This window comes from Emys orbicularis, chromosome 2 (assembly GCF_028017835.1).
Source record: "Emys orbicularis isolate rEmyOrb1 chromosome 2, rEmyOrb1.hap1, whole genome shotgun sequence".
Classification (NCBI taxonomy): Eukaryota; Metazoa; Chordata; order Testudines; family Emydidae; genus Emys; species Emys orbicularis.
The window spans coordinates 44,702,108-44,846,286 of NC_088684.1; the positions used below are offsets into that span (position 1 = coordinate 44,702,108).

Here is a 144,179-nt window from a genome sequence, read left to right on the forward strand (position 1 = left end):
GTTAGGGCCCTGGGCTGGAACCTGGTGAAGTAGGGTGGACCCGGGTCCTCCTACCCCCACTGTTGCCAAACCCAACCCTTGGGTGATGGCCGGAAGGCCTGTGCCTTGTTTGTGGTTTGCCCCAAGGCTGCAAGCCCATAGACTGTGTTTGCTGTCTGCCTTAGTCAGGAGGCTAGCCAAAAGACGGCTTAATTGCTTGTTGCTCTGCCCTGCTCAGAGGGCCAGAGCCACTGACAATGATTGCTGTCTGCCTTAGCCAGAAGGCTCGGGCTAAAGACTGCTTATTGTGCTGCCCCACTCAGGGAGTCAGAGCCTAGACTATAAAAAGCAACAGAGGGTCCTGTGGCACCTTTAAGACTAACAGAAGTATTGGGAGCATAAGCTTTCGTGGGTAAGAACCTCACTTCTTCAGATGCCATCAGAGGGCATCTGAAGAAGTGAGGTTCTTACCCACGAAAGCTTATGCTCCCAATACTTCTGTTAGTCTTAAAGATGCCACAGGACCCTCTGTTGCTTTTTACAGATTCAGACTAACACGGCTACCCCTCTGAGCCTAGACTATATTTACTGCCTGCCTTAGCCAGAAGGCTTGAGCCCAAAGACTCCTTATTGCTTTGACCTGCCCAGTAGGTCTGAGCCCAGACTGTGATTATTGTCTGCCCCCGCCAGGAGGCTTGGGCCAGACACTGCTAATTAGCTTCTGTTTATTGCCTGATACAGTGAATCAGAGTGGCCTCCCTCTGAGTAGAGCCCTGCAAATCTTCAGATATCTGCTTTATTTCTTCTGACCCAGTGGCGGATTAATCATGAGCCCATTTGGGGGCTCCCAGGAGCATGAGGACTGTGGCCCTGCCCTCTACTTCTCCTCTTTCCCCTGGCCAGGCCAGAAGCCGGAGCCAGAGCCAGGCCAGAGCCGCCCAGGGAGCTTGGGTCTCTGTGGAGAGACCCAGCCCCTCCACCTGTCCTAGGCGGGAGCTAGGGTGCCCGAGAGCAGCTCCCGGCCTGTGTCCCTGCCCCCTGGGGTAGATAGAGAGTCCGGGGGCTCTGGGGTGGCAGAATGGGTGGAAGGTGCCCTCCCACTTTTTAACAAAAGAAACCTGGCTTAGGGGCGGGTGAGAGCAGGGGGTGCCACATCATCAGCTGCGTGTGTGGCTGCAGCTCCCAGCCCCAGCTCTGTAGGCAGCAGATGAGTCCCATTATGGGCAGAGGAAGCCTGCTCAGGGGAAGAGGGGGTTGCAGTGTCAGGAGATGGGGAGGGGATGGACGTAGTTTGGAGGTGAGTAGTGGGTTGTAGGTTTGGGGTCATGTGCCACCCCCCCCCCCCCGATTTCTGCAAGCCCTGAGCTGCTCTGTTCAGCCTTTGCGGGGAGGGGGAAGAGAGAATGGGGGAAGGGAAGTGGGGTAGGGTGGAAGAGGCAGTGGGAAAGGGGGATGGGATAGGGCAGGGGGTGGGAGGAAGGGGTGGGAGTGGGGGATTGGGGAAGAGGCAGTGGGGAAGGGGGAAGGGATATGGCAGGGGTAGAGAAGGGGATAAGGTAGTTGGGTGAGGGGAATCAGGGAATGTGGGGCGGAGGAGGTGTAAGGTAGACGTGAGGGGAAGGGGATGGGATGGGGAAGAGACTTGGGGAAGGGGGAAGAGGCATGGGATGGAGAAGGGGGAAGAGAAGAAGGGGCATGGGGTGGGGAGAGGAAGGGGTAAGGGGGGGGAGAGGAAGGGGGAGAGGAAGGCACTGTGCATCTGAATTGCCTGAGTAGCCAGCAGCAGCCCCTCTCCCCCATTATGTTGTCCCCCACAGCACCGGCAGCCCAGGTACCACTCCAGGTGGGGGGAGAGAGCCAGTGAGCCAGGGGAACTGTCTTCAGCACACACATGCTGCCCCCCCCCCCAAACATAGCAGTCAAACTACACTTATGGGGGGGGGGACACACCTGCCCCCAGGGGCCCACCTTGGCTCTTGCTGCCCCAGCATTTACATCTGTGGCTTATCCAAGCCCTCTCCCAGCAGACTCTGGTACCCACAGTGCCCGGGCCACTTGGCAGCTCGCACCTCAGCACCGATGGAAGGGGGGCTGCTCCCAGACACCTGCTTTCTTGCTCTGCTCCGGGCACTGTTGGGGCTGCAGCTCCTTCGGGCTCTTCTCCACGTGGCAGCTGGGACGGGACTTTGCAACTTTTGGCCGCAGATTGCAGAAGCTGTGGTGCTGAGTGCAGGGGCCAGAGCGCAGCAACCCGATCCTGGGGCTCCAATTGCCTTTGCTCTGCCTCCCCCTGTGCCCGCCCAACATGGTGCACCATTGCACAGAGCCTGGTATCCCCCGGAACACCTGCCCCAGAGCCTGGTATCCCCCCACCCCAGGGGAATACCTTCTCTACAGTCTGGGATCCCCCTGCCCTAGAGGATACATCCTCTACAGACCGGGATCTCCTGGACATAGCCAGTCCCCAATCTAGGATCCCCCCATCCCATGGGGACACATCTAGGGCCCCCCACTCCCCTGGGCCTCCTCCCTTCCTGGGACACCTCCCTGTCACAGTTTAAACTGCCTGCACGAAGCCAAGCGTATCTGCACACCACCCCATGTACATCCTCTCACCAGAGCCCAGGGTAAAACATCCTTCTCCCTCCACCCTCTGGTGAAACAGACCCCTTTCCCCAAGATCGTGGAGGTGAGGTTCCCCCTTGGCTGGGGCTGGCGTGTGGCTCTCACACTGCTGGGAAGGGGATTCCTGAGACTATTACCCTGCTCTGCACAAACCAGTACTCCGAGAAACAGGACAAAATTAAGAGGGGGAAATGCAAAGCTATCAGGGGAAATCTTCCTGGCAGTGCAATTTCTGTTTTAAGCTGTGGAACAATCTCCCAGGGGAAGGGCTGGAAATCCCCAGGCTTGGAATTTTTAAAGGAGACTGGACAAAACATGCTGCAAGGAGCAGCCCTGCATTTGCTGGGAGAGAAACCGAGATGGGATGATCACAGAGGGTTTTTTTTTTTTTTTTTTTTGTCCTCTAATTTCTATAATTCCATCCCACTATTCTGCGAGTACAAATTCTGGTACTAAAGACCTGGTGCCTGGATCCCATTGCTCTGGGATTGTGAGTTAGTGTCCTGACATGCAACTCCTACAAGGCCAGTAGTGTAGCTCCTGCTGTTAGTACAGCTGTTTGCAAGTGCCCTTGTGTTTAGCTGAACCCTCTTACAGAGATTGAGTGCATCCCCACTATATTGTGAGCAGGCATTCTGCCACTGCTATCCTGCTGTGTGGATCCCAGTATGCTTGTACTGTGAATTTTTGGCACTCACCCCCGCTATATGTATTTCATTGTGCTGGTATTGCTCGTGCCCTGGCGTAATGACATTATGCTAGAAATATGAATTCTGAAAATAGTGCCCTGGTGTGATGGTCACTCTGGGCTGTTACTCTGAATCCTCTCTTTTTGTATGCAGTAGTGTTGTAACCCTATTGGTCCCAGGACATTAGAGAGACAAGGTGGGTGAGCTAATATCTTTTACTGGACCAATTTCTGTTGGTGAGACAGACAAGCTTCCAAGCTTATGCAGAATTGTTTTTCAGGTCTGTAAACTCAAAAGATTGTCTCTCTCACCAACAGAAGCTGGTCCAATAAAAGATATTACATCACCCACCTTCTCTCTCTAATGTAAATTCTGTCATTATGGCCCTGTTGGGTGCATCCTAATATACTGAGAGCATGAATCTTGGCCAGTAGTGTCAATCTTAATGCTAATAGCCTGCTGTTTAGATCTTACTCCACTCTGAGCCTGACAGTTTTAATTTTGGCATGTGTATCCTGATGCCAATCCATGAAGGCAGTGGAGTTTGGAAATAAGGTGAACACAGAGCCAGCCTTACGGGTGGGTGTTATGGTCAAGAGGCAAGGAACAGAGTGGGCCTGGGGTGCATGGCCATGAAAGGGAGCTCTGGGCAATAGGGATGGGGGAGGCAGTGGAACCCAGGGTGATGAGGAAGTATTCCTCTGCCACTTTGGTCTTGGCCTGCCCCCCTTTTACAAAAGCTCCAGAACTCTTGGGCTCCCTCCAGCAATCTGTCTCCCTGGCTGGCTGCCACTGCTCTTACCACTGCCCTGCTCTGGCTTCTGGTCTGGCCAGAGGGGGAGAGGAGGAGCAGGGTCTCATGGTGAGGCAGATGTGGGGGGCCCAAAAGTTCTTTGTGCCCAGGGCCCCAATAAATCTTAATCCACCTCTTTGCTGACCATTTTTGCAGATTGGATGCAGATACAAATTTTGTATCTATGCAGAGCTCTGCCTCTGAGCCTGAAATGAAGGGACCAGTACAGGATAAATCAGGTTGTGTAGTAAAGGGGGCTGCTGTCTGTAGGACCCCGGCCTTATTTGTTGCAGAAGTTGAATGGTGGGTATTGAACGAAGCAGGAGACTGCAGGAAGAGAAAGGACAGTCTCATGGTTAAGGCAATTGAATGTTGCCCTGGATAATTAAATTCTATCCCAGCCTCTGCCACAGAGTTCCTGTGTGACACTAGGCAAGTTGATTAAAACAAACTTTTCATAGGTCACTAATTTTGTGTTCCTCATTTTTTGGGTGTCCAGCTTGATACCCTGGAATCTGACTTGCAAAAGTGCTGAGTATTGACAGCTGCAACTGAAGTCAATGAGAGCTGTACTTCAAACAAAAAGGGCTGTATAACACTCAATACTCTGAAAAATCAGGTCCTAGGCATCTCAAATTGGGCATGCAAAATTAGTGGAAACTTTTGACTTTATTCTATGCCTCACCTCCCAATCCCTCGCCTCAGGTTATTAAGATATATTTATGTTTGTGGAGCATTCAGAGACTAATGATGAGTGCCATGGAAAAGATGAGTATATTAATCTGTTTTCAGAGCTGGGTTTGAACAGCATGCAGTAAATAAGGCATGGGGCCAACACACTGAAAAATGAAAATAAAACAAAATATTGAATATTCATTTAATGAGCTATCCTGTGTACTGAATGAGGAGGTGGTCCTGTGGAAAAAATAGCATGTGATCATGTGATTAATGACTATCATAATGCATATACACAAGGGGGCTGACTTAAGGTTGCACATGCAATGTTAAATCTGGAATTTTCTAATTTTTCAGTGCTTGACTTTGCAACCTTACTAGTATTCTTTTAACATTTTTATCTGTGTGTGTATATATAACTGATATTTTCCTTTTAAGAGCATCCATTAAAAGAAAATGTTTTGATACAGAAATAAAGTTAACAATAGTACATAATACTCGATGGGTCTGAGCTATGATTATGTTGTGATTAAATATTTATTTATATTTGATGAAAATATGTTAGTATGTTGATGGGCTCTACAGAAACCCAAAGTTAGATAAGGGTGGGCATGATATCCAGGCCTATTTATTTTCTTGCTTTTTAGTACCTGGGTTGAAATCCTGGCCCCAAAGAAATCTGTGGCAAAACTTCCATTGACTTCAGTGGAACTAGTATTTCAACCTTGGTTTTTTAAATGTTGTAATAGGTAACTTATGTTGCCACTTAGGAACCTTACCAGGTTTTTGAAACAATAAATAAAACCGATCTCGTATTAAATGACAACTCATGTAGTTTTATTTTTTTTCTTATACTTGATTGCTTTTGAAATATTAACACAAGTTACCATATGGAAAATAATTTCAGTTTTTCCAAATATGTCATATATTAAGGCATTATCTAAATACAGTAAAAGCTGTGTTATCTGGCATTTTACCAACCAGAAAGCTCTAGAAACCAGCATTTCTGATATCCATTAAAAGTCCAGTTGGTGTGAGGCCAGTAGGCTCCCCACCTGGCTCTGTGTGGCTCCCCGGAAGCAGTGATATGTCCCTGCTGCTCCTAGGTGGAGGAATGGCCATGGGGGCTCTGTGCGCTGCCCCCCCTCCGCAGCTCCCATTGACTGGGAACTGCAGCCAATGGGAGCTGCAGGGACGGCGCCTGCGGGCAAAGGCAGCACGCAGAGCCACCTGACCATGCCTCCACCTAGGAGCAGCAGGGACGTGTCGCCGCTTATGGGGAGCCACCTGAGGTGAGCGCTGCCTGTATCTGGCACCCTGAAACCCCTCCCGCACCCCAACCCCCTGCCCCCAAATTCCTTCCCAGAACCTGCACCCCAACCCCTAGCCCTGAGCCCACACCCATACCCAAACTAGTATAACTCTGAGGTAACCGGAATTTCTGACTAACTGGCACCTCCTATTTCCCCAACATTCTGGATAACAAAGCGTTTACTGTAAATGCTGCAGATATAACCTGTCATACATCATACACCATCTCATTTAGGTGTAATAATTATAAAAGTTCTTGTAGAAAGAGCCTTAGAATTCCAAAGATTGCATTGGAGGAAAAGTATCACATAATACTCCAGAGATTTTGACCTCATTAAATTTTAGGGGGGAAATCAGTAAATATATATACAGCACTCTAAGAATTGACTAGCGGTAGAGTCTAAACTCAGTGGGTAAAAACAAAACTTCCCTACCATACAGAAAACTTAATACATTAGAACACAAAGTTTAATTTGTAAATTCTACCAAACATGTATCCACAGCATACTTCTTCCCCCTAGCCAAAGTCAATTGAAGTCAATGGGAGTTTAAAGCAGTAAGTCCCTTTGTTTAATGTTTATAGATAACCTTTTTGTCAGTGTTGGATTAAATGTGGGGGGAAGAGGAGAAAAATAAATTAAAAGCATCTTCCAGTGACATAAGCCTCATGAAGAATTAACTAGGATAAGCACTTATTCTAGTTGGTGCACTGACAAGCTGAACAATGCAGACAAAAATAATAATTAAAACATAGCTTCATGCTGAGATGAAACTTTCAAGAGTCTCAACTGTGTTGAGCTTATGATTTTTCCATTTTTGTGTTTGCGAGCATAATTATGTCCCAGAGGCAGCAGGAGCTAGTGCTTGTCATTCCCCATTTCCCCCCTCCGAAAGGAGATTAATTTCTTTACACAGAAATCCAAAAGTTGATGCCAGAGCAATAATAATAATGTAAACAAGCCTTTTATTCTTTTAATCTGGAATGCATAATTTAATGGCAGAGTAATATAAATAATGAAAATACCACATATACTTTAGACAATTAAGGGTAAACTGAAAAGTAACATTTAATGTAGTATTGATTGACTGTATCAACAAATGACGGCAGACATCTGTATGGATGATAGCATTTAGAAAAATGCTATAAAGTACATCAGTACAGAAGTAGTGGGGGTGGAATGGAGTAGACTTGATGGCTCAGAAAACTGGTAATGGAATATAGAGCCTTTCACCCCTAGATCACCGATTCAAATTGGCCCAGGTCGATAGGGACTGAAAGTCATTACCATCTGATGGCTCTTCAGTGGCTTGTGTGAAATGAGTTGGTCCCTGTACGGCTCCCAATGGACAGGTGTTCATATCACAAAACCATCATCTATCACGACTGACACCCTGTTGGGACTCTGAGCAAAGGATAGGAAATGAAAGGGCATGGAGTCAGAATTATCTTAACCCTCCAGATCAGGAGTGAGAAACATTGGTGGATTGGGGTGGTGTAGAGAAACTTGTTCTGTAATTGTCTATACTGTAGATGTTCCTTTCACATAGGATTTCAGTTTCTAGGCCTATCAATATAGAATTTTTCATAGTCACTTAAAAAATTCCCCCACTGCTGACCCACCCTTAGAAACAAAAGTAAAAAAGCACAAGGATTTAAATAGTGATGATAATTATATTGTTAGGGAGTTAGGATAACACGTATTTTTAATTAAAGAGTATCAACCTACAGGTAGGTTTCAGAGTAGCAGCCGTGTTAGTCTGTAACCTACAGGTACTTTATCTTATTCCTAATCAGGACTGTAGATGTGTGTTTTAAAACAGATTTGACCTATGACAATTTACTGAGATGAAGTACAAATTATGGATTTCTTCAGTAACAAATCTGCAAATTTAAAAGCTATTTCTAGTACATTCACATACTTAATGGGCATGACCTCAAACTGATGTATGGTGTGAAACTCAATGACAATGCTTCTTGCCCTTTTATAAACTAATACAGTATTGATATGGTATCAGTGTGGGATACGTTTTCAGAAATGGTGGGTCTGTTAAGCATTAAGAGACAAAATTTGGACCACTTCAGTTTCTCCTGGACACACAGATTCCCACCAGCCTGCTTGGCATTCTACAAAATACAGGAAGCCACCCAATGCTACTCTTCTCATCTGAAAATCTTAAACTTCTGAACCTTTTACTATTATAGGTGCCTGTTTCACAGGAGAACAAACCTGGACAATAGAAACAAATAATGTTTCCTTAGAAGGACTTGGGAAAGGAAAGAGAAGTTGTAGATAGTGGAAAAAATTGTCAATGGGTAATGTAAGTCCCTTCCAGTGGAGATATGATGCAGATGTGGTAAGTTAAAAGCAAATCTTTATTTTGAAGCTGCTGGGAACACACAAAGTTTGTTTCCACTGGGGAAAAAATGACCCACTGGTGATTGGTGCAGCTGAATAGGTGCTGAACTCAATTTAGCTGCATGTTCAGACAAGGACAAATTGTGTTCAGCACCATTTCAGATCACTCAGAACCATGTATCAAGGTGCCTGGGTTCAGGTACCCATATGTGCTTATTTTCTACTATGTGTTTCAGTGCTTACAAAATCAAGTAAACATACAGTATATGTGAATATGATTCCATATACTGTACATACATACTGTATTTGGATGTGCAATAGCACAAACATTCTCTGGTTTAACTGAATCTCAAATATTCAAATATTTTTAGTTTAAATGTGCACTCATGGTTCTTTATCAATTAACTTGTTTTCCATTTAATATCCTTAATGAAATATTGTAATGGAAATTTTAAATATACATAAGTTATGAAATTTATTCATAGCGCCAGCAGCAGATTCATAGATTCGAAGATCAGAAGGGAACCACTGTGATCATCTAGTCTGACCTCCTGTACAGTACATAGACCTTTCCCAGAATAAAAGATGTAATTAAGATACATTGAACATATACAGTAAAGTGTAAAAGAAACTTAACAGCATATTAAGTGAACTACCTATGTTCAAAGAAGCCAGTTATTGTTGGCATGGGAATTGTAAACAGAAAAGGCATATAGTGGTCTCCACAGAGGTAAATAAATCAACATCACTTAAAAATCAAGACTGAATGTCCTTCTAAAAAAGATACACTCTAATTCAACCACAAGTTACTGAACTTGCTGCAGGATTTACTGGGGGGAAATTCTATGGTTTGTGCAATACAGAAGGGCAGACCAGATAATCACAATGGTTCCTTCTGGTCTTAGAATCTCTCGGTTTTAAAACCTTGATTTTCAGTCTTCACACAGAAGTATAGGTTGATGTACGGGAGTGGTAGCACCGGATTATGAGTTGACTGAACTGTGTATTTGTTTTTGTGATTTTAAATAACTGGTGGGGTGCTCAGAGCCTGAGTGTGGTGCTCTTTATTGTTTTATGTCAAAACAAAACAAATACATGTTTGAAAAAGACCTAGCACTATTGGCACTATACCAATAAAAAAAGTAACAGGTGTAACTGTGGCTGATTCCTAATTTGTGATGCCAGGATCTCAACTAACATGCCAGTGAAATAGGCTTTTTGATCATGTTGACCTGTTTGGGGGGAAATGGAGAAGGTTGTATTTATAGTTCTATCCAGTTTATATAATAAACACAACAGATACATACCTGCCACCACCAGAAAGCTATAAATAAGGATGTTAGCAAAGAAAAATATGGATGACTTTGAACTACATTGGACACGAAGAACAGTTTAAAAAATAGGGATGATCCCTCGTAAGCAGGCAGTGTTGGCAGGTAGGCGAGCACTGCATAGCCAGCTAGCTGCAAGGTACCTTACAACTAGAATAAAGTACAAAGCACTGACCCATCTAATTCACGAAGAGGCCACATTTTCCACGGGGCTCGGAACAGGCACCTGCGAAGCGTGCGAGCGCAGCGGCTGGTGGGGAGCCCGCACCTGGCCTGCAGGTGCACGTTCAGCGGGAGGGCCCTGAGACGCCTCCTCGCTGAGCACCCAACAGGCCGGAGGGGGGGCTGGGTTCCCCAAGGGGACACAGGAGCCCGCACCTCCCGCCTAGCTCTGCGGCTGGGCCGTGGGCGCTGGAGCCCGCCACCGCCAGGCTGCCCTCGCAGGCGGCGGTGGGGCTGTCCCGCGGAGCGGCTGGGCTCGCCCGTCGCTGCAGTGGGAGGCCCTGCCCCGAGAAGCCCGCCCAGCGGCGGCAGGAGGAGGCGGAGCTCGCCCGCTCAGCGCAGGAGGTACGAGCCGCTGCTGACGTTGTTGGGGTGGGGGAGGGAGCACTCCAGCCCAGCCGCAGCCGTTGTCACTGCGCTTCCCCCAGGGCCGTTGGCTCATCTGGCGGACTCAACCCAGCGAGTCCCGCCGCCGTTAGCGGATCATCGCAAGAGCTTGGCCAGCGCCATCGGTGGCCCGCCCTCTTACACCTTTGCCTTCTCTTCATTGGTCGAGCAGAACCTCTCGTCTCCTCGATTGGTCCAGGTGCGCTGCCAATCTAGGCGAAGTGACGTTCCCCGGCTCCCTGCTCGGGGAGGCCATTTTGGTTGCGGGCGGGAAAGACCCTGGGGGAAATGGTGCCAGTTACTGGGTGGTGCGTAGAGTGCCCGGAACGGATCGGGTCCAGGCTGCCTGGCGGTGCAGCGCGACCACCCGCTCTACTTGCGTCACCCTAACCCCGCGGCCTTCACCCGGCCAGTCTCTGTACACTCGCACCCCGCCCTCACCGTAACTCCCTCCGGCAGGGGCCCGGCGGCTCAGCCCTGGAGGCAGCAGGTGTGGGCGCTGCCCTGCGCGGAGCCGTCCCCGCTGCTCGCGGCTCTCCCCAGTCGGGCTCTGGAGCTGTGGCGACTGGGGCCTTTGGGGGCTGCAGCAGTGGCTGATGCTTACAAAGAATTAGCTGCCGCTCCTCAAAGGGGCTCGTTGGCAGAGTCACTTCACCTCCCCCAAACGTGCTAGGCCCTGCGGGGTAGGCGGGGGGTTGTTCCCAAAAGACGCTCCTTGGCAGACGCTGGGGTTGGCATGATTGCGTTGTTCTTGAATCAGTACAATTTACCCTCCTAGGAGGAAATGGTTTGTGCCTACGTGGAGCCCTCAGAGATATAACACCGCCCCAGGTCAGTATTTTAAACATGAACACAGGGAAGATGAGGAACAAGGTTCGCTTTTGCAAATGATCATTCTGCTGGGAGTTATTCTGCATTTCTGGGAAATGGCCATTGTTCCCCTATATCCTTGTTCCTTACCAAATAGTGAATTCTCTTAGCATTTAGATTTATTAACGTGAGCCTGCTCAGTAGAAACAAAGCCACTCAAAATTAGAATTTAAATCGTCTTAAATAACTATTTTGCTGCTGAAAACAGAAAACTTCAAAAATGTAAAGTGCTTTAAGGATATAGTGCTTTGAGAAACATTGTTTTTATTTAAATGGAGAATACTACCCAAACTGGTAATATATCTCCCAGTGGAAGTAAGTTTGTTTATTTTCATGGAGTTCAATGTTAAATACTACTATCCATGAACTGCTTGTGATGGGAGCAGCCCAGGTGCCAAATCATGAATTCATTTATCACATTTCATGTATTGTTTTTTAGCTGCTCCACAGCTCTGGTTGCAAAACGGATGGTGGCAAATTGTAACTTGAAGCCAGATGTATACCTTTATACAATATCCTGACTGAGGTTAGTGCTTATTGAAAATAAGGGACTAATAATATTAACTTGAGCTAGGGTTGGGGCATGCATCATGCAAATTCCCACATACTCCTCTGACAAATTATTTATATTCTGAACTGAAGCTCTTCGTCTTTCATTCTAGAGCTTCTCAAGCACAACATGCCAGATTGTTTGCTAGCTTTGTGATATGGACGAGAAAGAGCGAATCAAAGTAATTGTTGATCCAAGGCAGGATTTGAACACATGTCCCTACAAGGCCTGTGTACTAGTCTGCAATACCACAAAGCCTTTTGATGCCATAATTGTGGATTGGCTTGTAGGATTTACTGTTTTCAAATAGCATGCAATGTTGTAGCTGGGTTGGTCCCAGGATATAGGAGAAACAAGGTGGGTGAGGTAATATTTTTTTATTGGACCAATTTCTGTTGGTGAGAGAGACAAGCTTTCAAACTTACACTGAGCTTGTCTCTCTCACCAACAGAAGTCGGTCCAATAAAAGATATTATTTCACTCACTTTGTCTGTTTTCTTTCACAACGTTGTGCTGCAGATCTGCTATGTATTTTTTGCTTTTGAATCTCAATTCTTGGTCACTTAAATTTATTTAAAAGCAAAACTTTAAAAATAAACTAGACAAATAGTATTTTCTCTTTTACCTCCCTCCCCCCCAATTTACACTGAATTGTAGTTAAAATCATCCCTTTTCCTCAGAAAAGGAATTGGGAAGTTTTTTGGTTGTTTGTTTGGGATATCTTTTCATATTAACTGCTCAAAAATATTTTACTATGCAACAGAAGTTCCTAATTACAGAGAATACGCTTTTTATAATAGGATATTTTGCAGTGCCTTTATGAACCATCCTTGAAGTTAGGATGGTGAATGTTACAAAGAGTATTTCTAGGGAAAGGATGATTATAATGGTGAGTACCATAGTGGACAGCCCTGGTTCCCTATTATATCACAGATAAAGTATTATCTGAATGAGTCATATAAAGAAAGTGGCATTGCAAATAGTATAGGTCTCACCCACCCTGGCTATCTACTTCCCTTGCCCCCCAAAACCCCCCAGGAACCAACACAACAAAATAACCAACATACATACACCACAGTACATACGTACTTCTGAGAAACAAGATTGTGTTTTCTGTTGTGAAACTACAGAAATGTATATGTTCTGGCACAATCCCTGTCTGAAAATGTTATGGGTAGTCTCTTGTAAATAATGTTTCATTTGCTAACAGGTTCCCTTTTTTACTAAATAAAAAAAATGAAGAGAATTACATGAAGCATATACAACCAATCATTTTTTAAAATAAAAAATGAAGTGCTTTTCAATGCTATGGATACCTTCATTTCAAATGAAGTCTACAATGATTAAATATTAAAATGATCGATGCTTTAAATTAATATAAAAACTTTGCAGGAGATTATTACAAAGATTAACTTTTTTTTAATGTTTTAATACCTCCACACTTTATCAATCACAGACACTGAAACTGTTTTCACATCACCATACTGATGATCTCGTATATCATTGCAGTATTATGCACTAACTGTATAAACAGCATGGTAATGTTGGTAGAGAAGATGAAGAAACACAATTCTTCAAAAAAGTATTTGGTCCTGCCATGCGGGCAGGGGACTGGACTCGATGACCTCTCGAGGTCCCTTCCAGTCCTAGAATCTATGAATCTATGAATTCATGTTATTGCTCTTTAATATGCAGTTTTGGTGTTGAAATATTCTTTGACATGTGAATGAGTGAGTAGTTATTTTTCTAATGCTGAAGATGAGACAGAAACCCAATCCAAGGAATGAAATTAAATGTCATTTGCCATTCATAAAGGAACTTTGTTTCATGTAATGACAAACCTAGGTGGTCTGTGGCAAAGGTTGAAAGAAGAAGAAAAAGCCCTAGCATGTGTTTTCTTAGGAAGGACCCACATGAATGCAGCCTTAGTATCCTAAAATTGTCTGCAACTGCCTATGATTAGAGATACATTTTTACTCTTTCAGTTTGAATTATGTTTGCGGGTCATGAGAAAATGTCATGGCACCCCAGGTGCTTTTGTTTCACTAGCTGTATGTAGCCCTACCACTGTAATTCAGAGGATTGACTAAACATTTACCCCAGGCGTTCTTAAAATGGAGGATGCTAATTTCTCTGTTTTACATTTCTTCTGGATTTCCTTAAGCAGTAGGTTTAGTATTATTTTTCTTGATTTCACCTAGCTAACCATCTATTCCAGTTGTACTATGCAACTTTATTTTGTGTAGCTTATATATCCCAGGACTCTTTGCAGAGCTAAATGCAGAACAGTATGTGAATAAATTATTATTTATTTGAGTGTCAACACTGTGCTTGGTGCTATACAAAACAAAGAAGACGTGATCTCTGCTGTATTGTGCTTGCAATCTCAAACATAGAACAGTGATAGTATTTTTAATTCATCACCATGCAGTGTCTAAGTCCAATAAAAGAGGTAAAGAGGAATAAGGAGGCATAGTCAGAAAAGAAATGATAAAATTTGATTAGAAAATAGATGAAGAGCTGGCAAATTGAATAGATACAGAAAGATTGTTCCAGATGGCAGAACCTACAGCAGAGAAAGTTCTTGCACCAAAAGTGAAAAGTTTGAGAGAATGGACAGAGCAAAGGTGGATGCTAGATGAATGTGGAGAATGGCAGTGAGAAGAGGAAGTCCAGAAGGTAGACCGGAAAGGACAATATCGTAAATAAGGAAGACATTGTTATTCATATAGGCCAATTTGTTATCAGCTGTAGGGAGTGCTATCTGTGGGTTAGTTTTTTCTAACTATTGGGCAAAATCGTGGTGTAATTCCATTGAAATCTATTTAAAAAAAATCCTTTTACATTCTGAATTATCCAAACATTGCTCTCTTAGTTCAATTTTTAATATAGTAGAAATACTGATCAGATGGAAAGTGTAAAAAAATTTCCAAGTTTCAATCATTTTCTTTCGGGTTGTGCTATTTGGTATAAATAAGGAAAAAAAGATAACTGGGCCCATGATAATTGCTTCTGGTAGTTAACTTCCTGTATTGATTAGTCCCATTGACTTCACTCTATCTCCACTACAATTTCAAGTGATTTTGTTATTCTTCACTTCCTGTTTTAAATGCGGTTTGTTTTTAAACCGCTGCTGCATTTCTGTGTTCAGTATACCACATATCTACAGCTCTGTTCAAATCTCACCTTAAAGTACAACTCTACTCTGAAGAGTGACTATGTAACAATGGTACCTACTTAAAAAACAGAGCTGTTCCTTTCATGTGGTATGTATGACAGAAATTGGAAATCATATGCCCAACAGGCAGATTTAATTTTTTGACTTTTGAAATCTCAATGTTAACATTAAATTCACTGTAGGTTGAATTGCTACTGCCACCTGTCGTTAAGGTTGCCTGACTCTTCCCATTGGCACACCCTGTTTTCAGTTGCTTATAACTTTGCTAAACTTACCTGTTTGGACTGTAAAAAGCAACAGAGGGTCCTGTGGCACCTTTAAGACTAACAGAAGTATTGGGAGCATAAGCTTTCGTGGGTAAGAACCTCACTTCTTCAGATGCAAGTAATGGAAATCTCCAGAGGCAGGTATAAATCAGTATGGAGATAACGAGGTTAGTTCAATCAGGGAGGGTGAGGTGCTCTGCTAGCAGTAGAGGTGTGAACACCAAGGGAGGAGAAACTGCTTCTGTAGTTGGATAGCCATTCACAGTCTTTGTTTAATCCTGATCTGATGGTGTCAAATTTGCAAATGAACTGGAGCTCAGCAGTTTCTCTTTGGAGTCTGGTCCTGAAGTTTTTTTGCTGTAAGATGGCTACCTTAACATCTGCTATTGTGTGGCCAGGGAGGTTGAAGTGTTCTCCTACAGGTTTTTGTATATTGCCATTCCTGATATCTGACTTGTGTCCATTTATCCTCTTGCGTAGTGACTGTCCAGTTTGGCCAATGTACATAGCAGAGGGGCATTGCTGGCACATGATGGCATATATAACATTGGTGGACGTGCAGGTGAATGAGCCGGTGATGTTGTAGCTGATCTGATTAGGTCCTGTGATGGTGTTGCTGGTGTAGATATGTGGGCAGAGTTGGCATCGAGGTTTGTTGCATGGGTTGGTTCCTGAGTTAGAGTTGTTATGGTGCGGTGCGTGGTTGCTGGTGAGAATATGCTTAAGGTTGGCGGGTTGTCTGTGGGCGAGGAGTGGCCTGCCTCCCAAGGTCTGTGAAAGTGAGGGATCATTGTCCAGGATGGGTTGTAGATCACTGATGATGCGTTGGAGAGGTTTAAGCTGAGGACTGTAGGTGATGGCCAGTGGAGTTCTGTTGGTTTCTTTTTTGGGCCTGTCTTGTAGCAGGAGGCTTCTGGGTACACGTCTGGCTCTGTTGATTTGTTTCTTTATTTCCTTGTGTGGGTATCGTAGTTTTGAGAATGCTTGGTGAAGAGCTTGTAGGTGTTGGTCTCTGTCTGAGGGGTTGGAGCAGATGCGGTTGTACCTCAGTGCTTGGCTGTAGACGATGGATTGTGTGGTGTGTCCGGGGTGGAAGCTGGAGGCATGAAGGTAGGCATAGCGGTCGGTGGGTTTTCGGTATAGGGTGGTGTTAACGTGGCCATTGCTTATTTGTACTGTGGTGTCTAGGAAGTGGACCTCCCGTGAAATTTCCTGCTTCAGGCTGTTTTTGTGTGTGTGTGTGTGTGTGTGTGTAGACTTCAACATAAGGTTGAGCCGTTTCCGAGAACAAGATCAGGGGAAAAGATGTTGTTTTGCCCATGTTAAAAAAAATTCTTATCTGTTGTGATGAGAACCTCCAATGCCTCCATGCTTTGAACCCCACTGGCAAAGTGTGTCTCTCGTCCCACCTAGTTGCTGGTCTACATAGAGACTGACAATTTACTGCTGTCAGTCATGCTGTCTCAAGAGTTAGAAGTATGTACTGGATCTAAAAGTTCCAGCCCTGCTGATGACCCATGTGTGTATGAATATGATGCCACCTGATGGAATTTCTGTTTTTGAAGTTTGCTTCTTTAAAAACTTAGGAAATTACATCCAAAAAGCTGTATTAAAAGAATGTTAAGGTTGCAAAGTCAAGCACTCACAAAATTAGTAAATGCCAGATTTAAGGTTGTTTGTGCAACCTTAATTTAGTCCCCTTGTGAGTATGCATTATGATGCATGTTTTAATTATATGATCACATACTATTTTTGCCACAGGACCCTAACTTATTCAGTGTTACAGGATGTACCATGCTCTGGCAAAAAATGGAAGTTGTGTAGTGAATGAGGCAGGGATTTCAGGAAGAGAAAGAATGAGCTCATGCTTAATTGAAGGTTAAATGTTGCCCTGGAGAATTGGATTGATCCCTGCCTCTGCCACAGAGTTCTAGTGTTTTGCTAGGCAAATCTCAAACCAAACATTTCACAGGTGGCTGCCAACTATGTTGTTCATTTACTGGGTGCTTGGGAATCTGATTTGCAGAACTGTTGAGCACTTGCAACTGTAACTGAAGTAATTGGAAACTGTGCTTTGAACATGTAAATGCTAACTGTTCTCAAAAGTCAGGCCCTAGATGTCTCAAATTGGGCAACCAAAATTAGTTAACACTTCTGACCTTAATCTCTTTATACCTCAGATCTCCGTCTGTAAAATGGGAATAATACCTTCACCTCACAGGGGTGTCATGATAATCAATTAATGTTTGTGAAGCACTCAGATATTGAGTAATGAGCACCAGATAAAACCCCATCACAAAATTAATATTGCTGCCTTCAGAGCAGGGTTTGAATAGCGTGCAGTAAATAACCTAGGTCACACACAGAAGAGCAAACAAAATATTGAATTGCTGCTCATTCAGCAAACACCATCCATTTTGTGCACTGTGTGAAGAAAGGGTCCTGTGGAAAAAATAGTATGTGATCATGTAATTAAAGACTAGTGTAGGGTATAAGGTAGTATTCCTATAATTAATTTGTGACCCCTCTAGTGGTGCTCACTGTGTTTTGTGTTGTAAAAACCATGTGAAACCAGTCCGAGTTGGCCGTATTTACATAGCTAGGTCTGGCAAGTTTGTTAGGGCTTTGGAGCTGTGCTCCGGCTCTGCTCCAGCTCTAGGCAAAAACCTACTGCTCCGGAGCTGCTCTGCGCTCCAGCTCCGGGCTCCGCTCCAAAGCCCTGTTTTATATTAAGTAAAAACATTTATTTGTGATCCCTGTGGTATCTTCATATTGACAAGGGAGTGTCTTAAAAGTCACAACACTACCTAAAAACTTTGTTGAAGGCCCCCGATCCTGCAAAACTATATGCACATGCTTAACTTATGTACTATGAGTAGTTCCATTGACTTCAGTAGCTTAGAGTGAGAATAGGATACTATGATGAGTAAGAACACCTTTCTTCACTTCTACTAAAGTCAATTTAAAGACAGTTTCACTTGAAACTGCATTGATAGAATTTAGTTACTCAGAATGGGTTCTTGTTTAGCTTTGGAGCATCAAGGTAGTGTGGCTGCAGACACGATCACGCAACATTGATTTATGTTACATACTATCATATAATACAAAGGAACTGCACTTAACAGTTTTGAATATATATGTTGAGGTAGCACCCAAAGATCCCAATAAGGAAGCAAGTCAATGTATAACCTGTAGGAAGATCAATCCCTGCCTCAAAGAGCTGACAATCTGACGAGACAAAAAGACAAAGTAGGAGAAAGGATAAAACATGCAAGCAAAATGGACAGGGTGATGGCAGGTAAACGTCATGTTAGTCAGATGTCTTTTTTTTTTTTTTTAAACGTTTGTTAATATGTTCTTATTTATGTTCCAGAAGCTCTGGGCCAGATCCTGATGTAATGTGATGTATTTCAATTGAAATCAGTAGTGCTCTGTGAATTTTGACTAGATATTCAATTATACTGACTTACACCAAATGAGGACCTGCCTTCTAGAGAGTGGGTTTTGGTTGTGGTGCTGTGCTTGGACTGAAGTGGGGAAGAGGGGAGAGAGGCATAATAAGGGAGTGGGTAAAGAGAGAGGGAGATAGAATGGGAAAAGAAGTGGGTGAGGGGTAGGAGAAGGAGGTTAAGATGCATAATAGGCAGGGAGAGTAAGGTTGAGCAGATGGAGGTTTGCACAGTTAAGAGGGGGTGGAATGAAGAGGGTGTCAAGAGCCTATGGCAACTGAGGGGGGGAAAAAGACCTCTCAAGATTCAGAGTAGAGAGAATTACAAAGTCAGTGAACTGTGAAGCCTCTTTTGGGAGGGTAGGCTTAGAATTTATTGGCTGGAAGGCCCTGATTTACTGTCTCTGCTTTCAGTTGCTGCTTTTGGGAGGGGGGCTGAGGATCTTGGGATGTCCATATTCTACCCCTATGAGCTTGTTATGCCTGTTGATGTGGTTCCCAATTGAGCAGGATGAGAAGGCTGCCAGGCTGGTGATTTTTTTTTCTAATGCTGTAGAGGCACATGTATAGCAGGTCTCCTTATATTGTGTGTGAATGTGTAATGGAAGTTGCTGCAATTATATGTATGTACACTCTCTAACTTTTGTTTGATTGAAATCTGAGGGTCAGATCCTTGGCTGGTGTGAATTGGTGTGACTTCAACAGACCTACTCAGATTTTCACCATCTGAGGATCTGGCCCTCAGTTTTAATGTTTTATTCATATGGGGTTTTTTGCATATACTGTTCAAATATAACTATTATGAACATTATAAACATCTTTCTGTAATTTGCAGAGGGAAAAGTGAACACTGAATCCTCTGACTACTGTAATTAACTTACTTGTCACCTATTTATTGAGAAAGATAGGACATGATTTGATATCTAATTAGGAAAGCAATGCAGAAAACCACTAGGCCAGATAGGTATAGGAATATCTGGAAAATCAGTGTATAGCCATTAGTTAGAGATGAAAATTTAATTTAAATTGGAAGTAGCTTTTTTTAAGTATTCCATGAGATTAAATAATATTAGTAACCTCTTAAAGTAACAAAGCATAATAACTTCATATAAAAGGTCCCAGTACACTTGCTAATATCCTTTATGGCTTTAATAGAATAGATCTGAAATGATTTACAAAGCAAAGCTGTTGGATGAATTCTTCCAGTTCTACATGTAAAGAGAGCCTGTTTGTCTTTCTGTGAGTTTATATATATCCATGGAAATTATGATCTAAATGTGGGTAGAGTACTAAAACATAACCATATATGCAGAACAAAATAATGGAGTCAAGAATTCAGAGCACTTGCATTCTGCCACTTATTGTACACAGAAAACGTGTATTGTACAGACTGTGTTAAATTCTATGTCTTGACCATAGAAGGACTGTATAGAATTTGCACCATTTCCCTAAGTAATTTTCAAGGCTAAGGAACAGTATGTTTCTGTACTCATACAGGAAAGAGCTCAGTGCATCCACAGACTGCAGCAAATCTATCGGTCTGTTGTCAAGAGCTCAGACACCATAATTGCCATGAAATAGTTGGTAGCTAGTTGACTGGTTTTCTTGACTAGCCTTGCCCCTTTCAATCCATCCGAAATGTTGCCAAAATTCTACGCACTGCTCCATTCTTATCGGTCCCTTTCAGATAATTTCACCAACGCCATTTCCTTCTATATAAAATTTACTCTCCTTGTCCTTGCCTTTAAGTCCCTGTACAATTTAACTTGTGCATATCTCTGCTTACATCTCTTTTCTCTCTATGTGCTGTTCTGGTTTTGATACCATGCCCCTCATTGTGGTATTTGAGTGCTTTCCAAGGATAAATTAAACAAACTGAATATCATCTGTTATGAAGTTCCATTTGCAATCTTCTCCACAGAGAGAAATTTTCCAGTAGTGAATTTTTGCTTTTGTTTCTATAAAGTTGGAATATTATCTGGTGCTGTTTATGAAAGCAGAGTAGAATAAGTGTGACCTGCAGTTGGACTGGAAAATAGTGAGTCTTGAGGCAGTTTCTGCCATCATGAGCTCCACAATCTTGGACCAGCCTCTGAGAAGTCTCTTTGGGGATGTCTACACTGCCCTGCAGTTTGGACTGAGAGTGTGACTAGCGGTGTGCACCAAAGTGCTGCTCTGTAACTCCTCTGTGTGTGGATGCTGCAGGTGTGAACTAAAAGGTTCCTACTTCACATTTATGTAATCCCCTTAAACAGAATGATCTAAATGCGACCTAAGAACCTTTTAGTTTGCACCCACAGTGTCAACACAAGGGAGTTACAGTGCTGCACTTGGAAGCACACTGATATTCACCACTACCACCCCGCCACATAGTCTGAACTGTGGGACAGTGTAGATGTGCCCTTAGTCGCCTATAAGGATGGCCTTCACTTTTGCAGTAGACCGGGGTGGGCAAACTATGGCCCGCGGTTCGGATCCGGCCCCTCAGGGCTTTGGATCCAGCCCGCGGGATTGCCCCTCTTGGCTTCGTGGGCCCTGCGCCGCTCTCAGAAGCAGCCGGCACCATGTCCCTGCGGCCCCTGGGAGGGGGCAGAGAGCTCTGTGCATTGCCCTTGCCTTCAGGCACCGCCCCCCGCAGCTTCCATTGGCCGGGAATGGGGAACCGCGGCCAATGGGAGCTTTGGGGGAGGTACCTGGAGGTGCAGCAAGGGCAGCGCATGTGGAGCCCTCAGCACCCCCTCCCCCCCCAGGGGCCGCAGCGCTTCCTGGAGCAGCGCGGGGCCGGGGACAGGGCAGGCACGCAGGGAACTGCTGCGGGGAGCCCCGGGCTCTTTAACGTGCCGCTGGAGCTCCGGCAGCCAGGCTTGGGCGGAGATTTAAACGGCCCGGTGCTCCTGCCACTGCGGGGATCCCCGGGCCCTTTAATTCACCCCTGAGCCCCGGGCCCTTTAATTCGCCCCGGGGCTCCCAGCCGCCTCTGCAGCTGGTAGCTCCGGGGTGATTTAAAGGCCCTCGGGCTCCCAGCCGGAGCCCCAGGGCCTTTAAATCTTGAAAGGCCCCGCCTCTTCCGGTTGACGCCACGCCTCTTCTGGTTGAGGCCACGCCCCTGCTCAGGACTCTGGCATACCGGTAAGTACTTTAAGTTACTTTCACCCCTGTGTGTGTTCATGTTGTCTTCTGATCTCTATTTGAGAACATTAAGGGTATGTCTACACAGCAGCTAGACACTTGCAGCTGGCCTGTGCCAGCCTACTCGAGCTCTTGGGGCTTGGGTTGTTTCATTGCTGAGTAGACTTCCGGGATTGGGCTGGAGCCTACGCTTTGGGACCCTGCCTAATTGCTGTATTGACATACCCTAACAGGTTATGGTGTTTTTAATCATTTTTTAAAAAAATCCAAATTAAAACTATTCATGCACTTATTATTTCATTTACTGTGAGTAAAATATTTGTATAAGCTAATTCTCTCTCCTGAATACCATACGCAACATGAGGAGCAACAAAGGACCATGAAACTTTTTTCATTCATAAATCAGTTTATTTAATATTTATTGAGTTATGGTAGTTTCAGGAGAGGGGAAAAATCCATTCATTCTGAACATAGGATGGAAAGATTATCTTTTAAATCCTTTCAAAGACTAGTTTTCAGAATGGAGCTAATAATTCAGTTTTGCTGAAGTGTTACAATTATCTCCATGTGTATTGAAATATTATTTGCTTCTGTCATTTGTAACTTGCTTTCAGCCTTTACCCGTTTTTTCTATGTACCAAGTGAGACAGAGGTTAAAAAAAGATCAAAATAGGAAAGGTTAAAGAAAATCAAAATAGGAAAGGTTGGTCACCAGTTTTGTTGATCATTATGACAGATGTTGGTGGTGATGTGACATTTCATCATACTGTGGTGATAGGATTCACCAAAGAAACAAATTTGTCTGACTTCCAGCTTTTGGGTGAAGGCTTTATTTATTTTGGTATTTTCTCCAGATCTCCCAGCCTCCAATTTATGGTGGGCTGCCAGGATGGGCAGGTCCAGTTACTGAGACTCTCACTTCTCCTTCCACTATCCTGGACAATCGCTACATTAAAATGAAGTTAAGATTGAGTATATGTATCAGTAATTCAGGATCAGTTTGTTAAAGGGAAATTGTAACTATCCCCAAATCAAACATTCTAAATGCAGGAAATTCAGAATGAAGCTTACACTTAAATCCAAATATTTTAAAGTTTGCACCCAAGCAAACTAAACTTTGACCTATTGGGACCCTAGGATGGGGGGCAAATGTGCTGCACTTCCCTAAACCGGGGAAAGGGAGAAGACAGGGGTTATCCTTGGCTTTTAGCAGAGTAGAGAGAGTTGTGCTGCCCCTTAGTTAATACTTGAGCAGAGCAAAATAACATTTTTGATACCATGGAGTAAGATACCAATGAAATAACATGATTCTCTATTTAATACATGAATTGTAAAATCTTAAGTTATTATAAGTAGAGTGCTTAGAAGAATGTAGTTAATGTTGAAATTTGAGATGTACAACTTATAGCATGGTAATTTTAATTTAAATGATTCCCTAGCTCATCAAAGGAAATAAAAGGTGAAGGTGTGGATGTTAAGGATCAAAGTGGGAATGAAAGTGCCTATATTCAACCATACTGCAGACTGTTTGCTGTTGATATCTTGAATCACTGAGGCAGAACAAATAATTGATTCTAGTCATTCCTCTTGACTCAATAAGCTTTTAACTTGCACAGTAAAAGGTGCATGCTTTATTTTCATGTTGTATAAGAGTGACAAATGCCTTTGCTCTCCTTATCTACCCTCAAATCACAATCAGCATAGTACAGCATCTGTGTTTGCTTTTAATGCTGCTTGTATATACCAAATACTGTACATAATAGGTCACATTATTTAAAAAAAAGTTAGCATTACATATCACATGTAGTCATATATATCATATAATTTTTCTTCCAGAGAGAAACCCCCACCAGTTCTTCATTTTTGTGTTGTGTGATGATGAAAACCATATATAATATTATCTGATTTTATATATCTTAATGGAAAATTATAGAATTTAAGGTAAATTTAAAATAACGATCTTGAAAATAAGTAATATTAATATGTTAGCCATGTTGTCTTCATTTGTTGGCATTCTTTCCATCTTCCAGTTCTGAGAGATGCTTCTGATCTTTATTCAAGTAGATAATCACCCCTCTAGAGCAGGTATAAAGACAGTGTTTTGTTTGTAGTTTGTACATCGACAAGGCTAACTGCCACACAATGGGAGGCATTAAAACCCTCTGCAGTATGTTTGCCTGAGAGGGTTTCCTTCTTTTAGTGTCAGAAGGGTAGAGATGCTTTTTTGATTGCAGACATTCGTATTTTTAAGTGAATATAGTATATTACATTGAACAGAAGTCTAAATTTTTAAGATATAGGATAGCTTGTATTGAGAGCCCCATCAGAACATATACTGAGAGCCCAGTAAGAAAAAGAATGTTACTGTTGCTTTCTCTATCATATCAGACTTAGGCCCACATGCAGCAAAGCATTTAGATACATACATAACTTGGGTAATCCTACTAACTCCAGTGGGACTACTGACATGCTTAAATTAAACATATGTTGAAGTTCTTTGCTGGATCTGGGGTATGTGTCTGACAATAACAAGCACTGGAACTTTATTCATGTAAACTCAAATTCAAATTTTTATCCATATAAATGAGATGGGGTAAAATCCTCCTTTGTGTGATTGCAGAGTCCGTATGTTTTGTGGGGCTTTGTGAGAAGAGATACAGAAACCCAGGTAGACTTCCCCTCTTCCACATGGAACCAAAGTCTTTGACTACTTATATGCAAATGCCATGTAAGTAGCATATTTTTATTGGATATATTAAATGAAGTACTATGAAAAAGGCATTTTAATATGCTACAATCAGTACATTAATAAAACATTATATATATATAAAATGTTTTATTAATGTACTGATTGTAGCATATTAAAATGCCTTTTTCATATATATATATATATATATATATATATATATATATATATATATATATATATATATATATATATATATATATATATATATATATATATATATACACACAAGTATAGATAGATATATAATATACTATTGCACATGAAACAGATACTTCCTTTCTACGTGGACTTCCTCCATGAGTAGCTATTTCCCCACACCTAAAAATGGTTATCGTTTCTAGTGAAGGCATTAATATTTTCACAGTCTTGAATCTTAAAATTTTGTTCAGATGAAAGTCCATCTTTACATCAAAATCTATGTAAATTCCAGAAAAACCAAAGCTCAATGAGGCCTTGATGTGGGTTGCAGCTCCCAGGTGCTATTAAATGGATGCACAGGGGCTCTTTGGGGGGTTCTGGGTTCAGGAGGAATGGGATTCTGAAGGGGGATCCAGGTGACGGTGGTTGGGGCTCAGCGGTGTGGGAGGATGGGACTTGGTAGAGAGGGTCTGGGTGTTGGCGGAGTGGGCCTTGATGGAGTGGGGTCTGGGTGCAGCTGGTTGGGACTCGGTGGGGTGAGGGTCCAGGTGCGGGAGGCTCATCAGGGTGATCTGGGTGCAGGGGGGGTGGGACTCATCCAGTTGGGAGTTTGATTGCAGGGGCTCAGCGGGGGATGATCTGAGTTGAGAGGCATGGGACCGAATGCAGGGGGGAGTGTCTAGGGTGTTGGGGCTTGGCCAGCGGGGTCTGGGTATGGGGAGGATCCAGATGCACAGGGGTTGGGCAGAGGGGGAAGCAGCTCCCTGTACAGTGACCCCTCCCCCTGTGGCTGAGGAGCGATGTGGGCAGGAAGCGGTTAGCAGTTAGTGGGTGTGTGTGTGCGTGCGTGCAGAGCTTCTGGGAGTGGGTCTGACCTGGCCCTGGCCGCTCCTTGCAGGGGACGACAAAGTCCTGTCCTTCCCCAAGCCCAGCCGGGACTAGCAGCTGAGCCTGGGTAGGAGCCACCAGCTGGGGCATCCCCAGCCCCTCCTTCCATGGTGATTTATCTCTCTGCCGGCTGCTCCGGGTGCACAAAACGATGTGCCTGCGCAGCTGGGGAGGGGCATGTGACCGCTCATGCAGCTTTCCTTTGCTTCTCCCATTAGAAGTAATTTTTCTGTGTGGGACATGAATTCCGAATACGCACAGTGGCGCAGAATTCCCCCTGGAGTAATGACTTCAGTGGGAGTGGAAACAAGCCATTTATTTTTGTACAGATGTCCCCTTTTTTTATCAAATTTGAACATCTTGATTTAAATCCTACCAGGATTGTATTTTAATTAAAATCATATTTTTTCTCACATGATCAAAATCATATTTTTAATCCTTGTCTTTAGTATTAGGTATTTAATAAAATATTTTAAACTCTTTGAAGAATCAAAATAAAAATATTTGATACTTAATTTGTTTTTCATTTGTTGTGGATTTTGAAATGAACTAAGGAATATAGAACATTGAGTTGGGGTGCTGTGTATTTGTGCCAGTCCTATTAGGTAAAATCAGAATTGCTCTACTATGTGCGATAGGCACAATATTACTAACAGATAATGGAGTTTCTCCTTTGTCTGAAGTGGTAGGTGCCTGTTTGAAAGCAATAGGATATGAGTTCTAGTTCTGTTGCTGCCATGAAGTTCTGAGTTGTTAGTGACAACAGCTGTGACTTTTAGTTGACCATGAGGTTTGTTTTAGCACTTCGTTCTGTTGTCCTTATTTCATGTATAAAATTTTTTGTCACTAGCAATGTTTTCCCACTGTACTTATGGATCATTATGGCCTCCCTCCTTTGGCTAATTTAACTCTATTAAAAAAACATGGTTATTCACTGACTATGCAACTTATTGACAAAAGACCTATTTAAAGTCCATTGAAGTCAGTGGAACTCTTTCCATTGACGTCTATAGATTTTAAATCAGACTCGGAGTTATAGACTGAGTTAAGACTTTCAGCTGCCTTTATAGTTTGAAAACATAGGCCTACATTGCATAAAAAAGTGTGCTTGCCTGTTTGTGGCATCCATTTGTAGTACATGCAGACGGATAGCTACATGTATAGATATTCAGTTACCCATTATGAGTGTATCCATATTGATGCATGTGTAAATTAGACTTAGATGCTAGTGTCTGAAAATTTGGCCCATAACATTAGCATTCTGCAGGGAGTCCTTTCAGTCACAAATTCTCAATTTCTCTTCTGTCAAATTATTAATTACATTTCAACCTTTAATTTTCTTTAATGTTCAAAAATACTATATACTAATATTTAAACAACTTTTATAGTTAAAGAATCAAAACACATTATTCAATACAAAGTCTCATTTTCATGGAATTTTGCATGCATGCAGCTCTTGGTACATACAGTGGAAACAACTTAAGATGTTATTATTGTTATTAATCATTCATATAGCACCATAAATGTACAAAGCACAGTGCCATGTGCTTTATAGTCCCTATATTTATTTTTTATTAATTTTTTAGTCATTCACAATATGTTTCTGTTCCATTAATGAAAGAGACTGTATGATCCCTTAGATGGCCAGAATAATATTTTTTGAAATTCCCATGAACAGTAAAACAGAAATGTATTTCAATAGTAGTGAGTTAAATTCTCTCATGGTCAGATCTTGAATGGATATTCAAAAAGTTCTTTGTCTATAACTGTCATTAATTGTCAAAATCAGAAATATATTATTGACAATGGAGGGTAATAGAGGCAACTTATTCATCTCAGATAGTGATCAGGATGTGATAGAACTGGAGAAAAAAAGATAAAGCACTCCTCTTGTGGTGCAAGCCCTCAAAGTGTGAGGAAAGAGAGGGGGGAAAAAAGACCAAGGAAAAAAATTGCCCTTTAAAAACCCCAAAACAAACTAAGAAACAAAATATTATTCAAATCACTTGTACATGATTTTTTCTTAAAAAGCATCTTTTGTAGAAGCTGAGAGCTGGGAGAAAGCTCACATTGATTTCTAATGACCTGAAACTACTCCTTAAGTCTTTTTTAGCAATATCTAAAAGAACAGTGACAAACTCCTTTAGATAGTTTTTAAATGGTATATAGTCATTAAAATTCCAATAACCTACACAGGCTTGAGTATGTACAGCACTTTATGATTGTGCAGAATTCAGGTTAAATAAAGAAACACAAGAAAGGGGGCTCGATCCTGCACCAACTGACATTAATGAAATTTTGCTATTGAGTACAGTGGAAGCAGGAATGAGCCCATACTTTGTTAAACGGTGTGCATTATTTTGGGAAATAATAGATATATTTATGAGTGAAATATTTCTGTTTTAAATAGGGGTGACAATTTTCGCTTCAAAGTATTTCATGAGTCAGAAAGGTTCCAGACTTTTTCCTTTTAGAAATCTGATCTGATGGTTACGTTTGAAACCATTCCTGCAGCAAGATTCATAAATAATAAATATTATCTCTTATTAATCCATATTTTAGCTTAACTCTGGCTCATAGCAAGCTACTTCCTCAGGGAATGGAGAATTCTTTACACGGGAAGGTGATGAGCCACAGCCCCCAAGGAATTAAATTGTGAAAACAATCTTGGTTTCGTACATGCTAATATAGATCTGTTATTCCCCTTCCACATTTATCACAACACATTTTAAATTGTGGCTGATCTTTTATGCAAATAGCTGTCTTATTAGACATTGCGGCTGTATGTGCTAATGTCTCTATGGGTTTCTCGGGAGTTTGCTATCTAACCATCAAAGCAGTAGAAATGAATGATGATTACTGCATGGCTTTGAAGAACAAAGAAAAGTCACAGCATTTTAGAGGTTCTAGATGCCTGAGTCAGTGACAGTTTGAACCACACAGATGAACAGGAATGTCTCTGTGGCTCATATTAAGTAGGCCAAATATATATTTTAACTACTGGGAAATAATTTTTCTGCACTCTTGTGTTTTATTGGCAGTACTAAAACTGCAAGCTTCTTTCACAGCTAACATTTTGTTACAAAACATTACTAGGCTACTGAAAATGCAAAAGGCAAGTCAAACATTGTTTCTAACAGTGGAATAAAGTAAACCAAAAACTAGATTTTTGCTGCATAAAATTTTGTATTATCTACTTTGTTAGTTGAAATATTAACTTTATTTTCCATTACTGTTGCCATGGTGTAAGCTGGGTTATGATTTTACAGGCAATAGGGGCAAGGGACTGGAAAAAAAACAAACAAATGTAATACTTTTCCCTTAGTTTCATTCAGCTTAGTATATGCTATAGATACCTAAATGTGGGTTATTTACTGAGTTAAATGTACTTAGTATATGAAAATCTTCAGTGATATTAATTTTGACCTGCATTAAAAGTGCAGCAATGTTAATTTGTATATTTCTGTTCCTCTTGAACACATTTAAAGTATTCACTGATTTTGAAGACTCAGTTTCATTCTAAATCTTATGGGTCATACCTTAAGATATAGGGCCTGTTTCTACTGTTAAAGTCATTAGAAATTTTGCCATTGGCCAAATTCTTCAGTTATTTACATGAGTTTAAATCTGGAGTAACTCCACTTAAGTTAGTGCAAATACAGAGTAACTCCATTAATGTAATGGGTGCTGATTTCTGGCTAGTACTGTCAGCAAAAAAGCAGAATTGGGCCCCAAATGGACAAACAGTGAAAATAATTGCTGTATTGTTTGATGCATGAATAAGCCCCGGGGATAATTCCTGGGACTGTGCTTTGAATCTGGCTTGAAAACAGTTATGCCATTGACAAACTTGTCTTGGTGGTTTAATATATATTTTTTGCACATGGATTTAAAGCCAGATTTTGGTTTTTGGAATAGAGGGTGAAATTAATCCATTTCCAGCATCCCACTGCACCAGGTAAACCACGTGTTGTTACTTGGTGGAGAGAGAAACATACAGAGGGAGCAGCTGTATACAGCATCTTAGCACCTCTTATATAACACACAGCTGGTGTGTTTGGGATCATCTGGAAGGGTTATTGGAACCATGATTGTGTGGATCTAGTAGAGAAAAGTGATACCAACGTGTGAAGAAGCTGTGATTATTAGTGGGAATAGCAGCCTCAGAGGGACTGTGTGCAGCTCTCCAGCCTGCATGCAAGTTGGGAGGTAGATTCTAATCTGCTCCAGTCTATTTGGAGTTCCCTATACAAAAGGTTGATTAATTAGACTTGGAAGGTAATGGGTGAACTTCATCCTTGCTGTTTTAATTTTAGAACATCTGTAAGTTTTGATGCATTACTCTTAAGGTTTAAAAAATAATGTTAATAGAGAGATAGTGGATTTAGATTCTGGAGACCTGAGTTAGGTTGTAAATTTGTAGTCCCCATTTGTGCACATCCCAATTACTACACATGTATAATATGATCTGATTTGTCATCTCTGGTCAAGAGAAACCTGGAATTGAAATAGCAAGTGTGAGGACTAAGGTACCTCAGTTCTGGACTGAGCTGCAATCCAGGAAAATCCATGCAGTTCCCTCTCCAGAATTTTCTCTGAATTCATCTGTTTATTCCCTGCATTGGAAGAAATGAGTTAGACCCACACTTCTTGCTGATCCCCAAACACGTGCGTGGATCTTGGCTATCATCCTGGGATAGAGGGCCATTCATGTGGAGTCCCGGCATTTCTGCAGTAGCTCTGCATCCCCTGGTGTGGCTCTCTGACAGCATGGCACCGTCAAGGCTCCCCAATGACTGTTCTTGAGACTCCCCTTTAAGAGCAAGGAGAATTAATATAAGAAATATAGGAAAATTAATACAGGCTCTGACAGTATTTATTCTCCTCTGGTTTTGCTGCTAGGTGAAGTTGGAGGACAATCAAAGTGACTCCACCTACTATCCACCCTTTCCTCACTTGGCGATTTCTAGAACTATGGACAGGCTTCCCTGGGTGGCAGGAGAATGGGGCACAGCTTCTGTGAAGGCAAGCAGACTCCCCCTTCTACTTTGGATGGGGGAGGTAAGTGCACGGGAGGCCTCTTCATGTGGATCTCACAAGCACAGTCTGGCCCTATATCTGTATGAGCCTGCACATTGTCTTCTCTTTTACTAGCTTATATTCTTGGGCACCCTGATTCTGTGGGGATGGGCATAGTAGAAATCTGAATAATAGCAGACTTTAAGTTCAGTCAGTGATTTATCGAAGAAAAATAGTTATACTAAAAGTGATTTCAACCATACCAAGGTTCATATTGGATGGCAGCTTGTTTTGTTATAATTTCTTATACTGTGTTTATTTTGTTGTTCAAACTAATGAGTTCTGTAATATTAATAAACCAAATCATAGAAAGAGAGTACTTTTAGAATTCATCGTATAGTGTTTGTAATATTGATGATTAGTTCCAGTATTTTGTTGTTCTTTGAATGATTGTACATGAACATTCTACTGTAGGTGTATGTGTGCTCCAGTGCACAGTTGTTGGATAATTTTTTCCCTTAATGGTACACATCAGGTGGCATGAGCGCCTTGCGCTGCCTCATGTATTACATGCAGGCATAAAGGGCAGAGCCACCCCAAGTTCCTTCCTACCCCCAAGACAGTTGTTGAAGCTCCCATTTTTGTCTCTTCGAGTCCCTTCTTTTTGTTGTAAATAGATAGTAGTATCTATCTATTTTTGTTAATGGTCTGTAGTTTAGTTAGTGTAGTTTAGGTAGTGTAGCTTTATTTAGTAGTTTAAAAGTTTGTCACCGATTCCCAATTTGGTCCTAATCCAAGAGCTACGCTGTGCTCTCCAGGCTTCAAAGCTTGCCACTCTTGTGGCAAACCACTGCCAATTAGTGACCAATTAGTGACCCAGCTGCTTTAAGTGCTTGGGGGAGGCCCACGTGAGTGACAGATGCAGAATCTGTAAGGGTTTTAAGCCCTGATCCAAAAAGGACAGGGCAGCCAGGTTTAAGTACATGTTGTTGATATCAACACTCTGCCTTCCATTGAACCATCCACCCCACTCTGGGTGCTGAGCTCATCGGACAGCTGTGTTCCTCCGGCCTTGCTGGTACCAATAGGTAAGTCAGTTTTGTTGGTGCCAAAGAAGAGTTACCGCAAGTCAAACTTGGTACCAGGTACCTCAAGAGCAGAGACAAAGCAGTCAAAGGACTTGGGGGGCACGCTCTAAAAGGAGGCACTCTTTGGTGCATACATCAAAACAGGGAGTTCATTGATTCCAGAGCCAACTACAGGCCTGTTGAGATTAACTCCTGAAGTGCCATCAGCGTTATCACCTCAGGCTTCGGTACAACAGGACCAGAACACTTTCCCGGTACTGTTTACTCCCAAAGCATTTGCAGTTGTGAGAGGGTTGTTGAATCTTTCAGTACCACTTTCGCTGGCAATGCAAGAGTGTCACCTGGCGCCCAAGGTACCAACACTCATTCCTTCACCTCTGCACCATGTGGGAACATGGGATGCAGCAGTTAGTGTTCCGTTCAAAATGGTACCGTTGAGGGGAAAGCCGCAATGATCTCGGCAGCACCTCCTTCTCCAGATTCTGCGCTTACCTCTCCAGTATCGATGGCTCCTCCTTTGTTGACATTTCTTCTCCCTTGGATTCTGAAGTGAGTTCCTAGGTGTCTTAGCCTAGTCATATCCACCAACCTGCATCCAGTACCTGGATTCAGCCTCAATTCCAGCATGACGCTTACTGAAAGGATCCTTGGGCCTCACTAGAAGAGACGTCCACTACCACTCTGTGCCTCTGGCTGCATTCTTCAAGACCTTACTTTGATGTGTTTGCCAAGAGCAGATACCAGTTCTAAGAGTGTCTTCTTTCCCATCTCCAATTTTTGCAAACCACTCACAAAATTTGTTTGGGCTCACTTCACAATAGATTGGTAGGTTTTTAACATGGTGGAAGTGCAGTAATCCCTTCCCTGTCCCTTTTCAGGGACCTCTCTCATGAAGCCATGTTGTTGTGCGAGACATTTTTTGGCCCATGTTAGATGAACTCGGCCTGCTGATCAACATGGAGAAGTCCATCCTATCTCTGGTTCAAAAACCAAATTTATTGGAGTTACGTTTGAGAGAGCTATGGGGCTGGTTAGCCGAAGTGTATTTCATTGAGGAAGCATCATGGACACGATAGTTCACATTCCAAATTGAATCTTATTCTCCCTAGATTGGTGGATAGATCCTGCCAACATTTTCAAGGGAGTTCCCTTTGCCCGGCCTCAACAATCTCTCATCTTAGTCATGGATGCCTCGGACCAGCATACTAGTTGTGGAGGGGTGGGACTCATTTGGGTCTGCTACAGACACAAGATCTCTGGTCTTCCCAAGATCTCAGTCTGCATATAAATGTCAGGGAGTTGCAAGCTATCTGGTTAGCTTGCATGGCATTTCTTCCACAAATCAAAGGAAGGGGTTTGTTGGTTATGACCAATGATACAGTGGCCATGTTTTATGTAAAAAAACCAGGAGGAGCCTGATCTTCACTGCTGTCATTTAGCAGTTCTACTTTGGGCCTTCTGCATTGCCAATTCCATAATCCTGAAAGGAGCTTACCTTCCACAGATCCACAATACATTGGCAGATCGCTTAAGCAGGCTGTTCATCAACCACTGCAAGTGGTCCCTTCACGCAGATGAAGCAAGGTCCATTTTCCAGCTTTGGGAAACTCCACAAGTGGATCTGTTTGCAACAAAAGACACCAAAAATGTCACCAGTTTTGCTACCCAGTGGGCCACTGTCCAGGTTCATTGACAGATGTGTTTCTACTGTCGTGGTCAGATGAACTCCTGTATGCTTTTCTTCCCATTCCTCTCCTGCTCAAAGTTCTGTGCAAAGTTAAGCAGAACAAGTCTCATCTTATGCTGAGGGATGGCCCTGTCAACAATGGGGGGGATGGCCCTGTCCAACACTGCTTTTTAGAGCTATTAAACCTATCAATTAGTCCCTCATTGTCATTCCTGCTACACATGGACTTGATTTTACAGAATCAGGGTCATCTCCTCCATCCCAATTTGCAGACCCTTCTCCTGATGACTCGGAGGCTTTGTGGCTAATGACTGCAGAGAAGCCCTGTTCTAGGGTTGTTCAAGAAGTGCTGCTAAATAGTAGAAAACCATCAGCTAGGAGTACTTACTTGGCTAAATGGAAGAAGTTCTCTGTCTGGGTCAGAATGAAAGGAGCTTTTCTGGTCTTTGTTTCTGTTCAGCACATACAGGACTATCTTCTGCCCCTAAAACACTTAAGCATTGGCGATTAGTTCAATCAGAGTACATTTAGTGGCTATCTTAGCCTTCCACCCGCCTGTTGATAACCATTCTCTTTTTTTAGCCTTATGTCTGTAAGATATTTAAAGGGCCTGGATAGACTGTTTTCACAGGTGCAAAATCTTGTTCCCCCACGGAGCTTGAATCTAGTCTTAGAAAAGCTGATGGGTCGCCCCCTTTGAATCTCTAACGGCATTCTCCCTGTTGCACCTTTCTATAAAGGTGGCATTTTTAGTGACTGTTATGTCACTCGGGGGAATTGAGGGCATTGGTATTAGGTCCTCCATATACAATTTTTATACAGACAAAGTTTGCATTTGTCCCCACCCAAGGTTTTTTCTCAAGGTGGTTTCCAGTTTTCAAATTAACAAAGCAGTCTTCTTACCAACCTTCTTCCCAAAGCCTCATGATCATAAAGGTGAGGAGAGGCTTCATACTCTAAATATAAGAAAAGCTGTAGTTTTTTTTTATCTAGAACAGACTAAACCTTTTAGGTCTTCGACACAACTGTTCACAGCATGGGTGGACAGAATGAAGGTCTGTCCTGTATCCATCCAAAGGATCACATTTTGGATAGCTACTTATGTTACCAGTTGGTGAATGTGAAGACTCTGGATAGAGTGTTGGGTCATTTGACTAGATCCCAAGCAGCACCTGGCCCACGTTCCCATATTAGACATTTGCAAAATGATAACCTGGTCGTCATGACATATGTTTGCCTCTCACTATGCTATCTCTTTGACAGTCTAGAGACATTGCTAAGTTTGGACAAGTTGTCCTGCAGTTGGACTGCTTTTGAGTCATCTGTGCTATCACTTGAAGAAGAAGAAATGGATACTAACTTTTCCATAACTGTTGTTCTTCAAGATGTGCACATGTCCATTCCATGACCTGCCCTTCTTCCCCTCTCCATTGGAGTCTTTCCAGTAGGAAGAAGCTGTGGGAGGTCAGTGGTGGTTCCGCACTTTATGCCTGCACGAGGCAGCAGAGGGTGATCGTGCTGCCCCAATGGGTACCGCTAAGGGAAAAATTCTGACAGTTGTGCATTGGGGTAGGGTACACATACACCTACAGCTGAGTAGACGTGTGCAACACATCTCAAAGAAAAACAGTTACAGAAAGGTTAGTAACCATTTCTACCATGTATAGGTTTATTCCTTTTGTATGTAATTTAGATAACTATTTTACTTGTGTAAAGACTTTCTATGACATGCATAGAATTCATTGGTTTGTTTAGATAATTCATTATTTAAAAATAATGTGATTCTTCCCCCCCTTCCTTCCTTAGTGGTTTTGGACTCAAAAAGGATGGGTAGAAAGGATGCGTCTGCCGCAAGAATTCCTGTTGAGCAATACAGGAAACAAATAGGTAAGGAATACAGATTAATGTCTCCTTTTGGGATGCATCTTGTGTACAGTGTTAAGGGCCAGCCCATTCAGCAAAGACTTCTGACAGAAGAAAAATGTATAATTTTAAAAGAAAACAGCATTGTGACGTTTCACTCCATATTCTTTATGAAAATATGCTTATGATGTGAATATGACATAACTGAGATGTACTTCATGCAAGATGGGTTTTGTAAGATATCATTGGAAAGGTTATAATTTACTGAATGTGATTATCCAATTTGTATGCCTGTATCATTTCTGTATCTGAAGTTAGGAATATTGACTATGTATCTGTATTTCAACTATGCTATTTTGGGTGATGCCCACTGCTAGCACTTCAGGTACAACAGTGGAAAAGCCAGACAGGGCTTGATGACCCATCAGCGAGGACAATGAACTGTGAAAAGGCTTGGCCTTCTTGCAGACGCTCCATACTGCCACTGACTCCTGGATGATGTGATACTACAGAGTCAGGTGGTCTTGTCACCTGATACTAAACATTACCTTGGACTTCTTGTAACTTTCCACTGGAAGGGATTGGGGGGGAGGTCAAGTTTGGGAACCAAAGGATTCCCACCTTATGTAAATCCTATTTAAGGTTGGGGAGGAAAGTAGATGGGACTGCTCCTCTCCATGGCCTGTCTGCCCAAGAAGAAAGACTGCTAAAGCCACCTGAAGTGAAGGCAAGGGGGGGGAGTCCAGACTGATGCAGGGGTCCAGTCGGAAAAGGAATATAACTGGAACTCCAATTTACATTTGGTAACCTGTGTTTTTTTAAGTATATTGAGCTTAGCTTGCATATTTTGCTTTATTTGGTCAGTAATCTGCTTTGTTCTGTCTGTTATATCTTATATTCACTTAAAATTCACCTTTTATAGTTAATAAACTTATTTCTTGTTTATAATATAACCCAGTTTATGTAATTTCTAACTGGAGGGGGGACAAGAAGTTGTGCATATCTCCCTACACATTACTCATACCAATATCCCTCTTAAGATTCCTAAATTTTACTTTATATGTTTCAGGGGTAATCTGAAAACTTTGCAAAACAGTATCTTCAAATTTACAGTAGTCGAAAGCATCTTCAATAGGCATTCCATTGAATACATTTTGAGCTTTACCAGTTAATTTCGCAGTCAGGGTAGGAACTCTCTTATCAGGGATTTCATGTATTACACACAGCCTTTCGAAGGTAGTCAGTTATTCAGCAATATCATCGTCCTCACTCTATGCAGGACATAAGTGTTCCCATTTTTGGATTTTTGGAGTGATGGGTGGGGTAGGGGGCCTCTGGTTCTGCTTCTCTAGGCAGGTCCAGTTGGTGTTTTCACTTTCTTTTTCTTCTCACTCTCTTTTTCTTTTATCTCCAGTTCTTTCCATTGCAATAATCTCTGGTGCTCCCTCTCCTTTTCTGCAGACTGCAGCCTGAAAAGCTCCAACTTCGCAGTTGCTTCACTGCTTTCACTCATTTTCCTGCTCTTCTGTGCCTACTTCTCTTTCCCAAAATAACAAAACTGTGACCTCCTCCTGACTGTTCTTAGCCACTGCACTTAAGACTCACTTAAAATCACAAATATCAGTGCTTAAAGTGTGAACTCCACTTGGAGTAACAAGCTGCACATACACCCTGCTCGCTGCGCCACTGTGACGTTCCCCTCTGGTGTTATCTGGACTGGTGAGCTGCTAGGCCACTCCAATCCTCAACTCTGGGAGCCAGCCTTACCCTGCTCTGCTGTGAGAACCCCCACTCCTGGGCTGTTCACGCACAGCCCCTGGCATGTAAGCTGCTCCTTGGATTGTGCAACTGAATGACACTAGCCAATATCTCCGGTCCCAGACACAACCCTAGGAACCTCTGTCTTGCAGTGTCCAGTTATGCCCGCTGGACGCTGCAAGCTTATATGAGTTGGTCAGTTTAACAAATTTCAGAGTAGCAGCCGTGTTAGTCTGTATCCGCAAAAATAACAGGAGTACTTGTGGCACCTTAGAGACTAATAAATTTATTAGAGCATAAGCTTTCGTGGGCTACAACCCACTTCTTCGGATGGTTCACTCTATATGCATCCGAAGAAGTGGGTTGTAGCCCACGAAAGCTTATGCTCTAATAAATTTGTTAGTCTCTAAGGTGCCACAAGTACTCCTGTTATTTTTTCAGTTTAACAAAGAAATTGATATGTACCAGGCTTGTTATCCCAAGGGGAGCCTCTGACACACTTCAAACCAAACGCACTGCTTCAGGTAGAATAAACAAACACATTTATTAACTATGAAAAATAGATTTTAAGTGATTATAAGTCAAAGCATAAGTCGGATTTGGTCAAATGAAATAAAAGCAAAACACATTCTAAGCTGATCTTAACACTTTCACTACCCTTACAAACTTAGATGCTTCTCACCACAGGCTGGCTGGTTGCTCTTCAGACAGGCTCTCTCCTTTGATCAGCGCTTCAGTTGCTTGGTGTGGTGTCTGTAGATGTAGGTGGAAGAGAGAGGAAGAGCATGTCAAACGTCTCTCCCTTTTATCATATTCTTTCTTCCTTCTTGGCTTTGCCCCTGCCCTCCAGAGTCAGGTGAGCATTACCTCATCACAGTCCCAAACTGGCCAAAGGAAGGGGGGTGATTCACTTGAGAGTCCAACAGATCCTTTTGTTGCTGTGTAGGCCAATGTCCTTTGTTCCTGTGAGGCTGGGCTGGGTTTGTCCCATACCTGCCCTGATGAGGTGTGAACTGCCTCTTTGCTCTTGGAGAGTTTTTGCTTGGGCTTATTTTAAGCCATGAGGACACATTTTCAGCCTCATAACTACATACATGAAATTATAACTTACAACATTACTGTAACAACAATGCTCAGTGCATCATGAGCCTTCCGAAGACAGCCGACACGACAAACTTTGCATTAGATACCACACAATCATTTTACAAGGATGAACATGGGGATGCTGGGTGTTCCCCCAAGGTACAGAGCATCACAGGGGGTGTGGGTGCAGAGGGCTCAGGGGATGGTCTAGGTGCAGAGGTGGGGGACTGGGTGCAAGGAATCTGGATTCGGGGTGGGGCTCATGGGTAGGAGGTCTGGTTGGTAGGGGGGATCTGGATGCATGGGGGTTGGGTGGATTGGGGGGCAGCTCCCCATACAGTGACTCCTCCCCCCACAGGTGGGGAGCAATGGAGACAGGAAGCAAGGGGGGTGTGGAACTTCCTGCAGCCAGGGGAGGTTCCTGGGGGTGGATCTGACCCAGTCCCAGCCTATGCAGGGGAAGAGGAAGTCCCGTATCAGCCCACCCCACCCCACCCCACCCAGAACTAGCAGCTGGAGCCTGGCACGTGATAGGAGCTACTGGCTGGGGCATCACCAGGCCTGCCCTTCCCTGGCTCTGGGTGCACTGCAAATAGCAAGTGAGAGGGACAGAGTCTGACATGCATGCCTATCCCCACCCCCCGATGGTGATTTATGTCTCCCCCAGTTGTTCCCGACACCTGAACCCAGATGTGCCCGCTCAAGACTGCTGCCTGGGAGGGCCGCCTGAATCAATTATTCTGTGGGGAAAGAGTAAAATATGCGGGGGACATTAAATTATGCGCTTATGCAGTGGTGCAGAATTCCCACAAGAGTAAACACTGAACTATTGGAAGTTGCTGACTGAGCACCTGAGAGCAGAGTTTGTTGAAGTGCTAAACCAGCTTTTAATAGCAGTAGCCTGTTCAGCAGGTGCAGTGTGTGTTTTCTCTTCATTTCAGCTAGTTTAGTTCAATGACCAGTTAATTCAAAATTAAGAAACCACTTGGGAGTTGAAAAAGCAGGGAAGCTTGTTTTACTCTTCCAATCAATGAAGAAAAGCTAGGTGTGAAAGGATGAGATCTTGTAGTTCTAAAATCTGGAAGGACAAGGTGACCATAAACAATCAGTTCAACTCCAGATAATACTTCCTATGTTTAATGAATCAGTTTTAAATGCAAACATGTCTAATAAACTTTTTTCTTATGGATCCAGCACAGTTAAGGTTTTATTTATTTAATAAAAACAGATTTAATTGAATTCCAATTTATATCCAAATGCAGCTTGACATTAATTTTTCACTTTTGATATATCATATGATATATCACATGATATATCATCATCTAGTAAATAAGTAAGGCACTGTTCACCATTTTTAACAATAAAAAAATTGAAAAATTAAGAATCTAAATAAATGTAAGTTATATAATTTTTAAACAAATGTGTATAGATATAATGTATCCTCCTAGCCAGCAAAAACAAATATGAAAGTTATTGTTAGGGCTATATTTAGTGGTAAATCAACATGTTTGAGTGTTTACCAACTAACAAGAAATCAACCTTTCTTTAGGAAAATAACGAAAAAGCAAAAATTCAAAACACAATTAAAGTAGATTATTTAAATCAAGGTTTCCTGCTTCTTGATTTAAATCATGATTAAAATCAGCAATTTAAATTGCATTGATTTAAATCAGTCCACCCTGAGCATTATGAAGTGAGGTTTGTGCATTCATTTCCCAGCAGAGAGGTGTTGAAAAACACCATTACTTGTTGGCAGTTGAATCAGAGAAGCCAGCTTATAAACTGGCATGTGGAGCCAAACTGTCTCACCAGTGGGCATGGGCCTTTCAGTCAGGGTTTTGGTATGTTGGTGAGACAATGGGCCAGATTCACTGAAGCTGAAGAAAGCGATGTGTAAATTAGACCCCTCATAGGGTACGTCTATACCCAGCCGCTAGTTCGGCGGCTGGCAATCGAACTTCTGGGTTCGACTTATCGCGTCTGGTCTGGACGCGATAAGTCGAACCCGGAAGTGCTCGCCGTCGACTGCGGTACTCCTGCTCGGTGAGAGGAGTACCGCGGAGTCGACGGGGGAGCCTGCCTGCCGCGTGTGGACCGAGGTAAGATCGAACTAAGGTACTTCGAACTTCAGCTACGTTATTCATGTAGCTGAAGTTGCGTACCTTAGTTCGATTTGGGGGGTTAGTGTAGACCAAGCCTAAGTCAGATTCCTTTAGAGTTTTGCGCACACACACTACCTATGTCTAAGGGAGTTGGTGTGATTTATACCTGGAGGAGCTGGAAGATGATGTAAATTAAAGTAGTGTGGGGGCTAATTTGATTTACACATTCTTCTAGCTTCTCAGCAGGTAAATTATGCTTACATAGACTCCCTTGGGCATAGGTAGACCACATGTTAGTAGCTCTACAGGTGTCTGTTAGTGTGGAGGAATCTAATTTAGGCAACACCTCTGAATTTGGAAATATGAGTCAAAGAGAATCTAAATAACCCTAAAAGGAGTCTTAATTTGGCATAACAGACACATTGAAGGAAGAACGTGTAAGCAACACCAAGGTAGGTTCCCCTTTTTCATACTCACTTAGGGTATGTCTACTTCGGGATAAAAAACCCGCAACTGGCCCAGGTCACCTGACTCGGGATGACGGGGCTCTGTGTAGACATTTGGGCTTGGACTGGAGCCCATTTTTAGCCCCACAGCTTGAGCCCCACAAGCCCAAGTCAGCTCCCCTTGGTCTTTTATCCCTGTGTAGATGTACCCTGAGACTCACCTGTGCTTTGGGCCCAGAGTACTTGTAGATAATGTCAGCTCCCCTTGTGGGGTTAAAGTAAAAACAGCAAGTACAATCATTTAAATCAGCACTTTGCAGAAGTATTTTATGCTATCCCGAGGCAACAGTATTGTGTTCCATATGTCTAACAAGCACTACCAGACCAGAATGGGGTTCTTTTAGCCCACAGCCTTTTTCATTATGTGCAGGCATGGTGCCAAAGCTGTGCTGAGTACCTCCTCATTGAGAAGAAGAGCGAACAGACGAACAAGATAATGTCAGAAAAAATCCTTTTCTAGAAAGAATAAACTACTATAATTTTTGCCCTCCCTGGAGTTGATAGAAAAACTGAATACTGAAATGAACTCCACAGGGGGAAAGCTAGCAAGGTTGAATAAATTTCAAATCTAATAGAACTGAAGGTACAAACCTTAACATACTCTATCAGCAAACCAAGCTATTATTAAAAACAGTAACATATTGGAATGATGAGTAGAGTTACTAGAAAATCAGACTTGTGTCTGTAATGTATGTGTTCAAGTTATCTTGGAAGGCAAGATGGGAAAATACAGACCCCATAGCATATACTTTATGGAAAGGTTACTGTCCAAATGGCTTAATGGGAATACCAAATATGACCTGCTGAGTGGATAGAGAAAAGCTGTTGAATTCCTATGAGGAATCAGGATGAAAGGAACAACTTGGAAGTACTATTTTAGTACTCTTCATGGAGAGAGACTGATCTTGGCTGTAGCAAAAATAATAAAGGAGAGAAGACATTTATCTTCCCTGGCCTTAACTCTGCCACTGAGGGGGGGGGGGGGAAAGAATGGAGAAAAATTAAGGAGATATTCATGGCATACCATATTAAGCACCTCTGCTTTTCCCAGGTAAGCTCAGGCAATTTTCAGTAAGAGTGGGTATGCTTCATAGGACTAGGAGAACATGAGCTGACTACTGGAAAGAATTTATTAGAGAGGCCTGATTTTGCTCTCATGCTAGAATTGAAGAACATAATCATGAATTCAACAGGCTGTTTCCTTTTGCTGAAATGAATAGGAAATTCATGCTGAGAGACTGGGAGGGAAAAAAGACAAATTCCCGTGGTAACTATTAACCTTTGTCACTCAACCTTTATGGTTTCAGCACAAAATAGTAAAACTATTAAAGTAACAGAGGTTAAAGAATCAAAAATGTGCTTATTGTCAAAGCATCACTTTTAGCATTGTTTTATTTTTTTTAAACTGCTGGATAAATTCCTATTTATTGTTGCTACTATGTTTATAGAAATGTAACATTCATAGACCAGTTGACAGGTACAATATGTGTCCTCTTGGGATATCCCTAGTTGTACATTTTAGACTGGAATTTCCCATTTAACTTGGTCTCAGTTGTTACAACATGTCCAGCTGCTAGCAATAGGATGTGACCCAGGTATTCCTGACATCATAGGTTTAATGGTGATCATCGGAAATTTGGTGCATATTAAGTACTTGCAGTGGTCAGCAGTCTTAGGACAGCAGAGAGAACAGTTTTGCTAATCATAAGCTGCAAGGGAGCATAGGTAGACACCTATTTTAATAACCAAATATGATGCAGTTTGTGAATGGTAATTTGTAATGTATACCAAAGGTTTCACAACTGGGTTATGTTAGTACTTTGTGAGCAAGGTTATTGGAACATTTTCCATTTCAGTCCAACACTGTTACTCCGAACTGAGCTCTCAAATGAAATGAAAAAATGTCCTTTGTATGGGATAGTTCTGTTATACCCCTCTCTAGTCAAAGGAGAGAGCAAAAAAAGGGAGGGGGGGAAAGATAAGCTTCCAAAATATTTCTGCATTTTGGTATATGCTATATTTTCTTAACCAGCATGTGCAAAACCTGATATTTCTGAACACTGATTTTTGGAATGCACAAGAGCATTCGTCATTTTCTGTTGGCTCCTTGCCTTGTTCACTATGCACCATACAACTTCTGCAGTGAATTACATCAATCTTATTTATGATGCACCATGCAGCTGTGTAGTGTATGAGCAGGGGTGCTCAAGGCTTTCAGGTCACTACATAACTGTACTATCTCCACTGTCTAATGTGTTTACTGAATGAGGCCGGGGCTTCGGCACAATAAATTGAATATTATCATGTAATGAAAATCTGTGTTATAATACAGACTTGAGGGGCAGAGTTAAGACTGTGCAACTTTTAACTCTCATTTCCTGACTTTTGAGTGCTTGTATTTGCAACTTTAATGCCCCTTGAATATATATAGATATTGGTAAGGAATTTCCTATGATTTTTATAAAGAAAAGTAAAGAGAGAAAGAAATTCGACCATGCTACCGTTTGCTAGATAATGGTGAAATACCCTCTATAGCACAGTATGTGCAATCAATGAGCCCTTGCCTCATTTCACAGGCAGTTTGTTAGCTCATAAGTAAGACGGCAGGATTCCTTCAAAACCCTACCTCTTTTCATACACACCTTTATAGGACATAGTGGGCGAAGCTAAAGTTAGGTTTGTATTCTGGAGCCCCATGCTCTCTTAAACTTGAAATTCGACTATATTTTATTAACCACGCATGCACATCCAACCGATTCCTTAGAGATGGTCTATTCGGTGTAAATTTCCACTCAGTTTATATGTTGCACAAATGTAAAATGCCAATGGAAGGGCAGGTGATAAGTAATTTTAATAATTTAACATAATCCAGCATACATGTGCAAAGTCCTTTTTATAAATCTGTAAAATTTAGCCTAATCGGAGCCAATATTTATTGGATCCTTGGAAGGCACATCTACATCCTTGGGACTGCATTCCTACCAAATTCCAATTTTCCATCTCTTTCTGCTGAGGTATTAGAACTGTTCAAAGACAGGTGCAACCATTTTTCTTGGGGGAAAAGAGTTTTTTCCCCCCAGTCCTATGCTTGAAGTGAAACCGTGAGAAGAACAATTCTCCCCAAATTTATATATATATATATTTGAAAAATTTATAAGCAGCTGAAAATGACCCTTGTAACAGAATGCTAAGACAATCTAGACTGCATGTGATGCGTATAATAGATATTTCCATCTGATTTGCTATTAGTTTGTTCTCTTTGGTATTTTTTAAGGCAGAAAATGAGTCAGAGCAGGGGATGTTGAAAAGGAGACTAGTCCACTAGTTTATAAACACGATCTCCCATCCATTTTTAACAGTGAGGATGATTAACCATTGGAACACCTACCAAGGGAAGTAGTGGATTCTCCATCTCTTTATATATTCACATCAAGACTTGATACCTTTTTGGAAGATATGTGTCCATCAGACAGAAGTTATTGGGTTCAAAACAGGTGCAACTGAGTGAAATATAATGGTCTGTGTTATACAGGAGGTCAGACTAGATGATCTGATGGTTTCCTGTGGCCTTTAAAATATATGATCTAAGAATACCATGTAAAGGGATTCTTCTTGCAAGGAAATAGACATTAAGCACTTCATAGGATGTAGAGCATTTTGTAGAGCATTTTGCGATCAAACAGACATTGCCAAATGCTGGCCTTCTGTTTGGCTTTTGGATGCCTTTAGGTTTTTTGTGTGTGCCGCACTGGAAACTGTGTTTAATTCCAAAAACTGAAATCTCTAAGCATGTGTTTATAAATATTTAATATACGTTTTTAATAAATGAGTAATAGATTTTAAAGTCTAGTAATAGGGGGAGTCAGTTTGAAAGAAGTAATTTTCAATATATGAACCTTTAAAATAAATTAACATATGCCATTAGAGAAACATCTCTTGTACAATAATAAATAAATCATTAAGATCAATAATTTGCACTTTTGTAGCACCTTCTATCCAAGGATCTCAAAGTGCTTCATAAACATTGATTAAGCGACCCAGCATCTTGGTAGGTAGTATTTTACCAATGGAAAAACTGAGGCAACATAAGGAAGTAACAATCTCTCTTTAATACAGCAGGGCCAGGGAAAGACCCAGGAATATAAACCAGTTCCATACTCTTATCCAGGAGTTGGCAACACCATGTTGCGCAACGGACACTTGACAAAATTACCATATTTAGTGACAGACGTGTGTGTGTGTGGGGGAGGTGTTATGTCATTCAGTCATTAAATTTTTTGAAAAATTACCACGGAACTCAAAATTTTTACCACGGACGCTTGTGTACGGACACGTTGCTGACCTCTGCTCTAATCACTTCACTGCAATGTTCTTTCAGGAGGAAAATTAGCTTCCTCACTACCCAGTCCTGATTCATTATATTGCTTCACAGAGGCAACATTCTTAGCAGACTAAAAGTGCTTTGGAAGGAAGTTTAAGGAATGATAATAATAATGCTAGTTTTATTTGGAAAATGTCCTTGGCACACACCTTGAACTGTACAAGTTATTTAAAATACATTAAGCTTTAAAAGAAGATTATTTTCTGAAACCAGTTACCAGGGTCCTAAAAAAGGAGAAGAGGTAAAAAGGGAAAATGATAATTTCGGGGCCAGCAGTGGTCAAACTCAAAACGGATATAGAAATAATGAAAACAAAAAAGGTTTCAAATATACCCATTGCCTGCATTCTGGTAGATGATTGTACGGTAGCAAGGCGATTAAATAAATTTTGCATGCAAATTAATTTATTGTTATGGGTATGAAGCGGGAGGAGTGTGGGAGCCAAACAATTTCCTACATGTCCTTAAATGGCAATATTTTGCAAGTTGCACATCAGACACATGAAACACTGTTTTTATCCAAAGCACTTAATTTAGACCTGGGATAAGTGGTGACATTTCATTGATCTTAACAAACATGTCTTAATATGGACACAGAGGTCCTTCTTACTGAGTGTCTCCAAAAGAAAAATAATATGGAATAGTATGGCTGGGAAGATATGTATGAAAATATAGACAAGTTTAACAAAGCCAATCTCCTTTATTCTTTCTTTATGCAGTAGCAGGTGTTAATAACACAAACACAGATCCCATCATTAGCTTTAGCCCAGTTTTGCTTTTGAAGGCAAAATTGTGCCTCCCAATATGTGTTCAAAACATAATTTCACCTGTATTTAGGAGGTCCATAAACCAAAACTCTAGGTCCTCATAAATATGCATTTCCTTTACTCTTTTAAGTAAGCTACTATTGCTGGCATTCACTTTTAGTTAAGACCTGTCAGGTGGTGTTTATGTTGAAGGAAAGGAGTTTAAATTACAAGTGAACTGAAGAACTGTATTTCTTTGGAGTGCTAAAATTATGAGTGACTTGGGAAGATTATTCCTCACAAGTAATTTTAGGATCCCAAGAGATAATGGTGACGCGTAAAAGAGATGTTCCTGTCCCTGTTAATTCCATTAAAACCATCTGATTTCTACACTGTTGGTGAATGGGTCTCCAAGAACTTATTTTGATGTAAATTTTCCATCTTGCATAATCACTTTCACAGTATCATCTAACATATAGTTCTGCTTAGAGTGTCTGCATTGACACCTGAAATGACAGTGATATATAGATCTGTCAGAGCATCCTTTGTGATATGCTTCATTGATGTGAAAATTGCAAATGCTGACAATATTACTGGAAACATCTTACTTGGACAGAATTAACAAATTGCACTGACACTATATAAAGGATCTTGGGATGGTCCTATAATGTGCAGCTGGTCCAGAATAACGTGATTACTTTTACTGAGGAGTCGTAACATGTAGGCAGACAGCATCTAAGAATTTAGAGCCTCATCCTAAATTGAGAAGCAGCATGATCTGCTGGGTGAGGCACTGGATTAGTAGTTAAGACATTCTGGTGCTATTTCCAGCTCTGCCATTGGCCTGTTGTGTGACCTTGGGCAATTCCTTTTTCTGCCTTTGTTTCCTCTCCCACTCTTTGTCTGTCTTGTTTATTTAGACTGTGCCACTGCTAGGGCTATCTGCACTTTTGACCCTGCTCTTGTATCTCAGAGTGCACCCCTCCCTCAGGTGACAGGCCCCAGGCCTTCACCTCTCTCTCCCATGAGTCTCCTGCTCTTGGACTGGGTTGCAGGATACAGCACACTGTACCTACTGTGGTTCCTCAGCAGGCTCAACGGTAGGAACACAGCATAACGAGAGAAAGGGTTTTAACACAATGAACAGTTTATAAACATCTATTTTATGTAAGCTTAGGTAGGCCTACCTTCTCCAGACACCTCCACTTCTGGGACTGGGTTTCAATCTGCTTCCCTGCAATCTCTGTTTTCCTCTCCCCTTGTGTTTCAGGGGGCCTTCTGTCAGTCCCAAAGTTCTTTCTTTGCTCTGGGTCTCTTAAATTTGGAGAAACCAGTTTATATGATCCATTGAGGGAACAGGGATAGACTTCATATTATCACAGTTTAAGGCCAGAATAGACCAGCAGATCATCTAGTCTGACCTCCTGTATATCACAGGCCACCAACACCACCCAGCTCTTGCCAGGGGTGGTGGAAACTTCCTAATAGTAGGGGGGGGCACCGTGGTCCCCACACACACTGCCTTGTCCTTCCGAGTCTCTGCCCTTGCACCACCCCTTTTCCCCAAGCCCTCACACCACCCTTCCCCTCTACCTCTCCTCCCGCCCCCCCTTTCCGGCACCCCTGGCACTTGCATGCTAAACCCAACAATCAAAATTAGACCGAATTTACAACCTACTTCAATGCAGCTGGTTCTCTGCATTGTCTTTTATGTAGTGGCAACTGGGGGTATCAGATGTGTTAGCCTTCCTGCCTACTTTCAGATCAGCTGCTTCTGGAATTAACCCTTGGTAGTCACTTAGCCAACAGCATAACAAACGGACAGATTAAACACATACTATTCATAAAATGTTACAGACAGCTCCTTCATCTTTCACAGTAAGCTCAGGACAGGGTCTATCTGTTGTTATGTGTTTGCACAAAGCCTCGCCCTAATCTCAGTTGTGTCCTCAAGGTGCTACTGTAATACAACTAGATGATCATAATAGTAATACTCTGTCTCTGTCTGCTTGACTGTAGAGCTTATATGTAGAACATTCCCCAGAGCCCCTCTTGCTCGGCTTTCGGCTATACTTTGAAATAAACTGTACATGTATCCTCAAATAGAGCACAGTCAAAAAAGTTTGTCTCCTCTGTGCTGCGGAGAGCATTCCATACCCTTGTACAGTTGTAAAACGGTTGCCTAGCATACTGTGTCCATCTTGCCTCAGAGGCTTTGAGCTTGATTCTGTTTTCACTTACTCTAGACTAAATCATGTCACTCTGTTTGAAGTCAACAGAGTTACTAAAATTGGTGTAAGCAAAGTTAGAATCAGACCAGTTCTGTCTTGCAAAAGCTCCAGATCTCCCTTTTGGCCCTACCATCTACCCCTCCTTCTCAGTAATGCACTGCCTCTGTATAGCATAATGATCTCACAATACTTAATGTTAAGAAACTAGTTACTATAGTTTCTTTTGTCCCCCAAACAGTCTGACCAATTATTTAGCATAACCGTGGCTTGTAAATTATGATAATTGTCAGTACTTTACACTGGCTCCTAAACAGTAGTGATTTTGTTTTGCTTTGTCCACAATTCTAGAACTTACTATGAAACCTGCTTGTTTACATGGCAGTAGAAATGCTTGTAGTTTTCCCTAGCAATTTATAAATGGGCCAGGGGGAGAGGCAATACACTCACAATGTGGCCTGGTTCAAATTAATTATATTAATTTATTTTTAAAAGCCTTAACATTGTCATTATTGTTCATTTTAATATAAAATGTTAAAATGATCACTGGAAAGGTTAACTGAAGAATTTCAGTTGTGCATGTTCAGGAAACTCCTACTAATGCGTATCTGCTATCTTCCTAGTATCGACAAACCAAAAACTATTGTAACCATTAAACTTGTGTTAAGAGAGAAACTTTGAAATATATGATTATATGGAAAATCATATTCTTTGAACACAGTGCCTAATAAAGATCAACATTTGTGTGAGCGTTGTTTTATGTATAATTTATTTAAACTTTATACAATTTATCCGGCGTATTCTATGGGTGTTGGAAATATAATGAAAATCACATGACTTTTGATTTAGTTTATTTTAAATAGTAGTCTCATTGTTTAGTATTTGTTTTTAAATTATTTGTATTCCATTTTCTAAAAATCCTTTGTAAATTGCTTGTATGGGCTTGTTAAAAATGTTGCTTAAAATAAATGAGTGCAGGAAAGAAATTAAATAGTGTAAACATCTTTTTATTATCTATTATAGTATGAGTCCGAATGCAGAGATTTTAAACATGTGTTCCTTTTTGTGAAATATTGAAGCTCCTTACAAGTTCTGCAAAGGGTAGGCTGTTTGCAGGTGTTTTTATTTCCAGCTTTAAAATTGTATTTAAAATGTGTCACAAGAGTTCTGAGCTGGAATCAGGAGAGGGCTGAAATAGTTGGATGGGAAGATTTTGGTACTGTATACTTGAGGAAGCCTTATATTTAGACCAAAAAAATCTTGCAGATAGTACAAAAGAAACTTATTCACTTTAATGCATCTTTCTTGTTGGCTTAAAGCTGAAATGTAGTAGCTCTAAAATTAATTTACCTTTCATGAACGACTGGTTGGATTATCTTTGTAGCATTAAATGTAATGATATGTCAACCCTGAGCTCCGAGCACGTTGTGTCTACTGTAAAAAAGTTGTCCCTGAGCACTTAATGTTGTGTTAAATGATGATGTGTCCTTTGCAAATGTATTATTAGTGTCAAGCTGTTCCGTCTCTTGCGATTGAAAAATGGTCAGTGATTTGAGCTTCCATTAAACCTGAATAAAAAAGAGAGAGGCTGTGGGGGGTTTTCATGCTTTTTTTGAGCACATACAGTCTCTCATGGGTGTGTTTAATACGTATCAAAATGTTTCTGTTAGCCTAAGACTCCAAAAACATCTCTAATCACAGCAATCTTGTTTTGAAATTGTATTAAAGCATATCTCTCTTCTGCTTTTCGGGGAGAGGAGGGGAGAGATCACTGAAGATGTTAGTAGGGTAGTTTGAGAGGGCCAAAAGCAGTGCTAAATGCTTTAAGGCCAAATCCTACTCCTATCAAAGTCATTAGGGGTTTTGTACATTTAACTTTCATGGCAGCTGGGATTGGGCCTTTAATTTTCCCTGGGATTTTGTCTCTCTTAGATTCCATTAATATTCTAATAAATTGTTATTCCTAGTTAGATCTTCTGTTTAGATTAGTAATAATATGTGTTGTACCTTGGCATTTCCTCTGTGCATTGTTTAAAATGTAGATATGATACCAGATTGGCATTAGATTGGGAATTCTATTGCTTATTGAATAAATGGTAAATGGCTTAGTACCTACTTGCCTGAGAGACACCTCTTCTCCACACATTACTAGAAGTTAAGATCAGCAGACACACCCAAGGAGAAGCCTCACTGTTATACAGCAGGAGGGGCTGCCAGCAGGGCATTCTCCAGGGTGCTGCGTGGAAGATGAAAAAACTAATTAGACATCTTGCCGATCTAGCCTCAAGGGAAAAATACTTTTCTGATCCACAAAACTGGTGACCGGTCAGACCCACAGCATCTTGGAGACATAGTTCAAACAGCAACAGAGAGTCCTGTGGCACCTGCTACCCCTCTGATAGTTCAAACAATGCCTTACTTATAGGATAGAGAGGGCAGGGCAGCAAATAAAGTAGCATGGCTGCACAAGTGGGTGGGCTGACTTTCCATTAGAGTGAAGGGGGACACACTGGTCAGTCAGCTTTTCCCTCTTCCCCCCCCAGCCAGTCAGCAAAGGTGGGGGAAAACTGTCTTCCTCCTTGCCACTGCACCTTGCTCAATCTTCATGAACATTCTGGGCCAGGGGAAGAGTAGGGGAACTGAGCTCTCGCCCTTCTTTTTCAGGACCTCAGGGATTGTTTTTCTCCTGCCAGTCAAATCAAACATTCTCCTCCCTCTTGCCTCCCCTCACCTCTGCCTTGAGATGGAGCAGGGGTAAGGGTGGGATGGAATATATCCATTTGGAACCAGACTGTGGAAACCCGAATTACATTGGTGAGACTTTGCACTATTGGTTCCATTGACTTCAACTGACTTAGTTATATGAGTAAGTGTTTTCAGTGTAAGGGTTACCACAGTTTGCCCTAGTTTTGTTAGTGTTTTTAATTGGCCACCTGTACTTTTTAAACCTGATGTATGTGGTAAAGCATAGATTGCTGTTACTTGTGGTACTTAAATGACTAATATTTGCACTTTTGTTACAGCGTAACTTAACTAATTTTAACATCTGAAATGGATCACTACAATGTGGAATAAATGTTATTACAGTTTTGATTATGATTGTAATACCAACACAAAAAGATTCAGGACATCGGTTTGTTTGTGGTTACAAATTGGACTGAAAGCACTGAAAGGGATTTTAAATCTGTAATGTTGATTAGCAACTTTTACTATCTGTCAGTTTTTTGGCATGTTGTAAATAACTCATCTTCAAATAATTCATCTGAGTAATTAAATTTAGATTGCACATTTCTCATTTCAAATATTTTGACTCTTATCTGTTTGGTTTTCTATTGTGGCTTAATTGGTGTGGTCTATATAAACGGACAATGAATTTATATACCTTTTGTTATAAAGATCAGTCAGTGAATAGAACTTGGTATTCATCCCAGACAGAATTATGATTGAATGTATTTGCAAGATTAAAGCACTGAATTTACTTTTTTCTAATTAAAGGCAATTAAAGATTTGCAGACACAAATAAAAGACAATGAATTGAGGAATAAGTGTAGGAGCAAGTCCATTTGCAGGTGAAAAGAAGTGCCTTTGAAGCAGAACCAGCTGTATTTTCATTGAAAGAATTACAGTTTAGGAAGCTTTTCTGCATGTGCTTGCTTGATAGCATAATGTACTCATAAGCAGCTTATGCAGTACAGCATTCAGAAAATAGTGCATTAATTTTTAAAGAAGCAAATGCAGGCGAAGAGCAGCACTGCCACATGATGATAATGAGGGTGGATATTGTAAAGTCTACTGAGGAAAAAGAAAGCAGGAAGCTTCTGAAACACGAACGGTATAAAACAATAACCAGGTATTCATATGATAATAAGCTTGGACAGTAGTATCAACAAAGGGCAAAGATGCAGCCCTGTTTCTGTTTAAGCCTGATGAATTGAAAAGCAGTTAGATACTCTTCAATCTGTTATTCAGTCCTGGTATTTAATAAACTATTGTTAAAACATTGGCTTATTTGAAACAGTAAATATTGGTGTCCCTTCCCTCTCCCTTAAATGAAGCTAATTTGTAGAGTTTGGCCAAGTTATATTTTAAATAGCAGGCTCCTCAAACAACCACACTCTTGTGTGTAGTTAACTTCCTCAAAATATTGTTCTCAGTGCAATACACTCTCAGTCACAACACAATACAATGGTTGGGATGACTACAAAAATATGGTGGCATTCGTGCCAGCAAAATAGTGATTTAGTGACAAAATATTCCTGATGCCTAAAGAAAAGTGGCCTCCAGAACTCACTGAACTTGTCCAGTTCATCTTTAGTGTTTAATTTAGGTTTTGTACTAACCGTGTTGTTGTTGCATGGAAACACTAAATTTGAAAAAAAAAAAAAAAATTCTGGGTCAGCTCATCTCTAATCTGTTATTAACGTTATTAAATAAAAAGATGTACGGGGCCTTATTCCCACTCACTAATAGTGATATAAATCACACTAATTCCTATGAAATCAGTATATTTTTAATACTGTTTATGTGAGAGGAGAAACAAGCACCTGTTGTGTGTTATGTGAAAACCTAACATTTTTTTCTGGGGGAGGAACGTTGGCATTTTTCACTGTGAAACTGTTTCATGGCAGAAATGGCAAACCGCCCTTGGCGTTACCCATGTCTAAATTTGCAAATACTAGCACAGGTCTCAGCTTCTGCCCATAAAAATTCTTAAAGCAGAATTTATGGTGATGCACACTTAATAAAAGTTGCTATTATAGCTGCTGAACTAACAAAGGAGAAGGAAGAAGAAGAAAAAATTGTTACTCATCTTCTCTTAACTGTTGTTTTCAAGATGTGTTGTTCATATCCATTCCAATAACCACCCACCTACCCCTCTGTCAGAGTAGCCGGCAAGAAGGAACTGAGGGAGTGGCGGGTTGGTAGGGTCCTATATTGAGCGCCATGATGGCACCACTCCAGAGGGCGCCCGGACTGACCTGATGGATATTGCTAGGGGGAAAATCTTCCAGCTGCCGTGCACGCACATACCTGATTGGAATGGACATGAACAATACATCTCAAAGAACAACAGTTACGAGAAGGTGAGTAACCATTTGGGGGGGGGGGGGTTTGGTTGCCAAATTTTTATTTCAACATCCCATATTTTTGAAATTCCTTAGGTAAGGACACTTAGGTTTAAGATGTATCAGTGCTACAGGTAAATGTGTCCCTAGTCATCTTCCCATCAGAAGTGCTGCGGGAGATAGTCCAGGTACAAGCGGTGTTCACTGATATGCCAGCAGTGCTTTATATGTGTTCAGTGATTTTTGCAGAAATCTTTTAAAATTTGCACTGTTCTCTCCATCTCTCTCTTCTGAGGGTAACATGGACTTCTAATATGTTCAAAATCAAAATCCTGTGTTAATACTAGGAATGTTTCAGTGGTAAATTGAGTCCTATTGCCACATATGACGACTTCAGGAACCACAGGTCTTGCAAATATTAATTTTAGTTTCTGGATGACCTGTGAGTTTTGTGTGAGTATAGCCAAGTCAATGTAACTGGAGAAGAAATTGACTACAATAATATAGGTCCTTACCAGAAAAACAAATGTGTTGCTACCCTCTGCCAGGGTCTGTCAGGTAGCTTTATAGTGGGTAATGGTTCTGGTGATAGTTGTTTTTTTTTTTTTCCTTGATACATACATCTCTACCCCGATATAACGCGAATACTGATATAACGCGGTAAAGCAGCACTCTGGGGGGGGGGGGAGGGTGAGACTGCGCACTCTGGCGGATCAAAGCAAGTTCGATATAACGCGGTTTCACCTATAACGCGATAAGATTTTTTGGCTCCCAAGGACAGCGTTATATCGGGGTAGAGGTGTACTTCGCAGCCCTATATTAAGGTCTGAATTTTCCTTTTCAGTCTGGGCCACCATATAGATTGCTGTGCTCATGCCCCATACTTGTTTACATCTTAGTGTCCCTTATGTATTTTGGAGAGCATCTCTTTCTGAGGTATCATAGGGATAAAAATGTGCTGTCCTTTCAGAAGTAGGCCATGTGAAGGTCATTTTGGTCCTGCCAATATGGCAATAAATCTGTTGGAAGTTGACTCCTTCAACCCCCCCTCTTTGGCAGAGTTGAGTAAATTTCTGGCAAGTCTTGTCCTTTAGTTGTTCATCTCTAATTGCTGAAGTTGGCTGGCAGATGCTGAAATTGCTGCCAGAATGTAGACTCTGGTATCTTCACTAAACCCTTTACTTCATCTGTTGGTGGCTGCATAATTGGGGCTCTAGGTGGAGTGTCTGCTGCTATGAGTGCTGTCTCAGATATGTGTTTAGTGTTGAAGGAAAATTACATTAGCCGTATTTGAACTCTTTGAATCCTAGGTAGGTCATCCAGTGGTTTTGCACCCAATAATGCCACTAAGAGCTTGTGGTCTGTTTCTGTATTAAAATCCAAGCCGAATGGATAGACAGTGAGCCATTCACAGGTCCAGGCAACTGCTAGAGCTAATGTCTGGTCAGCTGCAGGAAGCATATGGCTTTCTCTGTACATACTCTTTTGTTAAATTGTGTAAGGTCCACACAAATGTGGATTTTGTCATTGGGTTTCAGTCAGTGGGTTCTTTTTTCTGGGAAATAATTCCCAAGTCGTACATTCTCTTTAATTATTCTTTGACTTTGCCCAGCAAGGGTATAGGGGTATGGCATGAGACTTTGAGAGCAAAAGGTAGTTGCTGATGGCATCAATTTTATTTTGTACTCCCCTGATAGCTCCCTGACTCAGTGAAGATGTGTGGATACATCTCCTGTATAGTTTGCTTTTTTCTATTATTGCAGTCCAGTTTCTCTATTAGTTGTAGTCCTTATATTGCTAGTTTTTAGTCCCTGTATTACATATATTTGTTGAAGAACTTTCCATCTTTTCTCCAGTTTCCCACAGAACTATTCACAAACATCCAAGGTAGTGTTACTAGCTACATGTAGAATCTTATTTGGTCTTTGCAGATCTCCATCCCAGGACTGATTATATCTCTTTTTGGCAGCAACTGCTGCCCCAGTATCAATGTTAAATTTAAGGTTTCAATGCTTCACATTTATACTTGTATACCAAGGTGTAGTAAATTCTATTGCGAATATAGTCCCTAGAAATATGGATTAATTGTCATCCTACAATAACACTCCCTCTTGGATTGTTTCCATTACTCTTAGGGTATGTCTACACTATGAAATTAGGTCAATTTTATAGAAGTCGATCTTTAGAAAGCAATTTTATATAGTTGATCATGTATGTCTCCACTAAGCGCAGTAGTGCGTCTTCAATACCGTGGCTAGCATCGACTCATGGAGTGGTGCACTGTGGGTAGCTATCCCACAGTCCCTGCTGCTCATTGGAATTCTGGATTAAGCTCCCAATGCCTGATGGGGCAAAAACATTGTCGCGGGTGGTTTTGGGTACATGTTGTCAGTCTCCCTTCGCTCCCTCCCTCCTTGAAAGCAACGACAAACAATCGTTTCGCGCCTTTTTTCCTGGGTTATCCGTGCAAACGCCATAGCACGGCAAGCATGGAGCCTGCTCAGCTGCGCACTGCTGTTGTGAGCATTGTAAACACCTCATGCATTATCCTACAGTATGTGCAGAGCCTGGTTAGGAGCCGCCAGCACGAGGACAATTGTGAGCAGGATATGGACACAGACATTCCTGAAAGCACTGGATGTGGCAATTGGGATATCATGGCAGCATTGGGGCAGGTTCATACAGTGGAATGCTGATTCTGGGCCCGGCAAACAAGCACAGACTAGTGGGACCGCAAAGTGTTGCAGGTATGGAATGATTCCCAGTGGATGCAAAACTTTCGCATGCATAAGGCCACTTTCATGGAACTTTGTGAGTTGCTTTCCCCCGCCCTGAAGGGCAGGAATACCAAGATGAGAGCTGCCCTGACAGTTGAGAAGCGAGTGGCGATAGCCCTGTGGAAGCTTGCAATGCCTGACTGCTACCGGTCAGTCGGGAATCAATTTGGAGTGGGCAAATCTACCTTGGATGCTGCTGTGATCCAAGTAGCCAAGGCAATCAATAACCTTCTGCTAACAAGGGTAGTGACTCTGGGAAATGTGCAGGTCATAGTGGATGGCTTGCTGCAATGGGGTTCCCTAACTGTGGTGGGGCGATAGATGGAACGCACATCCCTATCTTGGCACCGGACCACCTTGCCAAACAGTACATAAACCACAAGGGGTACTTCTCAATGGTGCCGTAAGCACTGGTGGATCACAAGGAACGTTTCACTGACATCAACGTGGGATGGTCAGGAAAGGTGCATGACACTCACATCTTTAGGAACTCTGGGCTGTTCGAAAAGCTGCAAAAAGGGACTTTCTTCCCAGACCAGAAAATTACCGTTAGGGATGTTGAAATTCCAATAGTTATCCTTGGGGACCCAGCCTACCCCCTGCTCCCATGGCTCATGAAGCCGTTCACAGGCAGCCTGGACAGTAGTAAGGAGCAGTTCAACTATAGGCTGAGCAAGTGCAAAATGGTGATAGAATGTGCCTTTGGATGTGTAAAAGCCTGCTGGTGCTGTTTGCTGAGTAGGTTAGACCTCAGCACAACCAGTATTCCCATTGTTATTGCTGCTTGTTGTGTGCTCCATAATATCTGTGAGAGTAAGGGGGAGACGTTTATGGCGGGGTGGGAGGTTGAGGCAAATCGCCTGGTGGCCAATTTTGAACAGCCAGACACCAGGGCGATTAGAAGAGCACAGCTAGACGCGCTGCGCATCAGAGACGCTTTGAAAAACAGTTTCATGACTGACCAGCTATGGTGTGACAGTTGTGTGTTTGTCCTTGACGCAAAACCACCCCTTTTGTTGAATGTACTTCCCTGTAAGCCAATCCTCCTCCCCCCTTTGACCACAGCTGGCAAAGTAAATAAAGCCCCCATTGTTTTGACTCCATTCATTCTTTATTTATAAAAAAAAAAAGTGAGGTCACTGACAAGGTAGCCCGGGTGGGGTGCGGGAGGAGGGAATGACAAGGCCACATTGCTTATTGTAGCCACACTACAAATCAAAGCTGTTTGAATGACAGCCTTCTGTTGCTTGGGCCATCCTCTGGAGTGGAGTGGCTGGGTGCCCAGAGCCTCCCGCCTCGCGTTCTTGGGCATCTGGGTGAGGAGGATATGGAACTTGGCGAGGAGGGCAGGCAGTTATACAATGGATGCAGCGGGGGTCTGTGCTCTAGTTGCCTTTCCTTCAGCTCCACCAGATGCCTGATCATGTCTGTTTGCTCCCCCATTAGCCTCAGCATCTCCTCCTGCATGTTCTGATCATGCTCACTGTGTGCGTTCCTGGCCTCTGCTACCTCTGCCTCTGAACTCCATGCATTCAGCTGTGCCCTATCAGTGCGGGATGACTGCATGAGCTCTGAAAACATGTCATCACAAGTGCGTTTTTTTCACCTTCTTATCTGCGATAACCTCAGGGACGGAGTTGATACGGGGAGCATAGAAACATTAAGGCAGCCCTTCCAGAAACCTTCTGCAAAGCCTTTCAGAGTATCTCCAGGAGAGCATCATGGAGATGTCCCTGGAGGATTCCTGCTCCATTCCCAGACACGTTAACAGACTTTTCCAGTAGCTGTACTGGCCGCGAATGCATCCCAATTCTTCCGGGCAAATCAAAAATTAAACACAACTGCTTTTAACCCCTGTAGTGTAGTTACAAATGTGCACTCACCAGAGGTGCCTTCCCTGCCTTCAGGGTCCGGGAACAATTCGCCCTGGGAGGTTATTGGCTCCAGAATGATGAAAAGGTCCTGGCTGCCTGGGAGAATGGATTCTCCGCTTGCCTGCTGCGCATTCTCCTCCTCCTCCGCTTCCTCATCCACAAAATCCTCCTCTGTGTTGCGTGAGAAGTCCTCCTTGCAGGTGTCCACAGACAGTGGTGGGGTACTGGTAGGGTTCCTCCCTAGAATGGCATGCAGCCGATCATAGAAGCGGCATGTATGGGGCTCTGACCCAGAGTGACCATTTGCCTCCCTTGTCTTGTGGTAGGCTTGCCTGAGCTCCTTAACTTTCACGCAGCAATGCTGTGTGTCCCTGGTGTAGCCTTTCTCCACCATGCCCTGTGTGATTTTGGCATATATATCAGCATTTCTCCTGCTGGTTTCAAGTTCTGCCTGCACAGATTCTTCTCTCCATACAGCAATCAGATCCAATGTCTCCTGTTCGCTCCATGCTGGAACTCATTTGCAATTCTGGGACTGCATGGTCACCTGTCCTGCTGAGTTTGCCACGCTGACCAAACAGGAAATGAAATTCAAAAGTTCCCGGGTCTTTTCCTGTGTTCCTGGCTGGTGCATTGGAGTTGAAAGTGCTGTCCAGAGCGGTCACATTGGAGCACTCTGGGATAGCTCCTGGAGGCCAATACCGTCTAATTGCACAATGGTGCATCTGCACTACCCCAAATTTGACCCAGGAAGGTCAATTTTAGCGCTACTCCCCTCGTTGGGAAGGAGCACAACAGTCGATTTTAAGAGCCCTTTAGGTCAGCGGAACGGGGTAGGTTGTGTAGCCGCATTGCTTATAAAATCGACCTAACATGGCTAAATTCGACCTAACCTTGTATTGTAGACCAGATCTTAGTGACCTATGTGCTATTGCAAAATGTCCAATTTTATGGCATCTCCTACATTCTTCCTCTTTTGATGGATGTTGTTGCCAGCTGTGACTTGATGCTTACCACATCTTCCACAGCTTTTCCAACCTTCCCTCTTACATGGTTCTTTGATTTCTTACTCTCTAGTTATGCACTGTTCTTACATTGTAAATTTGCTCCAACTGCTCCTGTCACATTTGTGTCTTTTTTCTTTACTGTGTTGGTCCTCTTTTCTTTCCATTACCACTTCTTTAAGGAGAGGGATGCACTTACTTTGACAACATGCAGTTAGAAGACAGAGAGAGAAAGAGCCATGCCTTAAAAGCAGAAACTAGAGAACTTCCTGACCAGGAAGCTCCTCCATTTATTATGCTCACTACTGCAACATATCCTGGTCTTCTGGTAACTGTGTTGGACCAGGGACTCTCCCACTCTACAGAGGATAGTGGATAAGGGATGGAAGAGAAGAGGGTTTTGCTTAAACAATACTCAAGGTCAGATTTAGTCTGGAAGTTTTCCAGCTGCATCCTCTGCTGCTTCTCTGCCTATGCTCCCTCAGGAACTTAGTGTCTGTCAAATAGACATTGGGTAAGAGATAAATGGAGCTTTGTCTGATGAGTCCATCTTAACCGGCTTTGACTGTCACTTGCTGGGAAGAAGAAACAGCTTAGACTAATGATGACTGATATATGTACAGACAAAGTTTGCAGTATGACCATGATGAAACAGGAAGGAATTAGAAGTGTGCAAATGCATATTCCAACCTGTTGAATTTGTAGGCCCAAAGAACCTAAGGAACCTACGTTATTTATCTGTGCAATGTGTTACAGGTGATAACTATCAGTTTTATGTGCCAGGGACTTTGCATTTCATAGTTCTTTACAGTCCTATAGTGCAGATGTCTTTCCTAGGGCTTTAGAAAATTCAGATATTTAAAGAATTTTTTTAGTACAATTGTACGATCTAGTTTTCATTGCAAAAAACTGAAGAGATGCCCTTTAAAAACTTTTGCACTTGGTGGACTCAAGACTCTTCACCAGTGTGTCTTTTGGCTGTCGTATTTAGCAAGGAATGGTAAATTAAATGACAGGTACATAGTTTTGGAGAATTAACTGCTGTAGAGTCATTACAATATTTGTTATATAGGTGATTTTAGTTGTTCATATCAACTTTAATATAAATCTGGAAGCATTCTCTATGTAACTGCAATCCAGCCCCATCAGTAACCACATTACTGGAGTAAGTAGTACCAGAGTGCTTGAAATTGATGAAAAGAGTAATGTAACAGGTATTGGGGGTAGCCCTGATAGCTTCTCTTCATATGTCAGTATAATAATGCCTGCATCTGTAATTTTCACTCCATGCATCTGAAGAAGTGGGTTTTACCCACGAAAGCTTATGCCCAAATAAATCTGTTAGTCTTTAAGGTGCCACCGGACTCCTTGTTGTTTTAATGTAACAGGGTGGCACAACCCTTAAGGGCTGGTGGGCTGAAGCTCCTGATACAGAATGAGCCAAACCTGGGAAAGATCAGGATGATTTTCCTATAAAGAACAGCCATAGGCTGCAGTGGTTTGGGAAAGCACAAGAAAGCATAGAGAGATGGGAGGGAATGTGAAGGGCTCTTGCAGGAAATGCCCTGAGACCAACGGAGCAGGAGGCTCCTATGGGAAAACCTGGGCTGAGTTTGGACCTAGAAGTTTTGGGGGCCTAGAGGCCAGTGCCAGAAGACTGAGCTCCAGCCAGGAAGAGTTGGGCTGTGAGAACAGATTGGGATAGAAGAAGAGCTCTGGCTGTGAGAGAAGACACCAGAGATAAGTATGGACTGTTGCGTGGTGATGGACTTCATTTTGGGACCCTGAAGATTGTTTTTGTTATTAAACCATCCCCAAGCAGGTGGTGGTGGTATTCATGTGAAAGCCTGTGTGTAGTTCTTAAGTGGCCCGCAAGAGGGGGGCAAAAGGGGAAGCGTGTCTGAAAAGAAACCACTGGCCACGAGGGGGTGTGCAGTAAATGGCCACCTTGCTACAAGCAATAATAGACTTTCTCTTTGTAGTAGTAGATTTGATCCTAACAAATGAACTTTAATCAAAGAGGGTACATACCCCGTATGAAATATTTACTCCAGTGTCGGTCATCTTTGCAGTTTACCCTTCGGCGGGAATATCAGTAAGTGGGGGGATTTCAGTTGTTGATGTCAGTAGCTTCTGGTTCCCTATGCTCTTTCAAAGCTGCATAGTTCTCATTATCTAATTCTGTTGCATCACTGGAAGAGCAGATATCTGGATGTAAGTCATTCTGTTGGTTGTTCTGCTTTGTTTACCATGGAAGGCAAGACAGAGAATTTGAGTCATGAGAGCTGAAACTGGAGCTAGCACTTTTCAATTATCTTTTTTTTTTTTAAGCTGAAGATATTTTTAGTGTTTAAAAAATCCCAAATGGATAAATTTCTGTAGTTTGTTCACAAGTAAGTTGGAACAGCTGCATCACTTTATTGAAAATTGGCTCAAAAATATTCCAAGCTGGGATAGTTCTGTGCCAAATTTCACCCTGGAGTGAATTTTTATGAGTTATAAATTCCTGCAATTTATAATGGAAATTCTGACAGCTTCTTAACCATTGCATAGCAAACAGTGCTATTATAATACTTTGAGGGTAGACACCCCTGCTGGTTCTGTTTCCTCTCTTCTCATGAGGTAACCTTCAGGTTGTTTCTCTGATTGCTTTAGAAAATGACTGTTCTTCTGCTCTGTTGTGCCCTCCTATCTTAGGAGGTCAGCAGCTCCTGCAATATAAAGCTCCAGTGGCCCTGTACTCTAATGGTGGAAAATATTTATGATGCATTGACTGGATGAATTTGTTGGAGTTTAGGATACAAATTTTCATTCCCTAATTCTCTTCCCCTTCCTTCCCCTAAGAGACTCTCTTAGCTTTCCTCTGACAATACGTTCTAGTGCTATGCCTTTCCTTTTGGCATCAAATGCATCATAATTATTCACATCCTTTATGCATGACTTTTGCCCGAGTACAGACGGTCTTCACAATATTTAATCCCTAAGGTGGGGCTGTTCAGGGGAGGAGAGCTTATACAAGGGGAGCATCCTCTCTATGCCACAAAGGGGATCTCTCCACAGGATATGAATAGATGCTGAATAGACTGGTGGAAGGGGGGGACTCCTGCAGAAGGATGATGTTTTCTAAATACATGCTGTCTGATGGCTACTGAACATTGCAGTTGCCATTTTAGTAAATAACATACCATTGGAGGCGTATCATAATTTGCATTTTGTAGCTCACTAGGCTATCAGGCTCTAGGTTGATTTGTTAACTACTGTTTTGGTTTTCTGGTTGTTGTTTGTTTGTTTTAAAGGCCATTGTTGACCCTGCTGTTGGTCCCGTTCTTGTGGCACAACTCTTTCTTTCTATCACTGAACTCTTAAAAAATTTAGATCTGCCACTGAAGCTAAAATTATTGTAGATGTATCTTATCTTCAGTGGATCATTTACATTAACTCTTTTTCTACCTTAGGAAAACAAGATTACAAGAAAAGCAGGCCAGTGTTAAGAGCAACAAGATTAAAAGCAGAGGCCAAGAAAACTGCACTGGGCATAAAGGTAGATATCTATTTGATAGCTTACACCATGTTGAGTTTCTTTTCCCCATAGATGTACTGTGTGAATATTGATTTTTGAGAGATATTGTTTGACACTTCAAGACCTAAGTGGAATGCCAGAATCTAAAATATTTATGAGGGATTGTTTTGAACCTTCAAATAACTGGAATAACTGAAACTCTAATGGACTTTAAATGTTCCACATTCTTGATAAGAAGCATACTTTTATTTAACAGTGCCAGTGAAATATTATATGTTTAAAAACAGGATTTTTTAGACAGGTACTGTATAAACAAAAATGCTTTAATGGTTTTATATAGTTATGCAAAATAGCCATGAATTCCTGCCTTCTTCTAGTATGTTATATCCAGGAGTTGTTTAAAAACAAACATTGGTATAGTCTCATCATTAATAAGTATAATATATTATGTGGCTACATCCATCCACTTTGACTCCAACATGGAAAATGATTTCCTTCACTACCAACAAAACAGCAAGAAGGTTCCTGAACTTCAAACTGCTTGGAAACTTCCTGTTTTCAAGTGTGTGTGAAGTATAATTATGACTAAATGGTCAAGGCAATAAATATTAACATGAAGGACAACTATTCTGTACTATTCGCCATGCTATTATGATGGAATTTGGCTAAGCATGTCGTTTATTTAAGTTGCATCCAATATTTATCCCCCAAATTTATTTTTGAATCAAAATAAAATAATATGAAATTAACTTGGCAGCCATGATGAGAAACATGCAGGATAAAAATGGCTTGAAAATCTAACTATTCTATTGAAAGAAACTCAGAAATGTTAAAAGGAGAACATATTCTTGTTTCTGGCAGATGAGAAATCAATTTTTTCAAGTTATAGTTTATAGCAAATGCCAAGGTATTACTACCAAACTGTAACAGCTGTTGAGCTGCCAGATGATGTATTTGGTTGTCATCCAGAATTTGCTATTATAATCATGAAACCGTACTTTCCTTTTGCTCCTGATTGCTGATCTCGATCAAGCACTGCCGTGCGATGCAGTATGTTTTCACAACATAATCTCCTCAGTTAGTGCTGTGTGTCAGTTTTTAATGAGAAAAAGTAGATTGCCCTTTTTGTTTAAAAGATAGATTACTAACCTTTGGAGTTCTGTGTTTTTTCCTTCCTTTCTTAGGGTATATCTATACATACAGCGCTGCAGCAGTGCAACTGTACCGATACAGCTGCGTCACTGCAGCACATCTGGTGAAGACACTCTACGCCTATGGGAAAGACCTCTCCCATTGGCATGAAAAAAAACCCCACCTCCGTGTGCGGTATAAGCTATGTCATCGGGAGAGTTTCTCCCACCGACGTAGTGCTTTGCACACAAACGCTTATGTCAGTGTAATTTATGTCGCTCAGGGGGTGGAATATTCACACCCCTGAGCGACATAAGTTTTGCCAACATAGGCTGTAGTGTAGACATAGCCTTATTGCATTTTACTCTTATTTTTTAAATTCTGTGATGTGACCTTTTAAAAGTGATGTTCCACCTGGTCATTTTTATTGTACGTTCAGCTCCCATTTAATTTTTTTTTTAAATCCCTCTCAGTTAGTGTTTTTGGAGATTTTGCTAAATATCTTTTTCAAGCGATAATATTGTGTACCTGTGTTCTCAGAAACTATATCACTCACTTTTTTCTTGTATTGCATAATTCTTACTTGAAAACTTCACAAAACTGAGAAGAATAAAGATACAGAGAATCTTAAGTACAAATGTTAGTGACTGATGAAAATAAGAGAGAATTTTATGTAGCAACATGTTTCTCCCTCTGCTAAAGTTAAGGTTGAGTGTTGCTGTTTAAGGGATGACTATTGTAAGTTCTCAAAATCTGCATGATTAGTTAGATTGGCTTTAAATGTGCTGTGTCTTATGAGGGTGCTGGGGGTAGTGTTAGTGGTCTAAGTTTGTGGTCATTTGAGTAAGAGGCTCCCCCACCCAAAAAAATCACCTGGTTTATCTAACTATTTTTGCACCTGGGGTTCAAACTCTGGCTCTGGTTCTCCCCCAAACTGATCTCAGTCACTGAGGATTTATTTTAGCTAATGTATGGGACCCACTGCCCCTCTGTGGAAGCCACATTGAAAAAATTATTAAGAGTAAAGTTTGTAACTACAGTTCAGTGCATGCCAAACTGATGTACCCAAGAGTGAAATGCACATCTGCAGCAAGGCTAGGGCTCTGTTGAAGCCAGAAGGTTGGTAGGCAGTCTTTTGTCACAGTAACTGGGTTACATGCTGTGGTGACTGAACCTGAGCTGCACCCAGGCAATGTGAATTTGAGCCCTACCATTAGCGGCTTTTAGAGAATGTGTTATGCGTGTGTCCTTGATCTCTAACTGCATTCTGCAGGAAAGTTTTGCCCTAAAACCAAAATTTCTAGTTTAAGAGTAATATTTGAATGAGATATGCTCTAAAATTCACATTCAGACTCTGATTTTACTTTAAAAATATTATCAAGGAAATTGGTATTAAATAAAGAGAAGATGAAAGAATGTAAGTGGTTAGGTTAATGTATTCATGTTTCATAATCTTCATCTGCTTCCATAGAATGGAACTAAGTGGGATCAAAAGGAAAGCAAGATGCTGAGTTGTTTGATCAAGGGTTCCTGATACACAGCCTCCCCGCCCCCCAACATCAACTGCTCGTAACATTTACAGCTTCTCATACTTTTTTGGTGCAGAGCCAGAGGCTATAGGGGGTCAGAACAGTGAAGGCAAATGTGGGGGCGTGGGAGCAGTGCAGGGGATATGGAGACTGGAAGGATGCAGGATGGTGCTCTGGCCCTTTGCCAGCTTAGAATTGTTCAGCACACCCTTAGACAATGACTCTTATTAGTGTAAAGGATCATCCAAATACTGTGTTTTTTTTAAAACCCAGTTCAGTGACTAGAGTTTTGATGCTGCACTGGATTTCCAAAAATGTAGTTTTTCTGTGATCCCTCAGTGAATAAAGGCTCATCCTCAAAGGGACCTTTGCTCTCTGGCTGCTCAGGAGTGCTGACAGAGTAGAATCATGGGGGGAGGGTAAGTTGGGCAACAGTGCTAGACTTGAACAGGGAAGGGAGATGGAGGTTGCTCAGAGGCTTCCCTTCCCTCCACTGTCCCCTAATCAGGGTTAGAAACCCAGAACTCCCCTCCTTCTCCATGCTGCCTCCAGCAGTGGGGAAGGGGCTCAAAGCTCCCCCTTCACTGGTTGCTGCTGCTACTAGGGAAAGAGGGAGGTCAGAGCAGTGCAGGAGAGTGTGGGGAGGAGAGAAGGGCGATCAGAGCATGCCCTGAGGGATTTGCGGAGCATTTTAGCTCTCCCCCTGCAAATATCCCCTCCTGCCCCCACCACTATTTCTGTCCCTCTTTCAAAATATGGCCCCATAGTGCTGAGACTAGGAGGGGAACAAGAATGTTCAGTGAGGAGTGGAATGGGCATATTCAGTGCATGGCACAGTACACAGCATTGAGATCATAAGAACATTAGAACAGCCATACTAGGTCTGACCAGTAATCCGTCTAGCCCAGTATCCTGTCTTCTGACAGCGGCCAGTGCCAGGTGCTTCAGAGGGAATGAACGGAACAGGTAATCATCAAGTAATCCATCCCCTGTAATAAACTCCTAGCTTCTGGCAGTCAGAGGCTATGGACACCCAGAGCATGAGTTTGCATTCCTGACCATCTTGGCTAATAACCACTGATGGACCTATCCTCCATGAACTTACGTAATTCTTTTTTTGAACCCAGTTTTGGCCTTCACAATATCCCCTGGCAACGAGTTTCACAGGTTGACTGTGTTTTGTGAAGAAGTACTTCCTTTTGTTCATTTTAAACCTACTGCCTATTAATTTCATTGGTGACCCCTGGTTCTTGTGTTATACGAAGGAGTAAATAACACTTTCTTATTCACTTTCTCCACACATTCATGATTTTATAGACCTCTGTTGTACCCCCCACTTATTGTCTCCTTTCCTAGCTGCAAAGTCCTCGTCTTTTTAATCTCTCTCCATGTTCCATAACCTTAATCATTTTTATTGCCCTTCTTTGTAGTAGATCATAGTTGGGAACTGAGAACAAGTATGCTCAGTGCATGGAACAGGCATACAATACAGAGACTGGGATGAGGAGAGGAATGTTTGGTTCATGGTACAGTACACAGCACTGAGATCATAATTGGGAGCTGAGAAGCGGCATGACCAGAGCATGCACCAAAGACAATCCTGAGACCAGGATGAGGAGCAGAGAACAGGATTGCTTAGTGCTTGGTACAGACCCACAAATGCGATGGAGTGAGAACACCCACTGAGATGAACAGAGCAGCTCTTACCTCTCTGAGCCCTTTTCAGGCTGCATTCATCTTCATGGTGTGTTCTCATTCATTGGGGACATCTCATTGAGATGAATGGACCATTTCACACCTCTTTGAGGACTTGTCTACACTACTGCTTAAGTTGATGTAACTTACGTCACTCGGGGGTGTGAAAAAACCACCCCTCTAAGCGACGTAAATTACCTTAACTTAAAGCAGTGTCTACACCGCACTATGTTAGCTGGAGATGCTCTCCTGCCGACATAGTTTCTGCCTCTCGTTTTGGTGGAGTAATTACGTCGACAGAAGAGTGCTCTCTCGTCTACATAGCGCATCGGCACTGCTGTAGAACGGTAGTGAAGACGCCCTGAATGTCCTCCTCTGAGCTTGCTAACAGTCAGCTGTAGCTGCAGATACAGAGATGGGCAGGGGAGGGGGATTTGCAAATGCCGGCGGGGCAGTTATATGCTCTGGAATGGGTGTATGCTATGGGGGATGGTGGGATAAGGAGAGGGCGAGAAGCGACACACACCAGTCTCCTCTCATGTGCTTAAAGTTACTATAAACTACATGGAATAATAATTATAAATATTGTGAAAACATCTGTTTTCTCTCCCTATCCTGTCAGCACCTCCACACTCAAAAAAATGTCATAGCATGAGCATTATCACCTTTTGACTGTAATGAAACACAGAGGAAGGCGAAAGACCCCACATACATGCCATATGGTATCTTTAATCTGTCCTCAGTTCCACCTGCATACCATGTTGATAACTATACCTTCTTAATGTAACACTATCTCCTACAAATAACATCTCTTTTTCTGTTCAAAAAATTAGGAAATACAATGAGAAAACACTTTGTTAATGCAGAGTTAAGGTTGCCCAGTAGTGCCTCGTGCCCTTCCAGAACATCAGATTCAGCTACACTCAAACCTCTGAAAAGCAGGAAGTGAAGAGTTAAGGAAAGCAAACTTAAGCCTTTGAAAACAGTTAAGGTACCTGCAAGCCTTGCAATATGCCATCCCTGCAATGCAACCTTAGCTCTGCCTTCGTGGAGTGATGCCCCAGTATGCCCATAACACACATTCTAGAATCCCTTGCAAATGCTGCAGAACAGTTAGGGAACAGCACAATAAACACTGTAGGGCAAGGTATAATATCTTTGCTTTGCTAAAGCAAAACTCGGGCTTAGGTCAGACATAGCAAAGAAACGATGTCTACACAAACATGGAGCCAATTCCATACAAACCACCCAGACTTGCTAAATATCACAGCCCCTTCACCAAATTACTGTCATCATGTCACAGTGACAGCTCTTCTAACCTGCTCCACCTAATCTCTGAACCTTTCAATACAGCTACATCTAGCACAGTGAATGAAATTGGAGTGCATGTAGATAAATCTGAGTCCCCGTCTATCCTGAGCTGCTTTGTATGTTCTCTGCATTTTTAAAGCACAGACGTTTTCCCTCTCAGCACCTTCTCTGTGTTCTTCAGCTGTCTGATAGCATGGTTGCCATGTCAAATGCTCTGGCTTCATTCTGAACATGTCCCAGATGTCCATCTTCTTTTCTGGATAACTTTGGAGATACGAAGTAGTTGAACTCTGTCTACTTATTATGGCACCTTCCTTACTCAACTGTTCCCACTAACTGTTGCCAGCTCCCACGGTCAGAGTTAAGGTTACCTTGCAAGGATGACATGTACTTTAACTGTGTATTTCTTGGTTTTCAGAGGCTTAAGTTTTCATTACCTCAGTGGATTGAGTAGCTGAGTTTGAGGTGCTGACAGGCCACAAGACACCACAACACAAATTTAACTCTGCATTAACAAAGTTTTTGTTGGTGAACTGTAATAAGCAACAGGGTTCATATGTGCTACGGGTATGGCTTTATTTTCTTTAAAGAATACAGACCTGGATAGTGTACCATTAAAATCAATGGGACTTGCGATTAACTTCAGTAAGGGTCAGATCAAGCCCGTAATATGTGTTTGAAAAGTAGCTGACATACAAAATTCTGAGGTAATTGCAATGGTAGCAAATAGTCTGGAGACAACATAATAAATAATCCTGGCAGTATCCAGTCTTGTTGCCAAATCTGTGAAAAAAACATACTTAGGTGTATTTTCCAAGGATTTTATTTACTCATAGTGACTTCAACATGTGGTGCAGTAATCCTCCCTTCTAAAAATCTATTGACACTTGCAAATTGCTAACTTGTAGATAACAGAAGTATTATAAGGGCAAATCCATCCCAGGCATAACTGCAGTTGTTGTAATTATTATTTAATTAATGTATTAAGATGTACTGCAGTAGTGCCTAGAGGCCCCTATCAAGCAACAGGACCTCATTACACTATACTCTGTACAGACATATAATAGACAGTACCCGCCCCAAAGAGCTTGCAGTCTAAACATGTAAGGTGAGACAATAAGTGGATATAAACAAAGAAAGAAGGTAGAATGTGAGGAGAAGGGAGAGAAGAGGACAAATTAACAGTGAAACAATCGTCTCCTCATAACCAGGGAAGTGAGTGGAGTTCCAGCAGGGCTGCATTTCACCCAAAGAGTTTACAAAGTTTGTTTGAAAAAAATATAGAACCCCCCCCCCCCCTGAAAATTACATGAAACCTTTTTGAATCAACTGCCCTGAAGGTGCTGTACATTTCAGAGCTATTTTACTAATTAGCTTGTCTTGTCAAACTCTGATTGTTTTTCATTTTAATGCAGGATTTAAAGTAACAAAGTTTCTTTCAGTCATTCCCATTTAGTACTTTTTAATTTCCTCAATGAGCAATTTTATCCATGTTGATAATGTCAGAGTGGCAACTAAGGACTTATAAATATCAAAATTTAGTTGAACCAGGGTGACCGTACTTGTTTTGAGTGTGCAGTATTTTGTCCTTTTAAAAAATATTATCAAATATTGTAATATAGTCATTGTTCTGGCTCGGTTTGGGTGTGTGGCACATCCTCAGGCAGCCCCTAAAGGATATGGCACCTCCCAGATGGGAAGGACCCCTGTCTGAGGACATAACTCTGAGACTACATCTATATTATGAGCTAGGGGTGTGATTCCCCTGCTCATGTGCACATACTTGCACTAGCTCTCATTGAATTAGCACAAGTATAAATAGCAGAGTAGCTGCAGCAGCAGAACCACAGCTGAGCCTTGCTGAGTACAAACCCGCCTGAAACTGGTGAACATAAGAGTGGCCATACTGGGTGAGAACAATGGTCTAGCTAGCCAAGTATCATGTCTTCCAACAGCAGCCAGTACCAAATGAAGACAATTATAGAATTATAGGACTGGAAGGGACCTTGAGAGGTCATCTAGTCCAGTCTCCTGCACTCATGGCAGGATTAAGTATTATCTAGACCATCCCTGACAAGTGTTTGTCTAAACTGCTCTTAAAAATCTCCAGTGATGGAGATTCCACAACCTCCCTACGCAATTTTTCCAGTGCTTAACCACCCTCACAGTTAGGAATTTTTTCCTAATGTCCAACCTAAATCTCCCTTGCTGCAATTTAAGCCCATTGCTTCTTGTCCTATCCTCAGAGGTTAAGAAGAACAATTTTTTCCCCTCCTCCTTGTAACAACCTTTTATGTACTTGAAAACTGTTATCATGTCCCCTCTCAGTCTTCTCTTCTCCAGATTAAACAAACCCAATTTTTTCAACCTTCCCTCGTAGGTGATGTTTTCTAGACCTTTAATCATTTTTGTTGCTCTTCTCTGGACTTTCTCCAATTTGTCCACATCTTTCCTGAAATGTGGTGCCCAGAACTGGACACAATACTCCAGTTGAGGACTAATCAGCATGAAGTAGAGCGGAAGAAATACTTCTTATGTCTTGCTTGCAACACTCCTGCTAATACATCCCAGAATTATGTTCACTTTTTTTGCAACAGTGTTACACCGTTGACTCATATTTAGCTTGTGGTCCACTATGACCACCAGATGTCGTTTCCACAGTACTCTTTCCTAGGCAGTCATTTCCCATTTTGTATGTGTGCAACTAGTTCTTCCTTCCTAAGTGGAGTACTTTGCATTTATCCTTATTGAATTTCATCCTATTTACTTCAGACCATTTCTCCAGTTTGTCCAGATGACTTTGAATTATAATCCTATCCTCCAAAGCACTTGCAATCCCTCCCCTCTTGGTATCATCTGCAAACTTTATAAGTATACTGTCTATGCCATTATCTAAATCATTGATGAAGATATTGAACAGAATCAGACCCAGAACTGATCCCTGTGGGACCATACTCGTTATGCCCTTCCAGCATGACTGTGAACCACTGATAGCTATTCTCTGGGAATGGTTTTCCAACCAGTTATGCACCCACTTTATAGTAGCTTCATCCAAGTTGCACTTCCCTAGTTTGTTTATGAGAAGGTCATGTGAGAGAGTATCAAAAGCTTTACTAAAGTCAAGATATACTATGTCAACCGCTTCCCCCCATCCACAAGGCTTGTTACCCTGTCAAAGAAAGCTATCAGGTTGGTTTGACACAATTTGTTCTTGACAAATCCATGCTGACTGTTACTTATCACCTTATTATCTTCTAGATGTTTGCAAATTGATTGCTTAATTATTTGCTCCATTATCTTTCTGGGTACAGAAGTTAAGCTGACTGATCTGTAATTCCTCAGGTTGTCCTTATTTCCCTTTTTATAGATGGGCCCTGTAGTTGCCCTTCTCCAGTCTTCTGGAATCTCTCCCATCTTTTATGTACAGATATCTAATAGCTCAGATATCTCCTCAGTCATCTCCTTGACTATTATAGGATGCATTTCATAAGGCTCTGGTGACTTGAAGATATGTAACTTCTCTAAGTAATTTTTAACATGTTCTTTCCCTATTTTAGCCTCTGATCCTACCTCATATTCACTGGCATTCAGTATGTTAGGCATCCAATCACCACCAACCTTCTTGGTGAAAACCGAAACAAAGAAGCCATTAACCACCTCTGCCATTTCCACATTTTCTGTTATTGTTTCCCTCCCCTCATTGAGTAACAGGCCTACCCTCTCCTTGGTCTTCCTCTTGCTTCTAGAGGAAGAATTTGTAGAATGTTTTCTTATTACCCATTATGTCTAGCTAGTTTGATCCCGTTTTGTGCCTTGGCCTTTCTAATTTTGTCCTTACATACCTGTGTTATTTGTTTGTATTAATCCTTTGTAATTTGACCTAGTTTCCACTTTTTGTAGAACTCTTTTTTAATTTTTAGATCATTGAAAATCTCCTGGTTAAATCAGGGTGTTCTCTTGCCATACTTTCTGTCTTTCCTACGGAGTGGGATAGTTTGCTCTTGTGCCATTAATAATGTCTCTTTGAAAATCTGCCAACTGTCTTCAATAGTTTTTCCCCTTAGACTTGCTTCCCATGGGATCTTACCCAAAAACTCCCTGAGTTTGCTAAAGTCTGCCTTCTTGAAATCCATTGTCTTTATTTTGCTGTTCTCCCTCTTATCATTCCTTAGAATCATGAACTCTATCATTTCATGATCACTTTCACCCAAGCAGCCTTCCACTTTCAAATTCTCAACCAGTTGCTCCCTATTTGTCAAAATCAAATCTAGAACAGCCTCTCTCCTAGTAGCTTTCTTCAACTGAAATAAAAAAATTGTCTCCAATGCATTCCAAGAACTTGTTGGATAATGTGTGCTTTGCTGTGTTATTTTCCCAACAGATGTCTGGGTAGTTGAAGTCCCCCATCACCACCAAGTCCTGTGCTTTGGATGATTTTGTTAGTTTAAAAAAAAGCTGCATCAACCTCTTCTTCCTGGCTGGGTGGTCTGTAGTAGATCCCTATCATGATATCACCCATGTTTTTTATCCTATACCTTAACCAGAGATTTCAACAAGTCTGTCTCCTATTTCCATATCAACCTCAGTCCAAGTGTATAATTTCTAATATATAAGGCAACACCTCCTCCCTTTTTCCCCTGCCTGTCCTTCCTGAGCAAGTTGTACCCTTCTGTACCAATATTCTAGTCATGAGTATTATCCCACCAAGTCAGATCTGTGATGCCAACTATGTCATAGTTGTGTTTATTTACTAGCATTTCATAGAATCATAAAAGATTAGGGTAGGAAGAGACCTCAGGAGGTCATCTAGTTCAACCCCCTGCTCAAAGCAGGGCCAACCCCAACTAAATAATCCCAGCCAGGGCTTTGTCCAGCCGGGCCTTAAAAACCTCTGAGGATGGAGATTCCACCACCTCCCTAGGTAACCCATTCCAGTGCTTCACCACCCTCCTAATGAAATAGTTTTTCCTAATATCCAACCTAGACCTCCCCCACTGCAACTTGAGACCATTGCTCCTTGTTCTGTCATCTGCCACCACTGAGAACAGCCTACCTCCATCCTCTTTGGACCCTCCCTCCTTCAGGTAGTTGAAGGCTACTATCAAATCCCCCCTCACTCTTCTCTTCTACAGACTAAATAAGCCCAGTTCCCTCAGCCTCTCCTCATAAGTCATGTGCCCCAGCCCCCTAATCATTTTCGTTGCCCTCCACTGGACTCTCTCCAATTTGTCCACATCATTTCTGTAGTGGGGGGGCCCAAAACTGGACGCAATACTCCAGATGTGGCTTCACCAGTGCCAAATAGAGGGGAATAATCACTTCCCTCTATCTGCTGGCAGTGCTCCTACTAATGCAGCCCAATATGCCGTTAGCCTTCTTGGCAACAAGGGCACACTGTTGACTCATATCCAGCTTCTCGTTCACTGCAATCCCTGGGTCCTTTTCTGCCAAACTGCCTCTTAGCCAGTCAGTCCCCAGCCTGAAGAAGTGCATGGGATTCTTCCGTCCTAAGTGCAGGAATCTGCACTTGTCCTTGTTGAACCTCATCAGATTTCTTTTGGCCCAATCCTCCAATTTGTCTAGGTCACTGTATCTCTACCCTCCAGGGGATCTACGTCTCCCTCCAGTTTAGTGTCATCTGCGAACTTGCTGAGGGTGCAATCCATCCCATTATCCAGATCATTAATGAAGATGTTGAACAAAACCGGCCCAAGGACTGCCCCCTGTAGCACTCTGCTTGATATCGGCTGCCAACTAGATATCAAGCCGTTGATCACTACCTGTTGATCCCGATGATCTAGCCAGCTTTCTATCCACCTTATAGCCTATTCATCCAATCCATACTTTTTTAACTTGCTGGCAAGAATACTGTGGGAGACCGTATCAAAAGTTTTGCTAAAGTCACAGTATATCCCGTCCACCGCTTTCCCCATATCCACAGAACCAGTTATCTCATTATAGAAGGCAATCAGGTTCGTCAAGCATGACTTGCCCTTGGTGAATCCATGTTGACTGTTCCTGATCACCTTCCTCTCCTCCAAGTGCTTCAAAATGGATTCCTTGAGGACCTGCTCCATGATTTTTCCAGGGACTGAGGTGAAGCTGACTGGTCTGTAGTTCCCTGGATTCCTTTTTTTAAAGGTGGGCACTATATTTGTCTTTTTCCAATCATCCAGGACCTCTCCCAATCACCACGAGTTTTCAAAGTTAATGGCCAATGGCTCTGCAATCACATCAGCCAACTCCCTCAGCACCCTTGGATGCATTAGATCCGGCCCCATGGACTTGTGCATGTCCAGCTTTTCTAAAAGTCCTTAACCTTGTTCTTTCACCACTGAGGGCTGCTCATCTCCTCCCCATACTGTGCTGCCCAGTGCAGCAGTCTGGGAGCTGACCTTGTCTGGGAAGCATTGAGTACTTCAGCACTGAGTATTTCAGCATTGAGTACTTCAGCTTTTTCCACATCATCTGTCACTAGGTTGCCTCCCACATTCAGTAAGGGTCCAACACTTTCCCTGACCACCTTCTTGTTGCTAACATACCTGTAGAAACCCTTCTTGTTGCTCTTCACATCCCTTGCTAGCTACAACTACAATTGTGCTTTGGCCTTCCTGATTACACCCCTGCATGCTCGAGCAATATTTTTATACTCCTCCCTAGTCATCTGTCCAAATTTCCACTTCTTGTAAGCTTCCTTTTTGTGTTTAAGCTCACTGAAGATTTCTCTGTTAAGCCAAGCTAGTCGCCTGCCATATTTGCTATTCTTTCTGCACATCAGGATGGTTTGTTCCTGCAACCTCAATAAGGCTTCTTTAAAATACAGCCAGCTCTCCTTGTCTCCTGGATTTCAAGTTCTTCCTGCTTATTCCCCATACTTCTCGGATTGATATACAGACATCTAAGATACTGATTTGACACCCCCCCCCCCCCGTTCTGTCTTGTCTCTCCCTTATCCCTACTATAGCAGCCCATGCTCCCTCCAAATTCCGACCTTTCTCCCCTGGTCTCCATGTTTTTGACTTACCTGTGGGCTTTGATCACCTGCCCCCTTCAAACCTAGTTTAAAGCCCTCCTCACTATGTTAGCCAGTCTGTATCCAAATATGCTCTTCCCCTTTCTCTATAAGTGGATCCCCTCTCTGTTTAACAGTTCTTCTTCCTGGAACAGCATTCCGTGGTCAAGGAAGCCGAAGCCCTCCTGGCGACACCATCCTTGCAGCCAGGCATTCACCTCCAGGATGCATCTGTGTCTGCGTGGGCCCCTACCCTTGACCAGAAGGATTGAAGAGAACACCACCTGCGCTCCCAACTCCTTCTGATCTGCAGATGGTCATACTTTGCAGTTTCATTACTGCCCACATGGATGACTAGCATGGGGTAGTAGTCAGAGGGCTGGATGATCCTCGACAATCCCTCCGTAACGTCTTAGATATGGGCCCCTGGCAAGCAGCATACCTCCCAGGATGCTGTGTCAGGGCGACAGATGGGTGCTTGCATCCCCCTCAGAAGAGAGTCACCAACCACCACTACCCTACGTTTCCTCCTCGGAGTGGTGGCTGCAGTCCTCCCAGCCTTGGGGGTACATGGTTCTCCTCCTCCACCTTCGGGGGTGATTCCTCATTTCTTGTTGCCAGGACAGCATAACGGTTTTCCATCACCATGGTGGGTGGATTGAGAATAGGAGTGGAGCACTGCCTGCTGCCTGAAGTAACCAGCAGCCAGTGTCCTCCCTGTGACAGAACCATATCCTCCTCCCCTGGTGGTGTGACAGCAGTCCTCTGTAGCTGGATAGCTTCCTCAGCCTTGGATGTCTCCATATGAATACTGTCAAGGAATGCCTCGTGGGCACGGATGCTCCTCAGCCTAGCCACCTCCTCCTGTAGCTCTCCCACCTGCTTCCTGAGAGAGTCCACCAGCAGACATCTTTCACACTGGATGGTCCCCCCCAGCCTGGCTTTCTGTGAGTGGGAAATGCAGGCCACAGTCTCTGCAAATCCACACCAGGATCTGGGTAGAGGTATCCATGGTTAGGTTGTCAGTCTGGATACAGGCGCAGGTGGAGGAGACAGGAGCAGTGTTGGCACTGACGCTGCGGCCCTTTCTAACCACAGCGATTGTATTATGTCTCCCTCCCTCAAACCCCCTCTCAAAGTCCCCTGTTTGTGGTCCCCTGTTCGCTAGCTCCCCTTGGTCGCTTAGCCTCTGGCTTTCAAGGCCTTCTCTCCTAGGCAAGTATCTCACAGGCAAGTATCAGCCAGGCTCTACTGGCCAGGACAGGGAGTAGCTTTGGAACAATGGTGCCAAACCTACACTGACTGTGCTGCCAGGAAATTGGTAGAACCCACCACCTGAGCTCCCCTTATGACAAAAGGGATTCCTTTGTGAAGGATTGCTGTTAATATATTGGGCCAGCAGTTTGGCATGAAGATTGTGTTTTCATAGTACGTTCCTGAGTCAGTGTTCTGTGTGTGGGGCAAAGGATGTTGCTCCTCCCAGATGAGAAGAACCTCTGTCTCCTGAGGTAACCCAGAGGAGTTGAACAGTGAGTGTTTCCTGCATCAAGGAGAGAGAGAAGCTGTACCAACAGCAGGAGAAATGCCTCTGTACCTTCTTCCAGTAATAAAAAGATGTTGTGTTGTTAAACTGAGTTCTTCCATGTGTCACTAATCCAGTATCGCCGCATGGCTGTGCTAAGCCACCAGTAAGGGGACTGCAAGGTCATGGAAAAAAATAACATGCCTGAGATTTCCTTTAAATGACCCTCTGTAGTATGTGCAAGTTTTCTATAGTCAACCCTAGCCTTTGATGCCCAAAATAGAAACGAAAAAATAAATATGGGTAATGTTTTGCGCTGCCTGTGCCTCAGTATAGTCTCTAATAAATATAACAAACACACTGGAGAGGATAGGAATAGGGGCCTGATTCTCCACTACCTAATCCCTTGTGCAGCCATTTACATCTGTGCAAAGGAAGTAAAAAATGCTACCAAATTAGAATGGTAGCATTTTATACCCACTTTGCTCAGATGTACATGACGGCACAAGGGACAAGTCAGTAGAGAATATGGCTGATTAAATAAAGGGGACATTGATGGAACCAAGGAAAAAGTAATTTCTGAATATGGGAAATGTACTATCCATCCATTCTTCCACATAGCTACCTCATTATTTACCTATACAGCTAGCTCCCTACCAAGAATCTGTCTCATCTGGAGCTAGTTGGATACAAATAGATGACGACATTCTTGATGCAGTTTACCAAAGAGTGTCCTCTGATTTCATGCTGTTCATAATCTTCTGAGTTAATCCAGTTTGCCAAGGTATGTTAGGGATATCTTGTCACCAACAGGTTTTCATGTTTTGTCCCCAAAAAAGAAATACCCAGTGTCACTGTCACTTCCTTATTTTCTCCCCTTTTCAAACATGCTTGAGTTTAAACTAACTAGAAGTAGCTTAGAATTGGAGGGACACACACCTGTTATGTTCAGTCACATTGAGTTTCAAAGTGATATCAGTTCAGAGATTTATACTTATGGACTGGGAGGATTTAAAATAAATACATCTGAATGCTTTTTTCCTGTGAATACTGTAGTTCTCTATGTACAGTATGGGAGTTTGTCTCGTGTCCAAAATTGGTATTTTTCTTCCTCGGTTAGGCCCCAACTCTGCAAACTGCTCAGTATGCGTAGGCCTCAGAGCATTCTCAGAGCCCTACTGACTTCAGTGGAGCTTTGTGCTGGCGTAGGGGTCTATCCATGTAGAGTAGTTTGCAGGATCAGAGACTTAGGCTGGTGTAAATCATTGTAGTCAGTTGTAGTGAGTTACAATGATGTAAAATTGGCATAAATGAGAGGAGAGTCAGATTTATTATATACAATAACTAAGTATGTTTCCTTTATGGAAAAGTCCTACAGAACTTAATAGAGATGAAATCAGTAGGGTTCTACAGAAACAATTCTCAAAACTCTATAGAGATTCATAGAAGATGATATTCCTTCTAAAGACTTGTTTAACCATACTTCAGAATTCTATAGCAGGGATATTAGTCTCTTAAATTCTGTACTGTGGTGAGAAAAAACTGCTGATCATTTTCAGTTAATATCTGTAGCTCTTTTTCCATAAGAATTAATTATTCAGAGTGAAATCCTCTGAGTAAAATAACTTTTACAGAAGAGCGATCCAAAAGTTACCAGTAGTAGGGAGCTAGATTTGTTTTAAGGCGTTGCCTTTATATATGGCTCACAAATTGTAAAGGCTGATATGATATATATAAAAATTAAAATGACAACATTTACTCGTGTTGCAAAGAAAATATAGCAGTTTTGTAGTGTTTTTGGTATGATTTTCATTGCAGGGTTTCTATTTGAAAGTTTATAAATTAGACACGGTTCTAAAACATATTTAGGCTTGGAAGGATTCAATTTTTATTGGTAAATGTCAATTTCACCATGTGCATACAAACCAACAAAAATATTACCTTTGATGATAATCATAATTTACACATAGGCAAAGAAAGAAAAATGCTGCTTGAGAACTTAGAGATTGATTTAAGGATATTTACTTTGTATATTTTGATGTGTGATGTTGATAATTTTGTGTTTTAATGGTTATAAAGCTTTAACTTTTTGAATCTCATTAAATAATTATTGGCTGATCCGCAGTTGTCTGACACCCCCATTAATTGCCACAACTGAGAAAATTTAAATTGATAAAAATAGGAAAAAATGTTTAAACCCATAATTTTTGCACAACTGTGAAAATTTAAATAAATAAAAATTGGAAAAATGCTAAAAAACCATCAATTTTATCTGTTAAAATTATTTTTAAAAATTGAATCCCTGCAACCGTAGACATACTAGACTGCATGCCTAATTGTGAACACTGTATCATTCATTCTGTTAGATCAGTTTGTTACCTGACAAAATTTGTTACTCAAATATTTGCAACCACAGCATGAGTTTTTTTTGTTCCACTGCGTTTCTCAATAACTCAAAGTTGAGGTTCTTGTATAATTCTTAAGCCTAGAATTTTAATACATTAGTTTCACTTCTCTAAGTCTGTTCAGTACTAAGATCTCTTAATGCTTAACAAACATTAGGTCTCCCACCTCCTTCCTAATACTCCTGTGATTGAGGAAAGTAGCAGTATTATCCCCAATTTATAGATGGCAAAACTAAGGTGTAGAGAAACATAAATTCCTAAAGTCATACAACTCATTAGATAATTTGGGAATAGAATTGAGATCTTCTAACTCCCAGTTTCTTTTTATAATCACTAGGAAATGTTTCTTCATTATAAAACATTGCCAACAAGTTTTTTTACGTACAGCACACAATTTTCTAAGGGCGATTGTGGAGAGAGGAGGTGGAGAAGAAGAAAGGTTCGCTTGTGATAAAGTGGAAAGCCTAACATCCAAATGAGAGGGAAAAAATTAATACTGCTCTCTGTGTCAGTGTAAATGGAGGCTGCATTGTAGGGTATTGTTGTCCACTCTTCTGAGCAGATGGAATTTGCAGTTGTGTGTCACTTGTTCATTACATCCTCTTAAAATTAGTAGCTGTGTGGCCAGATGGGTCTGGGAGCACAGCTGTGGATACAAGAAAATAAATGAAACCTGTCTGATGCTGCCATGCCCTTTTGAAACACTGAAAGTGTTGCAACTGCAACAAAGCAAAAATCACGTTCATTTAATATGTTAGTAAATTAGATGTAATTCTTTTTTTAATCAAATCATATAAAATGAGATAAGGTTCAAATTATTGTATAATTCTAATAGGAAGTTCTAGTTACAGCCTATAACAAATGCCCTAAGCAAATTTATACAAACAATTTAAACATTTGTTTAGAAGAATAAAAATCACTTATAAATTAGAGCAACAAGGTAAGTGAGGTAATGTCTTTTATTGGACCAACTTCTGTTGGTGAAGAAGAGCTCTGTGTAAGTTCAAAAGCTTGTCTCTTTCACCAACAGAAGTTGGTCCTATAAAAGATATTACCTCACCCACCTTGTCCCTTTAATATCCTGAGACCAATACCGCTACAACAATACTGCAAACAACTTAAAAATTAAATCGCCATCCCTGTAGAACATAAACCAAAGGGTTCTCATAGAACAAAGATTCATACAGAGCATAAGCCAAATAAGCAGTAATATTTCAGTTTATTAGGTGACATTTGTTTGAATTATTGATCCAACATTCTGATCAAATATAAAATGCATTCATGTAAATGCAAATGAAAGTGCAAATGCAAATGGAGAAGAATGCCAGATCATGGGCCTGATTTTAAAACGTGGAGCTAGTAAAAATTTTAACTCCTTCAGGTTTGGGGACACAATGAGGTATGGCTATTCTACACTTAAAATGCTACAGCAGTGCAGTGTAGACACTACACTCGTCGGAGGTAATCCATCTTCCTGAGAGGTAGTAGCTATGTCGACAGAAGAAGTAGTGTCTACTCGGGGACTTAAGTCAGATGAACTACACTGCTCAGAGAGTGTGTTTTTTCTGAGTGACATAGTTATACCAACCTAATTTTCTAGTAGACCATGCCCTAATCAGAAGGCTGAGGTCAGTACCCAGGTCTGATAGCTCCTACTATAGTTTCCTTCCCACTGTGGCCCTATCTATGGATCTTTCTTGCTGACAATGTCTATCTGACCCCCTCTCTGGCTGTTTTCAAACCCTGCTGTCAGTCTTTCCTTTTCATATTAGTTACTACACACCTACTTAGCTCCTCTTTTCTCCTCCTATCTGTTTATGTATCTGGATGGGTGGTTTGATGCAAATGATTTATAGATGGACCATTGGACCACATTTTTGGTTTATTTTTGGTGGGAGTGGTGAGTATTTGTTTTAACAGAGTTCAGCTGTTTTTATTGAGGGCCCCCTGTACATGATTTAAAAATAAATCACGACAATAGGCAATGCGGTAACATGTAATCACCCTGGTCACCAGTGGAAGTGACAATTTCCATTTATTGTGGCCATATAACAGTGCAGTATTCAAAGTCATACTCCATATTTCACTGCCTATGAAAATGGTAGTAAACACTGTATAACATAGAAGAGTATGTTGCCCTCTCCAGTGAACTGAAAATATTGTTTTTTAATAGAACATTGTCTTTGGAAGTCAAGCATTTTGTGTTGTAAAGAAGTATTGTTATAAGGAGGATAGTTATACTGCAGTTTAATACATTTGGGAGCCTAAGTTAAGTAGCCCTAAGAAAAAGAGGATATGATAACAGACAGCCCTGTGGCATTTACTACAAAAGCGTTTCTCGAATTCTGAAGCCTACTATAAATCAAGTACATTGTAGAGGATTCATTTATTATAATTAAGGCAGCTACAGAAGGGTTTTTCTTTGGAGAGAGGGAGTTAAATGCAAATGCAAACTCTGGTGCATTATTGAAGTGAAGATCATGGAACAGTTTTGTCCTGCACTGAGGGATTTTGCAGATTGGTACCATGGCAGATTGTTTTCTGCTAGGTTGGGAGGTAGGCGTAGCATTTTTCATTGATATTAACTGTGGTGTGATGCTGTGGACAAAAGAGCTAACGAGGTCCCGGGATGCATAGACTGGAATCTCAACTAGGACCAGAGAGGTTATTTTACCTCTGTATTTGGCACTGGTGCGACCCCTGCTGGAATACTGTGTCCAGTTTAGATGCACACAATTCAAGAAGGATGTTGATAAATTTGAGAAGATTCAGAGAAGAGCTACGAGAACAATTAAAGGATTAGAAAACATACTTCTAGTGATAGACTTAAGGAGTTCAATCTGTTTAGCTTACGAAGGAGAAGGTTAAGGGATGACTTGATTACGGTCTGTTGATATCTACATGGGGAATAAATATTTAATAATGGGCTCTTCAGTCTATCAGAGAAAGGTATAACACAGTCTAATGGCTGGAAACTGAAGCTAGAGAAATTCAGACTGGCAATATTAAGTGTAACTTTTTTTTAACATTGAGGGTAACTAACCTTTGGGACAACTTACCCAGGGTCCATGGGTCACTGACAATTTTTAAAATTGGATGTTTTTCTAAAAGATATGTTCTGTGAATTATTTTGGGGAAGTTCTGTGGTGTGTAGGGTAACCAGACGTCCCGATATTTCGGTGTCTGTCCCGATATCCGCCGGCACTGTGTTTTTTTTTGCTCATCCGTAAGGACTCGGCCTTTTTTTTTTTTTTTTTTTTGGCTCTGCCGGCGGCCCCCACCCCGCCATGTGTCCCGATATTTTCTTCCCCTCATCTGGTCACCCTAGTGGTGTGTGTTATACAGGATGTCTGATTAGATAACCACAATGGTGCCTTCTGGCCTAGGAATCTACATCTCTATGAAAAAAGTGATCATATTTCTAGAAAATGCAAAAATAGCCAAACACAATCCAAATTCATTGCTCAAATTTGCATTGAAACCTACAAATTCTTTTATGAACGTTGTCTGTGTTGATTGCCAAAAAGGATATGTCTGGCCCACCAAAAATGGATCATCTCATCAAGTACAATTTTTCCATAACATGCTGAAATGGTGACAGAAAGAAGTGTTAATTAAAAAGCCACTTGGTTGTGTGAACTATATAGTCTGATGAAAACTTAACTTCTGCAGGCTTGATACAGATGGAAGGTAACATTTGTTCCTGATTTATCTGAAATGATGATACCGTATGTAACATTTTATCGTTTTGAAAATTTTTCTCTCGTTTGTACAGGAAGTTGCCCTTGTCCTTGCAGCTATACTGGTATTTCTGTTGGCTTTCTACGCTTTCTTTTATCTTAATCTATCAAGTGAAGTTGACCTTGATCTGGATCCAAATGAAAACTAGCAGATGCAATGTATCTATCCTATCATCAGATTCTCTTCAGGAAAAGCAACTACCTTGAACAACACTGCTTGGGAACACACAGTTCTAATGCGTAATAATACTATGCAATATCTCAATCGCTCTTAAAAATTCATATCTGCAGAACAGGCAAAGAAGACTGATGCAACGCAAGCTGCTTAAGTTAAAACAAAAGCTGTACTATTATGAATTAAATGAATTGTTTACATTATTTGTTTCTCAGGCTGAGAACTCTGATGCCAAAAGACAGTTTTTTGTATATTGGTGTTGGTATTGAAAAGGGTAGATACTGACTTCTGGGTAGTCTGTCCTAACTTAAATCCATGAATCCAAACTTCCCAATAGTGAAATTAGGTTTCCTTTTTTTAAAATACAAAAGAAAAAACAAGTCCCCAAATAAACGTTGCTTTACTGATTTGTATTTCCAGGACATCTGCACCACCCTCAGTCTTGCACTCTCTCACTCTTCACACATGGAGGAAGTCATAGGTAATTTCTCTTTTTAGAAACAGTCTCCCACTTCCTGTAGGGCCTATTTTATATCCTAGATTCTATATGCATATGTATCTACAGTAATCTTTTTTCATTCCTTGCCAACTGCTCAGTGCACATGTGCTCTGTCAGAAATGGCACCTGGATGACAGAAGCTCGAACATTATTAACATATGCCTCTGAAACAGAGTTCCTTGCCTTTTGGGCTGTGTGAACTGGTATATGTAGAAAGTTCAGTTGATGTTGATTTTAATTAGTATACTGCTCTATTATTGATATAAAGATGAAATTCTATTTTAATTATACTGTTCCTGCTAATTGCAATAGCAACTTTGCTTCTCTCATTAGGAGGATGTGGTAAAAAATTGTGTTCCAGTTATACTATCTTTTCCCCATCAAACTAATGTAAGGGGTTGTACCAGCTAACAAATCTTTTTCATGCATACTCCCCAAAACTGGAAGAGTCTTGACTCCCCGAGATCTGTTAGAAACTCTGTTGGCAAATTAACCCTAATTTCTCTTATATAACAGTCTTATAACTAAGGGATAAACCACTGAGTTCCCTTTGTTTAGTAACTATTTTTGGAAGTGTCCAAGTTAGACTTAGATTTGACATGAGGATATTGGAGGCAAAGAGAAGCCAAAACATAACTAATAGTATAGTATATAAGACTATGTTTATTTTAAATTGGCCCACAGCCCCATTATCACCACTTAAAACCTGGTTCAGGAATTTAGATCAATATGGCTAATTTTTAGACCATACAGTATTGATGCCTATATACCCTATGACTCTCTAAGGATACACTTTTTATTCGGTTTGTGTAATACAGGACACATTTCATCTAGAAATGCAGAATACACCAGCATCTCCAACATATGTATGAAAAGGAAATATTATACTTATTTCTCATTCTCTAAATTGTGACTTTTCAAGTCACCAAATCCCCCAAATCATACATTCTTAGTACTTGTAGTCCAGTAATATTATATATGCCACCAATGTGTAGCAACATATAGCACTCAGAGTGAAGCCTTTTATGACATGTGGCATTCCTTTCAGTGTAGTGAAAGGCAATCACAAGCTGGCATTTTGGATGTGACATGCCTTTCACTTCACTGAGTGCCATACCACATGTCTCAAAATGCTGCAGTCCTCTTTCATTTTGCAAGAGCAATTTCCATTTTCCACTAACTCACAGGATGCTGTAAGGATTATGTAGCTAATGTTTGTACAGTGCTTTGTATGAGACATGCAATAGAAGTGCTAAGTATTTTATATTGCCATATATATTGTGTTCTGAAACAGTTAAATGAAAAGAAGAATATTTCTAACTTAAAATAGTAACTTGAAGTTATTAGAACAAGAACATTTCCCATATTGTGTGAGTCACAAGTAAAAACCAAACTATATCTGTGGATGAATGAAATCTATATATTGGTTTATGGACCACAAGACCCCTAGACTAGAAAGTATCACAAATCTCCATTATGTTCTCAAGTGCTGCATTTTGCATTTGGCTATTATTCATTCAGGTGACCAACATAACTAAGTCACATGTAACTAGAGAGCTGCCTATTGCTTAGAACATCTGAGGAGAATCATGCCCAGTGCACATGGGAATATATGGAGAATATTGCAGCAAATACATGGAAAATATTGCACTTGTGCTTTCAGTCCACTAGTTACAGACAGGGGGTTGTTAATAGCAGATGTCCCAGCTTTAGTCAAACTATCCGCATGTTTTATTTTTTAATTTATAAACACAAATGCATTAAACGTAGGGCCTGAGTTGGGTCTTGCTTACACCTCTTTTCACGGACTCCTTTGACTTCAGTGAAATTACTCCTGCTTACTCCTAATTACTCACACTACTGTGAGATCAAAATCTGGCCTGTGATTATGTCTCCCAGTATACCTTTTGGAGCACAGCAGGTATCTATTCCTGATATCTTTAAGTGAAGTTGCTTTTAGCACCTCAAATGCATGCTAGGTGTGCACTCGCTCTCGCTCTCTCTAATTATGATACCTATGTATATATCTGAGATCAGAAGCAATCCCATAATTTTTTAGGTCATTTGTCTTTGTAACCATAGCTCATGGACTATTTTAATAATAAAATGAATTTTTAAACTTTGTACTTTTTTGAAAGCGCTTATTAAAGTTGGATCTATTGCATTGCTATGAAACGTACATTTGAAAGAACATTAAATTAGCTTAGATAACACAATATACGAGTTTGAGCAGTGCTACCAAAGAATGCACATTGTTTATAAGTTTTGGAGCAAACCAACTGATTCCTGCCCCTGGTTTAAATGTTGAAAATGTAACAAAGAGAGCTTCACTTGTGTTCTAGTCTCTTCAAATACAGTACATTTTACAAATGGAAATGCTCTGTTTTGGTCCTGATCATATTAAACCGATAGAAAATACTGTAATAGTAATTGTATATGGCTTGCTACCACCTTGAACTTGACTCAACTCCATGGGGCAGCTACAAAATGAGGGAGTTCAACTCTGGGGATAGAGCAGGCTCCAGTATTGCTGCAGCCCTCTGCTTATGGAGTGCATCTTTAAACTCCAGCCCAGGCTCCTAGCCAGCAGAAGCTGCTTAGGAGATGCACTGAATCAGAGCAGCTCCAGCTGGTCTAGGCTTGTCTGGCCATGCCCTCTTTTTTGGGCAGTGATGAATGGCTCTAGGTCCTGCAGAAGAATGAGGGTTGCTGCTCTGTTTCACCTCCCCACTTAGATAGATGTTTTGCCTTTGGAGGGACTGTAGCTGCTAGCAATGATCCTGAGTAATACAGCTTGGTTCAGTACCTGTTTTTTCTTTGGCAAGTAAAAGCAGAATTTGGAACAATGTCAGGAGTACAACAGAAGCCTAAGAACTCCATAATGGTGGTTACAATGGTACAAATAGTACAGGATGTATGCATTGCCACTTAGTTACTACCTATATTTGTAGTAATCCATGAATGTGTTTTTATTAGAAATGAGGGATGCACTGTAATTATATCTCTAACAAGGGCCTCAGAGATGTATTTAAAATTTCATTGAAGGGTGCTTTATTTAAAGATCACTGAAGCTTGTTAACTAGGCACCATGTGATCCTGTGTATATCATAGCCCTATCAACTTACCCAATTAGCTGTAGCAACGATGATATATATAAGGTTATGCATTTACATCTAACTGAGAACATATGAGATAGTTCTTTTGTTTGCTTAGGTTTTCAGGGTAGTCCTCGACTCTGGATAATAATTGACTTGCCCACTTGATCACAGATTATATTTAAAAATAAATAATTTAAATGATCCTTTCTAATGGGATAGGGCAGAAACTGAACTAAAAGGCCTATACTGGTTTAGTGAAATTTACTACTACTGAAGGGGTTCATCACTTAATTTAGGGCTAGGTTATGTATGGTCCATTTGCAAATGAGCAAGAAGCCTCTAACAACTCCCAATGGGGAAGTACTCCATACTGTTCCAACATGGGCTTGTGCCTATAAGGCACAATAGAGTCCTTATTTTTCAAGGTCAAGTGGAATGTGCTTAAAATCAATTTAGAATCCCAACAAACAGAATAATAAAGATTTTATGGCATTTAGAGTTTCATATAAACTAGCATAATAACCAGTGATTCCTATGACTAAGCAAATAACAATATGGGATTGCAATAAGTCTGCAGAAATATGGTGTTTGGACTGCTTCTGAGCATAGTAGATTATGCTTGCATTTGTAGAAATGAATCCATAAAATGAATAAACTGGCAAAGATTGTGTGTACAACATTGAGTTTGACGACACCCTGGGAGAGGGGAACAGACTTGCATTTTTTGCAGCACTGTGCTTCTTCCCTTCATCCTAGTTACTGCTTACTTTGCCTTAGCACACCAGGCTATATGTTTAGTACATATTTCCAAGAACAGAAAAGGATTTTTATACAGTATGTCAATGCATTTAATTGACAGCATCCTCTCCTTTTTTTTTTTTTAATGACAACCAAATTGGTGAAGAGACAGCCAAAATGTTAGGTACCAGTGTCTCTCAAACAGATGTCACGCCATTATTTTTTAGCTCGTTTAGATGAATAAACATGTTAAACTGTGAAGTATTACATTTTAGATTTTTTCATTAAAAATAAGGACAATCTGTTTACTGTCCCTAATTGAGACAACAATCTTGGTGGTTGCCAATTTTGACAGTTGTAACAATGAACTATAGATGTTGGGACCAATCAAATAACTGGTGATAGTGAAGGATAGTTCATGTGAAAGGCTCCTTTTTAATGGACACTTATTTCATGGATGTATTTTTTCTAACTTCTGGAAATATAATCATGTTATATCGGTTTTGCATGATAAGCCCTCCACAAAAAATCATTCGAGCAATAGATTTGTTTCTATGTCTTTTTATTAAATCACTCAAAATATGAATTACAGTTCATAGATGGGCCCAAGTGACAAAATCCATATTTTACTCCAAACACTCACAAAGGAATGTTTGTTCAGAACCATTATAGAGATCGGCCAAGCATGGACTTTGGATCTGCTGAAGTTTGGGAAAATTTTAGAGGGGAGCTTGGATCTGGACGAGGTTTGACGATCTCTGATAGAATGTAGGGATTTTAGAGCATAGAGGCATGAGGAGCGAGGACAATAGAAAATGTGATGATTGGCTGATGTAACCCTGGTGTCACAATCCCACTGTGACAGAGAGAAGAAGAAAGGAGAACTGATTATCACTTTAAGTCTGATGTCAGAAATCTTTTTGGGAGGATCTTGGGGGTTTGGATGAAAGAGAGAGAGAGTGTGTGTGTGTGTGTGTGTGTGTGTGTGTGCGCGTGTGTCACTCTCCTGACTTTGATGCCTCATCTCTACAGAGCTTATCCCCCTGTCCTGAATTACAGCAGCCATGGGGTTTCTCTCGTGTATACCAGCTGCAAACAAGGCCTGAAACGACAGCTGAGCATTGACATGGCACGGGGGCATCCTAGTCATGTTCCCTTTTCTCTGGATACACCCTTTTCCCTCTGTTACACTAACAGTAGAGAGGGGGAGTGGCATAAGAGCCCCTATGCTGGTTTACACCATCAGATGATCACCTGTGCACAGAGTTGACCCTCCCTGCACCTGTTGTGCTGGCTTTAGAGCCAAATTCCACTGATTCATCTGAGGTTTTTTGGAAGGTAAAGAAGAGCAAAACACGGTTCATCCTACATGGAGAGAAACTTCTACCACCTTTCATTTGTGATTTGTTATCACAAATAGTTGGATGCTCTGATATTTGGGATGTGTGTTCAGATGGGCAAGATGCTAGAAAAAGGTTTTTCCTATTCAAATTTCAGCAATTATGACCAGCGCTCGTGTCTACACAGGTGTTTTTCTTCTTTAGCACCCATGTGTGACAAGTTGTAAAAGCACTCCATCTTGTAAGGATAGGTTCATGCCTATCATCAGCCTCCTCTGGTGAGGGTTATGGAAGGGAAGGGAAAGCTGGAGCAATGGATGCTATCTTGGGGAGGAAAGTATCCTGTCTTCTCCCCGCCCTGCCAGTTGAAGCTGGAAAGGCCTCAGCTGGTTATACCCAGTAGTTTGAGATTTTTTGTTTGTGTTTTGGAACTAAAGAGAGTCCTGAAGAAAGGAAGGCGAAGAGATCTGTAGCTGGGACTTTATATTTCCTTCCCTGGCTGGTGAGTCTGCACATCAGCCCACTGTTGTGAGAAATGCAATTTATTAAGATTCCTCTCAGGTTGTAATCTTGAAGGTCTCTAATTTGAACTAAGATGGTACTGTTTTCGACTCGAAGCAAGGCTGTTTGTAACAGTTGTCTCAAGAGTTCTCACCAGCTTAATGAGCTGGTAGCAGCTCATTTTAAAACGGCAGGCAATCATATGTGTCTTTATCTGTTCATTAATCATTGGTATTCTCAAGCTGCTCTGCTCCAGCAATTCTTTACCTTTGTGCCACTGTATCTGTCTTTCAAATGCTACCAGTTTGTGATATGCAAACAAAAGAACATGGGGGTTCCTCCAAATCTTTACTAAATTCAAGAATTAATTCAAACACAGGCAACTTTCTTAGGGCAGATTACTAAATTTTCAAAATGATTTATGTTTATTTTAGAATTCACAGCAATTTACAACCTGATCTACACTTGTGAACATCTGACAATCTTGCTTTATTCTTAAAGACTTTGAGTACGATCTTAACTTTAAACATGAGTAACCTCATTGACTTCAAAATTTGGTTGTATTCTTCATGAGAACACTTCACAAAATAACCATTGTCTGCTTTTAATTCATAGGAAATTTGCTTTGTTCCTAGATGATATAACTTGGTCACCAGCTGGAAACTGAGGTTTACCTCTCCCTTCCCTCAAATTCCTCAAAAAAAATCCATTGCATCTGAAATTTGGCATTTATGATCTCTGTCAGAGGGGAATATTATGCTCAAATTCAAGGTTGGTCTTAGAAGAGATATGGCACTACCAAAAGAGAAGTTTTGTTCTCTTTTTAGAACCCTTTTTAATACTTTGCGTTAAGTATCTAAACTCCTCATGAGCAAAGTTTACCTTCTGCCTTCAGAGATTTTCAACCAGATAGCATGCGAGACTGGAAAGTCTGAAATACAACACAAAATAGAATTTGAATGTAGATTCTCTCTCTACTTTACCACATTGGTGGCATATTCAGAATACATGGTGGATGGTATGTGATTATAAAGGCCATGTCTACACATTTGAGAGAGTTTGTATTAGTCATTCATGGCTGTGGCCATCCAAGACTCATGCTGATAAAAACATTCTTTACCGTACCATGTCATTAATATTAGTATTTATGTACACCCATGAGACACAGCTGTCACTTTATATAAAGAACCAAAGGTGCTCAATCTGAAGCAGAAGATAACTTCCCTTCTGTGCACTTTAAGATGAAAAACAAATGTATATAAGATATTGTCCTGACCAAGGGTGTTGGGATGAAAGAGTAATTCTCCAAGGAAGAGGGTATTTGGACAGTGTGTAACATGTACAATTAAGAAAACAATATGAATATTAAGGGCAAGAGCTTCCATGTTGTTACATGCCTGCTAAAGGATGTAAAGAGGCATAGATGTCCCTCCTTCCCCTATATTGTATATGTGTGCTACTGCTTACACTGCAAAGAGGGAGAGAGTAGCGTCCATTCCCTTCCTGCACAGCTTAGTGGAGAGTGTGTGACCAGGGTTTGGGATGGAGTGTGGAACCTTATGAATGGACCAGTGCACCTGAACCAGCATGGAATGGGAACTAATCTGCTACTGGCATAGCCCAGTAGAAGATTACTTTCCTCTGGAGTTAGGGAGGAACCAGGATATTAATTGTGACCTTCAGAACTATGGTTCATGTCCTGGGCTGCCCTGGCACCAGCGCAGAAGCTCTGTCCCTCACTCAGCAGATTCATAAATCATATTAATAAATGATTCAGTATTTCCCAGAAATTGAAAAAAATAAAAAATCACTATTGCGTTCTTATTTATTTAGATATTTAAAATGTGCCTGTCAAAACTCAAAGCACACGTGCAATAATGTAAATACAAATGGTACAAAGCAATTCAGACTAATGGAAAAAATTAGGCTGCCCTTCAATTGCTCAGTCAATCCACCCAATGAAGCTATCAACACTCAGCTGAACTATAGACCAGACCTGTTGGTCCCGTTGTGCCCTTCCCTCTCACCACTCTAAAAAGCCTGAAAGAACAGTTCTATCTAGACTATCAATCAGCATTTATATAGCACATATCACCATAGCATTAGGTGATGTACAAGGATTACAAGTACAGTAACATCTGCCTAGGGGAGAATGGTCTCCAAGGCTTCATTTTACTCTGCATATAATCTGGGCTTCACAGTTTTCCTAGAAAGTGGCACTTTAAAAGTTTCTTCTATTTTCTGACAGTTTCTACCAGTTGCAGAGAGATCTCATACACTTAAAACGAGGAGTAGTGTGGAGAGTGATAAACGCTTCCAAGATGGAAAACAAACCGTTTAAAGTAAGATTGCTGTACGTGAGCCCTGTTTAACAAGAGACAGAAGAACTGGCTCAGATTCTGTGGCAAGGGGTTTCCAGTGTCAGAGCAGAAGCCCAAGGCTTTTGTGTTGACAGATCTTGATGGATCCACAGGGGTTGGAGACAGATGTACTGCTAGATGGATGGTGGTGCTTTGATACAGGACTATGTGACGTATCTTGTACAGTGTGTCGTGTTGTGTGATTGCCTTCTGCTTGTTGCTTTGTTCCAGGCCACCAGGTAGCTTTGGCAAAAGGAAGGCAGATTATGTGAATCCTTCTTGCTGGTACATAGCCCCTCCATGGTCAAAACTCTTGCTTCCCATGGCACCAGCTGGAAATTGACTGCAGCTTCAGGCTAAATGTGCAAGAGATCTCAGAGCACCATGGGCCCCAGAGGTAGAGTGTGCAGGCTCACGGGCCTGTGAATATGCCCTGGCACTCACCTACTATGCCCCAGATAAGGGTAAATAGTCCCAACCATGGGTTAAATGGTGAAGGTGGCTATCCTTCATGCGAAGATGTACAACTTCTTAAAGTGGCATATTAGCCCCTACCTATGGGTTAAATAGCTGCATCCTAACCAGCTGCTTTTTGCAGTTTTCTGTACCAATTGGGCATTTGTCTGGCCACGATGAGAGAGTGGGATTGGCTGATGCACAACCCCTCACACTTAATTCCACTTAATATGCAAGTAGTCAGTTTGTCTCACAAGTCTCAAGTCCTGAAGCAATGGGGGAGTGGCAATGGGGGCAGACAGAGGATGCTGTTGGGAATGCCTGGTCGCAAACCTGCACGCATGGTGGTGTGGACATGATGGTCGCTTATCATAGACACTGGAGAAGCTGCATCATTTGTATCCTGCCCATGCATCAGAGCAGCCCTTTTTAGGGACAGCCCTGCTCTCCCCAATCTGAGGAAAGGGGAGAAAAGGATCCCTAACCAATGCCTGCTCCATTTCCTGACCTGACAGCTTACCGTGGCTAGCTGATCATCCAACTCTGCAGTCAAAATACAACGAATGTGAAGTATATAAAACACACCATCAATACTGCCTCGTGGAATGTCCAGATGCTTCTGGACACTGATACCTGAGCATGGAGGATGATTGCCATTATTGCCTGAGAACTGAACAAATATGAGATTGACATCACTGCTCTCAGTGAAACTCACTTCGCCGATGAGTCTCAGCTTGAAGAGGTTGGTGCTGGATATATCTGCTGTTGGATCGGTTTGACTGCTGCCAAAAGGCACCAGTCAGGTGTTAGTTTTGCCATTTGAACATCCATTTCACAGGAGCTGGATTCTCTACCAAAAGGCATCACTGACTTATGGTTCTGCATATTAGTCTGTCCAGTGGAAGATGTGTTATGCTCATTAGTGCATATGCTCTCACTGTGCCAAACCCCATAGAAACAAAGGAAAGATTCTACGATGATCTAAAAAGCATCATTAGATCAATTCCACTCAATGACAAACATAATCCTGGGAGATTTTAATGCCAGAGTCAGCTGTAATTATACAGTCTGGAAGAATGTCATTGGCCACCATGGCACTGGCAGTGAAAATTCCAATGGTACTCTTTTTCTTTCCACCTGTGCTGCCAATGGATTGGTCATTACCAATACTGTATTCCAGCAAGCAAACAGATTTAAAACAACATAGATACAGCCTCATTCCCGCCACCAGCATTTGATAGATTTTGTCATAATGTCCAATTGTGATCTGCGGGATGTGAACCTGACCAGGCTGATGAGAGGTACTGACTGTTGGTCTGACCAAAGACTGGTGCAGAGCAAAATGTAGCTAGCCATCTGTTCCAAGATGCATCAGTAGGGAGCCAAAACCATAAATAAACTTAACGTCCAGAAGCTCCAGCTCTTAGATAAACAGAAAGAACTGCGCAAATGATTTCAGAGGCTTTTCCATCCTCAGACAATCCTGTAATGGATGTTGAGGCTGAGTGGAGCCAGCTTCACGATATAACCCTCAGTTCTGCCAGTTACATGCTAGGGTTTAGCACAAGGAAACATCAAGATTGGTTTGATGAAAAGGCCTCAGAAATTATGCACGTACTTGACTCGCTGCATGTGGCATATCTCTTCTTCAGCTATCCCTCGATTCGAGGATGATGTCTGCCAAGGGAGTTCATTGGTGTGTTTTTAAGTGTTGGAGGAGCCCAATTCGTGCCCTGCAGATTTTCCCACAGAAGTGACAGGTGTAATCTTGGAGGAAACATAGTTTTTGGCTGGACTGTTGTGCCCTTTCTTTCCTCCTTTGTCGCTTCTCTGTCTCATAAGCACGTCTGTTCTCCTCAAAGTGATCTGTGGCTTGGTGTATGGTGTGGCGCCACTGTGTTCTGTTCCGTGCCATTTCTCCCAGTTTGTTGGGTTGATGCCTCCCTTTTTAAGGTGTACTTTCAGTATGTATTTGAAGCACTTCTGCTGCCCTCCGCAAGCCCTTCTTCCCTGACTTAACTGAGAGAAGAGTACTTGCTTCGGGAGGTGAGTTTCAGATACACGTACACAGTGGCCAGCCCAGTAGAATTGGTGTTTCATGACCTGCGCTTCAATACTGCTGATGTTGGCTGCAGAGAGAACACTGGTGTTAGTGCATCATTTTTCCCAGCTGATCCTGAGAATCCTCCTGAGGCAGCACTGCTGGAACCATTCCAGCTGCTTGAGTTGCCGTCTGTAGGTTATCCAGGTCTCTCACCCATAGAGAAGAATGGGGATGACAACTGCCTTGTAAACCAAGATCTTGGTAAAGACTCGTTTGAGTAGTCTTTCTAAGGATGTGCTGGCACAGCGGATCCTGTATTCAATTTCTGTGTTAATGCTGGCTGTTTGGGAGAGGTGGCTGCCAAAGTATGGAAAATGGTCCACATTTTCAAGGGGTTCTCCACTGATAGTTATTTGTTGAGTATGAAGAGTAGTTTGTGCAGGTGAGGGCTGGTAGAGTACCTTGGTTTTCCCGATGTTGAGAGAGAGATCCAGGTTGTGATAGGCATCTGCAAAAAGATTTAGGGTGCTTTGCAGGTCGGCCTCTGTGTGTGCAAGAATGACGCAATCATCTGCATACTGAAAGTCAGTGATGCCAGTTCTCTTGATCTTAGATTCTGTTTTGAGACTATGGAGATTGAGGAATTGGCCATCCATACGATACTCAATCCAGATTCCATCAGGAAGGTGGTCACAGATGAGAATCAGGATCAAGGCAAGGTAAATGGAGAAGAGTGTTGGAGCAATGACACAGCCCTGCTTGACACCAGTGTGAATGATAAATGGTTCGGTCTCTGAGCTGTTGCACAGTATGGTGGCAGTCAGCCCATCATGGAGTAGTCTGATGATAGAAATGAATTTCTGTGGACAGCCAAACCTATACAGCACCTTCCATAGGGCAGCATGACTGATAGAGTCAAAGGACTTGGTTAGGTCGATGAATGCCATGAACAGTCCCAGGTGTTGCTCTCTGCATTTCTCCTGAATCCGTCATGCCCTGAAGATCATGTCAGTTGTGCCTCGGGATGGCCTGAAACCACACTGGGATTCAGGGAGGAGTTCCTCAGCAAGGGGGAGGAGGTGCTTTAGTAGGATCCAGGCAAGGATCTTCCCTGCGATGGAGAGGAGGGCAATACCTCTGTAGTTCCCGCACAAAGATTTGTCCCCTTTCTTTAATATTGTAACTATGTTGGTGTTCTTGAAGTTAGGTGGAATTTCTTCGCAGGTTCAGATATTGTTGAGGAGTTGGCAAAGTTTGTGCTGAAGCATTGTTCCACCAGCTTTAAAAACCTCAGCTGGGATGCCATCTGGGCCTCGTGCCTTTTGATTTTTTGATGGGTTATGGCATGCCGGACTTCCTCAGAAGATGGGGGATCAGCAAGGTGTTCCATTGCTGAGCGTTGTGGAATAGACTCAATGGTGTCTTCAGAGATGGTGGATTCGCCGTTTAGTAGGCTCTCAGCTCCTTCGATCATTGTTTAATGGCTGCATTGTTCTTGAGGAGGGTGGAGCCATCCTGGAAACATAAAGGGGTTGAGCCTTTGGAGCTTGGCCCATATGTAGATTTATTTCTTGAAAGAAGCTTCTCATGTCATCCTGGTCTATGAAACCCTGGCTCTCAGAGGCCTTCTCTTGCCACCACTTGTTTTTGATGGCACATAGCCTCCTTTGGACTTTGGCTTTGAGCCGGTGATAAGCCTCATGTTTTTGTTGGTTAGAGGAATCATTTTGCCACTTACAGAATGCATTTTTCTGTTGAATTAATGCTAGGATTTCCTCGTTGTTTTCGTCAAACCAGTCTTGGTACCAATGAGTGGAATATCCTATGGTTTCAGCACATGTACTGTGAATGGTATTTTTAAGTTGATCCCAGTACTCTTGAATGTCAATGATGTTATCAGGCAAGTTAGAGAGTTTCTCAGACAAGTGCTGGCTGGTGGAATGTCTCGCAGCTGGCTTGGTCTTGAAGTGCAGAAAGTTACTCTCTGATGGACTGCAATCTTGTTATGATGAAGAGACTTGCATGGGCTAAAGACCCTCGGAGCTACATCGTGCATAGCTTTCATACTCCTGGTAGGGTCCCCCTTGGTGAGCAGGTCTAAGGTGAGGCTCTTGACTAATCGCCGTCCAAACTTCACAAGTCCCCATGGTGGATTGGGCGCATATAGAGAACCTTCTAGTACTCTGTGACTGTGAAGATGAGAGCTGCAGCAGGAGGAAGGCCCCTGGTTGTCTTGGATCTCCTTGCCATTGGGTCAGGGTTTTCCTCTTGTCAAGTCTGGTGTGGTTACTGCCTGCGCACCGGTTTCCCCATGTTAAAAGATTTCACATGCAGGCCTCTGCCAAAGGGCTCACACCCACACAAAGCCCTGCGGCGACAGACGAGTGGCGAGGAAGACAGGAGACGTGATCTCTGGTAGTCTTTAGTCACAAATCTGCACGCAGGTGGCAGCCATGTGAAGGTCGTCTTGCGCTTGGATGAGACAGAAGTGTATTTCGGCAGCAGCAGCTGTGACTGAGCAGGCCTTTTTAGGATCCCCTCAGCTCACCCCAAATGAGGAGAGGGCTAGAAAAGGTGCCCCAAACATAGACTGTTTCACACTTTTCTGACAGGATGGCCACATCCAGTGGGATCACTCAACTCTGCGGCCGAAACAAGAGATATAAGACAATGAATTTCGCCACCTGGAATGTCCACACCCTTATGGACTCTCAGCACAGTTAATGCCCAGAAAGAAGAACTGCCATAATTACCAGAGAACGGGCAAAAGTCAACATTGACATTGCAGCTCTTAGTGAGACACGCCGGGCTGAGGAGGACCAATTAAAAAAGGATGGAGGTGGCTACGCCTTCTTTTTTTTTTTTTTAAAGAAAAGCCACCTGAAGAGAGACGCATTCACAGGGTTGGCATTGACATAAAAAATAAGATCGACACTCAGCTTTTGGAGCTTCCCATGGGGATCAACAAACGTCTCATGACTCTTCGGCTCAAGCTCAGCAACAACCAATATGCCATAGTCATCAGTGCATACACCCCAACACTTGATGATGAGGAAGACAACAAGGAGCAGTTTTATAGCACTCCTCACAGCCACACCTAAGGCAGACAAACTCATCTTCCTGGGAGATTTCAGTGCCAGAGTCGGATGGGACTCCCAACTCTGGAGCGGCACAATAGGCAAAAAAGGGGTGGGAAATGTAAACCCCAATGGTATTCTCCTCCTCAGCAAATATGTGGAGCATGACCTGCTTATCACAAATACCATCTTTATACCATCTTTAGGCAGAGTAACAAATTTAAGACCACGTGGAAACATCCTCGGTCCAAACACTGGCACTTCTTTGACTATGTTACAGTCAGAGCCCAAGATTACGCCGATGTCCATATAACACGAGCCATGAGAGGTACAGATCACTGTTGGACAGACCACTGATTAGTAAGCTCAATCATGTACCTGCAGCTCGTTCCACCACACCACAAACACCCAAACACTAAGCAAAAGCTGTACAATGTCAAAGCACTTCAAGACCATGTGGACCACCAAGAAAGCTGCCTATCACAGCTTTAAGCACTCTTACCATTCTAAGCTGTTTATAAAGAAAGATAATTGGTGGAAGCACACAGCAGAAAATATCCAATAGGCTGCAGACCAGAAAGACCTTAAACGCTTTAATGATCAATTGAAAATGGTTTTTGGTCCTGTATCTGATGGTAGAGTTCCCTTCCATCGTGTAGGTGTCAGTATACTACACACACACAAGAAGAACCATCATCAATTGTTGTACTGAATACTTTAACAGTCTATTCAATCATCCATCTGCAATTCTGGAAGCTGCTATCAACGATATACCACCGTTCTCAATACACAAAGAACGCACTAAGCCGCCAATTCTTGAGACAGAAGCCGCCATCAAACATTTGTCACAAGGAAAGGCACCTGGATTAAACAGATTACCACCAGAAGTCTATAAGCATAGTGATTATCACATGTTTTAAATGCTCACCTGGCTCTTCAGCATCATCTGAGAGCAGGAGACCATGCCTCAACAAGGATGCCTCAGTTGTCCATATATACAAATGCAAAGGTGATTGAGCAGTCTGTGACAACCATTGTGGTATCCTGCTTCTTTCCATTGCTGGGAAGATTTTGGCATGTCTTGCTCAATAGATTCTCCACCATCACTGATAACATCATCTCAGAGAGTTAGTGTGGCTTTCATGTTGGATGTGGAACAGTGAATATAATTTTTGCTGCTCACGAAATACAGAAAAAGTGCTGGGAACATAACCATGACCTCTGTTTGGTGTTAGTAGACTTGACAAAGACCTTTGACACTGTTAGTCGCGAGGCTAGATCTTGCACAAAGTTGGTGCCTGCACAAATTCATCACCACTGTATGCTCATTCCATGCTGGAAAATGGAGCTTCATCAGAGCTTTTCTTTGTCATGAATGGCATTAAGCAGGGCTATGTGCTCGCACCTACACTGTTTACCATTCTCTTTGGTGCTATGCTGCTAGATTATTTCAAAAGACTGAGTGGGGTGTTTACATGCAATTCCACACAGATAGCAGCATCTTCATGCTCACACTACAGCAATCAACTTGTTTGTCAGTCAGTTCCTCTTCATTGGGGGTACCTCAGCAAGCTATAATGCACTTGTAGCATATACCATCAAAGACGTGCAGCATCTAATCGACAGCTTTTTTAGATCGGCCAAAGCAATTTGGACTCTCAGTCTCTAGAAAACCGAAGTGCTTTACCAGCCTGCTCCAGGAAAAATGTATTCTCCCTCCAAAATTGCAATTGATGATACACTGCTTAATGCAGTAGAAAAAAATTGCAGTCTTTGTAGCACTCTGTCTAATAATGCCATGATTGATGATGAAATCACATAGCCCATTTCTAAAGCCAGTTCTTTCTATGGTCAACTTTGTAACTGCCTGTGGAGTATGAGAAGTATTTGGCTTCAGACCAAGATTAGTCTCTGTCATGCAATCCTGTTAAGCATTCTTCTCTATGGCTGTGAAACATAGACACTCTGTAGCAGGCACTTTAAGCAGCTAGAGCGTTTTTACCTGTGCTGTCTGCATCTCCTCTGTAACATCAAGTGGTCGGACAGGATACCAAACATTGAATTCCTAGACTGGTGTTGCATGACTAATGTTGAATCAATGATCATACAAACGCATCTTCACCGTGCTGGTCACCTTGTACATATGGATAATGCATGACTCCCCAAAGCCGTATTTCATGGACAGTTGAAAATGGGAGCATATAGATTGGGAGGCCAATACAAACAATAAAAGGAAACTCTCAAAGCTCACCTAAAAGCAGGTCAAATCAACCCAAACACATGGGAAGCTGCTGCTGATAGATCTTGATGATAGCAGATCTGTTGGTTTGCACGTAAAGACATTGAGAATAGAAGAGCACAAAAAGCCAAAGAAAAGTGTGAGTGAAGAAAGCAGGCAGTGGCAAAAACATGCGGCCACATCTGCCTGACATGAGGATATATCTGCTGGTCCCTCATTGGTTTACATTTGTACAAGAAGATGCACTGAAACAAACTGATTTTCATACATTGACCACGTCAGGAGACTCCAATAACTGCTGGATACCACCCCGTATGCATCCTCCCTACAATGGAATGATGCCAGGACTGTTCTGTGAGGGAATCCTCATAACATTTTTCCTCTCTATGGCTACTCCTTAGAAATGTTTTTACATGAAAAGGTGACCAGTCTCTGGTATTATGGGAACTGTGTATGCTGAGCTACACCTACCATGATATAACACTGAGAGTTCATTAGTTAATGTAACCACATCTTTGCAAAATATAATGCATATGGTATATAGCCAAAAGGCTTAGAACATGTAACAGGAAACCCCAGTTAGCTACACCTATCTATCGGAACATGAGAGGTAAAACAACATTTCAACTAGAAACAATTTAATTCTGTTCAAGAACTAGTGGAGGAACCAACTCTGATGGGGGCTGGGGATACTGTAATGTGTACTAATGATGTCTTCTTCCTTTCATTGTCTGTCAGTGGTAGAACAACACATTGTTCCACACAGCTAACATGAACATTTTAATGAAACAAAACAGTATTGCAAAACTCTAGGGTTCCCTACTATCCCAGTGTTTAGGGCTGTAGAAACAAGGAGTTAGGTTCATTAAATTATAGCTTGCAGAGGTACCCCACTATTATGTTCCCTCCCAGCCAAATATTAAACCCAGATCTATAAGCAGCACTTTCATGCCCTGCCAAGGTCTCCTGCATATCAGAACTCTCAAGGAATACAGGGAATCTCACATGCATGGGACCTTTTGTCTTACATCTCTTCTCTTGCAAGGTAAAATTTGAGCTTACTGTTGGTTGACACCGAAGTCAGAAGGCTAATGAGAATAGTTACAGCATGCGGCAACTGAAAATGGAAATATTCAAATCAGGAGCGGCCCGTCCATATAGGCAAACTAGGCGGTCGCCTAGGGTGCCAAGTTAAATGGGGCGCCAAATTAGAGGAAAAAAATAAAATGAAAATGAAAAAAAAATGAAAAAGATGAAAAAATACAAATAAAATAACAAAGATGTCATTATTTCAATTACCGTGCGCTATGGAGGGAATATGAATTAGAATTCATTTCTCTACATTTCTGAGAATTTATTAATATGTCAAATATTTTATTTACTGCAAAAAAAAAATATTTTAGCAATTTTTTTTTCCATTTGTGACGTAGGGTCAAGATGACCCACTCCGCAATTTTGATAAGCAATAACTCAGCCACAATGAAACACATCCACCAGTGGCAAGAGCTGCAGTGCTAGTGACACCTAACTTGAATATACATCAAGGTCACATAGCCGGAAATTCATGTAGAGCGGAGATATCGCAAATTGATACATGTCAAACGGTCATTTTAACACACAGGTCGCAGGTAGATGGTTAAGAATCGAGCAAATACTGTGTAAAATTGTGTTTCTTGGTTGCAAAGAATAAAGAATAACATCTTTCAGTATTATAAATCCAAAATGTGAGTATCTTTAAGCATTATTAAATCTTAGTGTTATTATCGGGCTGTATAATTATGAACTTTTCTTTGTTATAACTGGTTCACATGTAATAAATAAGGTCCATAAAAGAAAAGTAACAGCGTTAATGCTTAATAGACTACAAAAGTGATGACGTCACACTCCAAGCAGGTAACCATGAGGAAGGGGATTACTTTCCAAACAACTGCTGTTGGGTTTGCATAAGTCAGGTTTGCGTAACCCGGGGAGCGTCTGTACTGCTATTCACTCGGTTGACGAAAGATTTCAACAGATGCAGCAGCTAGAGTCAGTATTTGGCTTTCTATATGATATCCACAGCTTGCAAAATAAAACAGCAAAACAGATAAGAGAATTTTGTATAAAACTGGAGTCGGCATTGACTCATGAAAATTCAAAAGACATTGATGCTACAGATTTGTGTAGTGAGCTTCAGGCTTTTTCAAGATGACTTAAGAAACATTCCACTCCTGAAGAAGTACTGAAGTTTGTTTGTGAAAATAAAGTCAGACAGTTTTGCAAAAATTTTTATAGCTCTACACGTTCTTTTAACTTTGCCAGTTTCCGTAACTAGTGGGGAACGTAGCTTCTCAAAGTTAAAATTGATAAAAACATATCTGCATTCAATAATGGTGCAAGAGAGACTTGTTGGACTTGCCACAATGTCAATAGAGCATGAAATAGCTTGAAAACTGGATCTAAAAGAACTAGTGACTGAATTTTCAAAACTTAAAGCAAGAAAAGTCATGTTTTAAGAGCACAGAGTGTTTTTTATTCAGAGTGTTTTGTAAATACAGGTTAAAGTTCATTGAAGAGTTTTCTTATTTCTTTCTATATTGGATGTGGTGGTAATGGCCAGGGCCGACGAGAGGTGGGGGAAGCCAGTACAAATTACCGGGGCCTGGCTTCCCCCCCCCTCATCAGCCCTGTTTAGCCTGTCCGCCCTTGCTGGGGGGCCTGAAAAAATTCCGGAAGGGGGCCCGGCTTCCCTCCCCTCTTGTCGGCCCTGTTTAGCCGGTCCGCCCTTGCTGAGGGGCCCGAAAAAAAAATTTCACCGGGGCCCGAACCCGCTCTCGGCAGCCCTGGTAATGGCAGTTAAAGCAGGATAGCATAATGAATGATTTTGGATTTGTAATAGAAATTATAATTAACATTTTTAATTCATTTTTATTTGAAAGCAGACTGAAATATCATCTAGCTGTCATGTACAAATCTGAAACTGTCGTGTCTCTATTTGATCTGATCACAGAAACATTGGTTGGACAGACGGATGGACGGACAAACCGAATAATTAAGCTTCTGTTTTAAAAAAAAACGCTTAAAAAAACATTAAAAGGAAAAAAGGGGCAAAATGTTTGCCAGTTTACCAAAAACCTCAGCCTAGATCTGCCCTTGGGGTTTGGGGATGGGGGCACCGATTGCATGGTTCACCTAGTTGCTGGCAGGTAGTCTAGGGCCGCCCCTGATTCAAATTAAACAGGAGCAGATGAGGCAGATGGAGGCAGATTGCCCTAAAGAGCCACATCCAGGCAGAATTTTCAAGATTAACACACTCATTGCATGTGTCGCACTTCATAATACTCCACACTTCTGTAGCAAGAAATTTGACAACTTTCATGTTTGGTTGTTTGATTGGTTTAAATATTACTACTTTTACTCCCATTTTTTATCTGCCACCTACCAATGGCAGACACCACATCTTCCCTTGGATACAGAGTAAAACATCCCAGGCTACTATGTAGGCTGTTTGAAAAAGATACTCTTCTACCTTCTTCCCATGCCTGTGTCCCATTCTGACACCATTATTGCTTCTCTGTCAAGTGGTAACAGAAGTTGGGGTCTTGAACATCAGCTTCCCAGTGGAGGAGAAATCAATAATGTGAAGTCTGGGTATTAATTTGATTTATTAACACCAGCCCTGAAATGAGCTGGTCAAACGGCATGCTGGATAATCCCTTTTCTCAGCCCTGCCCAATGCCAATACCTAGTTACCAGGGAGTAACTCTGCTTCAAGAATTGACTCTAATCAGAGGCCGAGGCAGAGAGCAAACTCTCTTGCTGCTCACTCCACACTTTCTCTCCTGTTGCTGCATCTGCACAAAGCCCTGCATAACCAAAACCAAACAGTAACCTAGCATGTCTTTCTAAGAGTCAGAACTTGGTCACATGCTAATGTAAGGTGTTTTTGGTACATGATTATATTCTGTTAGGAATGTTGCTGCAATTCAAAATGGAGATTAGAAAGTCAAAATGGCGCATATGTTAGGGAGGGTTTGAACTCCATCTTGGTGCCCTTCTTCATGGCATTTTCCCGCCAAAACTCTGTTTCCAGGCAGAACTTGAGGGACCGAGAACTGGCTGGAACCGGTTGGGGGCAGGGCCTATCAGAGTATGCCTGTCAGAGTGTGCCTCAGAAAGGCGCACCACAGAGAGCATATAAGGAACTGTCAGCGGTGACGCAGGGGCTGTCCACCATCGAGACAGCCACGTCCAGGTTCTTTGCGTGGCATCGGATCAAGACTTTGGCTACTAACATCTGTCAAGGACTCTGATACTTACCTGATTCCTGTAATCCACCAAAGGATCCAGTGAAGGCTTGCCATCAGCTCAGATCTGTTGATCTCCTGCTTCGGCAGTAAGAGAGCCAGATCTTCCGATGTTCCAGAGATCCTAAGATGGACCATCCGTTGCTGGTGTCCTCCATCTGCAATTAGACTAATTATTTTTGGGCATTTATTAGTTTAGCCAAGGGAGAGTTTAAGGGCCTGGGCTTTATGCCCCCCTTACTGGAATCTATTCATGGGTAGTTGTATTTGTAGTGTTCCCCATAGTGAATCTTCCCCCAGTTGTATCTATCCCTTAATAAATCTTCTTTCTGTTTAAGGTTATATTCTTTCTATCCTTTATTTCAATGCAACACGGGTGGAAGGCGCACAGATTTCTAATTCTCCCAGTTGATAGATGCTGGTAGGAGTTGAACCTGTTGTATATGTCACCTCCTTATTATTCTACACAGAGATTTGGGGTAACACTAAGAAAGAGAACTTGGAAGACTGTGCATAACGTCACCGCCTGGTGATGCCTGCTGTGCAATCCTTTGTGAATAGCTCGGGCGCCCATCCCTCTGAGCAACAAAAGATGGTATGACTAATACTATAATGTTACAATAAATATTTTTGGATGTGGGAGAGCTGTAATTTAAAAAGCCATACAGATTTTGGGCTAGAATCATTCCTGCTGGCACAGGGGTAGTGCAACTTGCACCTGTCTTCATCAGAAAAGGTAGCACCTCCAGCTGGGGCATTTATGCTGGGAGAAAGCAGGTACTGTTTCCACTACTACTCTTTCCATGGATTCTGCCAGCTTTAATATACAGCACGCTCCAGGTGCCCTTGTGAAACTCGCTTCCTAGGCAGTGTTGCCTTCTTTTTGGTATTAATATAATATAATGCACAGCAGGCATACTTAGTATTATAATGTGCTAAACTGGTTTTTAAATTTGGCTCAGGTCAGCAGTGAAGGCAATTTGGCAGCCTCATTATAATTCTGGACTGTTGTGTTGTGCGTAGTTGTCCAGATCATAAACCATTATAGAGCAGGACAGGCTGGTTCTTAGTTCTTCAGCTTCTTGGTTCAAATGGAATTTCAAAAGTTTTGAGAGTAGTTTTGAAACAACTTTAACTTTCTTCTGTTTGTGTTTTGAGGACAACATAAGAACATACACCACATTAGTAATTTACAGAGGAAGACAATTTGTTTGTGCTCAAGCCGGTGTCACAATACTGTTCTCCAGAGTGAAACCCTTGTGAGATTTACCCTGTGTTTGTGAGCCCTGACAGTCTTTCCCTGCAAAGCTGACAAGGTTCAGATGTAACTACAGCCCCCTTTTTAACAGAGACTCTAGGATTCAAGCCTTCTGATTGGAGCACTGTTTTTGGCTTCTATGGCTACAGTAACAAGAGCCCAGCTCATCAGAAAGTAGCCAGTGAAGGCTGGGAAAGGTGACCAGAGACTTCCTGAACCAATCAGAAGCCAGGGACTTTTCCCCAAAAGAAAGGAGAATAAGGCTATGTCTACACAGCTGCTGGGAAGAGTCTTGCAGCCTGCATTAGCAGGGCTCCGTGCTACTGTGCTAAAAATAACAATGTGGCCATTCAAGCTCTGGCTGGAGCTCAGGCTTGAAAGTCCCCCTCCCTACCCACCCGCCTGGCTTCAGAGCCAAGCACCAGCCCAAATCTGAACATTAAAACACTGTCTACCTGCTATTTTTAATGTGCTAGCCCAAGTCCTGCTAGTGTGAGTCTATCACCCCAGGCTGCAAGACTTGCTCCCAGCAACTGTGTGGACGTATTCAGAAAGGCTGAGGGAGAGAAGTCAGGGAGCTCTGAGGGGAATGGAAGGCTCAGCCAGAGTTCTTACATCATTCTCTGGAAGCTCCAAATAGAGTGGCACTAGCAGGTAGACCTTGCTGCTGACAAAATGCCTTCCCAGGCCGACAAGGACCTCAGGTAGAACTCTAGGCAAGAGTACAGAGCCTGAAGTGAGAGAGGAGAGACCCTTATCCGCAGAGGAAGAATGGCAGAGCTGCCTGTGTTGGTGCAGAAACTTCTGAGAAACCAGGACATGACTTATATGTGAAATCTGAATAAATGAGGCAGGACTAAAGGAAATGAAACAAAGGAAGTTTTGTAAAATTACTTTGGGGGAAGGGGAGTTCTACCTCCAAGCACCAGGGAGATTTCAGCAGAACAATTATTTCTCTCTCACACATTCTCTCTCTCACACATTCTCTCTCTCTCTCTCCACTAAGCAGGGTGGTTTCCATTAACTTATATTTTGCATCATGTGAATATAAGAGAAGTGCAATGTTTGAATGGAAAAATATAAATATTGAAAATAAAAAATGTCAAAGACCCAATATTTTGCTGTTGTATGGTAACTATGTGTAAAGGGCCATCTGCCTATCCCCATATGATCCTGAGCAACCAGCCATTAGCTCTCAAAAGCTAAGCATGGCTGGACTGGATCAGACCTTGGATAGGAGAACTGCAAAGAACACATGTGGCCCAATCCTGTCAGGTGCCTAGAATCTTCAGCTCTCATTAATGTCAGCGAGTGTGTAGGACTGAGCTCTGCTCTTCTATATGAATCTGCACTGAAGCAGTGCTCCCGAATGGTGTGGGGAACACGGTGCAGCTGGGTATTCTGTATTTAGGATGAAACGGAATGGAATGACCTAAGTGTGGTCATTAAACAACCTATGACACTTATTTCAAAGCGAAGTGTTTTAACCCTGATGGTCTACCAAAGTGCATCTCAAGTAATTCCCCTTCAGTGTCTTTTAGTCACAGTACCTTTATTTATTTCTGATCCTACTCTGTCATGCAGTGTTTCTGTGATGTGCTGCTAATCAGCTGCCATGTTTCACCACAGAGGTGGCTGCATTTCAGTATCTGGGTAAATTGATTCCCTCAATATTATTTTGCTAAGTTTGTCCTTTTGGGACGACAGGTGCTATTTAAATGTAAATTACTGTATTATTATCTAAGAGTAGGAGTAGAAAATAAGGATTTATCATTCCATTGTGGAAGCAGAAACAAGCACACAAAGGTGTATCTGAGGGGTGTTTGTCTACCTGCTGCTTTTTGTGGATGGATTTACACTTTATTACCACTGCTGTGTTTGTTACATTGGCTTAAATTGTGCTAAAGATAATAAAAGTGTTTTGAAGATATTTACGTGAATTCAATAAACAAGTGATTTTAAAACTGTTTAGAGCATGAATTTCACATTACAGCTTTATTATCCTGGCAGGTTTTAGCATTCATATGTAGGACATCGTAATATCGACTACATGAAACACTCAGAGGAAAAGTTACAGGTATGTCTCACCTTGTGCTCTTTACTATTAGACTCTTATCATGAAGATAATGGTTGTAAAATGCCCTAGCTGGAAATCCACTACTAGTTTAACTAAACATGACAGTGAACAACAGATTCCTAATGTAAGCTGGACGGCTCTTCATTTACTAATAGGAGTTCCAGGAATAGGGAAAAATGTTGCCTTTGCCCCTCTGAGGCACCTGGGCTAAGGAGAGTGAAGTCAAATGGAGAGTTTCTCAGCCACTCTCCCTATCAAGGGCAAAAGGGGCTGGGAGGAATGTGCAGAGCTGCCCTTCTGCTGCTGTTCCAGAATGGAGAAACCGTTTGCTTCATCCACTGATTAACTCCCCTTGGGCCATGAAATGTCTTTGGACATATTTAGCCAGCACCTCAGTTTAGCATTCAAGGGAATACTAGGGCCCAGCTCCTTAAAGCTATTTAGGTGCCTAACTCCCATTGAAAGCCATGGAAGTTAGGTGCCTAAATATCTTTGAGTATCTTGCCCTACGTGTACATCTTACTCTGGGCCTTTTTTCAGATATCTACTCTACCTCCCACCTCCCCAATACATAATCTCAGGGTTGTACTTTGTCCTGAATTTCCATCTGTCATGTGCACCATTTTAAAATGACTGTAGCCTTCATGTTAGCAAGGGGAGGGCTGTGTTCCTGAGTCTTACCTTTCCAGTTTTTGCTAACGTAGCAGTGCAGAAATGGAAGAGGTTTCTATAACAATGCTGCAAAATCATAAACATCGCTAAGCCACTCTGCAATCTCCAAATGGGTATTTTCCCCTTTTAATTACAATCCACATTGCTGTCCAGTGTCAGGCTAATACCGCTGTGAAAGTATTTAATTAATATAGGAATGGGGTTTAACAATAGCATAAGGGTTCTGTGCTTGCTGCTGGTAGTAGCTAAAATACTGATAACAGGTCACTGCCATTGTCACCTCATTAGAAAATTAGCATTTAATTAACTGAAGATGATATGGAGCAGTTTTTATATGAGACATATTTGTACCCATCATCCTTTGGAATGCCCCCATCCAGCAGAAAAGCACAGCAGCATCCTTAGCTGGTGGCCCACAGAATCTACACAGATGCCCTGGGCTATGCAGCTTCAGTCCTTGCTTCTGATTTTGAAGGAAAGGGGAAGGATCCCTTCACCAGCCACCACAGAGTGTCATCTTAGGCTTTGCATAGAAGTCTATACCTGCCCTCCTCCCAGTGGTGGAGTCAGCCTTCTCGTTGCAGGCAGTATAGGAATGATACCGGGGCTCATAGTGTACCCCCAATATCCTAATGCAAGGCCCATGCCTACCTGTGAATAACAGTCTGGCAAGTAGGATTGTTGAAGGGGACATGGTGCTGATTCAAAGTGGGTCTGATCCTGGGAGTCTTTCCATTAATGCCAGTGAGTTTTGGATCAGCCCACTGGGATCTCCTTGCCTGACTGCTCCAGTCCTGTGATAAACCAGATGAAAGAGAGGTCAAGCAGCACAAAGGTTAACCATTGTCCAGCCAGAAAAGGAATAAATACAGCAGGAGAGGAGGCCACTGGAATCACGGGAACTGAATTTTGTTACGGCTACTCTCTTGTGTCAACACTGGTTGAAGGGTCAGAGAGCTAATTTGAGTGCTTTCATGGGTTAAAAGATCGTCTTTACATTATGCTGTTGAAAAGTGGGCTTAACTCACACACCAGCAAACACAAAATGAGCAAATATGGATCCTAGGGCACTTTGTTATTCTGACCAGTTACTTTATTTGTGCTTATGCAAAACCAGAAAAAGAATTGGGCTAAGTGGTAGACTGACTCTCCATGAGCTGTAATTGACACCCACCTGCACCAACAGGGCCCTCTGCATTTACAGGAGATTCACGCAAGTGAGGGTAAGTGATTGTATCACCTCACATCCTCCCTTGGGGTTGGGAGCTGATCCCGCACAGCCTTCTCCACATGCTTAACTTTACACATGTATGTAAAGCTAAGCATGTGACATGTAAACAGGTGCATACGTGTTTGCAGGATTGTGGCCTTAGCTTCCACAAAGCTACATGACAGCCCTGCTGGTAGCAGCTGTGAATCAGCCCAGCCCAGCACAGCACCCATTTTCTAGCCCCACTCCCTCACTGACCAGTGTACGCACGTTTTGGGCTCTGCTGACTACATCCTCCTCCTCCAAAGAGGGGAGGCTGGGGGTGCTTGGAGTCAGCCCAACATCCCACAAATGGATTTTCCACAACTGGAGGCCCTGCAGCTGGGGTTATGACAGCAGAAGCCACCTTAAACCTGGTCTGAACTAGCCATTCACATAAGCAAGTCTCTGTGGGCTGTAATCTCCTCTCTGCTAAAATGTGTAAAAGCCGTCATTGGCCTTGCCAGGAAAAATAGAATTTCCAGCTCTTCAAATAGCTCTTCCCCAGCCTGTGAAGTAGATTACCACTTGCTGGGAGATCTGCAATGGGATATTATATTCTCATTGAAAGGGATGGGTGGGCTGTGTTGTATAAGTCTGTTTCCCAAGAGGGGAACTCATTCCTGTCAATGCAATGAGCTGACAGGTAGAGAACGACAGCACCCATCAATCACACCTTTAACAATCTGAAATGCTGCCATTTCTTTTCCAGAGAGCAGCAGCCAAGAAGACAGGCTGCACAGTACTGTCAATGAGGTAAAAGTCCTTGGTGACAGAACTTCTCCTGAGGGGATCTCCCACGATTGTGCATGTTTATCCAGAGCACCTGCCCCCTGTGTTCCTCCTAGCATGAGGTGAACAAATAAAGTGGCTGGAGAAAGGGATTAAGAGTAACTGTTGTGAACAGTCCAGATGCTTTTTAATGCACACATTGAACTGCTTGACACAGTACTGTACACCCTATGACATGGAGTAAGGCGGGTAGCTAAAATGAAACTGCATCTATTCACATGTACCTTCTAAGAGAAGCCTGAATACGACTGGGAAGGGCTGTGCACATTTGTATGTTACAATTTTTAATTGACAGCATCTATTAAAAACTGTTTATGTAATTTACTGACATTGTGTGAAACAAGCAGTGTAAATGAACATAAGCAGTGAGGCTTTTCCACTGGTTACGAAGGAACCCATTCTTCTTTGTTCATGAAACACAGCAATATTTGATTGTTGCTGAAAAACTAACTGATGCTTTCAGAACAAGAAAATTTATCCACAAGGAAAAGGATTAGAAACAACACAGTTCAGACTCATTTGAATGAGACATGGCAATGAGTAAACACCTGATTGGGGAAACAAATTGAGAAGCAGAACAAAAACAGTACATCCTTACTTGTGGAACAGGTTTCTACATCTTCGTATCGCTGTTAAGAACTCTGGCTGCTCCCGGGCCTCAGAATGATTCTCAGAAGTCCGTGGTAATAAGTATATTTTGGGCCCATATGAAAAATTGCCTCACTGTTTGGGCCGGCAGTTCTACAGTCATAATAAGAGTCAGGAGCCCTGCTTCATTCTCCATTATGCCATCTTATCCTTTTGCTCCTCCTCCCATGGGTATGTTCCCAGATCCCGCTTCTGGAGAGACATGTTTTTTTGTGGCCCTATTGGGTTCCCCCACAACAGTTTTTGTATTATCCTTCTCATGGATGGAGAGATGAAATTGCCTCCTGTAAGCATCTGGTGGCCAATCAGTCCTCAGATCTGGTTCCTTTGGATCAATCAGTGCAAAGAGTGGTGCTGGATATGCTTTCGGAAAAAGAGGAGGAGGAAATGGCTCCTCTTTTTAAACAAGAGCATCTGGATTCAGACCTTAGTCTGGATTTGTCACATGATGAGCACATGGGTGTGGCTTCAGCATCCTCCCCTTCTAAGGATGCTTTACAGTTCCATGACCTTATGGGTTGGTAGCCACATTGAACTTACCTCTTGTGGCTGTGGAGGAGACTTCCCATCCTGTAGTTAACGTTTGGGGCATTACCTCCATGAATAGGAGGTGGCTTCCTTTTGTGGATGGCCTTTTGCAGGCTGCTAAAGCTATCTGGTCAACTCCTGCTTCCTGTCATCCTCCTTCTAAGAAAATAGACAGACTGTATAAGGTGCTGCAAGAAGGTTTCTCTTATTTCCACACCCATCATTTCGTGTACCAAATTCACTAGTGGTGGCTGCTGCCAGTAATAGGTTTACGTCTGGCCAAGGTCACTCTACGCCAGTGACTAGAGAGAGGAAGAAGATTGATGCACTTGTGAGAAAGGTGTTTTGTTCCTCTTCTCTGGGAATTAGAGTGGCAGGCAGTAATGGCATGCTTCTTCCACCTATGCGCAAAAAATTGTTGTATTTGTGCAAGAGATGCCAGAGGACAAATGGAGACTGGCTAATGTTCTCCTCACAGAAGGACAGAATGTGGCAAAGCATGCCCTCCGAGCATCATTCAGTGCTTCAAACTCTTCAGCCAGAGCTCTAGCATTTAAAAAAGATGGCTAGGGAAATCCTGGCAACTGCAGGCCAGAAAGCATAACTTCAGTACCAAGCAAATTGGTTGAACCTATAGGAAAGAACAGAATTCTCAGATATGTAGATGAGCATGATTTGTTGGGGAAGAGTCAACACAGCTTGTGAAAAGCAAAATCATGTCTCGCCAATCTATTAGAATTCCTTCAGGGCGGGTCAATAAAAATGTGGACAAGTGGGATCCAGTGGATATCATGTACTTGGACTTTTAGAAAGCCTTTGACAAAGTCCCTCAGCAAAGACTGTTAAGCAAAGTAAGCAATCATAGGATAAGAGGGAAGGTCCTTTTGTGGATCAGTAACTGGTTAAAAGATAGGAAACAAAGAGTAGGAATAAATGGTCAGTTTTCAGAATGGAGAGAGGTGAATAGTGGTATCCCCCAGGGGCTGTACTGGGACCAGTAGTAGTCAACATATTCATAAATGATCTGGGGAAAGGGGTAAACAGTGAGGCAGCAAAATTTGCACATGATACAAAACTACTCAAGATGTTTAAGTCCAAAGCAGACTGCAAAGAGTTACAAAGGGATCTCACAAAACTGGGTGACTTGGCAACAAAATGGCAGATGAAATTCAGTGTTGATAAATCCAAAGTATTGCACATTGGAAAACATAATCTCAAGTATACATACAAAATGATGGGGGTCTAAATTTGCTTTTACCGCTCAAGGAAAAGATCTTGGAGTCACCATGGATAGTTCTTTGAAAATATCTGCTCAGTGTGCAGCAGCAGTCAAAAAAATCTAACAGAATGTTAGGAACCATTAGGAAGAGGATAAATAATAAGACAGAAAATATCATAATGCCTCTGTATGAATCCATGGTATTCACCTAGAATACTGCTTGCAGTCCTGGTCGCCCCATCTCAAAAAAGAAATATTAGAATTGGAAAAGCTGCAGAGAAGGGCAACAAAAATGATTAGGGGTATGGAACGGCTTCCATATGAGAAGAGATAAAAAGACAGGGACTTTTCAGCTTGAAAAAGAGACAACTAAAGGGGGAAGATGATAGGGTCTATAAAGTTATGAATGGTGTGGAGAAAGTGAATAAGGAAGTGTTATTTACCCCTTCTCCTAACACAAGTACCGGGGTCACCCAATTAATAGGCAACAAAAGGAAGTACTTCTTCACACAATGTGTAGTCAACCTCTGGAACTCGGTGACAGGGGATGTTGTGAAGGTTAAAAGTATAAATGGGTTAAAAATAATTAGAAAAATTCCTGGAGGATAGGTTCATCAATGGCTATTAGCCAAGATGTCAGAGCTGCAGGCACATGCTCTGGGTGTCCTAAGCCTGTCACTGCCAAAAGCCGGGTCTGGACAACTGGGGATGGATCACTTGATAAGTGACCTGTTCTGTGTTAATTCCCTCTGAAGCATCTGGCATTGGCCACTGTCAGAAGACAGGACACAGGCTAAATGGGCCATTGGTTTGATCCAGTGTGGCCATTCTTATGATCTTATTTGCAGACTCCTTGAGGAATCATGCTTGGCTAGAATCATCTTCCTTGGCTGTAGACACTAAATTTAAGGTAGAGCGTCACCCCTTTGAAGGGGCTGATATTTTCAGTACCAAGACCAGTACTGACAAACACTCAGAAAAATTGAAGGAGACTAGATTTAGTACTTGCTCTCTTGGGCCAGGATCAGGAAGAGACCTTCTACTCCATCCTTTAGATACCAGAAACAATATTATCTTCAGTGAACACCAGACCTCCGATCTGATGTGAGGTTCAAGAGTTGTGGACCAATCACCTCTGTTAGTCAGAGACAGACTATCCTAATTTATCAATGAATGGAGTCTGATTACATTAGACTAGATCAGTGGTTCTCAACTAGGGTGACCAGATAGCAAGTGTGAAAAATCGGGACAGGGAGTGGGGGTAATAGGCACCTATATAAGACAAAGTCCCGGATATCAGGACTGTCCCTATAAAATCGGGACCTCTGGTCACCCGATTCTCAACTTATTTACCATTGTGGGCTGCATATGCAGCTCTCTGTGTGTTATGTGGGTCGCATCCACACACTATATACTACCTGTACATCTACAAAAAAAAATAAGGTTTCGTATTTGTTATATGACAGCAATATGATTCAGATCGGTATAGTACCTTTCATTTCAACACTGGCAAATGTCTACCAAGAGCATTTTAAATTAGCAAAATACATCAAAACATTAATTGTTAAAATAAATTTACCGTAAGGGTGGCATGGTGTATTGCCACCCTCACTTGTGTACTGCTGCAGGCAGAATGGCTGGGCTGAGTGCCCAGAGAGCACAGTTGAGGACCCTGCCTGCAAAGATGATGAGCCCTGCCTGATGCGGGGTGTGGCCCCAGCCAGGGACTGCACCCCATACGCTAAGCCCTTCATGCAGGGACTGTCTCCCATGTACCCAGCCCCCCCATTCCAGGACTGCCCCAGCCCCTCCCCAGACTGTTCCCCCAGCCAGGGACTGCTTCTTATCACCCAGCCCCACCCTGGGACTGTCCCCCAAGCATCCAGACCCACCCCCAACACTGGGCTGGCACATTTGCCTGCCCTGCAGAGACATGGTGCCCTGGCCAGGGCAGAACGCCCCACCCAGGGACTGTCTCCCTGCAAGCCCCAACAACTAACCTCAGCACCCAGCCACCCTAAGGACTGCCCCCCAGCACTCAATGCCCCCCATCTAGGGACTATGCCCCAGTATCTAGCCCCACATCCAGGGACTGTTGGGGGGTTTATGCTGGCCCTGATCCTGTGCCACCCCATTTTGCACCCCCTGATGGCTCTGTGCCCAGGGGGGTTCCCCTACCACCCCGCCCTGGTTATGGCCCTGAGGATGTCACATGAGCCACAGCTATGTGCTTATTGGGCCACAGGTTGAGAACCACTGGACTAGCTATTATAGACTAGATACTAAAAAGTATAGAAAAGGACTATGCCATTCATTTAGAAAAACTGCATTCTTTCAATTCCTCCTACCCTTCCCTTCTCAGGGACCATCTCACAAGGTGATTTTGCTTATGGATGTTCACAAGCTGCTCCAAATGGGAGCTGTTGAGGAGGTATCCACATATCTTTAGGGTCAGGAGTTCTATATGAGACATTTTCAGATACAGAAAAAAGATAGGGGGTTATGTTTGATTTTAAACTTTAGAAATTTGAACCAATACATTCAAAACTTCTAGTTTTGGATGTTAACCCTGGCCTATATAATTTCCACACTTACATTTATGGATTGGTTTGTCACTCTTTATTTAAAGGACACACATTTTCATATTGCTATCCGACACTGTGGTTCATGGAGGTGGGGCACCATTTCCAATACAAGGTGCTCTAGTTTGGCCTGTCCACAGCATCATGAGCTTTTTCAAAGTACTTTCCAGTGCCAGTGGAACATAGAAGAAAGCAGAGTATTTGTGTTTACCCATATTTGGACAATTGGCTGCTGTAAGCTGCTACATGCGAGGTTCTGGTATTCCACACTTAGGTTACAATCATCATCTTCTTGGATCTGAATCTGCTCTCAATGCCAGGAAATCAAATCTCTGCCCAACTCAGAGAGTTCCCTTAATCAGTTCAATACTGGACTCACTAGCAGGGAAAGCTTTTCTTCTAGAACACAAACACAAGTAATTTCACAGATCTGAGCCTATCAATACTCTGAAGTGATCTTCTTCCTGGATCTCATGGGATTGATAGCAGCTACCACTTACATTCCCCTTTTGCTCAGCTCAGAACATGGCCAATGTAACATGGATGTCTCACATTTACACACCCAGTTGAGACAATTTTCATATGTTTGGCACCATGCCTCAGGACGGTCTCCATTTATTGACATGGTAGATGAACAGGACAAGTGTTCTCAGGGGTGTTTTCATCAGTCCCCCTTCACCGTTGGTGATGACAACGTCAGATGTTTCCAAACTTGAATGGGGAGCCCATTTAGCTTAGTGAAATATCCAATGTCACTGGGCTTTTCAAGAAAAGAGCTTGCACATCAGTGTGTTGGAATTAAGGGCCATTCATTTGTCTCTCAGCCAGGACCGGCTCTACCTTTTTTGCCGCCCCAAGCGGCAAAGCAAAGGGGAAAAAAAAAAGCGGCCGCAGCAGTGCCGCCGAAGAAGAAAAAATGAAAAAGCTGCCACCAAACTGCCGCCGAAGAAGAACAAAAAAAAAAAAGCTACTGCCAAAGTGCCACTGAAGAAGGGGGCGGGGGAAAAGGAGGAGTGCCGCCCCCAAGAACAGACGGAGTGCCGCCCCTTCAGATTTGCCGCCCCAGCCACCTGCTTCCTTAGCTGGTGCCTAGAGCCGGCCCTGCTCTCAGCTCATTCCTCCTTAGTATTCAAGGGAAGGTGGTTCAGGTGGCCACAGACCATACAACTGCTATGTATTATGAGAACAAACAAGGAGTTCACTTATTCCAATTGTGTACTGAAAAGGTCAGGTTATGGGACTTGTGCATTCTTCATGATATCTATTTGGTGGCCCAGCATCTAGCACGGGAAAGAAATGGGCTAGCCAATTGTTAGCAGGGACAGTTCTCAGATTCATGAGGGGTCTCTGAAGGATTGAGTAGTTCATAACATCTTTTCTAACTGGGGTTAGCCTGAGGTAGAACTGTCTGTGACAGAAATTAACAAAAAGTGTCCCCTCCTCAGTTCAAGAGCAGGAAGCACCTTCAATCCCTTTTGAATGCCTTCCTTCTACATTGGGGAAAGGGCCTTCTGTATGCTTTCCGCACCTGTCCATTGACTCAGAAAGTGGTCAAGAAGATTCATCTGGAAAGGGCAACAATCATATTGATTGCTCCTGCTTCGCTGAGACAGCAGTGGTACACACACCAGCTTCAGCTGTCAGACTGATGGTACATGCATCTTCCTCTGTCTCCAGATATTTATCACAACAAGGCAGGATTCTTCATCCAGATCTGTTGTTTCTTCATCTGCAGGAGTGGGCCATCAGACATCCATATGCACAAAATCTATATGCAACAATTTGTGATAAGCAAAGTGAATACCATATATTATGACCTGATTCAACAAACATAGTCTGTTACAGAATATTTTTGGATGAGAAAGATAATTACAGCCCTAGTCTTGCAAAGACTAATGAATGTGTTCAATGTTATGCATATTAGTAGTCCTGTTGGTCAATCTCTCCTCAAAAACTACTTTATTCACATTGTGTTCATCACTCCTATTACTCTCTCTGCTCCCACTCTCATATGCATAGTAGTCCCTTTAACCATCTGTACTGTATCCATCCTCATTTCTTTGGTTTGCTGCTTTTATCAGCAAATGTCTGGGAAGGCAAGGAAGATTTTCATTACATTTCTGCCAGGTATCCCAGATTTCCTATTAAATGTGGTCCTGTGAAGGTAGTGACGGTAGTAAAGTGCTATAGAATAGCCCTGTCAGTTCAATGGAAGGACCTCACTTTTTCTTGGTACTTAAAACCTGTCAGACTGCCTTGGGTGATGAAGAGTGGTAGCTGTTAGCTATAACCAAGCTTTGGGTACAATGCACAGTACATGTGCAATTTTTATTACTAAAGTGGCTATAGAGAACAAGTGAGAAAGAATGAAAATAACAAATGGGACAATAAGCCAGACTTTATATATACAAAAAGAAAAATGGCTTTGATCAAGGAAACAGAGTTTCTCTAGCTTCTCCAAAAATGACTGCATTCTGAGCCAGAACTGTATATATGGGGTCCAAGGCCAATAGGTCCTTCCCAAGGGTGGGGGGTATATATAATTCTATAAATTGCCTTTCCTCCATCTTGGATGCCCTCTTCAAACAAAAACAGCCCGTAATGAAGAGAAAACAGTTAGAAGCAGGTAAGATTTTGAGCAAAATAAAGGAGGGCGAGAGAGATGGGAAATGCTAGTATAGTGCATACACCCTCTGTCTTTTCTTTTCTCTCTCAAATTAGAAAGGCAAGTAGGGGAAGGAACTGGGACAAAGTAAAATAGCCTTGTGACGCTGTACCCCATAATGCTTTATGGGAATATGACATAACTGGAATATGTTTTGTGCTGCTTGTGCCATGTAACATATCCTTGTAAAGGTTATGGTCTACTATATCTATTCATCCTAGTTGTACACATATAACATTTTGTACTTGAGGTTAAGAATATTGGCCGTATACTTGCTTGATTTCTAAGTAAGCTTTGTGAGGCATTTGGTCAGCTTCTTTAGGAAGGAATTTGCAAGGTTAAGTACCCAATCAGGAAGCACTTGGGGAACAATGCATCTTGGAATGCTCCAATCCACATAAGAAGTCTTCCTGGAGACATACAAGATACCATGTGGACAAGGGCTTCTGCCTATAAAGACTGTGAGTCATGCATGGACATGTGACTTGCCCAGGTGACTGCAGAACTCCATCTTGGAGCTGGACTTTGCATAGGAGTCATAGAATCATAGAATATCAGGGTTGGAAGGGACCTCAGGAGGTCATCTAGTCCAACCCCCTGCTCAAAGCAGGACCTAATCCCAACTAAATCATCCCAGCTAGGGCTTTGTCAAGCCTGATTTTAAAAACCTCCAAGGAAGGAGATTCCACCACCTCCCTAGGTAACCCATTCCAGTGTTTCACCACCCTCCTAGTGAAAAAGTTTTTCCTAATATCCAATCTAAACTTCCCCCACTGCAACTTGAGACCATTACTCCTTGTTCTGTCATCTGGTACCACTGAGAACAGTCTAGTTCCATCCTCTTTGGAACCCCCTTTCAGGTAGTTGAAAGCAGCTATCAAATCCCCCCTCATTCTTCTCTTCTGCAGACTAAACAATCCCAGTTCCCTCAGCCTCTCCTCATAAGTCATGTGCTCCAGACCCCTAATCATTTTTGTTGCCCTCCGCTGGACTCTTTCCAATTTTTCCACATCCTTCTTGTAGTGTGGGGCCCAAAACTGGACACAGTACTCCAGGTGATGCCTCACCAATGTCGAATAGAGGGGAACGATCACGTCCCTCGATCTGCTGGCAATGCCCCTACTTATACAGCCCAAAATGCCATTAGCCTTCTTGGCAACAAGGGCACACTGTTGACTCATATCCAGCTTCTCGTCCACGGTAACCCCTAGGTCCTTTTCTGCAGAACTGCTGCCTAGCCACTCGGTCCCTAGTCTGTAACAGTGAATGGGATTCTTCTGTCCTAAGTGCAGGACTCTGCACTTGTCCTTGTTGAACCTCATCAGGTTTCTTTTGGCCCAATCCTCTAATTTGTCTAGGTCCCTCTGTATCCTATCCCTACCCTCCAGCGTATCTACCACTCCTCCCAGTTTAGTGTCATCTGCAAACTTGCTGAGAGTGCAGTCCACGCCATCCTCCAGATCATTAATGAAGATATTGAACAAAACCGACCCCAGGACCGACCCTTGGGGCACTCCACTTGAAACCGGCTGCCAACTAGACATGGAGCCGTTGATCACTACCCGTTGAGCCCAATGATCTAGCCAGCTTTCTATCCACCTTATAGTCCATTCATCCAGCCCATACTTCTTTAATTTGCTGGCAAGAATACTGTGGGAGACCGTATCAAAAGCTTTGCTAAAGTCAAGGAATAACACATCCACTGCTTTCCCCTCATCCACAGACCCAGTTATCTCCTCATAGAAGGCAATTAGGTTAGTCAGGCATGACTTGCCCTTGGTGAATCCATGCTGACTGTTTCTGATCACTTTCCTCTCCTCTAAGTGCTTCAGAATTGATTCCTTGAGGACCTGCTCCATGGGACTGAGGTGAGGCTGACTGGCCTGTAGTTCCCCGGATCCTCCTTCTTCCCTTTTTTAAAGATGAGCACTACATTAGCCTTTTTCCAGTCATCCGGGACCTCCCCCGATCGCCATGAGTTTTCAAAGATAATGGCCAATGGCTCTGCAATCACATCCGCCAACTCCTTTAGCACCCTCGGATGCAGCGCATCCGGCCCCATGGACTTGTGCTCGTCCAGTTTTTCTAAATAGTCTCGAACCACTTCTTTCTCCACAGAGGGCTGGTCACCTTCTCCCCATACTGTGCTGCCCAGTGCAGCAGTCTGGGAGCTGACCTTGTTCGTGAAGACAGAGGCAAAAAAATCATTGAGTACATTAGCTTTTTCTACATCCTCGGTCACTAGGTTGCCTCCCTCATTCAGTAAGGGGCCCACACTTTCCTTGACTTTCTTCTTGTTGCTAACATACCTGAAGAAACCCTTCTTGTTACTCTTAACATCTCTTGCTAGCTGCAATTCCAAGTGAGATTTGGCCTTCCTATTTCACTCCTGCATGCCTGAGCAATATTTTTATATTCCTCCCTGGTCATTTGTCCAATCTTCCACTTCTTGTAAGCTTCTTTTTTGCATTTAAGATCAGCAAGGATTTCACTGTTTAGCCAAGCTGGTCGCCTGCCATATTTACTATTCTTTCTACACATCGGGATGGTTTTTTCCTGCAACCTCAATAAGGATTCTTTAAAATACAGCCAGCTCTCCTGGACTCCTTTCCCCCTCATGTTATTCTCCTAGGGGATCCTGCCCATCAGTTCCCTGAGGGAGTCAAAGTCTGCTTTTCTGAAGTCCAGGGTCCGTAATTCTGCTGCTCTCCTTTCTTCCTTGTGTCAGGATCCTGAACTCGACCATCTCATGGTCACTGCCTCCCAGGTTCCTATCCACTTTTGCTTCCCCTACTAATTCTTCCCAGTTTGTGAGCAGCAGGTCTAGAAGAGCTCTGCCCCTAGTTGGTTCCTCCAGCACTTGCACCAGGAAATTGTCCCCTACACTTTCCAAAAACTTCCTGGATTGTCTGTGCATCGCTGTATTGCTCTCCCAGCAGATATCAGGGTGATTAAAGTCTCCCATGAGAACCAGGGTCTGCGATCTAGTAACTTGTGCTAGTTGCCGGAAGAAAGCCTCATCCACCTCATCTCCCTGGTCTGGTGGTCTATAGCAGACTCCCACCACGACATCACCCTTGTTGCTCACACTTCTAAACTTAATCCAGAGACTCTCAGGTTTTTCTGCAGTTTCATACCAGAGCTCTGAGCAGTCATACTCCTCTCTTACATACAATGCAACTCCCCCACCTTTTCTGCCCTGCCTGTCCTTCCTGAACAGTTTATATCCATCCATGACAGTACTCCAGTCATGTGAGTTATCCCACCAAGTCTCTGTTATTCCAATGACATCATAGTTCCTTGACTGTGCCAGGACTTCCAGTTCTCCTTGCTTGTTTCCCAGGCTTCTTGCATTTGTGTATAGGCACTTAAGATAACTCGCTGATTGTCTCGCTTTCTCAGTCTGAGACAGGAGTCCTCCCGTCTTGCACTCTCCTGCTCGTGCTTCCTCCCGGTATCCCATTTCCCCACTTACCTCAGGGCTTTGGTCTCCTTCCCCCGGTGAACCTAGTTTAAAGCCCTCCTCACTAGGTTAGCCAGCCTGTTTGCGAAGATGTTCTTCCCTCTCTTCGTTAGGTGGAGCCCGTAAGGAGGGGGTCTCCACCCACAAGAGAAAGTCTATTTAAACCCCTGGGAGACCCCTCCATTTTGTCTTCAGCTGGCTAAAGAAAGAGCCTCTCCACCCCCCCAGGATACCTGAAAGAAATTGGAACAAAGGACAGTGACTGCAAGGGGTGTGAGTGATTGCTGGACCCAGGCTAAAAGGAGATTAGCCTGTAAAAGGGAGCATTCTGGAACTGGTGAGGATCTTATCTGTATTCAGTTTGATTAGACATAGATTTGTGCATTTTATTTTATTTTGCTTGGTGACTTACTTTGTTCTGTCTTTACTACTTGGAACCACTTAAATCCTACTTTCTGTATTTAATAAAATCACTTTTTACTTATTAGTTAACTCAGAGTATGTATTAATACCTGGGGGAGCAAACAACTGTGCATACCTCTCTATCAGTGTTATAGAGGGCAAACAATATATGAGTTTACCCAGTATAAGCTTTATACAGGGTAAAACGGATTTATTTGGGTTTAAACCCCATGGGAGTTGGGCATCTGAGTGTTAAAGACAAGCACACTTCTGTTAGCTGCTTTCAGGTAAACCTGCAGCTTTGGGGCAAATAATTCAGACCCTGGATCTGTGTTGGAGCAGATGGGAGTGTCTGGCTCAGCAAGATAGGGTGCTGGAGTCCTGAGCTGGCAGGGAAAGCAGGGGAAGAAGTAGTCTTGGCACATCAGGTGGCAGCTCCCAAGAGGGTTTCTGTGATCCAACCCATCACAAGCCTTTACTCCCTAAAGTTCTCTGGGAAGTAGGGCATTTGAGGTCTCCCTGCTCTAGGGATAGTGGGACCTTTCGAGTCCAAACCTTGTTAGAAAACTGCTACTGATTGTTTCTGTTTATTGTCACATCTAGACAGACCGGCAGTAGGTATAGAAAGATATCTACAAGGAGCCAGATCTTCAGCTGGTGCAAGTCAGTGGAGCTATGTGGGGCATGGATCAGCATTCATGTCGCACTCCCTGTCAGTTCCCTGCCATGGCTGGGGAAGCTAATGATCCCACCAGCGGATCAAATTCAGTGATGCATCCTGGTCTCATGCCACCTGAGGCACGTTGCTTAGATGCTAAGAAGAAGTGGAGCTATGCCGATTTGTGCAGCCAAGAAGTTGAGCCTGTGCATTTAAAAGATTCCCATTCGAGAAGGGTTAGTATGAACATACCCTTTTTCCCCAGCTCATATTTCCTAAATAATTTCCATATACTGGTCTCTGAAGCATACAAGAGAGAGAATTAGCACAGGTCAGTTCTAGCATCATTAAATTGACTCCATACTCAGAACTGCACAGGCTGTGACTGTGGCTAAAATTAACATGACGTGGTTCTGTTAACAGATCTGGTTGAAACTGTGTATGGTTATGTATTCTGCATATGTTTATGTTCAAAGTTATATTTATGTGAATGCATCTATACAGATGCTTCAGATAGCTGTTACTTTGAAGAAATAAACAGAGGTGACGGTCCAGTCACCTTCTGCTGTTGGTAGCTAATAATGTGTTAATTGAAGCACCAGCAAATAGCAGCAGATTAGCACTTGGTTGACACCTAAATTTTAAAACAGACAGAGTGTAAATAAACAGTGTTTGCAGTGAAAATTAAAAAAGGAAAATAACAAAAAACACTGTAGTAGCTGATCAGTTTGAAGGCATATCTACACTTAAAAGGTGGTATCGGCAGAGCTGGCATCATCTTTAATAAAGACGCTCTACACCAAAGGAGGGAGCTCTCCCATCGGCGTAGTTAATCCACCTCCCCGAGAGGCAGTAGCTATGTCAATGAAAGAAGCTCTCCTGCTGACATAGTGCTCTCTCCAGGTGGGTTCAGTTGGTATAACTATGTCAATAGTTAGACAGATAAAAGTCTGTAGTGTAGACCAGACCTTATTCAGGAAACACTTGATCACTACACATCAGGGATAGTAACTCTCAGTCTGTAGTCACTATCTGCGAAATAGTTTGTTAGCAGAGATTTGACACTTCCAGTTCCATCTTTACATATTGCGCCATTGTGACACCCTCTCTTTGTTTTGGGCCAAATTGTGATAGGTTCTTATGTGAGTGAACAAGGGCCAAAAAAGCATCCCCATGTCCCTTTGCATGGTCTGTGCAAAGGTTATCACAATTACACACCATGCACTCAGGAGAGCAAAAGGAGTGGCAATAGCTCACTTGCTCTCTCTGCACTGAGGGGAAGGGGCTGCACTCTCCTAATTGATGGTGCAGCTTGCACAGTCTCCCTGCACAACAGGCCACTCTGTGCTTTCCTGAGGAACAATCCATTCCTAAGATTCTCCATGCTACCGCCTGCTCCGGCCAATGCCAGTTTGCCCCATAGGGATTAAGGGATTTATGGCTCCCTCCCCTGTGTGAGGTTTAAGAGTGAAAATTATAGGAAATCTGTGGGGAAACACATTGGGAGTGCACTATACAGACAGGGAAGAGGGCTACCCAGTCATGCCAGGAGACCAAGAAGAGGACAGAGTCATGGAAGCACATGGAAGAGATGACAAGGAGGAGAAAATGATCAGTGATATTAAAGGAAGATAGCAAAGGAGCAGGATAGACCTTCAGATTTAACCAGGAAGATGTCATTAGCAGCTTTGCTTGAGAATGGTCCCTAGGGAATGGAAAGGGTGAAAGCTTGCCTGGAGTGGATCCTGGTATAGTAGTAAAAGTGTGTTTTTTATTTGTATTATGCAAAAATAAGACTTGTGCATTTTACACACACACACACACACACACACACACACACACACACACACACACACACACACACACAATACTAGAGTGCAGTTGTTGACAGTTTATCCAGGAAAATCTTTGAGCCATCATTTTTTGAATAATTACCAGAGAACTGTTTATATTGTAGTTTAACAGCCTGCTGGCGAAGTTGGTTTGCTAGTTATGAGAGTCTGTGGTAGGTGAGTGCAATTCAGCTTCTAACAGAGAGGCTATTGAGCCTACAGTTGGAAGGATTTTAGTTGTATAAAATGGTTATATATTAGTAACTTGATTCATTTGATTTTTTTTTATTTTCCTTCTCCTGTGTCACATTCATTCATAGCAAACCTTCATGTAATGTATCTCACTGGCATAATAAATCTCCTTTGGCACCCATACTGTATAATGATCTCTTACAGTATATTACAATTGCAAATTAAAGTTAGCTTTAATTTAAATTGTAAAAAATTCATTTTCATTATATAAGTACTGTCAGCATAAAACCTGTGGGTGTAATACACCCAGGGGTATCCACACTTCTGAAATGCTGAGTGAATGAAAGACACAAAGCCTATATTTTCACATAGAGTAAATAATGCTGCACATAAATATTGAGGCATTGAACATAAAACACTCTATGCAAAAATATAGACTTTGTTTGTTTGATTCCTCTAATGCTTTAAAAGAGCTTTCACCCAAGGGTACTGTAAGTGCTGTATTTAAAATGAATTCAATTTAAGGATTTCATGTTGTCTATAAATTTCTCTATTGAATTACTGCCTTATTTTCAATTCAAGGCAATATATTGTTTATTTATGAAGAACATAGCATGATGTGTAACTATCTGTATCAATATATAGTGAGATACACATCTTGCTAGTTACTTGACAGACATTGAGAAATACATACCTTGTGTTAGAGACTTCAACACAATAATATATTAATATGTTAATTAAAGCAGCTTTTGCAAAATTGATTAATCCTTAGTGATAGACTGACTGTCTTCCAATTAGACACAGAACAATTCTGTTTTGACATTAATTAATACAATTAGTATTGTTTGCATCTTATAAGTAAGCTTAGAAAAATTAGAATTTTATCGGCAAATGTCAATAAAAATCTGTTTCTTTGAAGACACACAAACCCCTGAAAAAATATGTCCATCAATGATCATCGAAATTTACAAATAGGAAAGTAAGAAAAATGTTACCTGAGAACTTATTAGTGTTTGGAAGGCTGTTTATTTTATATATTTTGACATATGATGTTGACAATTTGAGTTTGAACAGTTATAAAGGTTTAACTTTTTGAATCTCAACACCTAGTCGCATTAAATAATTATTGTCTGACCCACCCATTGTCTGATATTATAAAAAAATAAATACTGAATTCTACCAAGCTTAGACATAAATATTGCACATGAATTCACAGCCATTTGCAGCCACTCTTGGCAAGCACAAGTAATATGTGTGCAGTAGGTTAGAATACAGGCTCTCCCATCATAGTAACTGAGAAATCTAGCACTATAATATTTTTCATCTTTCACCTGAATCGGATCATTTTCTGTCAATTTAGCTTTTTAGCTGTCCTGTTTAAGGAATCCATGGTCATTTTACTTCAGACCCCAGAAGGAAGAGCTCTAGCAGCAGAGGAGTGTCTGTGGCCACTTATAAAAGGAGTCATTAGATACAATCAAACCAGGATAGAGAGAAGATCATGAGGAAAAGGTAGAAGAGCAGCTTCAGTTTAGTGAAAAGGCAGAAGCAAGAGTAGAAGGAATAGATGAGGAAGCAATACTAGCAGAGAAGACTAAGTGAAAAAAAATCTGACTTTCCCAAGATGTTTTAAAGAAAGGCTGGCAGAAATGGCAAACACTTTGTGTTATTTCCTCTTGGCATTAAAGGATTTGGGAGTATTTTGTTGATTCTTGGACCTTGTGGCTGGATTCAAATGTGGATTGCAAGTATCAGTCATGGGCACTTACCCCCATTTGGATGCTATTCAGTTATTGGTCCTGTGAGTTGGTTTGACACAGTGAACTTTCAATGTCTTGCACAGCTTCAGGCTCTCCATATCTAACACCTTACCTCAGGTGAAGAAAGGAAGGAGGACTCTAGCTATGCAGGCCAAGTGGAAGTCAAAGGAGGAAGTGGTGGGGAAGACCCTTCTTCTTTCTGGTTGCTAATATATCTTTAGTCACTGTGGCCAATTTGAAATTCACTGGAGCTTTTCTGCCAGGTTGCTGTTGGGATGCTGTTACCTCAAATTAATGGCTAAACTGAATAAAGTCGCAGTCTCTGTGTGCAGCCCATTCTTCTGTGTCCATGTCTCAATGTGTATGTATCCAGATCAAAACTTATTCTGTTATGAAGCAGGCAGCATGACCGCTCCCCAAAAGTTGAATCCTTTTTAATTAGGTCTTCCCATGAAGATTATTTTCCTGGCAGACAAAAACCAAAATTAGCTTGTGTATTGTTTGCCTCCTGGCACTCTGCATCAGTTTCATTTAATTTGTCAGTGGTGCAGAGACAGGAGATAGGAGTAATTTGTTAGTAGATATTTATCTGGAGGGAAGAAGGTGGTAAATTTTTACACAGGTCTGCGAAGTGCAGGCGTTCACTAGGTGCACTCTGACATTAATCCTTTCCTTTTGCTTTTGTCTCTTCTGTTTCCTCGCTATATCCTGTTTTATTCACGAATGGTTGGGCATTACACAGCTTGGATATCAATTTGTGGTCACTAAGGTAAGATAGATATGTCATAAGTTTACTGAAGCTCATTAAAAACTTCAGAGAGATTTTATTTGCTTGTGAGCACTATTTTAAGAGCTTTGCACCCTAGAAACCTATTCAATTGTATCAGAATGAATGAAAGCCTATTATTTAACCCTCTTTTATATCACTTTTTATAAACTCTTGTTGCATTTCTAATTTGCGTAACCATTAGAATTTCACATGGAATTTCAGCAGGTCCATATCTCTATAGTGGACCAAACCAAACCCCTGGCTCGGAAATACACCAGTCTTTGGGGTGCTTGAAATTTGGCATAGAACTTTGTCCTGGTTTAAAATATTTGTTATATAAGAGACCTGCTTTTCACCTTTTTTGCTCATTCAGTCTACTGGGTGAAACTCAGCCTTACGTAGAGGGCCCAGCATGAGGTTTTTACACCACTTATGTCCTTAGAATAGGCTATGGTGGAAAACTTTTTCAAATCAAAGCGGGTCTTGCAACATGACCCGCAGGACTCTAGATTAGTCTCACCTCTTCTGGAAATTTGCTCCATGGCCCTCATCCCCTTAACACAGAACACTTGCTCTGTAGCTATCATACACTTCCATAAAGGGTTCGAGCTGCATTATCCCAGGGGAATTCAGCTATGTTGATGGGTGATGGGTGGAGCTGCAGTCACTGATATAGTGGGACCTGACCTGTGGATGTCTTTGAATGTTAGATTCAAGACCTTAACTTGGCACTAGAAGCATTCGGGAGCACAAAGTCATGTCTCCTTGGGTTTCATATCTCATTTCTGGTTATCAAAGTTAAAATTCCAGTTTTTCTGTAATACTTAAGCTACTCTCATTTGTTCATTTGTAATATTTGATTTGTTTGTTAAACAGAAAAGATATTGGCTACTAGAAAGCTACTTTGCAATTTCATTAAGGCTGGGTCACTTATAACACACGTGCACCAACAAAAGCCAAATACTTCGAGCTGATGGCTCAAGCCATTGCTCCCTCTCCACCCTCCGATTTTTCACAAAGGTGTTATTCAGGGACTGAGCAACGTTATTAATTCTTAATCTTTTGGCATTAATCCACAAGAGAATAATCACGGTGCTATTTGAATGTACTTCTTTGTATTTAACTTGATCTGTCTGTGATAAAACAGTCATCTGAATAGCCTGAGAATGGAAAGGAATGAGTGGAGTGATTCTCCAAGGAGTCAGAAGTAAACACATACATAAGTTGGGTTGGTAGAGGAGGGAAGACTTCTCAGTATGAGTGGTGGATTCAAATTCACCTGAACAAGTGGGAAGGGATTTGATGCTCAGGCTCTGTGAGCATCCAAAGAAAAGTATTTGATAGAGAAATCTGTTGGGCAGGGGATCCTAAGTGAAGGAATAGAGGCAATAAGCATCAGAAACAATGCTGCCCTTCCCCAATAGATGATGTTATGATGCCTAAATGAGGTTGGCAAGGGGCACAGAGAAATCTTGGTGACCATGAGGGTGATAGCTATACGGAACCAAGGATGATAGGTGCAGTGTTCACTGATCACACAGTGCTAAAAGTGCTTGCAAGAGCTCTGCATGCTGTGCATAACAACATCAACTCTTTGTCTGGGAAGCTCAGCCCTTACAGCACAGGCCCCAGTACCACAATAGGGTCTCCCAAACTATCCTTAAAATAGGATCTTTTTGGGTCTGGGACCCTCGTGGAGAAAGAGAAATCCCCTTAACCTGCGCATCTTTGAGACTCATATTACAGATACTGTCTTTTCAGCTGCAGAGTTATGTCTCAAGTGAAAGTAGGGTGTAAGTGTAGACTTACAGGTGCTACAGGGCTTGTACACCCAAAGTTAGGAGGAAACACATGTATCATGGGTATGGCAATCTGACGAATCCTTCTGACTATGGCATACCCTGTAATAGTCTTTGCCTATGGTACAACATGTGATGTTGTCTAGTTGATTTATTTTTCCTATACCCAACAATATCCTCAACAATGACTCGTTAAATTAATTCAGAGGTGAAACTTAGTTGGGCAGTAAACAGACAGTAGAAATGAATATTTGATATTCAAATATTTCACTTTCAGCATATGTTGCATTCCAGCAGGGAATAGCAGGGTGCGTGTATGGGGATGAATGCATAAACCGTTCAGTAACTTATTGAAAATAAGTAAGGAAATAAGATACCTACTGTATGTAAAATGTTTTTTTAATTACAACAGAAAAGAAATTCTTTGGAAATCATCTGTAAGATAACTTATTGATCAAGTGCATTCTGGCAAGATTTCAAATAATATATTAGATAAAGATCGAATCTTGTGTATCAGGATTATAACTAGCCCAATAAATTATATGGGCCTAGTACTGCAGACCAGCATCCATTGAAATTTACAGTAAAGCAAGAGAAGCACAGAGTGTCTGTTGGAAGAAATTATACGCGTTCAACTATTAGGGCACAATCCATTCCATTTTAGAAGTAACCAATATCCATGATAACTTGGAGGTCCATAATGTTATAATGGGGGTTGAGTGAAACCTGGGTGAAGCTGATGGGAGTGATAAACATCCTTCATTCAGGATCAATGTCAGAAGCAGGTAAGCTCCTTTTAGGAGTAAGATAGCTGAAACAGTAGGGGGCTGCCGCCCATAACACAGGCGGGAGGGCGGGGGGGTTCACAGGGTCCTGGGAATTGCTTGGTGGAGGTGCGTGTGTCTGAGCAGATGCAGTCAGAAAGACGAGGAGACGGAAAAAAATCCACAATTTTAAGGTCCTGTAGAAAAAATAGCATGTGATCATACAATTCAAGACTGTAGCATAATACATATGTATGGGTGGAAAGGCAATTCAGGTTGCACAAGCAACCTATATTGAGACATTCCTATCTTTTGAGTGCTTGACTTTGCAATCTTAACATTCCTTTAACATCGTTTTTGGATGTAACAGAAATTTAATCCTGTGGAATCATATTGATCCCCAGTTTGGGTCATCACCAAGGTTTGGACCATTAGAACCACAACACAGATGTCTACCACTTGAGCTAATAGAGTAATGGATAGCAGTAGTAGGCTGTTATATGGGATGGGACACACATTTTGCCAGTGGGTTTCACAGTTTATTTGGTGACAGAAGAAGAATGTAGAGACTGAGGACTCCATGTTCAGTATTCTTTAGTGGGTAGAGGTGCTGCTGCCTTTGTGCCTGCATCCTCTCTTTCTCACTCTGCTCCCTCTATCCCCACATCCCAGCTCCTTCCCCTCTACTCCTGTTTTTGCTCTGCCCTCCCTCCTCCTCTGCTCCTATCTGCTCCCCCCTCCCTCTGCTCTTATCCAATTCAACATCCCCTGGCTCCTGCAACCCTCATCTGCATTTCTCATGCTTCTGAATTTCCCCCCCATGTTGCTTGGGTGTCAGCAGGGGGAGCGGTGAGAGCACAGGATAGATGGTCTCCCTGCTCTCAGATCTGGCGGTGCAGTGACCCCCAGCAGTTGGGAGCTAAGGTTGCCAGCTTGCAAGTTTCCCCAGGATCATCCTCTTTTTGAGGTAGCTGTCCCTGGAAATCTGCAAGGGTGCTCAGTACACTCTGCCAATTGTCCAGTTTTGTAGGCTCAGGATCATCCCAGAAGTCCCCTTTATTTTTTAATCTCCGAGGTGGCAACCCTGCTGGTAGCAGCACGTGCGAGGAAAGTCCTGCTCACACCCTGCAGCCCCAGAATGGAACATGCTCAGTCACTCTGCAGGGATGGCTCATGCGCAGTCTAGGCAGCATGGAGGAGCTGCTATGGGTTGAAGCATGTTCAGTGGAGATGGAATCCTCAGAGAATTTAGCTGCCAAACTCTAACAAGAGTCTACTAAGCATGCACAAACTGAGTTTTTTGGGTGGCTTATAACTTGGCTAAATTTAGGCAAATTTTCACAGGCATGGCAAAAGGCACATCCCTGACAGCAGGGTGACCTTCCTGCCAAATTTCAAGTCTCTGTCCCAAATCATGGAGGTGCTAGAGCTTCTCAACAAAACAGTTGTAAGAATTTTCTTAACATGGGCAAACAACGCATTTTTCCTAACCTCATTCTAAGGAGCAATGAACCTGCTTAGCTGAAACTTCCCCAAAAAAATTCAGCATGAGGCAGACACCCAGCATGGAAAGTTTTAGCCCAAACTCTTAATTTGGCAAAGTTTTAAGCAACTGAAAACAAGGACTTATAATGGAAACTGACAGGCATATGAGAAATAGGGCATACATTTGTAACAGTGAGGCTTATTAATCATTGGAACAAACTACCAAGGAAGTGATAGATTCTCCATCACTTGATGTTTTCAGATCAAGACTGGATGCCTCTCTGGAAGATACACTTTAGTCCAATACAAGCTACTGGTTTCAATTCAGGGATAACTGGGTGAAATTCTATGGCCTGTGTTATATAGGAGGTCAGACAAGATGATTGAATGGTGCCTTCTGGCATTAAAATCTATGAAACCTTAACTATAGGTGGTACCACCAACTCTGATTATAATAAAATCCAAAGAAATAAAATTAAAATAAATCCACGTTTTCTTTTTCTGTTCTAATGTAGCATACTGTGCTCTTCCCTGCTCCAGACTTGTATGCAGTTTCCATAGTTTTATGTTTGTTTTTCTAACTAATCCAAGATCCTGTGCTTATGTGAATTGTCTTCTGCAGAATACTTCCTTTCTTCTATTACAAACCACATACCATATACAAAGCCAAGGACATAGCTTACATCCTGCATTAAATAACATTTGGTTAGGCGGGAATAACATTAATTGCTATTCAGAATACAGTTAACTCTAATGCGTTTGGACTGCTAAAATTCTGTTTTAAGTAGGGCTGTCGATTAATCGCAGTTAACTCATGCAATTAACTCAAAAAAATTAATCACGATTAATCACAGTTTTAATCGCACTTTTAAACAATAAATACCAATTGAAATGTATTAAATATTTTGGATATTTTTCTATGTTTTCATATTATTATTATTTGTATATTATTTTTATTACAAATATTTGAACTGTAAAAATGATAAAAGAAATAGTATTTTTCAATTCACCCCGTACCAGTACCGTAGTGAAATCTCTTTATTATGAAAGTGCAACTTACAAATGTAGATTTTTTTAATTACATAACTGCACTAAAAAACAAAACAATGTAAAACTTCAGAGCCTACAAGTCCACGCAGTCCTACTTGTTCAGCCAATCGCTAAGACAAACAAGTTTGTTTACATTTACAGGAGATAATGCTGCCCTCTTCTTATTTACAGTGTTACCAGAAAGTGAGAACAGGCATTTGCATGGCACTTTTGTAGCTGGCATTGCAAGATATTTACATGCCAGATATGCTAAACATTCGTATGCCCCTTCATGCTTCGGCCACCATTCCAGAGGACATGCTTCCATGATGATGACACTCGTTAAAAAAAATATGTGTTAATTAAATTTGTGACTGAACTCCTTTGGGGAGAATTGTATGTCCCCTGCTCTGTTTTACCCACATTCTGCCATATATTTCATGTTATAGCAGTCTCGGATGATGACCCAGCACATGTTGTTCATTTTAAGAACACTTTCACTGCAGATTTGACAACACGCAAAGAAGCTACCAATGTGAGATTTCTAAAGATAGCTACAGCACTTGACCCAAGATTTTAAGAATCTGAAGTGCCTTTCAAAATCTGAGAGGGATGAGGTGTGGAGCATGCTTTCAGATGTCTTACAAGAGCAACACTCCAATGCGGAAACTACAGACCCCGAACCACCAAAAAAGAAAATCAACCTTCTACTGGTGGCATCTGACTCAGATAATGAAAAGCAACATGCATCGGTCCACACTGCTTTGGGTTGTTATCGAGCAGAACCCATTATCAGCATGGACGCATGTCCCCTGGAATGATGGTTGAAGCATGAAGGAACATATGCATCTTCAGTGCATCTAGCACATAAATATCTTGCGACGCCGGCTACAACAGTGCCATGAGAACACCTGTTCTCACTTTCAGTTGACATTGTAAACAAGAAGTGGGCAGCATTAACTCCTGCAAATGTAAACAAACTTGTTTGTCTGAGCACTTGGTTGAACAAAAAGTAGGACTGAGTGGACTTGCAGGCACTTAAATTTTACATTGTTTTATTTTTGAATGCAGTTCTTTTTTAACCTGATTCTACATTTGTAGGTTCAACTTTCATGATAAAGAGATTGCACTACAGTACTTGTATTAGGCGAACTGAAAAATATTATTTCTTTTGGTTTTTTGCAGTGCAAATACTTTTTATCAAAAATAAATATAAAGTGAGCACTGTACACTTTGTACTCAGTGTTGTAATTGAAATCAATATATTTGAAAATGTAGAAAACATCCAAAAATATTTAAAGAAATGGTATTCTATTATTAACAGTGCAATTAATTATGATTAAGTTTTTTAATCTTGCAATTAATCACGATTGATTTTTTTAAATCTCTTGACAGCCCTAGTTTTAAGTTAAAATGCTTCCTCAGTCTGGGGAACACACAGGTGTTTTGGATGAAAGTTTGCTTTATAAATGCTGGGCTTGAACATTGTTATTCCACCTTATTACTCTTCAGCTGTCACGTAACGAAAATGATTCAACTATTGCTACTTTTCTGTAGTTTATAATGTATTATACAATTAAGCAGCAGACCTTAAAGACTAGAAATCTGCTCCAAATCTTTTCACTGTGAAGAAAATGTCTTTCAAAGCGAAGTAGACAAAAGATATATTGAAACTTTTTAATGTAGCACCATTCTTCATGTAAAGCCATGTGAATAAAAAATTCATGATAGTAAATGGCTGGTTATTGATTACTATAGTTTTGTAGTGAAGAGACCAAGTATACTGGCATTATATTAAATCTCCAGCAGTGTGTTACAAGTGAGACTTATGTAGGGCTTTCCCACTATGGGGGCCTCCAAACTTTTGACACTGGTGCTTTGATTAGGCTTCTAGTACTATGTATTGGCTCCAAAGGACCACAACTTTCAGTTGAATTCTAAGGACTAGAGACTGTAAGGACTACAGATCCCATGATGTAGTGTTTGGCACCCTCTGGGACACTTTGGTCTTGGCTCTGTGATCCTGTCTCAGGGCAGAAGTGGAAAGTCAGGGATCCTACTGTAGGGGAAAACTACAAGTTCCATTTTGTTCAGGCATTTCACCATTTTGTTTGTAAGGAGTTGTTGTTTGTCCACCATGTTGGTAACTTTCTTCTTGAGACAATTGGCGCCTTTTTCTCTGTAAGGCGGGAAAGAGCAAGGGTCACATGGCCTGTGTTCTACCTACTAACAGGAGAGCATATAAGACTACTGCACCCGAGAGGAGAGGCTGTCCTTCCTGGTGGCAGTGCAGTACATGTCCTAGCCAAGACTTCGAGGGATCTACAGAAGACCACAGAAGAAGATCTAAACTCCATAGTTCCAGTTGTCAGTTCCTGATTGATTCCTATCTTACCTGTATCCTGAACTCCTGTGTCCTCACCTTGCTGTCCTGATGTATTCCATTTGTGATGTCCTCTGTTGTGGGTCCATTCCTCTGAACCTGGTGTAGTATGCTATGTACCTCTGTACCTTACCTGTAGTAAATTCCCCTTTGTCCTTATGGGTTTGGGACCTTGACTTTATGTCAGTTTGTTGTGCCAACCTCTACCTGTATGTCCTTTGTGTATTGTTTTGCTGGGGGTCCTATAAGTTACTGTTTCCTGTTTGAGTCACTGTTTAATAAACCAGTTTGCTTTATAGTTAATCCTGTCCTTAGTTTTCTCTCCGTTGATAGATGTGGTTTGGGGGAACGAGTCTGCTGGGTAGGGACTCTGAGGTGTGGAACCTCGAGCACATCCAGTTAACCACAGGCAAGATCTGAGTTCCTGGTTAACACTACAGGGACTGCAGTGACAGGCTGGGAGACTGAAGGATGGGGCACTGGCTAAGGGAAGCTGGAGGAGAGAGGAGGCTGAGAAAAAAAATCAAGCACCTCAAAAAGAGTGTGAGGAGTTTCATGGGAAGGGAGGTGGGGCCTCAAGAAAGAGTCTGGTATTTTAAAAACATGGGGGAGTGCACACTCTGGGAGGGCTTGAGTTTGTACAATGTTAATGACGAATGTGCTTGTCTATGTTGTTTTTAAAGCTAAGCCTTGGCTGTAGTGAGTAGTGGTTAAATTTACTTTAATGTTTATAAGTCTCCACCATTAGCTGAACTGTTGCTATGCCACCTATTGACTTGTCACATTACAATAGGTATTCTAATTTATTCTATTGCATCGTCATTGTATTTTGCTACATGACTTCTAAGTAAAGCTGTTCCTGGCTCATGTTTGTGTATTTAATGCTTTCCATAGAGCAATAAGTATAAGTTGCCCATATCTGCTGGGCCTATTGCATGGTTTAGGGTGCAGTTGTTCCTGGAAGCTATCAAGGTACCCTAATGGAGGTATACAGTGCGTATCCATATGGAGGCACTGCCATCTATCATTCTTCTGATGAGTAGACAGCTGCTGCAGATGGGTGGACAGAAGTTTCCCACCTACCCAACACCACTGCTGGGACCTTCCTAGGATCTCTATTATCCTCAAGACATCAGGTGTCCAGATATAAGGTGAGCACTTGCCTGTTCCTACGGGATCCGGGAAGGAAGAGAGGGGTACACTTATAAAGATGGTGGAATATGCTTAGTTGTGACAGGTAGAGTAGGGAAAGTGAAGGACTGATGGCAATAAAATCATGAGTGGTGTGGAGAAAGTGAATAAGAAAAAGTTATTTACTTGTTCCCATAATATAAGAACTAGGGGCCACCAAATGAAATTAATGGGCAGCAGGTTTAAAACAAATAAAAGGAAGTTCTTCTTCACACAGCGCACAGTCAACCTGTGGAACTCCTTGCCTGAGGAGGTTGTGAAGGCTAGGATTATAACAGGGTTTAAAAGAGAACTAGATAAATTCATGGAGGTTAAGTCCATTAATAGCTATTAGCCAGGATGGGTATGGAATGGTGTCCCTAGCCTCTGTTTGTCAGAGGGTGGAGATGGATGGCAGGAGAGAGCCCACTTGATCATTACCTGTTAGGGTCACTCCCTCTGGGGCACCTGGCATTGGCCACTGTCGGTAGACAGGATACTGGGCTGGATGGACCTTTGGTCTGACCCAGTATGGCCGTTCTTATGTTCTTAATGCAGTTGTTCCCCACTTTCCACAGATTTTCTGCAAAACAGAAGCCTGATTCTCCTTTTACAACCCTTTTACACTAGAGTAACTCCAGTGATTTCAGTGGAGTTACTATTAAATCGGAGTAGTGTTGTGAAGGGGTGAACTAGGTCCAGACACTCCCTGCTGGAGGCCATGCAGCCCTGCCTCACACCCTGCCACAAAAAAGGGCAGAGGAGAGAATCCTCCATTCAGGAAGGGGCTGCAGGGAGCAGCCAATCAAGGCCCAGAAGGCCAGTATAAGAAGTGCTGCAGGGCTAAAGTAAGTTCAGTTCCTTGTTGGTGCTGGAGAAATGTGGATGGTGTGTGGCTGGCTGAGGGAGCTGCAGGACCTTGGACAGGGCAGTGCTGCTAGAAGCTGGGGAGAATGAGAAGAAGGTCTGCGCTGGTTGCTGGGACTCCATCAGGACAAGGTCCTGAGGTAAGGGTGAAGATGATGCGGGGCCATGGGGAAGTGATCCAGGGAATTAGAGCAGTGGTGCAGCTTAGATACAGGGACACACTGGATGGTCTTTATCTACAGGGTCCCTGGGCTGCGACCTGTAGGAGTGGGTGGGGCTGGGTCCCACCCCCATCTGACACTGGGAAAGTGGCCTGGACTTTGAGTCACCCCAGAAGGGGAACTGAACTGTAGTGGTCCAGCTGGAGAGCTGGGGCTAGAAAGGCCCCAAGAGGGCAAAGACATTGCCTCCAGGGAGGAAGTCCTAGGGCATTGCTCTAGGGATAGCTCAGTGGTTTGAGCATTGGCCTGCTAAACCCAGGGTTGTGAGTTCAATCCTTGAGGGGGCCACTTAGGGATCTGGGGCAAAATCAGTACTTGGTCCTGCTACTGAAGGCAGGGGCCTGGACTTGATGACCTTTCAAGGTCCCTTCCAGTTCTAGGAAATAGGATACTGGAGCAGAGACAACTTGAAAGAGATATTACAGAGGGCACTGAATGAGGCCCCTCTTGGACTTGTACCTCAGAAGGGGTTTGCCTTGCTTTTATCACACAGACAGACTGTGTGTGTTACTTGGCTGGGGGGCTGCATCACTGAAGACCCACCACAAACACAGAGAGAGAGAGTGTGCAGGCACATGCACTTGATCAAGGGGTGCTTGTGAGAGGTGAGTGTGACCCCATTACAAGTGTAAAATCAGACTTTGTATATATTTACTGTGTGCTGAGGGGAGAAATAGGGGTGAAGATCAGGTTGGATGAGGGCAGATGGGTGGAAAACAATGGTGGATTATGTTGCCAAGCTACAGAAATGTATTTTTTTCCCTCTGGCCTACTTCCCTCTACAAAAGCTATATTGGCATGTTTTGTTTTGAAGTAGGGCTTTGACTCAGACCCTGGTTTTGCACAGGTGTAACTCGATTCTTATCAACCAGTCTACACTGGTATAAAGCTGGAATAGTTCAGTGGTGAATTATGTCCTAGACTCGGTCCTTAATAAGATCTTCAACAAATAAAGAAGATTTCATACGTACAAACTGCATTATAGAACTACAACGTGAGCCCAACTTCTGCCTCCATTAGATGGATAGGCGCATGCCCAGGGCTGATGGGAGGAGTATTGTGCAGGGGTCCCAAGTTGTATGCTCACAAATTATGGCCAGGAGATGAATCATAGGTTGTTACTGTTACATCCGAAACTGGGCTTCTGCAGAGTTCACAATCTGTATTGAGCTGAGGATGAGCATGCCAGTGTTGGGTTAGAGGCCAGAGCTATAGTCTGCAGGTTTGAACACATTCCTCCCCTACACCTATCTCATCTACCAGTGGCCCCTTCATAGCTTTCTGTGGTAAAATGATTGTGCTCCTGGTATAAGTTAGCTGTATGGGCAGTTGTTGCGTGGGCACCCCTTAGGCAAGCCAGAATTCCTCTGTGCCCATTTTGTGGAGAAAAAGTGAAAAGGGTGACAATTTGCTCTTTGGGATCTAAGATTATTTTTTCTTTTTTAAATGATGAAGAACAAACATGGTATAACACATAAAATCATGTGCATCAAATATCACTGCATAAAGACCACTGCATAAAACACCACTCAAGAAATACTATTTTACATGTTTGCCATGTTACTCGAATTCCCATGCAGTGGCTACAGGCAAAACATTATATATATATATATCCCCAAGGAGACTGTGTGCTATAAACACAACAAAGATCTAATTATTTTTTCAAACATTGTTACATAGTTCACCTAGGTTGATATTCCTGAACAACAAAGAAGGGGTTTGTTGTCATTTGAAGAACAATGTGTATTGCTCCAGGCATGGGAAAGAAGAGTCCTGTTAGAAGAGTACTGCACTTATAATGGAAGTAGATTACTAAGTGGATAATTAATGGTGTTAAAGATACAGGATCTTCCCTCCTCATTGGGCTCATTCTCACTCTGATGTAACTTATAGCCTTGAGGAAGTTTCTTTAGTTTAAAGGCTCTCCTTTGGGTACTTTTGGTCTTTCAGTAGTTTATTGAGTTGGTCATGGAGGTTCAAGGGGGTCAAACCAGAAGAATCCTCTCCAAAGGATTAAATGGACTTTAAAGGAACAAAGCAAGTTTGTAGAGTTTTCACAGAGGTCGTCCTCAAGATTTTAATCTACAAAGGTTCTCCTGCCCCACTTCCCAAGGGCTCTAGGATTCTTAATTTATACCGTTCTCTCTTTCTGAAAGAGATAGAAACTGATCAAGTTAGATCATAGAAATCAAAATTTACTATGCAACATGTCTGTGCTTGGCTGATTACTCCTAATAGTAAAATCACCATAACTGTTAATATTGTTGACCAACATAAGGATCACTCCCTACTTTTATGAATAGCAGAGCTTCAATTATTTAATGGTATAATATTTTCCCACCGGAGTTTCCTTTAATGCTATGCATACACTTAAAATCAGATTCTGGACTATTACGTTTTATTTAAAAAAATCAGCAAGGATGATAGTTTCACTAACATTTTAGCAAATCATTCCTGAGCCATGAACAGTAAAGCAAGACATAGATATTTTTGTGGGGCTTTTTCCACAACTAATTTGAGAGAATTATTTATAAGCATATAAATGTGAGCAACATACGTATTGAAGTCAAAATAACTTTCCCTTAGATTCTGAATCACTGAGTCAATTAGTAAATATATAAACAAAAAGCAAGAGACATGAGTTAGTGAATTCTTCATACTGCCTGACACAGAATAATATTCCTTTAATTCCTGATCCACAAGAAGAAATCCTCCAATTGATATGCTAAATACACATATGAGAACAAGGGAGCACTTGTGAGCAGAATGCAACTTCACCTTGAAGTGCTTCAAAGTTATTCAGAGTAATCAAAACAGTAACTCAAAGTACCATCAAAGCAGTAAACGTTCTAACATTTCACAGCAGTGTGTAAATAATCAGACCAGAGCAGCCCATAATGCATTATGATCTCACGCACTCTGTATCAACCTATCAACACACACACACATGTATTTTTATGTGCTGAGGTAATATATGCTGTGTATATCCCAAACCTATTTAAAAAACTGACTCCTGGATTGTTTTTTAATGTCTTACGTTTCAATATTTTCTTTTCAATAATAGCATTAAATATGAAATGTTACCAGTTAACACATGTTCCAATTCACAGTCAAATGTTTTGCTGGGAGGTCGGGGCAATGGTGATTCATTCATAGATTCATGGATTTTAGGGTTAGAAGGGACCTAGAGCATCTAGTCTGACCTCATGCATGACATGGGACATATAATTTCACCAAGTGCAGTATCATTTACAGAATGAGGTTGATTGTGAAGCTTAATACAAAAGTATAAAACATTATTAATTGATAGTAAAAATATGTCCACAGATTTTCCTTTTAGGCTAACCAATATCTGTAATTAATGTATTGTATTTATTTCGCAAAAGGGTTTTCTGAAGTGTTTATATTTTGAGATTATTGGTGAAATAATAGTTTATTTTGGGTCAGAGTTAAGGTTGCTATGTTGTGATGAAATGTGCATTTTAATACTTCAGCAAACATATTATTCTTATCACATGAACAGTGTAAGATCTATGTCATTAACTATTAATTTCTTCACTAACTATATTGCTGTTTAGCAACTTTAAAAGGGGTTTTTAAACAATTTTTTGTTGTTTTATAGAATCTTCCAGTTCAGATTTCTTTTTTACACTTTTCACCTTTTTACTTTTACTTTTCTTTATGTAGATTAATGAAGACAGTTGTGAAAAAAAATACGTGCAGTGGGTCTTCAGATTATTAAAGTCAAGAAATGATTTATCCCATCTAAAAAAAAATGTGATTAGCAATAATACTTCACAGCTATGCTATGCTTTTTCATCTGTAGATCTCATTGTTATCCCCATTTTAGAGTTGGCATGACTAAGAGATTTGAACCGATGTGTGTGGATTGGTGTGGATTACTGGATAAAATATTGATTATTGATCCTTGGTTCTGCTACAAACTTCTTTTGGCAAATCACTTAAACTTCCTGTTCTTCAGTTACCTCATCTAGAAAATGGACTTATTTTCCCATAGTCAAGGGGGCATTTTGCTGGAGAATATAGCAGAAGATGCAGTTCTGCCATAACCTGAAGTTTTCTTTTACTTTTGAAAAATATCCCTGGCCTATTCTATGTCACCATGGTTTTTCTCCATCATTTTACTATTTCTGACCTTGAAAACTGCCTATTATACAAGCCACAAAGTATATCCCTGTTTCAAATATGTAATGTGATTTTTATTGGGCAGACTGGTGGACACATACAAAATAGTGCCAGAAAGTGACTATCATGAGTGTCTAGTGGGAGATATTAGATTCTTTGCAAAAATTTTAAAAGTACTTACTCAGACAGAAAGTTCTGAAAACATTCTATTGAGACTTAACCTGAAAAATTTGAAAGCCCAGGGAATTTTTCTTTTTGTTTGTTTTGTTTGAGTTATAAAAGGGATTGAAATAATCCTGCTGATGTGACTATGGTTTCAGTCTTAACTATAGAGATACTATTCCCTCTCAATTCCCTTGATCCTCTAGCTCCAAAGGCAAAAACACAGTTCTCTACTACTTGTTGTAAAGGAAGATTTCTGTCAGCTGCTACCTGAAGAAATATCCTTTTGTTCTTTCAAAGCCTTAGCCTACCAATAGAAGGAGATATGTTCACACACACATAAAGGGACAAATCATGGAGTCCAACCTTTCAGCTATTGCAGATTGAGGGTATGAAGTGCAAAGGTGACCATAAGTCATTTTGCTCTTCCCCAATTCTTGATGCAACTGGGTTGCTGGTAGGGTTGCCAACTTCCTAATCACACAAAACCGAACACCTCTGCCCTCCGCCTCCCCCTGCCCATTCTCTGAGGCCCCATCCCCACTCACTCCATCCCCCCTCCACCCCTAACTCTTCCCCACCCTGACTCACTTTCACCAGGCTGGGGCAGGGGGTTGGGGTGCAGGAGGGGGTATGGTCTCTGGGATGGGGGTGCAGGCTCTGGGGTGGGGCTGGGGATAAGGGGTTTGGGGTGTGGGGTGGGACTCTGGGCTGCAGCAGAGGGTTGAGGTGTAGGGAGGTAAGGGCTCCGGCTGGGGGTGGGGCCCGGGATGAGGGGTTTGGGATGCAGGAGCGGGCTCTGGGCCAGGGGATTGGGATGTGGGGGGTGAGGGCTCTGGCTGTGGGGGGGTGGGCAGGGATGAGGAGGTTGAGGTGCAGGAGGGGACTCTGGGCTCGGCCAGGGGGTGGGGGGGTGTTGGGGGGGGGAGAGTCAGGGCTCCTGCTGGGGCCAGGGATGAGGGGTTTGGGGTGCAGGAGGGGGCTCCAGGATGGGCCAGAGGGTTTTGGTGAAGGAGGGAGTTCAGGGTCCCGGCGGCACTTACCACGGCTCTGAGGAAGCGGCTGCCAGGTCCCTGCAACCTCTAGGCACATGAGCAGCCAGGTGGCTCTGTGTGGTGCATGCTGCCTTTGCGCCTGCAGGCACTGCCCCCCACATCTCCCATTGGTCGCAGTTCCTGGCCAATGGGAGCTGCAGAGCTGGTATTCATAGACTCATAGACTCATAGACTTTAAGGTCAGAAGGGACCAATATGGTCATCTAGTCTGACCTCCCGAATGATGCAGGCCACAAAAGCTGACCCACCCACAACAGAATCTTCCAGCCTGTGACCCCTGCCCTATGCTGCGGAGGAAGGCGAAAAACCTCCAGGGCCTTTGCCAATCTACCCTGGAGGAAAATTCCTTCCCGACCCCAAATATGGCGATCAGCAGAACCCCGAGCATACAGGCAAGATTCTACAGCCGGACCCTCATTTTACCCGCGATGGCACGTTAATGCCTAATTGACCAAAATCACGTTATCCCATCAAACCATTCCCTCCATAAACTTATCAAGCCTAAGTGGGGTGGGGGCAGCGCATGGAGCCTCCCAGTCCCTGGCTGCCCCAGCGCTTAGGGGCCGCAGGGGCCTGGCGGCTGCTTCCAGGAGCCAGGTGGAGCTAGGGCAGGCAGGGAGCCTGCCTTAGCCCTGGACCCCCGTTGTGCCGCCAACCGGACTTTTAATGGCCCAGTCGGTGGTGCCAACCGGAGCCACCAGGGTCCCCTTTCAACCAGGCATTCCAGTCAAAAACCAGATGCCTGGCAACCCTATTTTCTTGTCCTATCCACTTTCCTAGACAATCACCTGTCAGGGATGGTCTAGCTAATACTTAATCCTGCCTTGAGCACAGGGGACTGAACTAAAGATCTCTCAAGGTCCTTCCAGTTCTATGATTCTGTAATGTAATCTGTGCTGACTGCCAGCAGTCTTGTGGGGGCATTCCAGAAGCTAGAGATTAGGATCAGACCTGTCCTGCATATGCCATGTGTTCCCTCTGTTGGGGGCTGAAAGAAGGTAGTATAGAAGCTGCTAGAGTGGCTGTATGCAACCAGAGGATTATCTTAAACCAGGGAAAGCCTCCAGAGGCTTTAAAAACTGGGTTTGTGGCAGCTTTTTCACTAGAGCACTGGCTTATTGTGGCCTGATTTTGCTCCCATGGAGGAGGTCAGTGGCAAAAACTGCCATGGACATTAATGGAGACAGGGTTGGGTCCATACATCCCATTGAAATCAATAAGCCAAAACCTATCAACAACAAACATTGTTAGTAAACTTTGATTTATTACAACCCATTTTCTTCAGCTATAGTCGCTGTATGTGATGTCAAAGATTTAACTGTATGGAATTTTTGAAAACAGTATTTTTCAGTTGGATGGAGACAAAGAAATATTGTACAGAATCAATTTTAAAACAGGGTGAACTTTTTAGTGTGCTGTAATTTAACAACCACTTGACAAACTTTCTTCAAGCTTTGCAGATATGTTTTGCTTTGGTTTCCAACCAAATCTGGCAAGTTTGAGGCCAAACAGATTTTCCAAACCAAAGCTATAGGAAAACAAAATTGGAGCTTCATGATGGAGGTTATGCCCAGCCTTAACTATGGAGATGTGATAGCCTCTCCATACTGTATTAGTGATCTCGACTGGTTGAATTTAAATCTGAAATGATTGAAAGAGTTGAGCATTTTTATACTTGTAATTCTTAGCACATTTAATCTGCACATTACTTTTGAAATTGTGATGAAATCTCCGACCCTCAGGTCATTTGACCCACCTACCTCCCTAATGCCACCGTCACCATTTGTGCCTCTGAATGGAAGGCCAAACCTTCTGAGTCCTGTACCTTTTATAAAGGCAGTCGTTTTCACCTGTTCTATTTTTGAGGTTAGAGCTTCATTTCCTTCATCACATGCATATACCTTTTCCCTAGTTATAATTGCCAGGACCAAACTCCAAATGAAAGAAGAAGTGAACCAAAAGAACTGGAATATGCTGCTGAGTGACTCCAGAAATATACTAGGAAAGACACTTCAGACTAGGCCTAAATTTCCTTTCATAGGATCAAAGAGAGGTAGGAAAACCCAAGCCACCCGATAGCACCTATTCAGCTACAGTGTCTTCTGAGCTGTGTCTGCACTAAGATTTGTTTGTAAGTTAAAATTTCCCATTCCCACTGGTAACAATGTTGGGAGCTCTAGGGCAGACAGTACTCCAAGCAGCTGCCAATATTTTAGGGACCAGATAGTTTATACCTACTATGTTGATATGATATGTGGTTAAAATGTTGGCAGCTACCAGTGCCTTATATACTCGTGCTCCCTCCGTTGCTACCAAGAACTGCATTGGTGGTAGCACTGATGGGAATTTTCAGCAAAAACATTCTAGTGTAGACAGTGTCTTGTAGTCTTTTGTCCTCAGTCTCTCAGGTTCAGCTCTTTTCCAAGGGGGTCGAGTGGGCTTGCACTCAGGCAGCTCGCCCATGCTGCTGCTACTTGTAGTGTGCTAGCTGGAGCAGAGCTCACCTGTGTTTGTCTCCCCGGGCTGGGAGGCACGCTCTCAGCTGCAGTGTGGAATACCCTGTACCCTTATTAAAGAACTAATAGCAGGAGATGTTTGTTCCCTAATGTGATGTCAGAAATACATATTAACTTTTGTTTGTCATTCTGTCTTGTCAAAGTCCTGACCAAAACACAGCAATTACTTATTAGCTTTTGTTAAACATTTCATCTCCACTTGATTAATCCCCTTTTCAAAATTATATTGATACCTTTGCATCCACTTAGATGAGTTCATGATTCTTCCGCTCCACATCATTATTAACTTGCAAAGGAGCTCATCCTTTGTCCACCTATTTAAATAGAACGCTAAGCACTTCCAACCCTGAGTGACAGTAAAACAAATCCTTA

The 144,179-nt window shown here is 42.1% G+C and overlaps 1 protein-coding gene across 2 annotated transcripts; it reads left to right on the forward strand.

Annotated features, from left to right (window-relative positions):
- The first annotated feature begins 10,381 nt into the window (after positions 1-10,381).
- On the forward strand, positions 10,382-85,427 carry TRIQK (triple QxxK/R motif containing). 2 transcript variants are annotated; one of them, XM_065398687.1, is made up of 5 exons: positions 10,382-10,568; positions 35,186-35,266; positions 50,710-50,859; positions 62,222-62,307; positions 82,667-85,427. In XM_065398687.1, the coding sequence occupies exons 2-5, from the start codon at positions 35,206-35,208 to the stop codon at positions 82,778-82,780; spliced, it is 411 nt and encodes a 136-aa protein (XP_065254759.1). In that variant the 5' UTR covers positions 10,382-10,568; positions 35,186-35,205; the 3' UTR covers positions 82,781-85,427. The 2 variants fall into 2 exon arrangements, with proteins under 2 accessions (XP_065254759.1, XP_065254760.1); XM_065398688.1 differs by lacking the exons at positions 10,382-10,568; positions 50,710-50,859 and adding exons at positions 10,957-11,200; positions 11,679-11,765.
- Positions 85,428-144,179: the final 58,752 nt, after the last annotated feature.

Coding starts and splice junctions, on each gene's coding strand:
- TRIQK (XM_065398687.1), top strand. CDS start 35,206: ATGGGTAGAAAGGATGCGTCTGCCGCAAGAATTCCTGTTGAGCAATAC. Junction 35,267..50,709: donor GCAATACAGGAAACAAATAG/GTAAGGAATACA, acceptor CTTCTTTTTCAG/GACCTCAGGGATTGTTTTTC. Junction 62,308..82,666: donor AAACTGCACTGGGCATAAAG/GTAGATATCTAT, acceptor TCGTTTGTACAG/GAAGTTGCCCTTGTCCTTGC.